The 121896-nt window shown below is 38.9% G+C and overlaps 3 protein-coding genes and 1 pseudogene across 3 annotated transcripts in view; 2 read left to right on the plus strand and 2 right to left on the minus strand.

Moving 5' to 3' along the window:
* The window catches only part of LOC6053216 (protein big brother), an 11642-nt gene extending 1094 nt beyond the window's left edge, over nt 1-10548 (minus strand). Inside the window, exons 1-2 of the mRNA XM_001869308.2 lie at nt 10135-10548; nt 2334-2564 (exon numbers count right to left, since the gene is read on the minus strand). Of these exons, the coding sequence (XP_001869343.1) occupies nt 2334-2564; nt 10135-10299 (396 nt within the window). The 5' untranslated portion in view covers nt 10300-10548. The remainder of the gene's footprint in view (nt 1-2333; nt 2565-10134) is intronic.
* Nucleotides 10549-60021: 49473 nt separating this feature from the next.
* Nucleotides 60022-61001, plus strand: LOC119770483 (annotated as a pseudogene).
* Nucleotides 61002-67740: 6739 nt separating this feature from the next.
* On the minus strand, nt 67741-111086 carry LOC6039063 (katanin p80 WD40 repeat-containing subunit B1). Its single transcript, XM_038256869.1, is given in 8 exon segments — nt 67741-68664; nt 95808-95838; nt 95841-95881; nt 95944-96704; nt 96769-97207; nt 97209-98287; nt 102276-102403; nt 110769-111086. Coding segments are annotated over 8 exon segments (2766 nt in total). The 5' UTR covers nt 110818-111086; the 3' UTR covers nt 67741-68426.
* A 2120-nt stretch (nt 111087-113206) lies between these two features.
* On the plus strand, nt 113207-118169 carry LOC6039062 (serine--tRNA ligase, mitochondrial). The gene is made up of 3 exons (XM_001848687.2): nt 113207-113835; nt 117227-117803; nt 117865-118169. The coding sequence occupies exons 1-3, from the start codon at nt 113329-113331 to the stop codon at nt 118107-118109; spliced, it is 1329 nt and encodes a 442-aa protein (XP_001848739.1). The 5' UTR covers nt 113207-113328; the 3' UTR covers nt 118110-118169.
* The last annotated feature ends 3727 nt before the right edge of the window (nt 118170-121896 follow it).

Here is a 121896-nt window from a genome sequence, read left to right on the forward strand (position 1 = left end):
GATGCATTTCCCTCCAAGTTTGCAGCATTTACGCAAATTAAGCACCGACTGGCTGCTCGTCGTCATTACCTTCTCACCTCGGGTCAAACGGAACCAACGGCTCTCGTTCCACCGACGAGGACACCCTCGCCGTCCCCATTCAACTCGATTCCGTCCGGAACAAAAGGGGGCCAAAGAACAAAAACGGCTCACTTCAGTTCCACTCATTTAGCATCAAACAATAACACCAAATGACATGCTCTCGTATACAGCTAGTAAACATAAGCTCGTTTTATGTTTGCGCACACTCTGCAATTATGCGGCGATTCCATTCAGACGGAACATTTATTTAAGCAGGCAGGGACGTATTCAAATGCTGTTGGCAGAAAAGTCGGCAGAAGTGATGATGCGTCTGTGACAGCTACGCGCCCTACCCTAATGGGCACTTACGCCCTCCTCGTTGCGCCAATTGGTTCGAACGCGCTTGCTTGGATGCGGACCAGCTGACGTCCTGCAAAAGTGAGGTTAGGTCTCGCGTGCCTCTAATTGGCATCGATCCCACTCGCTCGTTCCTGGGGTCCAAGCTGTGCCACTTGATCTCGGTTGAGCACGGACCTCGGGAAGAACGCTGGCAACAAGTTCCTCAACTTTGTTTACAGCTGACGGACTTTCGGGTGCCAAAGATCATAACAAACAACGTCGATGCGATGCGAGTAGGGTCAGAGGAAGTGATGCTGAAAAGTATCGAATTACACCGATCGTAGTCGGCGGCGGCAGGTCACATTCCTGAAGGTCGAAGAAATCTCGGTACGCTTGCTACGCTACGACACCCTAATTGGGTCAATTTACAGCGAGGCGGCCTCCTGCGCGCTGAAGAGGTTCTGAAGAATCCACTCGACACTCGGCATGGAAATAGAACCGAACTCGTGCACGGCACGAGATCGAGAGGCCAGCTTCCGTGGAGGTCTCGTCAGCGTGACAGCGAACCTTGTTTGAGGAGGTGCGGCGCGGGGGAGTTCGAACCCGTGCCGTAAATTATTGTTATGACAAAGCTGTACGGTACGCAGCGTTTGGCTGATGGCTTTTGAATAGATTTACAACGGACGGAGAAGTGGATGACAAATGTTTCAAGAATGTCAAACAGATAGAGCTATTAAGAGGCGAAGGGCTTCCGAATTTGATCCGGGTTAAGCGCGCACGAACAGCGTATTAAGTGTCTTGTCCATTGACTAGATACATGAAAAAGTGATGTTATTTTACCCCTGGAATTCACTTTACAAGTTTGACACATTGGTACCTTTAATATAGTCCGCCTTGGATCGTAGAAAAATAGAGCAAACGATGTTAAAGGTATGGTATGTTTGACAACAGCAAATGTCAAACGCAGGGCTGGACTTTCTCGAGTATCGATGTTAAAAAACTTGTCAAAGATGAGTCACGCTCGGAATCCCCCAGCAACGATTATAAAGACCGTCGCCTTGGCCGTCGTCGGACGAATTAACAAAACACAATCGAGCCTAATTTGCATTTCACACTAGCCGCCGACGACGGCCGCTACTCTGCCTGTGCCGTATGAATCTCATGAATCACATGGCGTTACGGTGATCGCCCAAGTCGTTCAAATCTTTGGACTTAATCTGGTGCCTAATTCATGGTGGCACGTTTAAATTTCTTCAGAAAAAAATCCGGTCAAGTCGTTTCCGGAAGAAATTTTGTTTCTTAAAGCAAACTATAAAATCAATTCTGCTGCTCTTATTTCAGAAGTCTGGAATGCGACACTTCTGCGCAGGTCCTGGGTCCCGGACACCAAGATGGCTCCCCCGTCGAGTGCGCAGCTATTTATACGCAGTCAAGAGCTTGGGCGACCTTCCCTTCCCTAGCAAAACAAAAAGCACCAAATGATGCCCATCATGTGTCTAGCCCGAGGGGGTGCTGCCACATACCACGAGACTCTACCCCCTGGTCCGGAAATTGCTTCAAGTTGCAACCCTGCTGGAAATGGACGAAAAATCGATAGTCCTGTCCGTCAGCCATCGAGAGAATGGATCGATTTGTCCCTTTATTTTTTTGGGCAATTTCAAAGCAGAACACCCCCGATGCGAGCCATAAATCATCCGGACGTTTCGAAATCTGGACACGTTCTGCGTTCGAAAATTGCCATACGAAATCCAACATCCGAACGTAACGAATCCCTATTTGTCACGCCATTTTCAAATTTGCCCCCAATTATCTGCGCCTAATTGAGTCCTCTCGAGTGATGACATGAAGAAGACTGGCCATGACAACAACATTTTTTTGTTGAATTGAAGCAAATAATAATCTCCAAGTATGCCACGCTAAAAAAGTCTACCAACCTTGCCGTGCTCCTTGTCAAAGTCGCACTCCTTCTCGATGCCTAGATGGACCGGGTGATGGTGGTGGTGGTGGTGCGGGTGGTGGTACAGGCCGTGGTTGGGGTTGAACATCAGCTGCAGGTTGATGCCGGTCGCGGCGAACGACACCTCGGTGTGACCCTCGCAGCAGCCGGCCCGGAAGCGACCCCGTCGTTCCTCGATCGGGCGGTCCCGGAAGCCAGTGAAGCGGACCTGAAGAATTAGGGGGAGAGAGAATGGGAGGGAATGTTAGTATTTTTCAATATTACGTGCGGAATTAAAAGCGTCCAGATTTGGCTCCATTTTGGTTCAAGAACAATTTTGAACATCTGACTGGCGTTCCACATTCTTAGATTACGAGCCAATTTTCAACTACAACTTGTATGTATAACTAAAACTTTTTGAGATGTCGACAATCAGGATGTGTCGACTTCTCAAAAAATTCAGTAAAAGCTCTGTTGCGTTCCGCTTTGTAGGCATTTAATATAAATATATCTCTGGAACAAGAAACATTCTTCCAATATTTTTAAAATAAACAAGGCTGATGCAAATATTTTAAATTAAAATAAAAAATTGAAAAATTTTAGCAGGTTGAGAAAACGAACTTTGAAGTTTGAAAAATGTTTCCCATTTATTTTGAATACGCCATCATTTCATTGCACATAAATTCAACAGAGATCTCAAAAATGCTCATATTTGTGCTTTCGATAAGTTTGTATTGATAATTGTATGAATTAATTGCTTACAATTTGAAAAAGTGCGCAGGATGGGACCTGGAATGTGAACATTTTCTTAATAGTCCAGAAAAATGTTCGCATACCATCCCGATCGAAGCATGCTCCCAAAGTTACCATCAATTGTAAACAAATGGCGAGTGGAAAATTGCAATTTTAATGGTTTTAAAAAGTGCGTCAATTCGCGTTTTAAGTGACATAAACGACCTTCACACTTTGTATTGATGAATTCCTGTAAAATTATGATCCTTTGACGGGTCAAACAGGTGAGTTTAGCTCAAGGCAATACCAAGCGAGTCAAATATGCGAACATTTTCATGGCGGGACTCATATTTGAACATTTTTCAGATGGGTCAACCAAACTTGCCATTGATTATTGAAATTCATGAACAAAGTGGTAAATATTATTGGTTCATCTTAAACAAATATAAAAAATTAAGCTATTGCAACATCTAACTAAAATCGGCAAAAATGCATATCGGACATTTATGCGAACATGGGCAGACAAAAATAACTTTCATATTTTACATATTTGACGAACATGGAATATCCGCTCTTGCATATAATCCGAAAATTATGTATTGAATGTATTTACGTCGTTAAACCTACATTTTCTAGGAAAAAGCATTGAAATGAGAAAAATGAATGTCATTTCTTCGGGCATTTAAAGAGGCATATCCGAACATTGATGTTTAATTAAAGCTTTTAGAAAGCTTTTTTATCTGAAATCAAGTAATAAATAAATTACTGACTTAATGGGAAGTGGACAAACGAGTTTATCTCAAAAAGTTTTGCGAAATAAATTGTTTAAATAATTAAAATCAGCGAATTGGGTGGAAAAGGATCGAATCCTTAACTTGCTTTTCATCAGAAAATTTTCCCCAGATGGAATTATTTGAAACCGCATTTTATCAACTTGTTGTAAGGATGAAATAAGAAATTATTTCCGTATTTGGTCATATCTGCCATATAACTAAATTCATCTATAAACAGTGCCACACATTTGAAAAATGTTTGTAATAAAGTTTTTTTTTTTGCAGTCGAAAAAGCTTTCTCATTAATTTAAAAACATTTCATGTTAAACCTGATAAAGTATTTGGTGCTTGATAAAAAAAATCTCAAGACATATTATTCTGTTAGAATTAATAAAGTTTTTATTTTTTATAAAGCAAGGAAACGTCTTCACTAAGTTTCTAAAATAACTTAGCCAATAAAAAATTATGCCTCGTGAGATTTAAAATTCAGTACCTACAACAAAAATGTTCAAAAATCAGTACAGACTCAGTCATCCGAAGCCACGATCATTCGAAGTTCGATTCTGCGAAGCTCTTCATACACAGCAAATTATCGGTTGCAATTTCAGTAAAATAATTAACTGAATGCGATTCAGTAATCATCACATTTACTGAAATTCGGTAATAAACAAAAACATTACTGAAAAATCAGTAACTGGCTATCTGTCAAACTGAAACGTCACTTCTGACTTATTGTTTGGATGCTGCCGAGAGAAAATCCTCATTCAAATGTGTTTTTGTATTGTGATCTTTAGAAACAAAGGTAAGAAAAATGTTAATTACAAATGCCTCGATGCTAACCACCTGTTTTTTAGGTTTGGACGATTGATGAAATAAATGAATGAATAACAGTATTTTAATGACAACAAGAAAATTACTGAATTTTCAGCAAAATAATTTGACGTTTCTTTTGCTGAAATTTCAGTTGTTTTGAAAACCATTTTACTGAAATTTACTGATATTACTTCAGCAGGGAAACGTTAGCAGGGAAAATTTTAGCTCTCGTATTGGCCACCAGATGGCGTCATTGAAATCCAATTTCCCTGCTCACTTCACATCGTCAGCAGGGAAAAAAATTGTGAAGACAGCAGGGAAAGTGAAATTTCCCTGCTAACGTAAATAGGATTTTTTTTAAACTATATTTTTTATCGTAAATGCAATCTTTTCAACAAAATATTTGCTTTGATGTATTTAAATTAGTTTTTTTTACGTATTTCAATGCCTTCGAATCTGAACAAATATTTTCCCTGCTAACGTATCAGTTACTGAGCCATAAGAAAATTCATAGTCATGGATCACAAAAATCGGCGTTTTCAAACCAAAATAATAATTTAAGTTTAAATTTACATTCAAACTTTTATACAAAGGTACTCAAATATGTTGGTGTAAAATATTTTCAAATCATTCCTGTTCTTCAAGTGTTCAACAGTGAATTTTATAATTGGGGCGTGGCTTATTATTGTGATGAGCATTTTCCTTGCTAACTTCACAGTTTTTTTTGTCACAGTTACCAAGCTTTTTGTTTTTTTTTTATACAAGCTAAGGTCTATGTCTCGGTCTATGTAGAACTATTTAAAAAATAAATTAGTAGTTTGTATTTAATTTTACACTAGCTTCTTCTGACATTTAAGTTTATTTCTGGCTCAGTAACTGTTACGTTATTTAGCATTAAAAATATACTTCCGATAATAAAGCTACTCCTCCATTAGCTAAATCAGGCCTGACCAACCCTTTTTGCTAAATTTTTACATTTTTGATCGTCTAATTAACAATTGCCAACATTTTCATGATTTGTTTGATGGAATCGATTCTCATGTGACCAGCGAACATAACTTTGATAATAGTTTGAAATAATACACATACTAGTCATTTTAATCATCATTTTTAAGTCAAAAATCAATCCGGCTCGCGGGCCAGTTAAAAAAAAACTGAGATTAAATTGCATTGAAATATACAAAAAATACTGTTGTTCAAATAATTACCGCATAAACAGCGAAAATATTAAAAAAAACGTTTCGTAAATAGTAGGCAAATTCTTAGAGATTTGGAGTTCCTCCAAAATATTTCTTTACTATTAATTGCTTGATATTAGAATGTTTTTAGAGCAATTTTACAAAAACTATGGAACATTAAGGCCAAAACTCCTAGTGACAATTATTTGAAAATCAATTTTTTTTTGCTAAAGTTAAATTCGTGTCTCTTAATTGATTCTTTTAACTGAAGTCACGGACAAAATCACCCTGCTTACGCGTTCCAGAATTGATTGATTTTTTTTTCAAACTGAAGTCCCAAACAAATCAAAAAAGTTTTCCCTGCTAACGTAACAGTTTGCTGGGCCAAGTGTTACTTCAGCAGGGAAAGCTTAGGCCACGCCCCCACAACGTTGTGAGCAGTGAAAAAAGTGAAGTTAGCAGGGAAAAAATCTGCCTATTATTTTTATTATGTTTTCAAAACATATTGGGCATGATACATTTTTGCGGCTTTCATGTTTTTTTCAATTAGATATGTTGCTTACAAAATAATATTTTCTTGAAATTACAAAAACAGAAAAAGGTTTTTCCTAGTTCATGAGAGGAACAGCCTTCAAGAGTATCATGGCGATATTTACAATGAGGTTCAGTGGCAATGTTATTACTTAGCTAAAGATAAAATGATTCATGTTCATGTTAAACTACTACCGTAATCTGGGGTGAATCGAGACTACAGTCTGAATAGGGACAGCAGTTTTTAGAGCACTTAAAGCTTTTAAATTTGGAAATGGATGTACACATTTTGTTGGCCTGACTCTCTTATAATTGAATCCAACCAGAAAAATCAAAATATTGTGCTCCAACATGGTTAAAACTGCTGTCCCATTTCGCCTCATGTGTCCCGATTGACCCCAGGACCGAAGCCGAAGTGTAAACAAAGAGTCTATCCTGCTCGTTCCTAACGTAAACATCAACTGGCGTGATCAGGATAGACTCTTTGTTTACACTTCGGCTTCGGTCCTTTTGCATTGTTTTGCTTGATTTGCCCTGCTGACGACGTTGTGGGTCGTTTACGGGACGTGGCCTACGTTTTCCCTGCTGAAGTAACACTTAACTCAGTAAACTGTTACGTAAGCAGGGAAAACATTTTTGATTTGTCTGGGACTTCAACTTCACTTAAAAAATTGATTCTGGGACATCTGTCTGAAAAAAATATAAATTTGGAAAAAATAGAAATTTAATTGTTTTAAAATAAAATTCTAATGCCAAGCGGTTAATGATAAAGAAATATTTGCAAGGAAATCCAAAGCTTTAAGAGTTATCCAACCAGAAAAGATGTGATATTGTTATTTCAAACAAAATATTCATTTGAGTTTACATTACAATCGTACTTTTATGAAAAGGTAGTAAAATGTGCTAGTGTTAAATTAAATAGATACCTACTCATTTATTTTTTTAATAGTTCTACATGACCTTACCTTGTATAAAAAAAAAAAACAAAAAGCTTGGTTACTGTGAAGTTAGCAAGGAAAATGCTCATCACAATAATAAGCCACGCCCCAATGAAAGAATTCACTGCTGAACACTTGAAGAACAGGAATGATTTGAAAATATTTTACACTTAAATTATTATTTTGGTTTGAAAACTCGTTTGAAAACGCCGATTTTTATGATCCATGACTATGAATTTTCTTCTGGCTCAGTAACTGATACGTTAGCAGGGAAAATATTTGTTCAGATTCGAAGGCATTGAAATACGTAAAAAAACTAATTTAAATACATCAAAGCAAATATATTGTTGAAAAGATTGCATTTACGATAAAAATTATAGTTTAAAAAATCCTATTTACGTTAGCAGGGAAATTTCACTTTCCCTGCTGTCTTCACAATTTTTTTCCCTGCTGACGATGTGAAGTGAGCAGGAAAATTGGATTTCTATGACGCCATCTGGTGGCCAATACGAGAACTAAAATTTTCTCTGCTAACGTTTCCCTGCTCAAGTAACATCAGTTGAAATTTCAGTAAATCATCTGTCAAAGTGACAAATATCAGTTAACTGAGATTCAGTAAAATCCAAATTACTGAATCGTTTACTGAAATTTCAGTAGATGAAAATTCAGTAAAACTTTACTGAATTTCAGCAAAAAAAATTGGTGTGTAGTAAGTTCGAATAATCGAATCACTATTTTTTATGTTTTTGGTTAACTTAGTCTTAAAGTCAAATTCGAGTTCAGCCACTCCAAACTTCCATTTGCCATGTTTTGCTGCGCGTAAAGGCAAATGCTCGTTTGGATACGTCAAACAAGTAAGTAAAGTAAATCTTTCCCAGCTCCTGAGGGGAACACCCTTGAAGAGTATCGGGGCCAGCATTTACAAAGTGGATTCAGTGGGCCATGTTATACATTACATATTCTTATATCACTTTTGGTTTTGGAAATTACTACGAGAAAAATGATTTTTTGTTCGATGTTTGGTTCGATTATCCCAAGATTCGACAAAGGTTGAGTCGTGAAGTAATTTGAAATTTTAAAATTCACTTTCAATCATCCAATAAAGCTTTAACATCAAGTGTACAATAATCTCAACTAAATTGGAATAAAGTATTAATTTGCTTGAAAATGTAGTTTATCCACAATTAAAACACAACCATATTTGAATAGGGACAAATTAGACCCATAATAATAATAAAACTTCAAAATGTTCATCAACATCTATAAATTGATTGATATGTAAATAAAAAAAAACAAACAATTCATGCCAACTTAACACGCTTAATCATTGCCTGTTTGCGACGCGGTCTTCCAGCGAAACTGGAATTCCCACAATTTGAATAAAGTGCGATACCAGCCAACTGTGCTTTGTTGTGTATTTATTTGTCAACGCAACCGGTGGTGGTGGCTCCCTATACGAAAAGCTTCTTACTCTTAATTCTGTATTATTGCCATTAGGTCACATTTGGCGCTGAACTGTTCAACGGTTTGCGTAATTGGGGGAACTTCCCACCCTGATGTTATTCATAATATGATTGGGCGATGTTGTTATAACTGTTTATGTAAAGAAAATGTTTCTCTAAGTTATAAATTTGTGATTGTTACTAAAGATAAATTTACAGAAAGTAAAACAAATAGTTTATCGTTATAGTTAATACTGTTTGAATATAAAATTGTGTTTCAACGTAAACATAAATATTTGTTTTTACAATTATATAGTTATTATGGAGTTAATACCATGCAACAATGTGATAATGGCTGAGAAAACTAATGAATGAAAATGATTTCGAAAACATTCCCTGATAAGGAATACACTATACATCGCATTTGTTCATGCTTATGTTTCAAAACACATGCAAATGAGTGTTATCAATTTCGTTATCGTTATCTTAGCTTTTTTCGAGGCAGTTGCATTTTTCAAATTAAAGTTCCACTGTCCGGCATTGGTATTATTTAAAAAAAAAATAAAGAAATTACAGTTCCATAGTTTTTTTCATATTTTTTTCGTTTTTATAAACTTAATTATATAATAAATATTGAAATTAGCTTTAAAAATATGACCATGCCTTTTTATTATACAAATTTGTATTAAAATTTCAATTAAAATCTCCTCATGAGCTTCACCTGAGTAAAGAAATATAAACTCAAAAAATATATTTGTAACATAATTCCAACTATGTTTGGCTGAGGTCGGAAGGAAAGAGGAACAAAAAAGCCTTTACGAATAATGATCTGAGTGTTAAAAAAAGTAAATATGGAATGATCACTTGTTCAACTGCCAAAATACTACAAACTACCTAAGCAGTTATAAAAAGTGTTGTTTAAAATAAATTCAATCAAAAACATTAAGTTCATATACATTTTTTTCTTAAAGGCTAATGAAATGTTGATGCATATGTTCTTTTTGTAGTATTTTTTTAACTTCTGCATTTTTTTAAATTTCCGGAAATATTTTTCCATTCGCAATGATCCGTCCGAATTAGAAAAAAATATATGAATTTAAACATAAACTTGAATACGGATTTTGCCTATCCAATGGATTTTCTATCAAATTTATAGATTCTCCCCACATAAACAATACTTTGCAAAACATTTGATAGAAACTTGCCTGATCATTTCTTGTTACTTGATATCGATTGAAAATTCTTCTATAGAATCTGCAATCTAAGGTCAATTCGCAGATATGCCAACATTTTTCCCTTACCTTCTTTGAATTTACCTGATTTTGACCAACAGCTTTGTTCCAGGTTAGGATGATTTCGCTCCCCAACCCAACAAACCCCATTCACACTCACCTCACTGTCCCGGCTGAGCTTTTTGAACAGGTCGTCCGTCTCGAACTTGTTCTTCTGGTCGGGCACGACGCGGGGCATTTTGAAGATGAATCTCGGCTTGGGCTGCTCGTATAATCCAATCGTGTCAAAGGGGATCATCCCCAGGGCGGCCGGATCGTTCATCATTTTTAAAAAGGTTTTTTTTTAACTTAAAATCACAAAACTGCACTAAAAGAGGTTTGGTTGGAGCTTGAGCTTAATCCTTTTTGACGCAGGACTACGTCCGTTTGATATCCTTCAAAGCACACAAATCCCGACGGATCAATCGAATCGCGTTTTTTTACTCAAATTGGAATTTCCAGGGTTTCACTACGCTCTGCGGCGAGAACCGAGAACCGTCACCATCCAGCGCTGAACGAAGACTGAGTCAAACGAGGGAGAACGGGGTTTCAAAGCTGCTGCTGCTGCTGCTGCTGAGTTGTACGGGTAGAGAAAAGTACATAAGGGAAAAGATCAGAGAAAACAGCAAGGAGGGTGAGAAACCCCTCCCATTTGAAGTAAATATTTACGGCTGAAGCTGAGAGAACAGATCTGTTTTAAGGGAACGGAGGGTTGGGAAGTGGCCACGCCCTCGGCGGTGGTGGAATGAGGATTTTATGTATTTTGAGGGGGGAAATTCGTTTTATGTGCTGAAACGATCAGCATAAAACGAGATTTGTGTCTGCGAAAAATGCTATACCAAAACTTCAGGGTAGAAAAATGAGGTAAAGGGTTAGTACAAGCTGCCACTGGTAACATATCAATTACATTTTTTTTGTTTCTTGAAACTGGTTCTTCCAGAAGAATCACTGAATGGCTTTCCATTAAGGGGTGGTGAACTGTACCTTTTTTGACAGTGTGTCGCAGTTTGCTTGCGGACATTTGCCATATTAAATAAATAATTCAACTCATCATGACGTTCGTTGAGGCACTTTTTCTCTTTTATGATTATTTTATGTTGCAAGTTTCTTGTCTTGCATGTTATTGATTAAATTTTAAATTTAAATTATCCTTATATGATTTTAAATTGAAATAACAATTCAAGCAATAAAAAATGATGGTGAAGCTATCAGTTAGTTTTAACATTATTGTTTAACAAGGATGATGCAATGTTATTGTCAAATTAACGGTTATGAAATCCTTAAATAAAAAAAAAATACTTTTTATTAATTGATTTGCTTTTATGGACCCCAAAGCAAACCGATTTAGCAAAGTTTGGATGGTGCCCTAAACCAAGTTAAATTCAGGTGTTCCACAATTGTGGGAGGCACAATAACATCCCACAATTATGAAACAGGCCATTTGGCAGTGTTTAATCTCGGAAAAAAGTTCAAATACTTTTTGTTCAAAAGTACTACTTTTACTAGTGAAATAGCAAGAGAATGTCCAAATGAAGGTTCTAAAAATAGTAAGGTCGACAGAAAAGCTACTTTTGGCATGCTATTGACAAATTATCATAAAAGTTCCGAATTTGTGGGTGTTCCGAATATGTGGGATGACTGTACCTCGATATTTTTAAAACTAATGATTGGAAAGCAACTGTACGCCTGTAAGGCGTCATCCATATAGTATGTCACGCTCTAGGGGGGGGAGGGGGGTCTGAGAAAGTGTGACTATGCGTGTTATAAGTATAGGAAAAGCGTGACAAAGGGGGAGTACATTTTGGCTGATTTTAGCGTGACGTACTTTATGGATGAAGCCTAAAATGCATTTTAAAACACTTTTTTCATTCACATGTTGAAACCTAGGCTTGTAATTCCAATATTTATATTTTTTTATTTTTATTTGACCCCCCCCCCCTCGACTTGGTCAGAGCCTGGGTGATGAATAGAGAAAATGCGTAACGTGATTTTCGAATGATCTCACTTTGTTTACATCTGCAAAGTAGGAGGCTGTTCAAGCACAAGCCTGACTTCTTACTGTTAAATGAGCTGTTTTATAATCAGTGGTATGTGTTTTATTTTGTCTAGATTTTGACTTTTTTTGCTATAAAATTGCGTGTGTTTTCAAGTTTCGATCGGTTAGAAGATGTTCTTTTTTACGGGTGGCGGCGAACTGCGGCGATAGTGTCATTCGGCGTTATCGCAAATAAATTCCCCGGCTAATTTTGAAATCCTGCACCTCATCCTGGTCCAGCGAAAAAAAACATCGCTTATTCTGATAAATCATTCAAATTCAATACCTTAACTACTTTCCATCTGAAATTATCTCAAAATATCTGAGATTATCTGAATTCTTTGAATAACTTTGGAATAATCGCCATACCCATTTTTCGATATCTCCTGATGGTGGGGAAGCACGACCCATTTCATTTTCTGGATTTTTCTGGGACACGTCCATTTCCGTAAAAACGTATTTTTAATCAAAAAAGTTAAAATATTGTTTTAAGTAAGCTGCCTTTTCCCGTTACTCAAATGTTAAAAAAAGCGAGTGACATGCAAATCTGCTATAACCCAGAGAGGTCATTGTGTTCACTGAGTTTTTCATTTGTATGCACTATGCAGGATTACTTTTTAGATTGTACCAATGTTGTACAATGTTGTATAACGGTGTACAGGAGAAAAAAAACAAAATTTTTGTTGTATATTTGTATTTGTTTGCATGTAAACAAGCAGAAGGTTCAGGGATCAAATCCCGGTCGGTACCTTTGAAATTTGGAATCAGGAATTGGAACAAAAACGAAACTGAATCAGGTGGGATTCGAACTCACACCTCTGGATTGATGGTCTGGGACTCTAACTAGTCAGCCATCTGAAGGTTATAAAACATGTTGTATTCTTCTTATATTAAATATGCTCTGATCCCTGATTTGCCTGAAGGGATTGGGAGTCTTAAGATAGATCAAGGATCCATCTGGTGCTTGCTTCTATGTTAAGGCGGGGCCGGACAATGCCCAACGACCTCGGAATTGGGCCGCTAGGATCTCTGCCATTCTGAAATGGGTCGTTGGAAGCAGCGCGAGGGCTATCACCACCTAATACCCGGGACTGAGATAAGTTGTATCAGCATTCGGCTTATACAAAGTGTGATACAAATTATACTTTCCCATAATTTTGCTACCGGTTAGCGGGTATTGGATTGGACCACACACACACACACACACACACACACACACACACACACACACACACACACACACACACACATATATATATATATTTGTATTTGTTTGCATGTATTTTTGTATGTTTTGCCTTTTTTACAAAAGAAACAGATTACAGATAGCACTATCAAATTAAAAGAATTCAGTTTCAAACAAAAAGCCATTCGAAAACATGCGCCATAAACTGCTTGGGCCCAAAATTTGAAGCGTTTCCAAAATGTATTTCCAGAGATATACTGCCGTTCTACGCATAATTGTCCCATGTCAGTTTTGGACGATTTTGACTTTATGACATTTTTAAGTTTAGTCTGATGTGTACTTTAAGAAAAACACGTAAAATCTGGTACTTTGTTCGGAAACTCATTAAAAACATCACCAAGTCTGTTTGTCCCATCGTTGTATTTCTACGCATAATTGTCCCACCAAGTATTTTCTTACACGGAATCATTAGTTTTACTAATCATTATGCCTTGTTTACCTGTTGTATAGCAAGAGGATCACAAATAAGGGTGATAAACTGCTAACTGGGGCGATTAGGGACACATAGGGCGAATAGGAATCCACGGGACAATTATGCGTAGAAACACCGAAATCGGTCGAAAAATTTCAATCGCGTTTTTCTCAGTTGCACTTTTTTGAACATGGGACAATTATGCGTAGAACGGCAGTATAGTCATATTAATATTTTTCGTCTTATTTTTACCCTATTTTTTCCTATAAAATTTTTGGATTTATACAAAATCATATACTGAACATCAAATTCCATTCTCGATCGAAAGATCGACAAGTCGTCAAGTCGAAGCATAAACGCCAGCACATTTACGCTACGCGTGAAAGTCTTCTTTCTGCCTTCTCATAATAGATAATCATAGACTAACATTAAAGACTAAGTACACTTTATTTTATTTTTTCTAATAGTGTCAATCCAATATGTTTTTCTTAATTAAAAATAATTATCTTGCGACCCATAATGTACCTCTGAAATAAAAAAAAATGCATGCGATGTTTGGTCTAAACACGTTTGAAGCTCACTGGGTGGTATCATTATGTTTCTGAAAAATTAATTGCATCATTGGCTCTATTTCACCTCTGGTGATATTAAATCGGGGTTTTTTTAGAGTTAGACCTTTTTTGACCAGTTTTTCGAGTTTCCAACAAAACCGTTCAAAGGGCTAATCCTTATGCCAAATTTGTTAAACATTGGGTAATTCTCTCCTAACTCACAAGAAGTCGGGAAAAGTTGCCCGACTCCTCTTCGATTTGCGTGAAAATGTGTCCTGAGGGGTAACTTTAATCCCCGTTTTTTGATATCTCGTGACGGAGAGGCGGTACGACCCCTTTCATTTTTGAACATGTGAAAAAAAGAGGTGTTTTTCAAAAATGTGCAGCCTGAAACGGCGGTGTCAAAGGAACTTTTATGTAAAATAAGACGCCCGATTTGATGGCGTAATCAGAATTCCGAAAGAAAAACGTATTTTTCATCGAATAAAATACTAAAAACAGTTTAAAAAACTCTGCCATTTTCCGATGTTCAACTGTACAATTATTTGGAACATGTAATTTTAAGGGAAATTTAATGTACATTCTGAATCTACATTAACACAGATGGGCCATTTTTTCCATTTCGAACATTTTTTTTTATTTTAAAACTTCGTGTTTTTTCTAACTATGCAGGGTTATTTTTTAAGGTGTAATAATCTATTAATGTTCTACAATGATCGTGATCAGAGACAAAAGTTACCCCTTAGGACAAATTTTCACGGCAATCGAAGAGGGGTCGGGCCAACAGCTGTGTGAGTTGGCGGAGAATTATTCCATTCTGAAAAAAATACTATCAAAAGCACACAATTGAGTTTGCAAAATCAAATCGTCATTAAATCGTGGACGCCCGTTTTAATGACGATTTGATTATACAAAAGTTCACAAAATTACTATCTCTTCACGGTGTCGAACTAGAAATCACTGGAAATCGTGTCTGATATCAAAAAATGTACCTTGGCTTCGTGATGACGAACCAATATAACACCTAAGAACAAAGTTTCACGGAAATCGAAGCGGGGTCTGGGCAACAGCTGTGTGATTTGGCGGAGAAATAGGTAATAAGTAATCAGGTAGGAAACTTCGTATAATCGAGTCTGGACTGTACTTGTTATATCACTACATCAAAAAGTGATCACTTTGCCGAATTGGTAAACATAAAGTTATCGAAGTTTGTATGGTTCCAAAAGGCATGATATAAATTTCAAGTATTTAAATTATCTCAAACTTAACACAATCAATCATCATCTTAAAACATACGTTTACAAATTGTCATCCGACACCTCGAACTGCCTGAAGCCATTTCATTGTTGCCCGTTAAAAAGCAAACAAAAAGGACTACCTTCAGGCTAAACGGGGACTTGAACACCGTTCAGATTACACCAAAATATTTTGAGAAAATAAATTCGACACCTCTTCAAACTATTATTAATTCCGAACCTCGAAGGCAAACTCAAGCTCATAACGAGGGTATCTGAAACCAGTTTTTTTCTAAATTTAAGCCCACATGAGCAGATTAGGGAGACATCTGGTAACCTACTCAAAACTGCCGACGGGGCGCCAACGTTCCAAAAAAAGGGTGATTGGACAATGGCACCTCCGTTTTCCCCCCCGAAGGACCTTACCAGGCCAACGCAACGAAAACAAACCCAGCATGGAAGCTGTTAATGCTTGCGTGACGCAGCCGGAGGCCATCTTAATCGAATCAAAGGGCATTCGGAGTTGAATCGAACTCTTTTCAAAAGTGTAAAATTGTATTAACAATCGAATTACGACGAAATGGAATTCGACATTGAAGCACGAAGGGAGAGTGGAAGATTGTTGAACACGAAGCTCAAGCTGGTTTTGTTGTGCGAAACGGAGCCACTTTACACACACATCGAATGTTTTTGGAAAAATGTAATAACTATTCTTGAAATAACGAGTTATAAATGTTAAAGAAGTTTATGCAAAGAGTTGTGAATAGGCGTGTATTGGCGATGCGTTGTATTGTACTGGCCAGAAAAGCTTAATAGAGAGCCAATATTTATAGGTCCCTAAAGCTTAACTGTCCCACCTGGATTTCATGTAACAGATAAAAACGCTCTTGAAGTTTTGGATCATTTTACGAATATCTACTATAATACGATTCCATACTTTAAAAATCCAGAATCTCCCAAAGTCGGGTCCACCTTGTCTGGCCTCGCTCCTCGGCCGGGGCCGGGTTCTGCAGGCCAGCAAAAAATACGGAATAAACGGATGAATAAATTACCGAAACAGCGTGACGAAAGAACACAAACTAATCCTGCTTGCGCATATTGTTGCAAACAACAACGCTTCCGAACTGATTGATCTGGATCTGGGACGGCGAAGCAAAATCTGGAAAATCGGATTACAGGCCTAACCTGAGAACCGGAGAAAATAGCAATCTTGGACAGAGGGTTTTTTTTCCACGTGCAAATCGGCACAGATGAAACGCCGAAGGATGATGTGCGATGCTGGACCGTGTCAAGTTTGATGTTTTACAACCGGACTTTTGCGAGAGGCCAACAATGAAGTGCACAATTTTGGGTCCAAGTGTTGGATGTATGGTGCGTGTAGCAGGTAGAGAATTCGATTTCTTGAACAAAGGAACGTTTCTGCTTATGCAAATACGCATCTCTTGTGAAGATTTTTCAACTTGTGTACTGAACAAGTGTAGCGTGTAATGCGAGTATGGGGATGTATGGAATTCAATTAGCTCATGTGAATAGAAAGGTTGCATTAGAAAGTTTGAATGGGATCGTTAGTTATGGTAGTCGAGCTTGAATGCAGGATTTTGGAGATCTTCCTTACTTTTTTTGATCCATTTGAAGTAAGGATGAGCGTTTCGACAAATTAACACAAAGCTTAGTTTAAAAATGGAATCTTGCTTCAAGTTCCTAATAATATTTTATTCGTATTAAATACATTATTTCCAGAATTCCCTTCTAAACAACAAAAACCCAGTTCCCCCATCCTTCAACATCGTCCCTAATGAGTGACCATTTATCTGGCAATTACCCCTCGTAGCTCTCTCAACCTGGCCACTTGCCAGATGATGCACTCACCCGCGATATAGCTGGCTGACGGCGTTTGCTATCTTTATTTTTATTCAATTTTCAAACCCATTCCCGGCGATCAGGATGGTGCGCCAGGTAGTTGCGCTTTGATGGTTCCGACGACGAGATCGATTCCTGCGCAGCCAACCAGCTGCGATTATGATCGTACACACGCGGTGTGTGCTGGATGATGTTGATGGCTAATCACGTTCTGTTTGTATAAGGAAATTATGAGCATGGGAACGGAGTCAATCTTCGAATAGTGCTTGTCTTTTTCATTGAAGAAGAGTTGTGCAATTGTCTAAAAAAGAGGTTTTGCGTGATTCATAGGGTGGTTTTGCAAGAAAATACATAGTATCATACTTCCTAGGGTGGTTTAAATTTGACTTTTTGCCTTCCAGTGCGCTGAAAGTGGGGACGCGAAGTCGTGATTATTCAGGTTATTTTTTTGTGTGTTTTGTGCCGCTGTTCGTATGGGGTGAGTGCATAATTTGTAAAGGGAGCGCGTGGTCGTAAAAAATATTCGGAGTGAAAAGTGATTTTTTTTTGTGTGTCTTTTGTCGTGAATTGTGTGTGTCGCTTGCGGGCGGTGGGGCTTGACAGGGTCGATCGATTTTGTGTGCTTTTGTAAACTTAATTAATTGTTTTGTGATTTTCAAAGCCCTTCCTATATCATCGTTGATCGGAAGGCACGGCGTCGGGTGGATTGTGTTTAAATTTTTCGAATAAGGTTTTTTTGCGGTGATCGAAAGACGCACTGACAATTTGGATCGTTGAGTTAATAGTGGAGCAAAATAACTGTGTGTGAGTGACTTTGTGTGTTAACCAGAAAGACCTTCCCATAGCATCGTTGCTCGGAAGGCTCGCCGACGGGTCTGTTATGAAAGTCCTCCCCATAGCATCGTAGCTCGGGAGGCATCGAAAAGCCAATACCTTATCCTACTAACCCCAAAAAAAATTAATCACGTGATGCTTGAAGGAGATGCTGTGGATTCAACGGTCTCAAGCGGTATCAACAAGTATATAGCGAAAAACTATGTGCTTGATGAGTCTGCAACTTCAACTATCGGACTAACATTCCTCCCTTTCGTTGAACTGCAGGCTTCTTGGGAGTGCGCCGGTATTGACTAATAAAGTAGGGATCTTCAGAGGTTAAACAGTGAACGGATGGTTGGCTCCCACTGATCATTTTTGATTCATTGTTTAACTTCAGCTGATCTGTCAATAACGGAGTAGCAGCTCATTGGCAGTCAACCATGCTCATGCTCATGCTCATGCTCCATTGCAGGGCTGAAATGTACGGATGTAGGTACTGACCATTAATTCAAATCCCAAGCCATACATTTTCCATAAAATATTGTGGGGGAAAGTATTTTTTAAGTTACTGCCATTTTTGAGCATGTTATTCATTTTTGCGATTCATGTCAACACGCCCATGCAGTTGGTATAAGTTGCAGAAATGAATAAATTGCTTAAAAAATTGCTATAACTGAAAAAGTTACTTTCTCATGCAAACAAAATCTCAATGTTTCATGATTGGGTGACTTCAAAAATTTAGTGATGTTCATGGATCTTTTTAATTCCAGATAAGGTAATTGTTTTTTTTCGTAAAGTTCCACTACAGTTACAACACTAAAAAAGTTTTGCTTTCGACGAAAAACAAAACTCGTCAATACTTAGATATTTTGAAAACAAACGATTGAACAACAACTGGGCACATCCAAAGGAAGAATATGTATCAGAATCTGCAACAGTGGATTTGCTGCAGAAAATGTTACATTTTATAACATTTTTTGCAGCAAGCCCGTTGATCATTTTTCCCCATGTGTAAACATGTCATGTGAGAAGTATATTTTGGTGCTCTGTCCATCACAATTCATCAAGCGTCCATGGCACGGTGGTAACGTATCGGATCGTCAACTTAGCAGTTTCGCAATACCCGCAAACAGCAGTCGGTAATGTCGATAATTATCGGTAACGGGCAAAAATGCCAATGTAACCCCTGTATCGCAAAAAAAATGCATGAGGACAGATTTCATGCAGAATCTGATATACTTTCATGCAGCCATGTTAATACTGTACAGGCCTTCAACAACATGGACGAATACCAAAGGTAACGCTTGTAACGGTACGGGGGTACTGTCAAACCAATTTTGTTATGCACATTCCCATCACATCATTCTTGAATTTCTGTTAAAAAATTTCATCAAGATGGCGTCACACATTTTTGCTTTCGCTGGCTGGAACCAAGTCCATAGTGACCCTGACCATAGTGCCAGAAATCTTGGTAATTTTTTTGACAACAGTTCAAGAATGACGTGACGGGAACGTGCATTACAAAATTGTTTGACTCCTCACCCCAACTCTGCATTACCATTATTCGTCCATGTTGTTAAAAACCTGGACAGCTTGTAATTTCAATTTTCATAATTTTTTTTCATTGACAATATTGCAATTTTCACATTTCCTTTTCGTTGCAAATATTTTTCAAAGTTTATGTCACAGCTTTCAAAATTGATCCGAAAAATTGAGGGGCAAAAAACCATATTTTTCAGCATTTTTATGTAAATAGAAGTCTTATCAACTGAAAACAATTTGAAATGTATTTTCCTGCGTTTAAAATCATATTTAGCATATCTGGGATCGATTAAAAATATTTGGATTTTTTGTTAAGTTCCAGTACAGTTACAGTACTGAAATAGTAGTTTATGCAACAAGTTGCAAAAAGAGGATTTTTTCAGCACTAGTCGTACATTTATCCAACGAGATTCACCGAGTTGGATATATACGAAGAGTGCTGAAAAAATCAAGTTTTGCAACAAGTTCCATACAACATTTTTTGCAATTCCGAAAAACACCCATTGAGTGAAATTTAAAGTCAAATTTTTATGTATTTTGTCAATAAATCGTTTGAATCAAAAAAATGTTGAAAAGTTTTTACTTTCGAAACAAGTGCTGAAAACTTTAACTTTTCATCACTCATTTCAGTGCTGAAAAGTAAAACTTTTCAGCATTTATTTTGAAAAGTATTGCTATTTGATTCTGTTGTTTTTGGTACAGAAAAGTAGGCTATTTCAAGAAAAGAATAGGAAAAGTACGTAGTTTCACGACAGAATTGCAAAAAAGTTTTTTTTTTCAACGAAAAAAAAATCATCAGTATGCTTAAATATATTGAAAACTAACAATTGAGCAACAACTGTGCAGGTATAAAATGCATTTCAAAAAACTTTTTTTTCTTGAAATCTTAATACCCTGGCTTGTTATTTAAATTTTCATATTTTTTTACCGCACCTCAATGGTCAAGAATAGGTTTCAACACAGTTTTAAAATATTTTCTTTTTGCAATTCCGTTTCGAAACTAGGGGTAATGCTCTTATGTTTGGCAGGTTTGTCGAACATCTCACACATTTGTTCAAATAAAAATCATATTCTGTAAGATCGACGATGCAAATTGGCATCAGTTTAAACATTGACTCATTTTAAACATTTCCGCATTAAGAATTTTAAAGAAAAAAAAAACGATTAAAATGGTCAAAAAGCATTTAAAAAAAGTAATTTTTTCCTCTAGTTCCATGCCATCAGTTCTATCTCCGGCGCTCGCTGGTCCTTACCTTGGCAGGTCACAAATCGCTCACGAGCACACACACGGCTGTTGTTTTGTTACCTTCAGTGTTGCCACTCTATCCTATTTTCTTTATGTTTGCTTGCAAAATGTACGCCTTTCAGCTGGCAACAATGGTGCCCGCTCTCTCACTATCCAACATTCTTTTGTTTGACGCGTTTGACGGCATCTAATTTTGGCCTGCTGCGGTTAGGTTTGAGCATGAGCATGAGCATGAGAGACCACCCATGGTTGTCCTTCTCCGTTGCTGAACAGAACCGTAATATCCTTTCAGCACTACTGATCATAGGCTTCGACTATCAAGTGCACACTAAAAAAATTGGAATGTTACATTTAACGCAATCGTTCATCTAACGTAAAATCTGATCGTGTAATTGTAATATTGATGTAAATCTCGGTTTATTTTGACGGAAATTCATCAAATTCCCATTGATTTAGCTTTACATCTTGCAAGACATAAAAATACGTCACAAAAAAACCGAACATTACGCCTTATTTGATGCACATAACTGGAGCATCACATTTGATGTAACGTTACATCAAAGTTGATGTAATCGTACATCTAATCAAATCCAGTTTTGAGTTCTTGGCACATTCGTGTTTGACAGTTCCATGAATCATCGCAGCAACCGCCATATTTAACAACGTGTAGAAAATTGTTCTTGAGAAGATTTTTTCGAAGATTTGCCGTACCATGGCCCGGTTAAACCCGGATTCTTCGCCAAATCTGGCGATCAAAGTAATTATAAACTGATAAACAAGGTAAGCTTGGTGGAATTTATCTGTGTCTTGTGAAATTCACACAATTTTTCCGCAGATAGCGAGTCACCTGATTGCTGGTGTATCGAAATCAGAACCATGGACTGATCCGTAACAACGTGGAAACAGCAACGTTTCACTTGAGGCATCATGAAAAGTGCCATTGGAGCATTCTTGTTAGGAAGAGGAAAGGAAGCCCAAACTGTGCAGTGAAAATGATCGACAATTCGGTTGAAAACAATCAACATAAAATGCTCTGTGAATGGCAGGTGAATGGTGAAGGCATCAGAAAATGTGACTGGCATGTGTAATGATTCGATGATTTTGGAGTTGTGCAAATAAAAAAAATGAGTTTCCGTAAACAAGATTCTTTCTTTGTGTACAATGAGAAAACGTAGAATCCAATAAGATTTCTCAATCGCAATGAGCGCACGTTCCCAAAATCAATCGTGTAATATTACACGACCAATCCAAAATCAAGCGTGTAATATTACACGACCAATGCATGGCGTGTAATTAGACGTAATAATACGTTTTATTTGACGCTCCAGTTATGTGCATCAAATTAGACGTAAATTTACACGTTTTTTTCTTAGTGTGTGGTATTTCCCTTATCAACAGCATGTATGAATGCGCTGAAAAGATAAAACACCATGACTGCTAAAGCTAGAACAGTTGCGAATAGGTAACAGTCATTGGCCACCAACGGCGCCCGCCATGTCAGTTTGTAGATCTCGATTTTAAGGGACGGGAATGTTAGTTAGAGCAGGTTGCTACTAGGGCAGCTGATTTACTCTGTGCTTTTTTAAGTTTTGATGCTGCCCTTGCTAAACTAAAGCAACTGTGGAACTTTTTGCTGTAGTGAGTAGTTAACAGACCTTTTAAAGAAGATTTTGCAGGAAGCTGACTTTAATTTAGTGGTCAATTGAGGACAGGAGACCGATGCAAACCTGTTAAGAAAATTGCCGTTTTCGTTAGTGCAACTGAGCCGCCCGGTATGCGTCGTTAGAATTCAATCAAGCTGGACAAAAATCGTCGCGATTTTTTTAACTTTTGCATATAACTGCTTTTATTTACCAGTAAAAGTGTTTTCAATCAGTTTGCTTACTAAAGATGTTACACTTGGTGATAAGTTTGTAGTCGGAAAAACTATTTTGGAGCTGTATTTGAACGTCAAAGTGCTGATATGGCAACATTAGAGACACGCTGGAATTAGATGCTGTTCCCCTACTTACCTTCCCGGTCGAACGACGAAACAGCCTTCATTTCTCTATAAAATTATCACAATCGAAAAGCAGCACTTTTCGATACAAGGGCTGATGAGTTCAATTTTCATCTTTTCAAAACTTTCATCGAAAATTTATACTTATTCACTTGTTGTTATTTTGACGTAGACTTACGTCTTTGTCGAAGGTACTGGGGTGTCATTCCAAAAAACCCGGGCCGAAGGCCCTGGATTACTGCGTCATCCGTCAAACGCTTATATCTTCCTTCCCTCTAATCGAATCGACACGATTTATGTTCCATTCGATTCGAAAATTATTCAGCAATTTGCTATAAAACATTCATTGTTGGCAAAATAGTTTAACTATTGAAACAATTGAATGTTTTAAAATGTTTTCAAAATGCACAGATTTTGCAAGCAAAATGAGCGCTTCCCACTCACGGACGGGAATGTCAAGTACCTATTTTGAGGGGAAAATCATCCGAGCAACGCGACCGAGTGTCGGTCGCGAAAAAGGAGGGGAAGTAGCGGGCCGAAAGGCTATATAAGAACGCGCGCCAGAGCCCATTCTATCATTCACGTCTCAGACGTCGGACCGGCAGCAGCAGCAGCAGCAGGAAAGCTCAGCCCAGAGCAGCAGCAGCAGCAGGAAAGAGAGGGACCAGAACTGGAAAAGAAGCGCGCATCGCCTTCTCGTCGTCACCGTCAGCCAGTTGCCTCTCGATGGCCGGACCGTTTGGATCTTTCGTGGTTGCCGTGGTTCGGAGTTGCATCACTCCCCGTCCCTCGTCCCACCCGGGACGAGGCATCAACGAGATGAGGCGCGCGCCTGCTGCCTTCCGCTGAAGAGCCTCTTGTGGGTCAAGCCGTGGTTGTGAAACAACAACTAGGGGAAATATACCCATTTTAATCACACTAAGCCGTTCGACCCATTCTCATCACTTTTGCCATTTTCCGCTATTAAATCAACATTTTCAGATGTATCAACAATGGAGAGTTGCTTGCTCACTTTTATTTGAGCTATTTATTACTTCAGAATTGTCAAAAACACTTTATAAAAGCTGTAATTCATGATCAAAGTGCTGATAGGCCGATAATAGAAATAGGCTGAGAAAGGGCATAGTTCCCCTAGCTCGTCGCATTCGCGGCGAGCGCTTCTGAAAGAATTGCGTCGTGTCCAATTCCAAACTGTTGAAAGAGTTGCCTAACTCCCCGTCTCTCGTCCCACCCGTGATGAGTCGGTGAAATGCCTTTCAGGAACTAGTGTTGGTCTTCGGGGGTGACGGATTGCACAGCTTTCTGAACCCCTCTCTCCCGCACATTATGGTACCAAATTTTCATTCGGTTCGCGAAAAAATCGTTTTTCGTTTCGTCAAAGATTTACCAACACATTCAAAGTATGGTTACATGACAGTTGAGAAGACTGGAGTGTTTAAGTTCTGTTTTGTCGGGGGGTCCATCTCCCATTTACGATCTTATTCCGTTAATGTATTTCAAGTATCTAGCAAATTCTTCAAAATTAAGATATGGAAAACTCAATGTCCACATCTCAAAACTTTACGTAGTCTACGCCATTCCGGTTATGTCTGTGACATAACTACTTTGACTTTTAAATTACAATTTTAAAAAATGTGAAGCTAGAAATTTAATTTTATGTTATTTCATTTTTGATCAAAAACCTTGATTTGTAACATTTCGCCTCTACATAGGCTTTCTAGGATCTAGGATGTCTTTGTCTTTGTTATTCATTTGAATTAAAAAAACATGATGAGCAATTTAAATGATCACAATATTTGAATTGAGACTGAACCACCAAGCTGTTATCATGCCAACTCAAATTTTACGTGTTTTTGTGTATGTCACTAACATTCCGTCAAAGAAAGTTTTTTGCGGTACATTACAAATCATTTTATGAATATTCAAAATATTTTAACATGAAACTATTTACAAACGCATTCACATTCAATTGTATTTTTATTTAAATGTTCAATTCGTTTCGTTTCAAAGTTTTGCAAAACGTGTACTTCTTTTTAGAAAGGTTAGCATCAATAATAATAAAGGCTACTTTAACATTTAGGTGAACTGTGTTTCTTATTCCTTTTTTATACGCTTATTGATGTTCCAGCCCGAGCTCGAACAACCGAAAAATTGATTTTTGATTAAGGCCTTCGCAGTCGGTGCGGTGCGCTGCGCCGCGTGTTAAACTGTTCCTCCCCCGTGTCGGCTTCAACGGTCGACGAATGTACAACACAAATCGTTTGCTTCCGGTCACGCAAGGAGGTCCCGGCATCCCACCGACTTTCGACAGGCGCACAGCAGACTGCCAGGATCGACCTCAGCGGGACCCCCACTACTAGCAACGGGCCAACATGTGTTGAACTCGGCGTCTTTTTTCAGTATTTTTCGAAAAACTACATCCAATTAGCCGCTGCAGTTTCGGCGTCCACGCGGCAATTCTCTTTGTCTTTTATTGCAGCCCAAAGGCATATTTGTATAGTTTTTGAAAAATTTCCCAAACTACCCCCGGTGGGTTTATTGCGGGCCGTCCTTTGGCAAGGGTGGCAATTGGCTTGAGCTCAAAACAGTCCACCCTCTCGCGCTTGCTTTCGAATTTAGGGGGTGGAAACTGTTTATGGTGCGATGGATCGGATCGGATAGTGTAGGTATAGGTTTAGCTAAATTTGTTTCGAAAACAATTAAATTTTACAGCTCTGTGTTTGAGAAAGACTAAGGTAGAGGAATCACCTTTTATGTGAACGGAAAGCCGACACAGCATGGGTAGCGAAATGATGTAGTTGGGAGACAACTCTATGAATTGGAATTGCATACAATAAAACGTTGTACGTAGTAGATTTGCTGTTGCAGTTTTCTAATGTTTACCTGTAAAACAGTGTGTGCATTAGAATGGTTTAAAAAATAGCCTTCTGCAACCCACGCCAAATCAATTTTAAATGGAATGGAACCAGTAAAATTTGGTTTTGGGCTTTTTGGGTTTTTTTGGTAGTTCGGGATACCAAAAAAAAACATTGCCGAGGACATAGAAGTGATTCGTCAACTCTAAAGAATTATTGTATGTATTCATCGCAGCAAAATTTCTTCCAACCTAAAATGACAGCATTCCAATGATTTTTTGCACTCTTGAACTAAACTTGCTGGGATTCTTATTTTGTTAGCATAGCAGAGCAAAGAGGAATCAATATGCTGCTTCAATTGAACGTCATTTGTCATTTGTTTGTTTCCAAGATGGTGGCGAAACCCGTGCGGAACTAGCGCAAGGGAATGGTGGAAAGAGAGGAATCACAAATCCGTATAAATAATTTCAAGATTTTTCAGGTGTAAACCGATAACGCAATCAAAACTTAAAGTGGAAGAATAAGGCTTTTAACTGCTTAATTGTCGGAAAACAGGACGCCGCACTGTTTAATCATTGTCTGACGTCCATTCAATTTTGCAGTCCAAACCCAGGAAGGTGCTGTGTCCTATCCCTCGCCCTCGCCTGGACTGCAAAATTGAATGGACGTCAGACAATGATTAAACAGTGCGGCGTCCTGTTTTCCGACAATTAAGCAGTTAAAAGCCTTATTCTTCCACTTTAATTTTTGATTGCGTTTTCGGTTTACACCTGAAAAATCTTGAAATTATTTATACGGATTTGTGATTCCTCTCTTTCCACCATTCCCTTGTCCAAACCCAGTCATTGAATTGGAAAAATAAAATTCTTTTTCAAATTTTCTTTTCTTGATTTGTGTGCACCTACGTCGAAGACCAAGATTGTTTACTTTTTGCTCTTTGGTCTTGACAGTCGAAATCCAGTCTGCAACCCGCTAAGATCACCATCCCCATGCGAATGCGAATGCGAAAATGGTCTGACAGTCTTGGTCTGACAGATTTGGTCTGTAAGCTTTATCATGGATTTTGGTCTGGTCTAGGCGAGGGATAGGACACAGCACCTTCCTGAACTAGCGCGAGTTTCTTCAAAGAAACACTTTGACAGCTCTGAGTGCGGCATTCAGTGTGGAACTAGCCATCAAACGAACGTACCATAAGTTAGCTGAAAGTGCTGTCAGGAGAAAAGAATAATTTTGAGTTTTTTTAGGACATTTTATCTAACCAAACATTTAAAGATTATCCAACTTCGACCAACGCCTAAAGCATATTTTTTTGGTTAATTCTGCCTGTGTTTTTGATTACCATCTCCCAAATAAAGTTAAAAGAAGTACCGTAAACCGGGGTGACATTGATAGGATTTGAATTTATTTTCTAAATATTATTCAACCGTTGTGACGATTTTTAAACGTCATTTAGAGACTTTTCTCAAGATTTATATTTTGAAAATAAGCCTTATATGACCTACAATGTTCATGTACGTTTTTCTCTCAAAAGTTTTGTTTATTCTGCTTTAAAAAATAATTTCGTTGGATTTCTTTTGATAGTAACTGTGTTTCTTACATTTTCAGAAACTTTTTTGTGAACACCGTGGAGATTTTCCCTTGTCCCATTAAAAAAGAAGAGCATCAACACTTCCCATTTCCCAAATTAATTTCCTTGTCCCTGTTGTCCGGTGGAGATAGGAGTGGCCAGCAATGGACTTTTGACAGCTATCACTCGTTCCCTATTAGTGGATTCGGATTCGCTCATTCAAAGGCAGTTCCATTCGAATTGGCGAATCCGCTCTTTATACATGGCGAAATAAATCACCGTCTCCAAGCAAAGCGTCAATGTTTCTTAGGGCATCTCCAGCGCTGGGGTGCAATTCAAATTTGCACCCGGCTCATGAATACCGAGATCAAATTTGCCATCTTGAAAAAACTCCGTCATCCCCACCGCTAGGGTAGCAAATTTGACACCGAAACAAGCCCACCGCGGGGGGCAAATATGGGTTTTTATCATTTTTTGCTCTCGTTTACCTTCAAAATCAATAATTATGTGTTGATTCATGCCTAGAAATGCTAAAAGTTTATTAAACTATTTAATCCTATTGAAAATTTCAAAGAATTTCATTTTTCGAAAATGTCGAAAGTTAAACAATTTGCTACCCGATTTGATTCCCACCAAATTTGCTCTCAAGTTTGCCACCGAGCCTCCCACCACGCGTAGCAAAGCAGGTATCAAATTTGATCTCAAGTTCATCTGTAGAAGAAAAATATGTGTCGGTACCTGTCGGGTACTTATTTTCTGATACCCGACAAGTACCGGCAAGCCGAGGGCAAAGTTTTGAATGCGTGTTTCGGAGATTTTTCAAAAATTCAAAAAAATTAAAAATTCAAAAATTTAAAAATTTAAAATTTCAAAAATTCAAAAAATCGAAAATTCAAAAAGTCAAAAATTAAAAAACACAAACATTCAAAAATGCGTTTAAATGGTTTAATTTTTTTCAAAAATTTAAAAATGCAAAAAATCATTTATTCAAAAAGTCAAAAATTCGAAAATTTTAAAATTCAAAAATACAAAAATTCATAAATAAAAAAAATCGAAAATTCGATTAAATAGCTTACTTTTTGTTGTTGTTTTTTTTAATTTTAAAAGCTATTTTTTTTATTTTTTTTTTTATTTTTTTCATTTTTTATTTTTCCATTTTGACAAAGAACTTTGTCCTAAGGGCACTGTCTACGGGTGTAAATCCAAAATTTCGCGAAGCGAAAGTGTAACGATTTCTGTAATTGTTTGAACGCTTATATCTCCCACCCAATTCAAGCAATCTGCATGCTTTATCCACCAAACGAAAGGGGAAGTCTTAAATTGCAAGTAGACTACCTCACAAAGTTGATAAAACTTTGTTAAAGTATTCAAAAGCTAAGATGAAAATAAAAAATGAATGCAAGAAAAATCCCGGCTGCTGATTGGCTGAGAGCACTTTACAAATTTTGCCTTGCCTCCTGCTTTCGTGGAACTGTCACGCGAGAATGTTGCACCACTGTTGCCACATTTCATGCAAACTATTTAAGCTAGCACTTAGCCTCAGAAAATTTCAGTGCCTTCCGTGGTTTCATCAAAGACGGATCCACGGTGGTAATTTTATTGCTCACACACACACACGCACACATTGAAAGACACAGTTTGTGCACTACATTGGGAGGAATTCTGTTCTAATGAAGATTGTTATGATGGTCACCGGATAACCAGAATGATTTGGGGCAATGCGGTTGGGACCAATCTGGTAGGACATTGGCCACACCCGGAGTGGCCAGTGCCTTGGGGAAGGTTCTACCGGGGGGACATCAATCGAACCATACGACTTGGGGCAATATTGGTATCAAAATTCATGGTTTTTAAAACTGGTAATGAAAATGGCCATTTTAACCGGATTGACCACACCCGGAGTGGATAGTGCCCTCGGGAAGGTTCTACCGGGGAGACATTAATCGAACCATATGACTTGGGGCAATATGGGTATAAAAATTCATAGTTTTTGAAACTGGTAATGAAAATTGCCATTTTGGCAGGATTGGCCACACCCGGAGTGGCCACACCCGGAGTGGCCAGTGCCCTCGGGAAGGTTCTACCGGGGGGACATTAATCGAACCATAAGACTTGGGGCAATATTGGTATCAAAATTCATGGTTTTTGAAACTGTTAATGAAAATGGCCATTTTAACCGGATTGACCACAACCGGAGTGGCCAGTGCCCTCGGAAAGGTTCTACCGGGGGACATTAATCGAACCATACGACTTGGGGCAATATGGGTATCAAAATTCATGGTTTTTGAAACTGGTAATGAAAATTGCCATTTTGACCGGATTTGCCACACCCGGAGTGGCCACACCCGAAGTGGCCAGTGCCCTCGGGAAGGTTCTACCGGGGGGACATTAATCGAACCATAAGACTTGGGGCAATATTGGTATCAAAATTCATGGTTTTTGAAACTGGTAATGAAAATGTCTATTTTAACCGGATTGACCACACCCGGAGTGGCCAGTGCCCTCGGGAAGGTTCTACCGGGGGACATTAATCGAACCATACGACTTGGGGCAATATTGGTATCAAAATTCATGGTTTTTGAAACTGTTAATGAAAATGGCCATTTTAACCGGATTGACCACACCCGGAGTGGCCAGTGCCCTCGGGAAGGTTCTACCGGGGGGACATTAATCGAACCATGCGACTTGATGCAATATGGGTATCAATCAGCATACCCATATTACCCCTAGTCGTATAGTTCGGTAAATGTCCCCCCGGTAGGACCTTCCTCCAAGGCAATGGCCACTCCAGGTTGTGGCCAATCCTGTCAAAATGGCCATTTTCATTACCAGTATCAAAAACCATGAATTTTGATACCCATATTGCCCCAAGTCGCATGGTTCGATAAAAGTCCCCGGTTGAACCTTCCCTCAGGGCAATGGCCACTCCGGGTGTGGCCAATCCTGCCAAAATGGCCATTTTCATTACCAGTATCAAAAACCATGAATTTTGATACCCATATTGCCCCAAGTCGCATGGTTCGATAAATGTCTTCCTGGGAGAACCTCCCTGAGGGCATCGGCCACTCCAGGTTGTGGCCAATCCTGCCAAAATGGCCATTTTCATTACCAGTATAAAAACCATGAATTTTGATACCCATATTGCCCCAAGTCGCATGGTTCGATAAATGTCCCCCCGGTAGAACCTTCCCAGAGCACTGGCCACTCCAGGTGTGGCCAAAATCCTACCAGATTGGTCCCAACCCCATTGCCCTAAATCATTCTGGTTTTCGGGTGACCGTCCAACAATCTTTATAAGAACAGAATTCCTCCAAAGTTGGTGCACAACCTGTGTCTATCAATATGTGGATGTGTGTGTCTGAGCAATAAAATTACCACCGTGGATCCGTCTTTGACGAAACCTTATAAGGTACTGAAATTTTCTGAGGCTATCTGTTAGCTTAAATCAGGGGTGCTCAAAGTTTTTGAAGGCCGGGCCAAATTTGAAGCAAAAATGAGCTTGCGGGCCAAATTTACAAAAAAAAGGTTGTTAAAAAAAATAGATTACGTTATTTTAATGTAAAAGATTACATTTCTGTTATTGACCCTTGCACTGTAACTTGGATTTTGCCCGCAGTTTTCTCTCGCACAAGAATTTGAAAAACTAGGCAACCAGTAGTTGTTTGTTTACACTGCCAGTCGCAGTTTCCACCAAACTGGACATTCGCACTTTAAAATTGCGATTGACAGCTGAAAAACAAGCGAGCACTTTGATCATTTTTTAGGAAATTTAAATTTTCCCAAGGCAGTTTGACAAGTCGCAATAGTGCGATCGATAGCAATAATTTAGTGCGAAGTCCAAGTTAGTGGGAATTGCGCAATATTTAAAAAAATATCTTTTCAAAATAATAGAAACCACAAAATAACGAGTTACTATCGGTATTGTTGTTTCTATTTGAAAAAAAAAGTTCTTAGCTGAATGTACTTGTGTTTTCAAAAAAAAAATAAGTTTTGTTTTTACAATTTAACAATTTTTATGTTGAACAATTCTTATATAAGTTAAGTGTGACTAATGAACAATCGTTGAGATCCAGAATTTGAACATTTCAATGAAAAACAACTTTTAGAAAATGTTTTAAGCTTCCGTATAGTTAACCTGCAATCATTTTTTTTTTTTTCAAAAAAGCGAATCAACATTTATTTATTTAATCGAAAATTCACTAAAATTCAAATTATTTTTAATGAACCCAAACATGCTCAAATGATTTTAAATGCAAAGGAATGCATATTTAATTAATTTCAGCTAAATGCACTTAAATTTCATTTTTTTTAAAGTTTTTTGAAAATATATTTATGCTCCTGGGTTTTTGAGTCAATTTTTTAATAATGGTGGAGGGTGGGTTGATCGACGAAAGCTTTGTAAAATATTTGCTGCAAACTTGATCCTCCGATTTCCACATTTTGTCTGCCTGAATCAGTTGATAGTCAATCAGATTCGTTATCTAACTGTAATGAGCTCGAATCCCTAAGGAAGTGCAATGTAAGTTTGAGGGTGACTTGCAAATTAATAAAGAAAACTTTTATTTTTGCAACTATTACAGAATTCTACCTAAGTCAAACTTGAAAGTTTTTTTTATATTTCTAAAAATGTTTGATGAAAGTTTTGACGATATTTACTAGTTTCACTCATATTGAAACGTGTGAAATTGTTTTAATTATAAAATATTTTGAACAAATTATTTGTATCCTAAAGTGGGGATCAAAATATTGATAAACCATAAGTTTCTTTTTATTAACAAAAAAATAAAAAAGATTAGCATATAAAAACTTAAAATAAACCATAATTTTGAAAAAGTATAAAATAACTTTACAAGTGGTCAACGGGCCATTTTACATGATCATTAAAAATGGGTCCGCGGGCCACAAAATATCACATCGCGGGCCACATTTGGCCCGCGGGCCATACTTTGGGCACCCCTGGCTTAAATAGTTCGCATGAAATGTGGCAACATGGTGCAAATTTTGCCTTTTCTCTTGCTGTCGTGGAACTTTCACGCGAGAATGTTGCACCATGGTTGCCACATTTCATGCGAACTATTTAAGCTAAAAGATAGCCTCAGAAAATTTCAGTACCTTATAAGGTTTCGTCAAAGACGGATCCACGGTGGTAATTTTATTGCTCAGACACACACATCCACATATTGATAGACACAGGTTGTGCACCAACTTTGGAGGAATTCTGTTCTTATAAAGATTGTTGGACGGTCACCCGAAAACCAGAATGATTTAGGGCAATGGGGTTGGGACCATTCTGGTAGGATTTTGGCCACACCTGGAGTGGCCAGTGCTCTGGGGAAGGTTCTACCGGGGGGACATTTATCGAACCATGCGACTTGGGGCAATATGGGTATCAAAATTCATGGTTTTTATACTGGTAATGAAAATGGCCATTTTGACAGGATTGGCCACAACCTGGAGTGGCCGGTGCCCTCAGGGAGGTTCTCCCAGGAAGACATTTATCGAACCATGCGACTTGGGGCAATATGGGTATCAAAATTCATGGTTTTTGATACTGGTAATGAAAATTGCCATTTTGGCAGGAGGAAAGGTTCGACCGGGGACTTTTATCGAACCATACGACTTGGGGCAATATTGGTATCAAAATTCATGGTTTTTGATACTGGTAATGAAAATGGCCATTTTGACAGGATTGGCTATTGCCCTGAGGGAAGTTCTACCGGGGACATTTATCGAACCATGCGACCTGGGGCAATGTCGTTTTTGAGACTGGAAATGAAATTTGCCATTTCGATAGTGGTTGTAAGATCCATGATTTCCGGATGCCGTTTTTTCTGGGGGGGATAGACATTTTCCGAACCATACTTGTTTTGGCAATAGTTTCGTTTTCTGGCAATTTATTTTCACAGAGATGTCAATGATTGAAGACATTAAATTAGTATTATTTATTAAGGATTAAATAAATTGGCAAAGAATTAAAAAATATGAATAACAATAGAATGATTTTTTAGAGTTTTGTACAAAGTTCTTTGTCTTATTGGTCATGTAGAACATAACCACCTGCACCTTTTTTTTAATATTTTTTCTATTTTTTGATTTTTTTTTAATTTTTTTTTGAATTTCCTTAAACTTGTTATTTTTTTAATTTTTTATTTTTTTTTAATTTTTTCTTGATTTTTTTTTAAATATGTTTTTTTTTTATTTTTTCATTTTTTTTCTTTTTTTTCCAAATTTGACCTTTTTTAATTTTTTTTAAATGTTTTTAATTTTTTTTTAATCGCTTAAATTTTTTTAATTTTGTTTTATTTTTTTTTTTTCATTTTTATTTTTTTTTTATTTATTCACATTTTTTTTGAATGCTATTTAAATTTTGATTTTTTTAGTTTTATTTTTTTTCATTTTGTCATTTTTTAAATTATTTTTATTTTAAATTTTTTATATTTTTTAATTTTTTAAAAAAAATTTATTTTTTTTATAAATTAAAAAAAAATATTTTTTTTCCAATTTTATTTTATTTTTTTTTTAAATTTTATTATTGTCTTTAATGTTTTTCTTTTAATTTTTTTTATGCATAAAAAAACAATTTAATTTTTTTTTTTTTTTTTTTCCGATCGAAGTAGCTCGCGTAACAGGAAGGTCGAAAAAAATTTTGCTCGCGTCAATTTAGCTGAAAAAAGATTGTTCAGTAAAAATCTAAAAAAGATTTTGAAATTCAAAGTTGTCGGTTCCGTTTCGTGGTCCCTCGCGTACAGTTAATTCTCCCAGGAAGAGGAGGAGTGCTCCTGCAAATGAATTAGTGTTTGAAACAGAAAGGAATTTTTGCGAAGAAAAATTCTACTGTTTTTTAAGAGTGTAGAAGAAAAAAAAATCCGGGTGTTTATGGAGCGCCAGTTAAAACAAAGAACCTTGGAAGTTTTTGAAGAGAGCCTTTCATGGGATCGTGACCTTTGGAAGTTTGAAAGAAGATGGATATCGGTACTGTTAAGAGTCCGATGGCGCTGTTGTGGGAAACCCTGGCGCAGTCGAAGCTGTTGGGCGGACCGACTGGAACGGGATAAGGTTGCGGATGTACAGCAGAATCCCGGTGAGAAAGTTCCATTTTTCTTATTTAATAACTTTTGTCATATATGCCAAGCCAAGGCAATGACTTTTTATAATTTTTTTGTGTCAAAGTTCTGGTTTCCATGGCCTTCTTATTTTTTTATTATTATTTTTTCGAATCCACACCGGTTTTGATTGGTTTCGCTCAATTAAAATTTTCAGTGTTTTACAAAAATTTTCACATGATATATTAAAAATATATATTATATATTTTTAAATATAGAATTATTAATTTTTTAAAGGTACTCTGTTTATGTTGTGGTGGATATTGGAAAATAATTCAGTTTTTTTTTCTGATTTTATGATTTGAATGTAATAAAGTTTAACAGATTACAAATTTTGGTTCAAAAATGTTTCTGCTATAAAACAGATACAACTTTGATTCAGAGTAAAATTATTCATAATTTTAATGAAAAAATAAAACTGATTGAAATTTTGGCGACATTCATTAATTTATTAACGTCCGTTTTTATCAATTTTGAATTCCCAATTTGTATACATATTTAAAAATAGAAGTGTGGGTGATAAGGTGGTAGTTACAATCATTTTAAATAAATGAAGTAGTGTGCTGAATATTTTTCTATATTGATGTTTTTAAGAGGTTACTGAGCTCTATTTGGTCTCCATCGGCTCCACAATTTCTCATTTCATTTGAAATTTTGAAAGTATTTTAAGTATTGAAAAAAAAAATGTTTTAAAAGTGTTTGAAGTATTTAACTATTGAAAGTTTTAAAAGTATTTATAGTATTTAAGGTATTTAAAGTCTTTAAGGATTTAAAATATTTGAAGTATTTACAGAGTTTAAAGTATTTGAAGTATTAAAATTGTTGAAAGTATTTTAAATTAGGTATTAAAAGTATTTAATATTTATAGTATTTAAAGTATTTTAAATATTTAAAGATTTTAAAGTATTTAAATACTAATGTACTTTAATGTAAGCATTTATTTAAAGTATTTAAAGTATTTAAGGTATTTAAAGTATTTAAAGTATTTAAAGTATTTAAAGTATTTAAAGTATTTTATGTAATTAATGTATTTAAAGTATTTAAAAATCAACAGGTTTTTTGCGAGTGTTTTCCTGTTTTCCGTTTCGTTCGTATTTCAAGTATTTAAAGAATTTAAAGTATTTAAATTATTTAAAGTATTTAATGTATTTAAAGTATTTAAAGTCTTTAATGTTTTTAAAGTATTTAAAGTTTTTAAAGTATTTATAGTATTTAAAGTATTTAAAGTATTTAAAGTATTCAAAGTATTTAACTTGTGAGGAATATTGAGCATAATTTGTCATTCATCTGCATTGACTATTTCTTATTCCTGAATTTCTGTTCTTCTTTTACTTTCCCTATCATCTGTCTCTTTTTTGTCATTGTGAGGGGATCATCGATCCATCCGCATTGACATTTTATCTTTTTATTTTTCTGCCTTTCTTTATATTTTCCACTGTCTTTTTCACACTTACTACCAGTCTTTGTGAGGGGATACTGAGCTCGATTTGCTCTCCATCCGCATTGACCTTTTCTCATCTATGATTTTCCTTTCATCAGTAGTTAGAATCAAAGCCGGGGATCGGGGAGGGAGCATCAGGGCAGTGGACGGTATGCTGTAATGGCGGAGATTGGATGTAGATAGTGGAAGACCAGAACTACGTCACAAGGGGGAAATAGTTTATTAATTATACAATTCTAAAGGATTGCCTAATTACTACATCTATTGACCCCTGTCAGTCTCCAGCTGTCTGCCGCGCCCTTTTAGGCCCCCAACAGGGTGCGAGCCCTGTTTTTCAGCTTTGTCAGACTTTTTTCGGAGTTATTGGAGGTTACTGTCGGAAGGAGATTCTCATCCCCTGAGGACACCGTGAGTGATTTTGCTCGTACGCGTCCAACCACCCCCTTTTGGCCCTTCATACGGCAGTAATTTGAAGATGCTCCCTTTAAGTCTGAGCCACTGTAATTCTAGGCAACCGCTACATAGGTCATCCTTGTGGCCCTGTTGGTTATCACATCAAATCAAATCAAATCAAAAAAACAATTTAATTTTTTTTTCGTGCATGATTCAGTTTTCCGTGCATCATTCCATTTGCCGCAGTAGCAAACCAGTAGAATAGCGGGTAGCAAAGTGAAACCCCGAAGAATTGAGAGCAAATTTGCTACCGCGACAGGTACCGCGGTGGGATTGACGTCGGGTGCAAATTTGATTTGCTTCGATGTTTGCTACCCGCGCTGGAGATGCACTTACAAATTTCAGCCATAAATTGCGCACTTCAAGGCTGAAATTGAAATGATTGAATTGATTGCTTCAAACTTACCCCTATAGCACGGGATTGAAACTCGTCTGAAAAACCTGCATCATTTTCTCATTCGAAACAGTGGCGCCACGTGGTGGTAGCTGCCCTGTTTATTACACTGCGAAATTATCCATGGCTAATCCAAGGAACCAGAAGGTGACAACAAAAATATCCGTCCAAAAGCAGTGCTGCAAAAAAAAACTAATATTTTTAACAAATTTTCGAACAAATCAGCAACGAATTACAAGTTTGACAGTCGAACTACACTTAAAAGTTGGTTTTGTTATTTGTTTTTTGCAAAACCGCACATTTTGTAACAAAATTGCCAAAAATATTCGTAATCACCTTTTGCCTCTTGGTGGCGCTTTGTGTTAGTACACGCAGAAAAATAAGGCATATTTGAATCAACAAAACGTTTTGTTGATTTGAAAATCATGATTTTTGTTGAATCAACGCTAAACGTCAACGCAGCTTTTTCAAAACAACAAAAGACTTTTGTGGAATTGAGAAAATCAAGGTTTGTTTCAATGCATTTTTTTTGTTGATTATATTCAACAAAAAAATTGTTGATTCAAACCTCGTACAGGCTGATTCTACAAAACATTTTTCTGCGTGTATGTGCGTGGTCGATGTTTGCGGACGTGCACGCAGAACACAGAACAGTGAGAACTAGCGAAAATGCCTCACTTTCTTCTGATACAAGTCGCCATATTGAAATTGCTTGAAGATTCATACCCGTGCCTATAGTGAGGTTACTTTTAATGTTAAATTTATGAAAAAATGCAATAAATTGTGTGTTTATTTTTTAAGGTTGGGGCTCAAAATTCGTTATGAATATTTTTTTCATAAAAATATATTTATTGTTGCTACCAAAACAAATTTTGTATCAGAAATAAAAACATTTATTTCTAAAAATACATATATACAAAACAAATTGTTCTATCCAACGTGTCTAAAAATCTAATTTCAATTGTTCTTAGTGTAAAATTGTCGACAGATCCGATAATTAGTTATGTTTTTCTTAGAATTCTTTTTCATTGAAAAATATCATGAAACTTTAAGAGTATTGTAATTATTTATTTATTCATGTTTTCATAATTATAGTAACTATTAAAACATTTCAAATTTAATGAAAACTACTTTTTCAGGTTATTTGAATTCTTCACTTCTACAATGCTAAAAATCATGCCAAAAATGAAAGATGACTAGAAAAATACTCATTTATGCATTAAAAAGCAAAATGATTATTGTAGGCTGTGGAAAAAATATGTTTGGAAAATCAACTCAAGCATGTTCAATTAATTCTTCGATTTTAAATCAAATTTGTCTAACCCTCTACTGCCCCAATTTTTTTTTTCGAGGATTTTCATTTTTTTCCAAGATCAGGAGGTCATTTTGAGCAACTTTTGTTCTACGAAAAACTTAACATCTTTTGTTTTGATTTTTTGCTTGTTTTCCACATTTTCTACTATAGAACGATGCCATTCTCATTTAAAGTGTAAAAAGGTGCAAATGCTTAGTCTGGTACACATAAAAAAATGACTTTATATACAATTTCTCAAAAGGAAATGTTAGTAAGAAACACAGCCAAAGTTGAAAAAATGACATTGTAGAGGATTAATCAAAAGTTAATGTTTTTTCTTTTAAGCATGTAAAATCATTTACATTATTAAGGATCTCTAGGGCGGAGGGGTATAGACGCCTAAATAAAAGGGCCTGTAAACCTTAGAAAAACTTACAGAACAATGAATTGATTCAAGAGGATTTATGCTTTTGTGAGTTCGATTCAAGGTTAAATGCTTGGTTGATTAAAATATAACATTAAACTGTTTTATGTATCTAATCAGTGTTTTGACTACATTTCCAGATTGCGGGTCAGAATGAGCTACCATTAAAAAAAGTTATTCCGTTTATTAAATCTTTCAGTGATTCAATGATTAGAAACGAATAATCTTTATTTCGCAAACATTTTAGAAAATAGGGTAACATTTTTGAAACAGTTCTATTTTAAATATATGCCTCAAAATGCCTAAGGGTTGAAATAACCTTTTTGACTCAAATCAAATAAATTGTCAATATTTTTCACCACGAAAAGGTTGGCTCTTCTTCCAACAAGTGGATTTTATTCAACATTTTCGCAACCAAACCTCTGAAAATATTCAATTACAAGTTATATATGATTTTTTGAAAATGGATGATAGTAACTGTTTAAAAGATTATTTTAAAATAAATAAAATATACATAAATTGTCAATATTTTTTTTGTACATAACAACAATACAATATGGTCCAATATGGATTTGATTTGTGAACAAACAGTGCATCTCTTCACGTCAATGAATGTTTACATTATGAATTTAGTTTTTTGTTCCTTGTTCGAAAAATGTTTAGATTTTAAATAGAACGCAAATTTCGGTTCGCTGATCAAATCCATTTCATTGCCTACTTTTGTTTGTTCGACCTCTTTCTTGTTTGTTTTACCTGCCTGTGCTGAGATAGTTCTAGAAACTTCGATTCAAACAGGCGGATGCTTCAACAGGAAAAAAACAACTACCGTCATCTGGGGCGAATCGGGACTACAGTTTGAATAGGGACAGTAGTTGTAAGAGCACTTAAAGGTTTTAAATTTGGAAATGGATGTACACATTTTGTTGGTCTGAGTCTGTTCTATCCGAAACCAGCCAGAAAAATCAAAATATTGTGCTCTAACGTGGTTAAAACTGCTGTCCCAATTAGCCCCATGTGTCCCAATTCGCCCCAGTTGATGGTACCTACTTTGGCTCACCAGCTCACGTGAGCGCAAAACGCTCCGGTGAGCGTGAGCGAGCACGAGCTACCTGATAAAAACTCACGCTCCAGCTGGAGCGAGCAAGCCTTCCGTGAGCGCTCGCTCATTCGCAACCCTGGGTACCGCGGTGTGGTTGACGTCGGGTGCAAATTTGATTTGCTTCGATGTTTGCTACCCGCGCTGGAGATGCACTTACAAATTTCAGCCATAAATTGCGCACTTCAAGGCTGAAATTGAAATGATTGAATTGATTGCTTCAAATTTACCCCTAAAGTGAGGTTACTTTTAATGTTAAATTTATGAAAAAATGCAATAAATTGTGTGTTTATTTTTTGATTTTTTGAGGTTGGGGCTCAAAATTCGTTATGAATATTTTTTTCATAAAAATATATTTATTGTTGCTACCAAAACAAATTTTGTATCAGAAATAAAAACATTTATTTCTAAAAATACATATATACAAAACAAATTGTTCTATCCAACGTGTCTAAAAATCTTTTTTTTTTTGCTTGTTTCAAAATCTTTTAAAACATGTAACATAGAAACTAATTTCAATTGTTCTTAGTGTAAAATTGTCGAGAGATCCGATAATTAGTTATGTTTTTCTTAGAATTCTTTTTCATTGAAAAATATCATGAAACTTTAAGAGTATTGTAATTATTTATTTATTCATGTTTTCATAATTATAGTAACTATTAAAACATTTCAAATTTAATGAAAATTACTTTTTCAGGTTATTTGAATTCTTCACTTCTACAATGCTAACAATCATGCCAAAAATGAAAGATGACTAGAAAAATACTCATTTATGCATTAAAAAGCAAAATGATTATTGTAGGCTGTGGAAAAAATATGTTTGGAAAATCAACTCAAGCATGTTCAATTAATTCTTCGATTTTAAATCAAATTTGTCTAACCCTCTACTGCCCCAATTTTTTTTCGAGGATTTTCATTTTTTTCCAAGATCAGAAGGTCATTTTGAGCAACTTTTGTTCTACGAAAAACTTAACATCTTTTGTTTTGATTTTTTGCTTGTTTTCCACATTTTCTACTATAGAACGATGCCATTCTCATTTAAAGTGTAAAAAGGAGCAAATGCTTAGTCTGGTACACATAAAAAAATGACTTTATATACAATTTCTCAAAAGGAAATGTTAGTAAGAAACACAGCCAAAGTTGAAAAAATGACATTGTAGAGGATTAATCAAAAGTTAATGTTTTTTCTTTTAAGCATGTAAAATCATTTAAAATAAGGAATAATTTTTCATTTCAAACTTCTAGTGCAGAATCGTGTTATTCAATTAGTACTCATCAAAAACCAATTAATTTCATTGTCCGTTCACCCCTTCACGGTACAACAATCCGCATCGAATTTTTCAACCAAACCGGCATCAAAAAGGAAGAATAGTTTTTCATATTAAGTTCAAAATGAAGCAATAAACGCGTACCAACGATACACCCTCTCTTCTGTGCTTTGCCTCGATACGCCAGTACTCGGAAGGGGTGGAAAACATGTGTTGGAAATTTCAAGCCTCTTTTTTTCATAACGAGTTCTTTCTTTCGGCATGAATGATAAACTGGAATGAAACGAGTGAAGAAAAAAAAACCTAATTTAATTATATTCAAACCCGAACCTGTGCTTGCGCGCCCAAAGGTACCAGCTTCACGATAACATTCGTCAGGTTCGATTAGCCACGCACATTTGTGTGCAGTAGAGTAGAGTCGTGACCCACGTGGTGGTCGTTGATGAACACTTGCTGCAAACGCAACAACCCCTCCAACAACTGGGAGACGCACTTGTTCATCAGGAACGGCACCATCTGATGCAAATATACATCCTAGAATAGTTCCGGAACCAAATCCGACCGTGAGAAATTGACCTGTTGTGTGGGCTCCTTTCGGGGAATTTTAATACTTTTGTCAAATATCGGAAAAGGGGCCTTTTCCAGGAAGAATGAATTTAACAGTCGAACAGTGTTTGTGCATTAGAGAAGAGATTAACAAAAATGAGCAGGAAATTAAATTGAAAGTGACACGTCGCCCCAAATTTATTTACCGATTAGATAAGAGTTGATAATATAAACACTAACACATATTGTCTTCAATAAAATGCTCGTACAAAAAGGTCCTTTGAGCTATTGTGTTTCATATGTTTATAGGACCATTTCAAAATTAAAACTCTAGAATTATATTCTAAGCCGGAGAAAATCTGAAAAAATGCCTTAGGTTAGAATACGCCAGGCCTACTGCGTAAAGTTTGCCGCAGAGATGATTCGTTGAAGTGGGTTTTTAGATTGAGCACGGAGTGTTCAAACAAAAACACAATTCTGAATTCACAGGAGAGGAAGAAGCGTGGGGACAAACCACCATACGCTCCGAGTTTAAATTTCAGGCAATTATTCGTTGAGAGCACCATGCGTAGAATGCCCAGGATACTAAATCTTCGATATCTTAGCTTTAGATGTTTGGATTTTTTTAGCAGTGAAATTTTTTTTGATTGGGATGATACATTTCTATGATCAAAGAAGACATTTAGCATTATTAGTTCTTCTATACAAGTATATTTATTAGGGTGGGTACGGATTTTGAAAAGTTCTCAGATCAAGTTCTGGTGTGGTTCCCTTTGTAGGGCATACCCATAGGGACTCTCACACCAAATTTCAGATCATTTGGTTGAAAACTGGCTTGTCTCAAGTGGGTTCAAGTTTACATGGAAATTACTATGGGAAATTTTGAATTTTCCTTCATTCGCTCCTACAGACCTGGGGAAAACATGTAGAAACTTCTAGGATGACCAGAAATGAGCGGAATCGTTTGGAGAACAATTTTACCTAAGAGACCAGGTCGATTCGTTCAACCCCATCGAGCTCAACGGCAATACATCCGGGGTTTTCTGAACCAACGGTTTTCCCGAGAAAAGCATCAACTTTTCATTAGCATGCTATGAATGCTTGATGAACATCGCCACATGTCAAACAGCTACCACGTGGACTAGCATCGCATATAAAAAATTACTTTTTATTACTTTTTGAGCCATAGAATTATCATTTATGGTGATCAGGATACTATTCAGCTGTATTCTGAACTTCCAAATAAGAAAAAAAAAACTGTTATGGTTCAAATTTTACAATCACGTGGTAGCTGTTTGACATGTGGCGTCGCGGTGTTCATCAAGCATTCATAGCATGCTAAGGAAACTTTTATGCTTTTCTGGAGGAAAACCGTTGGTTCCGAAACCCCCGGATGTATTGCCGTTGAGCTCGATGGGGGTTGAACGAATCGACCTGGTATCTTAGGGAAAGTTGTTCTCCAGACGATTCCGCTCATTTCTGGCCATCCTAGAAGTTTCTACATGTTTTCTCCAGGCCTGTAGGAGCGAATGAACGAAAATTCAAAATTTCCCATAGTAATTTCCATGTAAATTTTAACCCGCTTGAGACAAGCCAGTTTTCAACCAAATGAGCTGAAATATGGTGTGAGAGTCTCTATGGGTATGCCCTACAAGGGGAACCACACCAGAACTTGATCTGAGAACTTTTCAAAATCCGTACCCACCCTAATATTTATATAAGTATATATTTTCAAAATTTTTTGGCACGAAAGTTTTGAAAATTTCCAAAAATAATAATGAGAGAACCTAACTTGATTTTATTCATTTTAATCTACTGTTCATATTGAACTTACCAGCTCGTACACAGAGAGACTGTGCCCAGAAATTTTAACAATTAAAATTGTTGATTTTACTTTCGTAAATTTTAACAAAAACGTACTTGTTACTGCCAATATTCAGTTAAATTGACCAAAATTCAGTATTAATTTAATAATCTGTTTGTTGAAAATGCTAAAGGCAAAAAGCTAACAGATTTCCCGAACTCGAATGAACGTGCTCGACTGTTAGCTTTGGTTTGAGGAAAATCAAAAATTTTGTTGGTTGTATATAATTAACAATTGGTTGAATATTTAAAAGATGAACTTGAGTTTGTTTACGTCTGTCATTTGAAGTCAAGATTCGAACAAGAGCGGTTGATTTGTTAAGTTTGTGTTGTTAATTGTGAAGTGAGAGGATGTGAATGGTGAAAATCACACTATTTGGCTAATGTTGAAGTGGCAAATCGAAGTGCACACTGTTGCAACTGTGGAGGTGCAATTGGTGAGTAAGTTTGTTGATGATTTCTTTGCAGGTGATAAACTATGAAGAGCAAGACGAGGACTTTCGCAATGAGGACCTCTGATGCGAGGGGATTTCATGACAATGTTTGAAGGAAAGCTTGAAGGAAAGGGAAGGGCAGTGAAAGGAAAAGGCGGGCGAACTCTTGCACGGGCAAATTTAACAAAATGTTGGTTAATCTAAGTAAGTATGGGGTTATTTTTACACAACAATTTATCTATTGTGATTTTAATTAGAAAACTGATTCATTAAAAATCATCGTACGGATGGATACAATTTTAATGAACCATTATTTTTTCAGAATCATCAACCATCAACCATATACATGGAAATGCGTACACATAATATCAAAATAAAAATTCGGTGTTGGGAAATGTCTGAAAATTAAAATTCATAAAAGATACACAAAAGAAGATACCGTAAACTGGGGTCAATCGGGACACATGGGGCGAATTGGGACAGCAGTTTTAACCATGTTGGAGCACAATATTTTGATTTTTCTGGTTGGTTTCGGTTAGAGCAGACTCAGGCCAACAAAATGTGTACATCCATTTCCAAATTAAAAAGCTTTAAGTGCTCTAAAAACTGTTGTCCCTATTCAGACTGTAGTCCCGATTCACCCCAGATTACGGTATCAATATTTTCAAAATGCTGTTTAAAGAAGACTGCTCAATAAACTGGTAAGTAAAACTCAAAATAAAATGTCCAAAAATCCTGAATTTGGACTACAAAAAATTTAAGATTGATCTGAACATATTATTTTTTCTTCCAATTCTCATGTGTAGCACTTTAAGCTTCAACTTGACCTGGTTACCCCCGGTTGAATATTCCAATTGCCTCCGATCTCACAATTCTGCACCAATGACACAAATTGGACATTCTCAATGTCACCTTTTGGTCACCTCTCTGTGCTCTGTGACCCACTGGTCAGTTTCGATTCGTCCCACCAAAATGTGCAGATATCGCTACTTTAGTCAACTTTTCATACAAATGTTCAAAAACGTAGAGGTCGTCAACTTGGGCTGTCCCTCAACCAGCGGCATACCCGTTCTATTGAAGTAGCAACTTTTTAGAGGTGTACACCTTAATTTCCCATCGCTGATGACCCGGCACGATAACGCGTTCCGAGGGCACACAATGCAGGAAATCGTTACAAAAATCGTAATTACAGGCTTCTGGCCAAGTTGGGAATGCCTTCCCGCTGGCCGGAGTAGAGCAAACTATCAGCAGGACTCGACGCCACCGGAATCGTTTCGGGGAACCATTCCGGGAAATGCCATTGGCAGCACCCCCCGTGGAGGGCGCTGATTTTGTTGATTAAAAAGTTATTAGGCGAAAATTGAATGTTCGCGAAGGGGTTCTAGCTCGAGCTCGAGCTTGGCCACCAACGGAGTTCCGCGCAGATGTTGGACGTGGACTTGGGAAAATTACGCTCTATGCAACTGTTCCCAGCCAGAGGGACGACGAATGTATTTGAAACATCGTAAACAAACAATCTGAATTGAGCTGGGCCAGACATCACAGAGACAGGAATGCTATTAAAAATTTAAAACGTTTCACAACATTATTAAACACCATAAAAGTAGCATCTTCTTCCAAGATGATGCACCTTCCATTACGGAGTTCTGCCGCCGGCGAACATAAATCATCATCTGTTCCAAAATGATCAGCATGTTTAACATTTGACACGATCTCCTTCTCGCGAGTGTGAGTTTGGCGCTTAACGGAAATAGTTCGAAACTTTGAAAGGTTCGGCGTATTTCAAAAGCACTTTTACGTGTTTCAACCGTATTCCATACAACGCAGTGGAGAGAACCAGTTGTTTGTACATGTTCTATAGTATAGTGTTTCATGTATCTATCCGTCGTGAAGGGGTTTATGCTGTCGAACAAGGAGCAAACAACGTTTTACGATTTTATGACGGGTGATCTACTAGTTGACTGCCCCGTACAATGTTAACCGTTCTGACTGTTATTTATGCTTTTAGGTGTGCTCTTGACATCACTTGTTTCAAATTGGAACTGATTGAATGCTATTAGAATAACGAGTTATTTATCGTGATATTTTTATTTATAATATGAGCATAGGGCGTCCAACTTCCGGGGGTTTTAATTTTCAGCAAATTACCCGAATCCCGGGAATTCCCAGGAAATTAAAATACAGACATGCCTCGGTTTTGCACGCCTCGGTTTTGCACAGCCCCGGTTTTGATTCATTCAGCTGCCTCGGTTAAGCACGGTCCAGTGCTTAACTGAAGCACAGAGCTTATGGGATTTTGGCTATATGGGAGACATTGGCTTTAATCGTATGAAAAATCATGGAAACATCAAAAAATTATAGTGTTTTGGAATCGGGATGATGTCAGCTATCCATTAAAATTATAATTTCATGAAAATTTTAACGAAAATACGTATTTTTTCTGTATTTTGAAAATGCAATGTTTCTCGAAAACATACTCAAAATTATTGTTATTGCATTATGGGTATCAAATGATTGGAATTTTTTCATACATTTCGAATGTGATTTTTTTTTTTGAAAGCACTCAAAATTTTCATAAAACTACGTATTTTAGAAAAAGAAATACTCAAAATTTCTGTTTTTACAATATGGGTATCAAAATACCAGGATTTTTTCACCCATTTCGAATGTAATAGCAACATTTTTTTGAAAATACTCAAAATTTTCACAAACCTACGTATTTTCGAAAAAATATTCGAAATTTCCGTTTTTACAATGTGGGTATCAAACGATAGGGATTTTTCATACATTTTGAATGTAATAACAACATTTTTTGAAAATACTAAAATTTTCAAAAAACTACGTATTTTCGAAAAAATACTCGAAATTTCAGTTTTTACAATATGGGTATCAAACGATCAGGATTTTTTCATACATTTTGAATGTAATAACAACGTTTTTTTGAGAATACTTGTTTGATTTTTTCGAAAATACGTAGTTTTGTGAAAATTTTGAGTATTTTCAAAAAATATTGTTATTACATTGGAAATGTTTGAAAAAATCCTGATCGTTTGATAACCATTTTGTAAAAACGGAAATTTCGAATATTTTTTTAAAAATACGTAGTTTTGTGATTTTTTTAGTGTTTTCAAAAAATTGATTTAACATTCGAAATATATGAAAAAATAATTGATCATTTGATACCCATATTGCAATAACAATATATTTTTGGTTTCCTTAGAGAAAAAAATGCATATTAAAATTACAGGAAATATACGTATTTTTGTGAAAATTTTCATGAAATTATAATTTTAATGGATAGCTGACATCATCCCGATTCCAAATCACTATAATTTTTTTATGTTTGCATGATTTTTCATACGATTATAGCCAATGTCTCCCATATAGCCAAAATCCCATAAGCTCTGTGCCTCGGTAATGCACGTCCGGTTTTGCATCCCCCATATGCGGTGCTAAACCGAGGCATGTCTATATATCGAAAATGATTCTGATCCTGGTTTTGATCAATATTTTGCAGAATATTGTATACTGTATAAGGTCAGCTTCAATGGCCAAACAGAAGATTTGTGAATAAATGCATGGATGGAATACTAGTAAAATATCATACAACTTCAAGAAAATATAGCATAGCATAGCATTGGTATCTACCCGCATTTGCTACTCTGTTATTGACCAGGACCTCCAAGAATTGCTCCGTGGACCACAGATGAAGAGTAGGAACCAATCATCACAGTGCCGGCCACGACCAGTGGTAAGACACGGGGAAGTGGATGGGAATATTAGTCCGATACTTGAGTGATGCAGACCGCTAAATCGGCTGCGTCTTCGACAAAGTATCACGTGAGATTTGAGGGGGTTAGTAAGATGGGTGTGAAGCTAGGATTCACCATGGTAAGTGATGTAACCGGTCAATGCTATTTATAGTCCTTAATTCTTCGTATGTTCTTAGATTCATCTTGAAAGCTTTCCAATTCGGTTCACCAAGCTTTCTTGTGGTGAATTCTGGTCGTGTTGAAAGTTTAATATTCGCCTAACGAGTATGCAACAGAGTAAGTTCTTGAATTCAACTTTGCATTGTCTTTGCTTAGGTTCTCAGATTCCAATCAAGTATCTTGGATTCTCATAGCATTCTTAATCCTTCTAGTCAACTAAGCATCGATGGTCTGGTGGTTAGCATTTTTGTATGCTGACCCAAAGGACGGGGGGGTCGAACCCCGCCGCGAGCTAATGAATTTTTCGTTTATATTCAAGTGTTCAGAATTCCTTTCTTCCATAATTTCTCGATGGGAACCGAACCCAGCCACGCCTACCCCTCAACTTCAAGAAAATATATAAATTTACTAATTTTACACGCTGTCTTTCAAATCGTACCAAAACAAAACATGATCATTAGGGTGTAATATCAAAATCGATTTTCCAGCACAGCACTTTTTCAGTTGCTTTTGGGGCCCTAAACAACTCCCCAAAGTTTGGGACCGATTAGTTTAGTCCTCACTTTGCGCAAAGCGATTCAATTTTCCATATAAATTTGTATGGGGAAAACCATTTTTTTTATTTTGATATTTATCAAATCCACGTTTCATGCTATATCAAAACCGGACTCATATTCGGATGCTCTGGAATGTGCTCTACAACTTTGCCGAAGAGAGTATGGTGATAACTTTCTCCTGAAAGAAGTTATAGCGTCCTCAAAACTAAAAGTCTAAAACGAGATTTTTGAGCAAAAAACACGTTTTAGACCAGTTTTGAGGACGCTGTATCGTTTGACAGGAGCGAGATAGCACAATACTTACTTCGAGAAAGTTTTAGAGAATTTCCTCAATTTTAACGCTATTGTGTTGATTTGAAAAACTTAGTGGAAAATAAAAATGTAAAATTAAAATGTAAAAAAGAGGGTTTATCCATGCTAATTCTCATACAAAATTGAAATTCAATGCGCAAAGTGTGGATGCAACCAATCGATCCCAAATTTTAGGGGGTTGTTTTGAGACCCAAAAGGCATAAAAAATTTTTTTTCTGGTTTTATTGGATCATTTTTCATTTTTTCCATATAACGACGAGTCAGTCTAATGACCAGTTTAAGAGAATATGAATAACATTGCTACAAAAATCTTGTGAAAAATATGCTTTTGATATCAAAGAACTTTTCCAAAACAAGTCTTACTGGTTTCAGGTCATGAATAATATACAAGTTTTTCAAATTGAATCTTCTTACAACCTTGGTAGCTCCAGTTCTTAAATAATATTTAACTTCATATTGAATTTCTCAAGTACTATTTAACAGATTCTTCTTGCAAAACACTCTTTGAAACATTTAATGATGCCAATTTATTTTCCACAAAAAAAAATCATAAGTTGAACGAAAACATATGGAACGTTTTAATTAAAAACAATCTATTTTAAATTGATGACATGAATTCTTGTAGAGTTTTTGAATAGTTTCCATACATTGCACTGCAGTGTTTTTTTTTATTCCATGATTACAGTTCTGTTCATTATTCATCTTCATCTGTTCATCTGTTCAGCCGGGAACCGTGGTGTAGGGGTAAGCGTGATTGCCTCTCACCCAGTCGGCCTTGGTTCGATCCCAGACGGTCCCGGTGGCAATGTTCGAGACGAGATTTGTCTGATCACGCCTTCCGTCGGACGGGGAAGTAAATGTTGGCCCCGGTCTAACCTAGAGGGTGGGTTCGTTAGCTCAATCCAAGTGTAGGAGTCGTCTCCCTGGGTCCTGCCTCGGTGGAGTCGCTGGTAGGCAGTTTTTACTAAAAATCCAAAGGTCGTCAGTTCGAATCCCGGGGTGGAAGGAAGCTAATGTGTAAAAAGAGGTTTGCAATTGCCTCAACAATCAAGCCTTCGGACACCTAGTTTCGAGTAGGAATCTCGCAATCGAGAACGCCAAGGCAATGCTGTAGAGCGAATAATTTGATTTTTTGATTTCATTATGAGTGGGACAACCATGGTCAATCTCTCTAGTTTGTCTAAATTACTACACATCACGACACGATTGATTGTATGCAATTTGGACATGAGCTAAACTATTGTATCTCCTACATCCCATCTTACAAAGCACGATTTCGTTTGAAGAACCGCCTCTGGTTCTTTCAGCCGAAAAAAACATGTTTATTGTTCATTGAATCGAATAAGCACAGCTCATCAAGCTGAAGTCTTGCAGTAAAAAACTGTAATAATTTCTAATCCGACTGTCCTTTTTCTCCCTCATCACCTCCGCTTCATGACCTTCTTGGGACCCAAAAGCGGTCTGCTACATTTTTTCCTCTCTCTTCAAGTTCTTTAGCTGAGTTGAACACATTGTCTCGCAACGTCCGTATGCCTCGGACCGACCCGTCAAACGGGTATAAATCTTATTTGTTGAACAATTTTAATTTATGAGAAGATCGTCGCTCGTTTCACGCTGTTAATTTGATACAAGGTAGCACTTCTTAAGGCGCAGCAGACCCGAGCGGCGACATCCCTGCACCGAGTCTAGAGAAAATCAAGATGTTTGCCTATGTACTCCTTCGGAAAGTGGGTTGGGTGCAAACAACTGCTTCTGTTCTGTGTTAGTATAGAATGTAAAGAGGACATGGGATGACACGTCTTTTGTACGACTTTAGGAATCAGATTAATGGATCGATTTTCGAGAGGTCTTTCAAAATATTTTCTATTGGAGGCTATTTATAGAGTCGACCCTCATGGTGCTCAAAAGAAATGTTTTCTTACGTTAGTCAATTGACGTACTCGGTGATATAAAACGGCTTTCAGGAATCATCCCATAAATCTAGAGCACATGAGTTATGTTTGGACATAATTTCACGTGGGTTTATCTTGAACGTCGTTTAACCGTCTTACGATCATCGCCGATCCAACGCTCCACAATATTTTCACTACAATTTTAAATTTCTCAAAAACTTTTAGACAAATTGTACAAATTATTTTTCCATTGTTTTATAAAAGCTAATTACACAACTGGATATTTTAAAAGTAGATGTCAGTAACGTTTCAGTTTCTTCAAGGTTTGATAGATTTTGGGTTCCCTGAACACACTCCAATCAACAGAATTGAAATTTAGTGAATTTCCTGCTAAAGGCTAGTATGCAGATCGGAAGGAAAGGGGTCAAGAAACAGCTTTACGAACAGCAGAACAAAGGAGAGGGAGCGATTTCTTGGGGCTTTTCTTCACCCTCTCTGACTTGCTTGCGCTGCCGCTGCTGCCCGTCTGATTTATTTCTTGACCGGTTCCTTCCGAAGTGCGTATACCGCTTAAGGAATAAAATAGTAAATTTCGGGAATATCACATCAATTTTAGCTTTTAGCAGTTTTTTTTTTGTAATTACCAGTTTTTTTGCAATTGAATTTTTCTGCTTTCGTTAAATCTCACCAAGTAGGGGAGAGTGGGGAGACTTGATCCCCGGGGACACTTGATCCCAAGCTTGAATCTCGTCAGCATGTGGGTAAAACAATTAGCTTTGTTGTAGAAAGTTGTGCGAAATTGACTAAATCTCATTGTAGAAAACAAAGAAAAAAAAAATGTTTAGATTGAGTTACATACATTTTTCTAAAAAGTGCTGCAAAAAACTTCCAAGAGATCTTTTTTCTTTGTTTTGATAAGTATAGAAAACACTCAAAAATTATGAAAAAATATGTTTTATACATGTATTGATTGATAAACATATCAACTCCAAAACCCTTACGCATTTGACGTTAAATTTATCGTCATACTATTTTTACAATCAATTGTTTAAAAAAGTGCGTTTAGAGAGACTTGATCCCTGCATTTTTACAGTCACTGGAATCAGCCTTAAGATTAAATAATTGGGCTGGGTTTTCATACATAGTTTTCTTTAGTATAGTTGTATATAACTTACTGCAGTTTGAACCATTTTTCAAAAGTTTTGCAAACAAAAATTACCAGCTTTTGTAAACATGCTCAATTTTGGTCTAAAATAGTAGTTTATGCAACAAGTTGCAAAAAGGGGATGTTTTCAGCACGAGTCGTACATTTATCCAACGAGGTTCACCGAGTTGGATAAATACGAAGGGTGCTGAAAAAATCAAGTTTTGCAACGAGTTCCATACAACATTTTTTGCAATTCCAAAAAACACACACTGAGTGAAATTTTATGTAAAATTTTCATGTATTTTGTCAATAAATCGTTTAAATCAAAATAATGTTGAAAAGTGTTACTTTTCGAAACAAGTGCCGAAAAGTTCAACTTTTCAGCACCCATTTGAGTGCTGAAAAGTAGAACTTTTCAGCATTTATTTTAAAAAGTGTTGCTATTCGATTCTGTTATTTTTGGTACAGAAAAGTAGGCTATTTCGTCGTTCAAGAATGACAGGAAAAGTAAATAGTTTCACGACGGAATTGCAAAAAAGAAAATTTTTAGTTTTTAAATATTTTGCATGCTATACTTGTTATATTTTGAACACAAACGTAATTGCTGTAACTTATTTAAAATTCAAAGTTTGGATGAATAATAAACATTTTTTTTTAAGATTTCTTCAAAATGTTGAAAGGGGGATCAAATTACCCCTAACATTTTGAAAATGCTGGTTTAAAATATTTTTTAAGCGCTTGGCATGATTCGAAGAGTTTATCTGATGAAATACCCGTATCAGCCAAACATAGTTGAATGTTTAAGCTTTCAATTCATGCAAAAAGTTCATATTTTTGTGAGAAATTGACAGAATTATGTGCGATACAAAAAAGGGGACCAAATCTCCCCACTCTCCCCTATAACAAATTAATTTAATCCAATGATTACTGATAATTCTGTAGCAGCAAGGATCTCCATAACTCTATAGTTTATAAGTCAAAACAAAATGTATTATGCTTAGTACAAGAAATAAATATGAATTGCATTGAATTGAACATCAATTTTTGCTTATAAATTTCATCCAATTTGGTCAACTCTGTGAGTGGTTATTATGAAAAACGTAAAAATTTCAAATTTCTCTGGGTGGGAAGGGATTAAAAACAAATATTCTTGACACGACTTTGTAAATATAACGTTTCTTCATGTAACTTTGCTAGAACAAAATTGTAGAGCTGACAAAAAAATTAAATATAGATTCTATTCTTAATGCATTCCCAGTCCCGACGTTCTAGCAGGATCCTGGCAGAGTTCTTACAGAGCTGGATATTCCTACAGCATTCTAGCAGAAATGTTCCACTGTTCTAGCAGGATTCTGGCAGAACCAACTCTGCTAGAATATTTCGTAACTGGGTTTTACCTAAATGTATTTTGGAAAGCGATAATTTTTGCCAGTTTTGAACAGTTTTTCGAAGTTTTCACCCATGAAACTCAATCGTGTGCCTTTGAAAGTATTTTTTATCAAATTACAGTCGACTCTCTGGCTGTCGATCTTCTCGATATCAATATTGCTCCATGTACCGATGAATTCTTCAGTCCCTTCAAACTGCATACTTCCTCGATATTTTCTTTTGCTTGAAGGATCTCTTCTTCGACGGTTCCTTGGATTCTTTTTGCTTAAATATCTATTCCGGTTGTCAATAACTTCACTTTCTCATGGCTAGGCATATAGGCATTTTTCTTTGAGAAACAAAGCTTTGAAGGGTGTTTGACATTTCTTTGTTTTTGTTTGATGGGCGTTTCCATGATTTTCTCTCATAGCTGGTTATAAAGAAAAAACTAATTTCAATCGAGTCTTCATTCGGCATCGTTCTGTAAACTGATGCTTCTCTTCCTCGACGGTCCCTTGGATATTGACAACCAGAGAGTCGACTGTACATCACTTACACAAACTTCTCCTGGAATAAGTCCTTGTTTACAATTATTAAGCCCCTTAAGTCACACGGTTCGAAATATTTGAAAAATCCAATGATCAATATGTTACTTTTATTCGACTAGCTTTCCATCCAGAACCCCGAAAGCAAACTGCAATCCTGCAGCAGCCTTAAGGAAATGGTGTCCCCCGCTGGGAGAGAAGGTCAAAAAATCAGCTTCCAGCTACGAGACCCGCCGCTGGGAATGAACAGCGCAGCAGCAAGTCCTCCGTCAGCCCGACCGTTTTCCTTTCTTGTTTTTCCTCTCCTCTCTAATGATGGCTCTATTTATTCCGAAGCCGTGCCATGTGTCCCAACGGGATATCGATTTTTGTCATCATGCCCATGGGTTCAGTCAGGCAAATATTGTATTTGCGTTAGATTTGCAATTTTTGGACCGGAGGAGAGAGGGGTGCCAAAACTCATTGAGCACATTTTCGAAAATCATTCACGCGGGGTCTAAGAGCGCCTAATTCGGGCAAATCCGGGCAAACATTTGTAAACATTACTGCCAGAAGTGGGTACTTTACTATTCAGTTCTCGAATTTTAGGGGGAAGAAACTATCAGTCGATTAATCCTGGTTCTCACAAGGAAGGATGCGTTTCATGAATTTAAACGAGAAGTCACACCCTCCACCGTATAATCAATCAATTAACAAATCGTCGCAAGCTGTCCGAGATCAACCTCTTGAAGGCGCGATATCTTCATCATTAGAGAGGAAAAAGAAGGACGACGTCTGTTCAACACAAAAACGCCCGTTAAACAAAGCCCTCGATCTTGATGGGGCATAACGAAAAAAAAAAAACGATGTCCTTCTGTGTAAACAAAGCAGGCACCAACCATCCCGCGTGTGTCAGGACTTGCTAAGGTCCAAGGAGGCAGTGCAGTGGGAAAGGGGTTGGAGGTGTGCGCCACGTGTGTGCATTTCACTCATCACGTTTTTTTCTCCTCGTCGCTAACGCAGTAGGCACGTGGCAGCTCGCTTTATGTTGATTTTTTCAACTTTGACGTGATTTTTTACAGTAGATTGGAGTAATCTGAAGGATTAGAGGGGATTGGTCCCATTAAAAAGACATTGAATATATTATCGATATATTTTTCAGTTCTATTTTTGTAATGTGGTTTTTTTTACGACGTTTTTATTTTTTTAACAGAGTAGGCAATATTTTGGATTTCGTTTCGTTTATACAATTATTAGCAAAATATGTATGGAGGAACACACCTTGAACTTAATTTGTCGATGAGAATGTGTCTCGAATCCAAACAATGCCAAAAGTTTGCTTCTTGTCTGAAATTTAGTACTTTACAACTGTGTCGAAAGACCGAAAGCGCTAAGATAGGTCGTTTTAAATATTTTTAATCAACTAGAAATTATTCAGAATTAATTTTCTAGTATTGTTTTTTACGTAGTTGAAATTCTCATATGTTTTGCAGGTTAAGCACTCGCTCCTAGCTCCATCCAATTTGCTGATTTTCACTACTTTAACAACTTATTTTGTAAAACTGTTGATAGAAACTTGCTTGCTCACTTCCTATTGAGTAGGGCTCGATTTCAGTTAAAACTAATATTTTTTTCGCTAGACCAGTGGTCCTCAGCCGGCTAAACCTCGCGAGTCATTTTGGCAATTTGCCGTAGTATCGCGGGCCGCATATGGATCACAAACAAAAATCATTGAAACTTGAAAAATTTTATTTTTCTGAAAGATGAATTTTCATGAAATTACTTTTTGCACGACTTTCTCTTTTAATTTTCAAATGTTAGTAAATGTTTTCCTATTTTAAAATTTTCGCAAGACACTAATACTTCTTATAAATATTCATCCATTATTTTTTTAGATTTTCGGAAAGTTAAAAGTTTGACCTATTATTCTCGAGATTTGATTTGCATTTAATTTTTAAAATTTGCTGCAGGTCCACAGAATCCAATCTAATGTTTAGAACTGTTGGACATTTTTCCGATATTAACGTAATTTTGAGTATCGTAGTTTTCAAATAAAAAAAGATTGTTTTCAAACACAACTATATTTAGAATTTATTTTTTGCAAAGGAAATGTATATTTTTTATATTTTAATTATTCAATTTCTAGAACTACTAAGTTGTCATACATCTTTCTGAGAATGAGATAACGGTTATTTAATACTTGCCAAATCCTTAAAAATTGAAATGTGATTTCCCATGATTCGATAAAATTTAATATTATTTATCATTTTCTTAGCTTGTCCATTATTTTTTCTAGAGAACCTATCACAAAAAAACTCCTTTATGGGCCGGATTTCATAATAATTTCAAAACCAGCCCGCGGGCCGCACAGAAGACCTCGCTGGGCCGTATACGGCCCGCAGGTCGCAGTTTGGTGACCACTGCGCTAGACCATTTTTTTTAAACAAACAAAATGTTAGACAATTTTAATCCTGCAATGTATTTAATTCTTTTTTTAAATATTAAAACCCTGACCCAAACAAATAATTTTATGTTCCAATTGTAGCCTTAGTGCATCTCCAGCGCTGGGGGCAAACATCGAAGCAAATCAAATTTGCACCCGACGTCAACCCCACCGCAGTTCCTGTCGCGGTAGCAAATTTGCTCTCATTTCTTGTCCGGGACCGTGGTCTAGCGGTAAGCGTTACCCGGGCAGACGGTAATAACAAAATTCATGCCATTTCAATAACAAATTCTGTTAAAATAACAAAAAGTGTTATGGAATCTTCCTGAAAAATCCATTTCTGCATAATGGTTTAATAACGGTTTATGTTATCATAACAAAATTTGTTATTGGTCTGGTATTGGTTGAAAGCCAAAACAACTTTGGAATAACATTTTTAGTTTTGGAAGAATAACTCCAACTGTTATTGGGATGATCGGATTAGTTGTTAAAATAACAAAAATTAATAACAAAGATTTGTTCGAAGAATAACTAAAAATGTTATTAGTCTGTTATTACAATAACATTCCAATAACAAAAAAATCATAACGACGAATAACAAATCTTGCTATAAATAACGTAAAATGTTATTGGCCTAGTATTTTCAAATATCAAAAAATGTTATTCCCAAATTATTTCCGTCTGCTCGGGTATTGAGCAATTCCAGCTCAAATCAGGATTTTTTCTGGTACTTTTGTACCCGACCCTCTCCGATTTCAATGAAACTTTTTTAGACATGTTATCCTATCCCTATATAAGTCATTTTTGTGTATATGGAGCCAATAGTACTCGAGAATAACATTTGAGAAGGGCGCAAGGTATTTAAATATTTTAGTATTTTGCAATTTAAAAATTACTGTATCTCGAAGCTGTTGCATCGTATCAAAAAGTGGTCAAAGACAAACTTGTGGGAAATTGGACGGGCTTTCTGATAAAAATACACTGAAACAAAAATACACGCCACTTTTATGCCATTTTTCAATTTTTATGTTTAAAAGTTAAATTTGAAGGTGATGTCACGATTTTTTTCGCTCAAAATTTTTGAGGAAATACCCTAAGATGTTACCAAAAGAATGACGAAAAATGCAGGATGGTATGTCTCTCCTAAAAAAATACAAAAATCATTTACTAAAACTGTTTTTTTGAAAAGTGGTCTAAAAGCCAAATTTTTAAAAACCGGTAGTGGGAATCGATTCCCCAGATAATTTTACATAAAAGTCTCCATATTGACCATTGTCCTATGTCCAATCCTTGGGAAGATACAGCGGTTTTAAGAATAAAAATGTTGAAAAAACGGGATTTTTGGTGGTTTTTGGCATTTTCTATATGACAGACTTGGTTTTTCAGTCTCGTAAATATTTTTACCGGAAAGCTCGTCCAATTTCCCATAAGTTTGCCTTTGACAGCTTTTTGATTTATATCGTTTTTATATTTACGTAATCAAATTTACTATCCTGGTTTCTACAACACTGAAAAAAATATTCTATTTTCAGTTATAAGCAATGTAATTAGGCTTGCAATGTAATTAGGCTTTCCGTTAAAAATATTTACGAGACTGAAAAATCAAAACTGTCATATAGAAATTGTCAAAAACCACCAAAAATCCCGTTTTTTCAACATTTTTATTTTTAAAACCACTGTATCTTCCCAAGGATTGGACATAGGACAATGGTCAATACGGAGATTTTTATGTAAAATTGTCTGGAGAATCGATTCCCACTACCGGTTTCTAAAAATTTTGACGTTTAGACCACTTTTCAAAAAAACAGTTTTAGTAAATGATTTTTGTATTTTTTTAGGAGAGACATACCATCCTGCATTTTTCGTCAGTCTTTTAGTAACATTTTAGGCTATTTCCTCAAAAACTTTGAACGAAAAAAAATCGTGACATCACCTTCAAATTTAAGTTTTAGACTTAAAGATAAAAAAAATCTCATAGATGTGGCGTGTATTTTTGTTTCAGTGTATTTTTATCAGAAAGCCCGTCCAATTTCCTACAAGTTTGTCTTTGAACACTTTTTGATACGACGCAACGGCTTCGAGATACAGTAATTTTTAAATTACAGAATACAAAAATATTTAAATACCTTACGCCCTTCTCAAATGTTATTCTCGAGTACTATTTGCTCCATATGCACAAAAATGGCTTATATAGGCCTAGGATAACATGTCTACAAAGTTTCATTGAAAACGGAGAGGGTCGGGTACAAAAGTATCAGAAAAATTCCTGATTTGAGCTGGAATTGCTCTCTCTGCTCTCTGCCTCTCACTCAGTCGGCATTTTTCGAGACGAGATTTCTAGCAAAACTTTGTAATAAAGCCGAAGCCGAAGTGTAAACAAAGAGTCTATCCTGCTCGTTCCTAATGTAAACATCAACTGACGTGAGCAAGATAAACTCTTTGCTTACACTTTGGCTTCGGCCTATTACAATGTTTTGCTTGATTTGTCTGATCACGCCTTCCATCGGACGGGGAAGTAATTGTTGGCTCCGGTCTAACCTAAAAAGGTTAGGTCGTTAGCTCAGTCCAGGTGTAAGAGTCGTCTCCCTGGGTCCTGCCTCGGTGGAGTCGCTGGTAGGCAGTTGGACTAACAATCCAAAGATCGTCAGTTCGAGTCCCGGGGTGGATGGAAGCTAAGGTGTAAAAAGAGGTTTTCAATTCCTTCCTTCTTTCCTGGTTTCGCAATGCAATGCTGTAGAGCGAACGATTTACTTTATTTTTTATTTTTTCTTTGCCACACGGTATTCAGCTTGTTTGCTACCGCATCAAATGCACGGAAAATCGAATTAAACACGGAAAAAAAATCAAAATCGTAAAATTTGCAAAATCAAAAAATTAAAAAAATTGAAAAATTAAAAAATTTCAAAAAATTTTAAAATTTAAAAAAATATATAAAAAACCAACAAAGTTCAAATAATTACAAAAATAAAAAATATTTTAAAGATCATAAAAAAAGTTTATATTGAAACAATTTATAAAATTGAAAATAATATAAATCAATAAATTTAAGTCTAGGCTATTTTGATAACGTCCTATAATTAAATGTAAACATTTAGTGTATTGTGAATGCAGACAAAAATCAAATTACAAGCGCATCTCCCAAGGCCACCACTCAACACTCGCGAAAGAATTTAATGGGATCCCGTTTAGAGTGTAGTATTTTTATGTTGTCATCTGTCACGAAATAAAAACAACCGCATCAAAACAAAGGTGATTTTTGAAACATTTGGAACCGTTTTTCCTAGAAAGGGTACGTTTTTTAGCGTTTTTGATAAATCAAGCTTAAATTTGATAATAATACCACAATTTTCGTTGATTTTCAGAATGGACAGTGCAGAGGAACAGTCGGAGATGGAGTACGTTGATTATGAAGAGACGGAATACCTCCGGGATCTGGTTGACATTGATTATGATCCGTTTGCAGACGAACGCGTCGATGCCGAATCGACTGAGGACGACTCGTCGAAGACGGAAACGGAAGGAAGGATGATCAAGGAGAGGAAGTTCAAGTAGAAGGGAACCGTCGCAAAGTCGATCCCATGTTCTGGAAATCAGACCAGGCGAGGACCTTTCTCGCCAACACGATGAATGCGCGCTGGAATAAAGGTCGCCGACATCAAAATCGGTTTGTCTGCAGCTTTGAATTTGCTGCAAGGGGCGTTTAAGAAGATCGAGTTGCTGGAGGCAGAGACAAAGGCAAGCACGGAGATTACGGCCGCGATGGAAACAGCAGTTCAGCCAGAAGAGAACGAGTTGAGCCAGCACCTGGCATCCCAAGTTACGGACAGACGGGATTCTGACCACGAATGAATGCTTCATTGTGATTTTATCACTTTTATACTCGAAATAAACTTTTTTTTCGTCGTATGGTAGGTCGTATGTTTATAATTCGCATCAATAATGGCAAAATATTCAAGCCGAATTTCTTCGGGTTCTGTTCCAAACCTTTTCCGGCAAGAAGTTCCTCCAGTATAGTATCCACAGTGCTCGAACCTTGGCTCGAACAGTTTTACGCACGGATAAATTCTGCTCCAAACTTCTTGTACAGAGTAGGTTGCGAACGACAGGAGGTTGTTGAGCAGTTAAGGTTTTTTTTTTTTTTGGTAGATGACACCGGTTGACCAACATGGGCTACGACTACCTGGCGCTGAAGTCGCTGACGCTGCGCGGGTCGGTCGCCGGGAACCAGATTGGGGTGGGCAAGGAGAGTAACATCTACACGGTGGGGGATGAGGAGGGAGATCCTTTGTGCTTGAAGTTGCACCGGTTGAGACGGGTTTGCTTCCGGAACGTGAAGGAGAAGCGGGACTATCACGGGAAGCGGCACAAGATGAGTTGGTTGTATTTGAGGCGGATTTCGGCGACGCGGGAGTATGCGTACATGAAGGCGTTGTACGATCGCGGGTTTCCGGTGCCGCGTCCGGTAGACTTTAACCGACACTGCGTAATTATGGAGCTGGTTGATGGGTTCGTTGACGAACTTTGCCGAGGTGGGCAATGGAGCAGTTGTACGATGATTTGATAAACTTGATTGTGCGTTTGGGGAATTGCGGAGTTATTCACGGAGATTTCACCGAGTTCAACGTGATGATCACGGAGGAGGACCAGCGGCCGATCTTGATCTATTTTCCCCAGATGGTGTCGACGTCGCATCCGAACGCGGATATTTACTTTGATCGGATCGGGACATGCAGGGCGTTCGGGATCTGTTCCGGAAGAAATTTGGGCATGAAAGTGAAGAACATTTAGTTTAGCGATCTGGAGCGGGAGGATGAGCTGGACCGGGAGGTTCTCTGCTCTGGGTACGGATTTACGCAGGAGATGGAGGAGGATCTGCACAAGGAGTTTCACCAGGAGGGAGGCACCGAGGAAGGAGGAAACTTATTTACGTACCGAAAACGAAAATCCAAAAGTCGAGCAACCAAAACAATCCCGAGAAACGTCAAATCAGATCGGCTACACGCTAACAGGGGAATACTCAAATTTAGCTTGACAGTTCGACAGAGAGACTGCGCAACAGATTTTTTTGCGGAACAGATCTGTTGCGCACTTCGGTTTGGTGGAATAAAGACAATATCCCACTTACTCCGATAGACATTGACATAAAGTGTGAGAGGAACAATAATATGAGAAAACAAAAAATAAAGAACATTTTCAAAATAAAAGAGGTCTCCTAAATCTTCAACAAACTAAAACAGATAAAAAAAATAAATTGATAGATTTCTGTTTTAAAAACAAAATTTGTTGATTTTTTTTTAATTTGGAATTTTTAAATTTTGGAACCTTTTGATTTTTGAATTTTGGAATCATAGAATTTTAAAATTTGTGTTCATGTTTGCTCTCACCAACCAGAGCAGACATCCAACAATTTCCAACGCGCGGTGGGAGGCTCGGTGGCCAATTTTCGAAAAATGCTTATTCTTTGATTTTTTTTATCGGATTAAAAAGCTTTATAAACATTTAGAATTTCTAGGCATGAATCAACGAATAATTATTGATTTTGGAGGTAAACGAGAGCAAAAAAAAACATATTTTCCCCCGTTGGGCTTATTTCGGTGGCAAATTTGCGGTGGGATCGACGGAGTTTTTTCAAGGTGGCAAATTTGATAGAAGAAATATCTGTCAAGAAAGGCCGCGGACCATGTGTAAGTTCATATCATGAAATGTGAAAACACTTAAGATTCGAAAATGTATGAAGAAGGTAGAATAAAACTACCAATAAAAAATAAAATCTTATCAAGATAAAAGCATATTAAAATACTGATAATGCATGAATAAACACATAATACAATAGAAGTAAAGTTTTCCGTAGAACCAAAAATGTTAAAAATGACAAAATGAGGATTGAATAAGTTAAAATTTGAAATCAAAACGAACATTAAAAAACGGAAAACATCCCCCCATCGTCCATACACAACAAAAATAAAAATGATATCCTTAAATCTTCAACAAGCCCCGTCAGATTCTTCCTCCATTCCGGAATTCATCCTTCTCATTTGATTGTTTGGCAAAAAAGCTGGTATCTCTTCCTGTTGCCTTCGTCGCCGGCACCGGTAAGCGGATTAAGGCGCAATCATACGATTTGATTGTTGACTCTTAACGTGAGCCTTGCCCGGGGGCCAAACGGCGAAACGGTTCCTTTCATCCTTCAGCAACATTTAAGTGAAACTCGGCCTGTTCGGATCACGATCATAATTCATAAGACACGTTTGTTTTTTTTTTATATTTTCAAATTTTTAATAATTTTTTGAGTGGGTTTTAGTGTGTTTTTGTGTGTGTACAGTAGCAAATATTTTGTTTCCTCCTCTCGCGTTCCGACAGGATGTTTGTCCTCTATACAATGTAAACTGCTAATTACAATAGATTTTCTCGCTTCCCTCCCGGAAAGTTTCGTTTTATTAGTTTTTACTCTGAGAGTGCGATTTCTCTTTCTGCTCAAATTAAAAGAAACAAGGCAACGAAAGTATTTCAGTTTGCTTTAGGATTGCAGCGTTTGTGTTGTAATCTCAGTTTGTTCTCTCTCACTAGATTATCGCTTGTCTTTCATATTGGGTTGCTTTCACTCTTACAAAACGGAGATTTATTTGAAGGCACTTTGATTCTGTTTTTTCGTTATTTGTTCGTTTGTTCGTTATTAACGTTAGTTGCGATCTTGCTTGTATGGTTTAGTTTTGATTTATAAATATTGTATTTTTTGTTGTTGCTGTTACTTAAAGTGTGAATTACTTTGGGGGTGAAAATCACTTAATTTATTATCGATTATTGGGGTTGATGAGTGTGTTTTGTGGGGTGTGCTATTTACAGACATTATGGAGTGGATTATTGATTTTATTCTACATTGGAACTCTCTAGCACAAAGCGCATTCGATGGCCGATCGTTACATTGTAAATGAAACACGATATTGTCATTTAATTTTGGAGAATTTCTGCCGATAAGAGCATAACATAGGGTGAACAATATTGTTCCTCTTAGAAATTTAACTGTCATGTTGCGGGGAACGTGCTAGCGTTCTTTTTTAATGGATCTATATCAAACGTGTTAAACTGACTGAACTATCTACTTCTGATAGATAACGGATATTGCCGTTTAATGGTAGTTTGTGTATAACTAAACTGTTCCGGTTTTGTACGTTTTGTGGTTGGGGAGAACATTTGTTCTGTTAGTACTGACGATTGGATTGTTAGTAGAGATCTGAATTTGTTCGAATTTCACACACATTGTTTTTTTTTTATTGCATAACTTTGTAATTGCGTTAAAATAAATAAACATTTCTCTCGAACTTTTGACAACCATCAACCTCGGCTGGCTTTCATATTTTTTAGGAAATTTGAATTTTCAAAGCCAGTTTGACAAGACGCAATACCCAAGTAACATTTTAGGCTTTATCAAAGCTGTCATAACCGCTGTAAAACCTATCAGCCAACACCAACATTAAACCACTTAGTCGTAACAAACTTAGCCGAGCTGCCGTGGCCGTGAGGTTACGGGGTTCGCCTTGCAAGCGGAAGGTGATGGGTTCGATTCCTGTCTGGCTCGGCAAAGTCAGATCCCTTCAAAGAGTAATTCTACTCACTGGGAATACTGACCGGTAGGGGATGAGTTTCGACTAGCGGCGTGCTGGGTTTCCAATCCAGAGGTGGTGAGTTCGATTCTCGTACCGGGATGATGAAGCTAAAAAAAAAACTCCCCAGAAACTGGATAAGAGCGAGTTGTGGCGCTATAACTACGGCAAATAGTGTCCAGGTCATTCGTGGAAATACAATGTCCCATCCCAGAGGGTCCCGGAGTACCAAACCTTCTTAGCATGGAGCTCCCAACGAATACAACAACAATGGTGGTGTGTCCCCACGCTTCTTCCTCCCCTGTCGATTCAGAATTGTGTTGTTGTTCGAACACTCAGTGCTCAAACTCAACCCAATTACGAATCATCTCTGCGATACGGCTTTACGCAGTAGGCCTGGCCGCTTTAACGCTTGTGATGTTTCAATGCATTCTAATGCAATGGCACACTACAAATGTTAATAAATGACAAGAAGAGTGCTAGGCGTAATCTAACCTAAGGCACTCTCCAGGATCCCTTCGAAAGATTGGCTGCGCTAGGGATCTGCTTAGATTAGATTAGACAAAATCCCCAGAACCTCGATAAACCCCACTTAAACCCTTGTTAGGAAAAATAGTTGGAATTCAAAGAAAATACGTCCGGTTCGAGTAAGGGTTCACAGGTTAATAGTTTATTTGTAAAAATAACAAGCTCTCCGTTACTATGTTAACTGCTCAACTACTTTGATCTCTCGAAAAAACTTACAAAAATGACATTGCATACAGTGAGTCAAATATTGTTTACTGAAAAAAGTCAAAAAAAGAGGTCAAATAATTGTCCGTACCCCTAGTAAAAGTACAAAATCTGATCGATTTAAGTGAATTTATTTATGAAATGTTATTTCAGTGTAAAATACTAAAATACTTCTAGCCAGTTTGTGACAACTTTGAACTTCTGATAACTTTGTTTAGTTAATTTATATTAAAAATTGGATTAAATTTAGTTTTTTAAAGTAAAATTTATCAAAACATTAGTTTATAAACAACTAAAGGAAACTATTGGCACTACGCCCCCCGGGGCATGGCCTTCCTCTAACGTGGGATTTCTGCTCCAGCGCCTCTGACGAGACAGGAGAAACCGGGACCGACGTTTTACTTCACCATCCGATAGAAGCTCAGTGGATAAGGCGGGAATCGAACCCGCGTCTCATAGCATCATCGGGATCGGCAGCCGAAGCCGCTACCCCTGCGCCACGAGACCCACAACTATAAACAACTATTTTTATAAAATTGCTATTTTATGTTGTAAGAGTCTCTATTGAATAAGTTTCAACAATATTTGTTCAAAATATACATGTTTTCATCTTTTTTATTGACATTTTTCGACCAAAAATACTGTTTCGGAACAATAACGTTAAACAATCCGGATTGTCCCGGAACCGGTTCAACCCCTCGGAGGGAAATTTTGTGGTGATCAGATAGAGGACAAAAAAACCCACCTCTTGCAATTTGAAGCATCCAATTTCGTCCACTACAGCCCGATTACGAGTCCCTAGTCTGAAATTTGAAATTTTCAAATTCTCCAATCAAAACATTCTGACCCAGGATGGTACAGAAATTCTCAGCACGGAAAGTGAAAATTTCAAATTTCAGACTAGGGACTCGTAATCGGCGGGTGTCTGCCTGTGTGGATCAATCGGACCGCGCACTGGACTCACAATCCAGAGGTCGCCGGTTCGAATCCCGAGGCGGACGCAAAAATGCTAAGTGTAAATATAGGTATTCGGTGCCCTCTCCCCGTGCCCATACCTTCACACTTAGCAGACCCGGGAGGCGGAGTTTTGTCGCAAAAAAGAACGATACACGCCTGTGGATCCGTTGACGAAACCGCAAGGTTTAAGAGGGCCACATTATAAGGTGTTACGTCGATTCCGTTTTTTCCGACTCGTAATCGGGCTGTAGTGGACGAAATTGGATGCTTCAAATTGCTTGAGGTGGATTTTTTGTCCTTTATCTGACCACCACAGAATTTCCCCCCGAGGGGTTAAACCGGTTCCGGGACAATCCGATTGTTTAACGGTATTGTTCCGAAACAGTATTTTTGGTCGAAAAATGTCAATAAAAAAGATGAAAACAATGTATATTTTGAACAAATATTGGTGAAACATGTTCAATAGAGACTCTTACAACATAAAATAGCGATTTTATAAAAATAGTTGTTTATAAACTAATGTTTTGATAAGTTTTACTTAAAAAAACTAAATTCAATCCAATTTTTAATATAAATTAACTAAACAAAGTTATCAGAAGTTCAAAGTTGTCACAAACTGGCTAAAGGTACTAGTATTTGACACTGAAACAACATTTCATAAATGAATTCACTTAAATCGATCAGGTTTTGTACTTTTACTAGGGGTACGGACAATTATTTGACCTCTTTTTTGACTTTTTTCAGTAAATTATTTTTGTATTTTTTAAGAATTTTTTTTTGCAAATCCAATGACAGTGTCTTAAAGAGGACATTCTGCCACGTCGAATTTTATGTACTTTTATATCACAAACATTTTCCGTACGGGGGGGTACGGACAAATATTTGACTCACTGTACTGCCGTTCTACGCATAATTGTCCCATGTTCAAAAAAGTGCATTCGAGAGAAACGCGATTGAAATTTTTCGACCGATTTCTGTGTTTCTACGCATAATTGTCCCGTGGGTTCCTTTTCGCCCTATGTGTCCCTAATCGCCCCAGTTAGCAGTTTATCACCCTTATTTGTGATTCTCTTGCTATACAACAGGTAAACAAGCTTGCTAATGCTTAGTAAAACTAATGATTCCGTGTAAGAAAATACTTGGTGGGACAATTATGCGTAGAAGTTCAACGATGGGACAAACAGACTTGGTGTTGTTTTTGAAGAGTTTCCGAACAAAGTACCAGATTTTATGTGTTTTTCTTAAAGTGCACATCAGACTAAACTTAAAAATGGCATAAAGTCAAAATCGTCAAAAACTGGCATGGGACAATTATGCGTAGAACGGCAGTGTACGTCTTCATGCGTCTTATGACAAACAGCTTTTGATTTTGGATAGAGACATGAGTTATACACTCTTCTTTTAAAAACATGAAGTTTGTTATGTCGCAAGATTGGTTTTTAGAAATTTTCCAAATATGATCTTGAGATGTGGCCACCAAGAACCTAGGAACCGTTCCAGGAGTCAAAAATACATCTTAAAAATACTCTCTATCTGAAATCAAGAAATTTGATACGTCGCACGACTCGTTTTTGCTGTTTCCCACTGCGGATCCGGAAGTGGCCACCGGAGATCGGTAGAACCGGTTCCGATGGGTCCTATGGTATTTTATATTATTCTATGATTGTTTTGCATGACTATTTATGATCGAAGAAAGCGTATCAGTTCACAATTGGATTAATCAGATACTTTTCCAAAAATCCGAATCTTCCGGTGGCCTGTACTCCGGCCACCGGTCCGTGTAATGCGATTTTTTCACCGGATTATTGTTACTGGTGCAAAAACGAAGCTTTCGGTGTATAGAAATCGATGACAATTTTACAGAAAATTTTCGGAACTTTTCCAAAAAATAATAATTTAAAAATGGTCACTATTGATAAAAATCGAACTTTTTGTGGTTCTATCTTGAAAACGGGCCCTATCAAAAAATCTGTAAAGTACTTTTCGATTGCAAATTCAATTTTGCATGCAAAATTAGGTCAAAATTAGTTTCTTGATAAAATTTAGATTTTTCCCAAAAATCACTATTTTTTCAAAAATGTATAACTCGGCACCTCAGATTTGTGATTATTTTATTGTGGGTCAAGAAACATGTGTGTTAAATTTGCAATTCGCAATTTTCAGTGTAAAAACGGGCCTTGGCACGCAACAAGATCAGTGCCATTGCATGCTCTTAGGTATCAATCCTTGACCTGCAAGAAACATGTGTGTTAAATGCGAACAAAGCCAGATAATTTGAATTTTATTGCTGTTGTAATTTTGAAACATTTTCAGTTGAAGACAATTTTAACCAATTCAAACATTACTAAAAACAAGGAATGATTACACGGAAAATAATTGAAACTCTCCGCAAATTGTAATACTGAAGGACAGGGAACCGAAACCGAAAGATTAGTCAGTCGAAAGTACTTTTTTCTCGGGAAATATACTGATTTGTTACCACCACTTTGTCTGTTAACCAGTTCTGCTATTCATTATACTCTTGGGTAGCTTTGTTATTAAATGCACTTTTCTTCTTTCTTTCTTATTTTTTTTTTGTTTGATGTTGCTCTCAACTGGAGGGGAAGGGAAGGAAAACAAAAGGTTTCTAAACACCAAAACACAGGTTAATCACATTTCCTTGTTCGCCTTTTTAAAGCACTAAGTAAATCACCAATTTTCCGTTTCGCTTTCGTTTTGTTTAATGTTTCAAGCCGCGCAGTTTTGCGTTGTTTCGTGTGTGTTGAATTATTGTAATTGACGCAAACTTGGCAGAGTTGCGGGTTTTTAGTTTTGGTTATGTTTTTTTTTTTGTCTTTTCATTAAAACTAGTTGTCTGGATTCTATTATAAAATGATTCGCATTATTTTAGTAGGATGTTTTTTTTTGTTTTATATTTTCAATTAAAATTTTCAGTCTTATTAATAATCTGTATAGAAGTAAATGTGTGTTTTCTTTATCTCGCATCAATGTACTAATTTAAAATTATTACGCTTCTCTAAGGACAATGATAAAAACGGAAGAAAAAAGAGTTAAAATAATTATACATTTAACTTCCTCGCGCGCTTTTCAATAAATTAGTGACGTTAGCGTGTGGTGTGTATTAATTTATTTAAATTCTGGACGAGTCAACCAATTCGCGTAAACTTTCTTTTTCATCTTTTTGTTGTAAAAAAAAACACAATCGAATCAAGACAAGGCTAAACAAAACACAATCGACTTACGTGAACCGCCCACGACGGCGACTTGGCTACAAATCGACCATCATGTTCTGCAGCTGCTGCAGGTTCGTGCCGATTTTCGGATTTTCCGGCAGGGTCCGTATCCGCAGCAGCCACGCCTTGCACTCGACGCACTTGCTGACGCGCTCCTCGCGGCTCACGTCCACGCCCAGCGTGCACGAGCCCCACGGGTCGGTGTTGGAGCGGATCACCTCGAGGAAGGTGGTCAGGATGACTCGCAGGGTGTCGCAGGCACGGGTGCAGTGGCTGGAAGGGGAATATGAAAGAAGAGGGTCGTTGTAATTGTTGGATTCAAAACAACGTTAACTAGGAGAATTCTACCCATTTTAAGCCTGAAAAAGCGATCGAGTTTGAATGATGCTGGATAATCTGGAGTGTTCCTTGAAATTTACTAAAACCAAGTACACCAACGAATAGAGCAACTTTTTCGGAACATTTCAGTTTATTTTCACTTTTATTAAAAGTTATTCTATTCCTTTTACAAGCATTCAAAAAAAAATTCCCAAATGTATTCTAATCAGACGAGAATGCATTGGGCCACGCCCATTTTCCTATCTTCAGATTAGTTCTTTTTTCTTCCAGCGCTCTTTTAAGTCTGCTTAGTGCTGCCAATTGTGATGAAATTTTAAACGAACACTCACGAAAAGTAGCATTTATTGAGAATGTTTTCTGGCATTACTGGCTCACACCAACAGGCGCTACTGGTGGTGTTGGTGACCACCCTTTGTTCTTTATTTGCCTTCGCTTCTCGCTCGGTTTTTATTCAGACTTCGATTGGAATGGGTCGTCTAAATTCAAACGTCAAAAGACTTGGCGCAGTTGTTTTTTTGATGGCGCTTGCTAATTTTTTACATGTTTCGGGATTATTTTTCAAGTAAGTGAATAACTAATGTTCAAAAGAACATCTTGTCGGTAGTTGGAAGCAATTTCATATATTAAGCGCTTTGAAAACGTAAGCGCAAGTGAAAAGATATTGATGGCAACTTTCGTTAAGCAGTTATAAGCTCTCATCTTGCGTGTGGTTGTATGTGTCAGCAAAATTATGAGAAATGGTCTCGCTAAATAGAAACTATGATCAAAAGTGAATTCAATTTGATCTTTTTGGCCAGTGAATGGCATAAATTTGCGTGCTTACTTGAGGCGGGGCTGTTGCTGATAAGTTTATAGCCTAAATAGTATTTTTGGAGCTTTAATCGAGCATCAAATTCTCCATATGACGAGGATAGGTGTTTGATTAGAAAGGGTATATTTCCCCTAGCATCGTGATTTGGAGTCATCGTTGAGCGATAGTTCGACAGTGTTATGAAGTTAACTCAATTAATTTGTTAGTTTTCCGATTTCAATATTTTGTTCTACAATTGAACTATGTTTAGACAGAAAAATTGTGCTAAGAACCGCAGTTCATGTTAGTTTAGTTCTGCATGAGGTACACAGAAAAAAATGATGGTAATATTACACCTGGGAATGGTGACAGACTTTGTGTAAAAAAGTGAAATTTTCAATGCTGTTAACGTCAACGCTGGCGTTAACTATTGAATCGTAAAAGGAGCTATCTTTGCATTCATCGTCAACGTTGACGGGTCATGAAATTTCGAAATAATGCCAAATACCAAATTACAACATGAAAAAGATCCGTTGAATAGCATTTCAAAATGGCCTCCCGATACTACAGCCGAAGAACTAAAATGCTAATAAGACCGTTAACGGAACCCCTCTCGATGGGCATGAATAAATGAATTACAGTGGCAAAACGAGCTTCAAACTTCAACTCCGTTCGAATGTAATAGATACGTCCTCCTCAACCTCATGAGGGCATGAGACCAGAGAGAGAGGGAAAAATTGAATAATCACTCGTCGCCTTTTGCTCTCGCCCGAGCGAGTGAATCTCGAATCGATGTTTTTTTTCCTTCCTATATTCTATTTAGGTACTTCAACTTGAAACGTTTTTGTGAATGGATGAAGAGGGACACCCTTCAAAAAGCGGGAAACTGTTAATGTTCATGTTGTAGCCAAACAAATAAACAAGCAGCTTTCGCACCCGGCCTTTCGGCTCTTTTGGATTGACACTCGTAATATATTTTTTTTCGTTTTTTTCCTTTTGATACGCTCATCAGCACCGGATCAGTTGCGCCGTGTTAACAAAGCGACAAACATTCAAACTAGATCATAATCGCATCAACAACGCCGGTAGGCAGATCTATGTATTAGAGGCGATTTTGTTGATGTTGTCGGAAGAAGAAAAACGGTCCGAAATGTATCAAATATCACGGTTCTTGTATGGCAGATTATGATTTCGGGCTGTTGAGATGAATTACGGAATAACAAAATGTAGAAAATTGACGGCAACACAATGAAATCTGTCAATTCGGTTGTTGTGCAGTTTGGCGAATAATTTGATTTGTCAATTCCATTAAATTAAAAAAAAAAATCAAAAACTATATTTTGTTTTTTTGTTTCCTCATTTTTTTTAAATTTCTCCTGTTTGTTTTAAAAACAATTTTGTTTATAACTTGTCTTCGAAAATGTTTTCCAAATAGGGGAGCTGGGGGTAAGACGGCCACCCCACTATTTTAATAAGTATACTAATGAATATTACTAAAATATTTAGAAAACGTTACTTAATCCACCTTTAGGTGGTTGGTGACTTCCTCACATCCATTAAGTCAATACATTCAGTAAAAATAGCAACATTCCCCCTTAACATGTTTAACAAATCAACTTTATTACTCATTTTTTTGATAGAGTTCGCAGATCTTCAATATTTCTGGCTCATCGGCAAGGTCTGATAAAAAACCTATTCAACGATAGTTCGCATGGAAGATTCAGACAATATTTCTATCACAATATCTGAAATCTGGCCCCCAAAAAGTGTATAAATAACACTTAAGTGCTAATAACTTTTGATAGGGTTGTCAGATCCTAGATGTTTTAGGCTCATTTGAAAGGTCTTTCGATTATCTAAGTAACAACAGGTCGCATGACGGACCCGGACATCATTTTCATTGAAATATCTGAGATTCGGCCTCCAAAAAGTGTATAAATAACACTTAAGTGCTAATAACTTTTGATAGGGTTGTCAGCAGACATGCATCGGCACTAAGAGCTCTTCTTAACGGCACTCAGCTTGTTCTACACAGAAAAAAATATGTGAATTTACCCGACACGGAAAAAATGAATCACATGTAAACTCAGTTGATGTAAACTTGAGATTCGATGTAAACGGTTGAATCACACGTAAAATCATGTTTTTACGTAAAATTTGTTGCAAATTTACATCAAAATGCATTTGAATTTAAATGTTTAATGACGTGCAAAAGTGTTACATCATAAATGATGTAACAATCAGAAATATTTTTTTGTGTGTAGTTGGCATTTACGTTTAAAGTAATGTTATGCTTGTTGCCAGTTAAAAACGTATTGTTTTTAGCTTGAATAATGTGTAGAAAACATTGGTTCATTGGAAAAACCGATTTTAGGTATATTTTTATGCAGGGTCGCTAAAAAATCGTTTCGCGCGATCAATGAATGAAGATATACACACACAGTAAGCGCCACTGCTCTCAACAAAAACAACGCGTTGCTAGTCCCGCTGTGTAACCAAGAAGGAACTCACACCAAAGCGATCGTTCACAATCAGCCACTGGGTGGATCTCACCCGATTCGCGTCGTCAAGGGGTTTGTTTATTTGGGACCGCAACGAATCTTGAATCGCGAGCGGAGAGCGATTTCCAAAATCGCGACTTGTAACAATCCATGATTGTTACAAGAGACGATTTTGGTGTTTAAGGGCAGGACCACGATTAAACGGTTTTATTGAGAATAATTGTATTTAATATTTAATGTTTTCTAGAACGATTAGTTTTAATATGAACGATTATAATAAATGAGTTTAATCGATTACTTATTTCTGGAGACTCATTAAAACTGCATGGGCACGTTGAATGCGTTTCCGTTTGTTTCAGCTCAAAGAACGTGTTCGTGTTTGTGTGTTAATGCAGTTAAATTTGAAGTAAAGGTTGAACAAAGTTGCACAAGCTGTTAACTGCATGAAAATGCGTGATGTGGTGAAGCGCTTTCGACAAGAATTACCTCCCAACAAAAGAGCAACGGGTTTTTTTTTGTACCGTAAAACGGGGTGACTTTGATAGCCGGGGTGACTTTGATAGGTCCGCAAAATGAAGAATACAATTAAAATACGTACATAATAGTTTAGAATCATTCTGACCGTGGTAGAAAAGAAAAAGAACTTTTCATGAAATTTTGAAAAGTTTAAAAAGTTAGTAAACTAAAGTTAAGAAAATTGTGATGAAACTCATTATTTTAAACTACTCAAAGTGTCATGATTTTCTCAATGAACATGATATTGAATCGGAAAACGGAATGCATCGGATTTTTTGGACAATTTTCCACTAGGAGAAGGTAAAATAAGTTTGTAAATAATAAATAATATGTGTTTTTGAAACACAATTTAAAAAAAACTTCAAATTTATAGGCAAACAAACACAACAAATTTTATGTAAAATGTGAAAACTTGCGATTAGTGCTTCGAATTCAGTATAAAATGCATTATAAATCGATAATTTTATAAAAAAAACTAGTTTTTACAAATTTCTGGCAAAATTCCGAGTTTTTAACAATTTTACCTCAAATTTATATTAATTTTGTTTAAAAGCTTATAAACTTTGTTAACTAAATATAAACATTGATTTTTTTCTTAAAAACAATATCAGCAACTTCAGTAATGGTACATTCAACGTACAAATAAAGTTTAAACATCCTAAATATGATTTTAACAAGAAAAACTCTGACTATCAAAGTCATCCCGGAATTTAAACTAAGAATTTTTAACGTAACTATTTTTCTAATCACTATTGAAAAAACTTTTTTTCCAAAATAGTGCATGGACTTTGTGTGGCCTACCCCAGTACATGTTTTAAAAATAATAATGTTGAGTAAAACCTTACCTGTTGGAAAATATTCCAAAAACAAATTGAAATCCATAATGCTATAACATTTCAGTTTTATTTAACCCTAACCCTGTATTTCTAGTTTTCAAACGATTGGCATTAATGCCAAGTTTCGACATATTTTAGGGAAATATGAGTATTCATTCTCAATTACTTCTCTTCGTAAAAAGTAGTTTGATTTATTGTTTGAAAAACTTTTTTCATTTAAAAATTACGAGACAAATGTAAGGAATCAGGAAGTAAATGATTCGTTTCATTCTTATAAGATACTGTATACTGTAGGGACCATCCACAAACCACGTGGACACCCCTTCCCCCCTATCGTAAACAATTTCCATACAAATAAAATCTTTTTTGTATGGAGCATGGACAATCGCCAACCCTAAAGTGTCAACGTGGTTTGTGGATTTGTGGATGGTCCCGTATACAGTATACTGTATTATTACCTCATTCTTGACCAATATACCACAATAGACCATTCACCTGAAAGTTAATCCCCTTAACCCTCTACTGCAATTTTTTTTGAAAAAGGTTATTTTGAGCAACTTTTGTTCTACGAAAAACATTACTTCACTTGTTTTATGTTTTGCTTGTTTCCTTTTTTTAGTTTTTTAACACTGGAACGCCCAACGCATGCCCAACTTACGCGGACGCACAAGCCTCCCAGAAAAGGTGGAACGGTAACTTCAACTCGCTGGTTCTCGGGCATTACTCAACCAATCGGGACAATTCTTGTTTCCAGTGATTTGTAAGAATGTCTAGATGATCCTAAAATTTTGCAGAACTTGATTTGAACAAATCTGTAATTTTTGCGACCGAAAACATCGTTCCACCTTTTTTAAAACGACTGCCTCCACGGAATTTTTGGCGAATTTTTTTTACATGCGAAAAAAAAGTTGGAACGATGTTTTTGATTGCAAAATATACAGATTTGATCAAATTAAGTTCTGCAAAGTTCTAGAATCATCTAGACATCCTAACAAATCACTGGAAAGAAGAATCATCTTGATTGGTTGAGTTATGCCCAAGAACCATTGAGTTGAAGTTACCGTTCCACCTTTTCTGGGAGGCTTGTGCATCCGCGTATGTTGGGCATGCGTTGGGCGTTCCAGTGTTAAAAAACTACTTTTTTGAAGCCTTGAGCGTTGGAATGTTAATTAGCATTTATTATGTTTAGTCAATGTTTGTTTTTGATAGTATTTGGCCTATTAAAAAAAACTCTTAAATAATTTGTAAATAAAACCTAAAAAACAACTTGAATGTGAGGAAGGCACCAACCACCTTAAGGTGGATTAAGTAACGTTTTTAAATACAATTTTTGAAAAAAAAATAGTTACAATAATCTGGAAACAATCATAAATATTTTTTTTAAAGTTTAGCGTATTTAGATAATTTGGGTTTATTTTGAAAATCAGTTTTTTTAATATTTTTATATCTGTTTTAGTACAAAGAGTGATTTTAACTTTGAGTGTAGATTTGCATCAAATGGTCACAACTTTGAACTTCGTCTTCTTGATAAATTGATATGTACGATACTGAGAATAGTTTAAACGCCTCTAATTTAACAACAATGCTAGGGTTCAAATGTTTGGGAAGGGGATTTTTAAAGATCGTTTTGGAAATCTTTAAAGCAATAAGTTGTTTTTGGTGAAATACATACTGTACCATGCCATGAAATTTGTGAAGAAACTATTAAATAGGGCCAATATGCAGCTTCAAAGGAGAGGGCTGCACGGACACTTTTTTGATACTCTGTATTTCAAATCACACCTCAAATTGTCGTAAAAGAGCCGACTTATATCCGAATATACTGGACTAACTATCCCAAAAGTCGCTTGTTCGAATTAAAGCGCAGGAATTCGGCTTCATCTCCCCGAACCATACTTTCACACTTAGGTGACCCGGGTGTGAAAGTCTGTATCAAAATACAAGATGCTAGCCATTGGTACTATAAGTGGTCATGACCACGAGCCACGAGGTTTGTTGGCTTCCGAAAGGTTAACATGTGCTATAAAATACACCCTGTACACTGAATCCGTTCCTTGGTGCTGTTTAAAAAGTTATCGTTTCTCGCCTTTTTCAAGAATATTGCATAAAAATCGTGAGGTTTTTTTATATGTCCTGTAAACAAGCAAACCAATTTCTTATAGAAGCTTTCAAAGAAACATCAAAACTCTTGCTAGAATTGCATTGCGTAAGCAAGCAAAAAGAAAACACGTGGCGCGCAAATCACAGTAACCAATGAGGAAATTCGCGCCGACAAGACCACCCCGGCGCTCACTGAGTTCCACCTTCAGTGATTGCTAGGAAAAGCAATCGGTACCGCTCTCTGTGCGACAGCAAAAGTTGAGTCGCGGGTTGTTACAAGAGACGACTCGAGAGAGTCATGAGGGTTTTCTCTCTCGAGATAAAAAATAAACTTTCAGTCAGAGGTTGTTACGATCGCAGATTGTTACAACCCATGATTGTCGCTGAATCAGCTCTTGTTCTACCGCATCGCTACATCGACATTCAAGGACCACTTCAAGTCGTGGCTGCTCGCGTCGAGTGGCCAGTATTAGCCACCTTTGTCTCCATCTACATCTGTAGGGAGGATGGCAAGACCGAGATTGAAGACAAGCTAGCACAGTTAGTCGCACAACTGCCGGCACCGGTAGTACTGTTGGGAGACTTCAACGCCCACAGTCCACTCTGGGGTGGGAATCACATCGATCAGCGTGGAAAGGCTATCGAATGTTTACTAGGTAAACACAACTTCATTATTCTCAACGACGGAAGTCACACGAGGGTAGACCCGAGTAACGGAAGATCATCAGCGATCGACCTGAGCATCGTGTCCGACACGATCGCGCCCGAGCTGGTTTGGTCTGTGGACGTTGACACCAGGGAGAGCGACCACTACCCGATCTTCATCCACAGTGTCGACCACACGCGGGCCAAAAGATCGAGGAGACCAAGGTGGAAATATGACAGTGCTGACTGGACCAAATTCGCGAATGAGGTTCAGAAACCAAACCCGGAGAGCGCACAAGAGATTGAAGAAGCGATCATAGCTGCCGCCGAGGTTAGTATCCCACGAACATCTACCAGGGTGGGTCGCAAAGCGGTTCACTGGTGGACGAATGAAGTCGAAGAGGCGGTCAAGGATCGCCGCAAGAAACTTCGTCGCTTGCGGAAGCTGGGCGACGACCACCCAAACAAAATCCAGGCGCTGAACGAGTTCAAACTAGCACGCAACACAGCGAGACAGATCGTGGAGAAAGCTAAGGCTGACAGCTGGGCTGCCTTCGTTTCGGGCATCGCTCCTAGTAGCGGAACAACCGAGATCTGGCGGCGGGTTAACGTGTTCAGAAACGGGCCGAAAGTCAACATTCACCAGCTGGTGATAAATGGAAAATTGTCAGACGAGCCCGGGGGAAGTTGCTGAGACGCTAGCTGACTACTTCGCTGAGGTGTCGGCGGCAAGACAATCGACCCACCGTCGGGCGGTACCGGACCAACCAACGCCGATGTTCGAAGGGGGGAGAAACCTCCAAATACAACAAAACATTCAGCATGGAAGAACTGGATTGGGCTATCCGGAAGTCGAAAGGGCTATCAGCCGGAGTAGACAACATCGGATATCCAATGATCCGGAACCTTCCGCACCTAACCAAGACCCGACTTCTCGAGCTCTACAACCGGATATGGGAGGACGGGAACATACCCGACCGTTGGAAAGAAGGAATAGTCGTCCCGATCCCGAAAGCTGGAAAAGACAGGAAGACAGTCGGAAACCAGAGACCGATAACACTTGTCAGCTGCCTCGGGAAAATCATGGAAAGAATGGTCAACCGACGTCTTATCACCACGCTCGAAGAGCTGGGAGTCTTTGGGGACAACCAACACGGCTTCCGGAGAGGCAAAGGTGTTGACACCTATCTCGCCGAACTGGAATCTGAAATCCAAAACTGGATCGACAAACGCCAACATGGGGAACTCGCTCTACTGGACCTCGCAAAAGCATACGACACCGCGGAACGGGCACCGATTCTCCAGAACCTTCATCGGTGGGGAATCCGTGGGCGGATGGGCTGCTTTGTTGCGAACTTTTTGAAAAACCGGACCTTCCGAGTAGCTATCGGGAGCTTCCTGTCGACACTTCGGACCATGGAGAGCGGGGTGCCGCAGGGAACGATTCTGGCGGTTACACTTTTCCTGGTCCGGATGACAGAGGTTAGAAGATACATCCCCAAAGGAGTGTCCCTCAAACTCTACGCCGATGATATCCTCCTTGTCGTCCATGGTAGAAGCGCAGTCTATGTTAGGAAAAAGATACAGGAGGCGATCTCCAGTGTCGAAACCTGGACCCAGTTGGTTGGGTTCGAACTGGCCTCGACCAAATCCAACGTGATCCACATTTGCCGACGGAATCGACACGAGGAACGAAACCCTGTGACCACCGACGCTGGTCCGATTGAGCTGGTCAAGTACGCGCGACTGCTTGGAACGGGCTTTGACGGGAGGTTCAACTTTAAACAGCACATCTCGGATACCAAAAGATGTTAGAGAGCCGGAACCGCGTACTCCGAGTAATTGGAGGCCACCGGATCAGCGGTGCGAGAAAAACTCTACTCGACGTACACCGTGCAATTGTGCAGTCGCGGCTATTCTACGCTTGGGGAATAGTCAGTTCGGCGACACCAGCGGCCATTCGACCACTTGGACCCGCACACGTCGCTGGAATCCGAAACGCCTCCGGAGCGTTCCGAACAAGTCCGGTCAAATCAATTTACGCCGAAGCCGGACAACTTCCTTTCGATTACGCCGCAACCGAGGCGACAGTAACCAAAGCCGCAAGGCTGGAAGCAGGAGGGACCATCAGCCCACAGCACCCACTGGGGGTGAGAGCTAGACGGGAATTCCAGAGGATCACCCAAGAAGAAATGCCCGAAATCGCGCGAAAACTTCGGATCGGAGACCGCCCCTGGCATGCGGAAAAGCCAAAGGTTGACTGGGAGATGACGGCCTACGTCCGAGCCGGAGAGACCTCCCAGAAGGTCGCGGCGGCGTTCGGCATTGTCAGAGAGAAATACGGGGAACATCGTCAAATATTCACGGACGGATCCAAAGACGAGGACTTCACCGGGTGCGGATTCGTTGATGGCACGGAGCAAACAGCCATCCGACTGCCCGCACAGTGCAGCATTTTCTCCGCAGAATCGTTCGCAATCCTGAAAGCTCTAGAGCGAATTTCTGAAGGAGATGGGGAAACTACGGTGATTTACACTGACTCTGCTAGCGTGGCCGAGGCGGTGGAGAACGGCGTATCCCACCACCCCTGGGTACAGGCCATTGAAAGGGAAATGAGACGCACAGGAGCCATATTGTGCTGGGTTCCTGGCCACTGTGGCATTATCGGAAACGAACGCGCTGACGAAACGGCGAGATCGGCCAAACGGCTTGACCGCATTAATCTACCAGTCCCGGCCCAGGACTTTCTGTCATGGGCCAAAAACCTCATCCGCCTGGCATGGGAGAGGGAATGGCATGGCGAACGGGATCTCTTCCTTCGCCGGGTCAAACCAAACACCCTGCCAGGATCCGACCGAGACAACTAAGAAGAACAACGCGCGCTAACCCGCCTCCGTATCGGACACACCCGCCTTACCCATGAGGGTCTCTTCAGGGGCGAACGGGTCACGTGCGATACATGTGGAGTTCCTATGACCGTTGAGCACATCTTGTGCACCTGCAGGAAGTTCGACGGGCTTCGTGATGATGGAGCCCAAAACGTTTATGGAGCACTGTGTAATGACCCGGAGGCGGAGAAGACGCTCCTCCGATATCTTAAGAACACCAAGCTGCTAACGGAAATCTAGTACCACTGTCGCGCCCGGAAGTCCGGGGCCCCTGACCACAAGTCTTTGGAGGCGTGGAACAGGGACAACCCTCGGCTCTTCCGGGGTGCCTGGGAAAGATCAAGAAGAACCCACGGGAAGTCCGGGAGACTCGGGGCCCCCCTAGCCACAAGTCTTTGGAGGAGTGGAATAGGGAACACCCCCGGGCTCCCGGTTTACCGGTGGAAGAGGACGCAAAAAGGGGGTTTAACCCCCTGTTCCCTGGGAAGAAGCAAGGAGACGGCCCAGCAGGCCCAGCGTTGGAGGTGCAGCTACGACAACAAGCGGCGATTACCTCACTCGGCAACTTCTACGGAGATCAATACGGACATCGAGCACAACGGACCGAGTATCACCACAAAACACAATCGTGTTTTTTAGGCCTAGAATAACAAATTTTATTTAATTTTTACCAACGGGAGCGAATGACCCATAGGGTTAAAGTTCCCCCAATAAAATCAACAACAACAACAGCTCTTGTTCGCGCTCCATGCACCCCTGTTTTTATGTGACTGTTCTCATAAGCTCTCAAGAAGAACTTCTTAAAAGCTCTTTGAGTGCACTTAACGGTTCTTACCCTATATCTCCATTCGTGTATAATTTAGCCTCCCAGGATCATCGGGAGCTTTAAAGATTAGCATAATTAGTGTACTCTAATCACTGGCACAACATGCTGCCAAACAAGTTCTTCTAAAACAGGAGTTAGAGCGGATGCATGCTGGTTGTCAGATCCTAGATGTTTTAGGCTCATTTGAAAGGACTTTCGATTATCTAACTAACGATAGGTCGCATGATGGACCCGGACATCATTTTCATTGAAATATCTGAGATCCGGCCTCCAAAAAGTGTATAAATAACACTTAAGTGATAATAACTTTTGATAGGGTTGTCAGTGTCAGATGGCAACCACCAATCCGTACCCTGGCAACGCCACGTTGATCAACGATCAACAGATCGTAGTAACCTTGTGTTAGGTTCAACTAAACTTTTTCATTCCCTTTCAAGACCTAGTTAAATAAAGATCGTTCTTTGAAGAAGCTCCGCTTTTCAGGTTATGGGCCCAGATTACGTTCAAGAAGATTGAAGTTTTCTGAAGAAATTTTCCTTGGCGGAAGCGGAAGATGGCTGAAGAAAAAGTCTGGCTCCTGGAAGGGAAGAACTACGGGAACTGGAAGTTCCGTATGGAGGTCCTGCTTGAGGACAAGGGTCTGCTGAACTGCGTTAAAGCGCCCTTGGACCTGGCGGGTCTGGCGGAGTTGGAATCGGACTCGGCGAACGAGAAGCAGAGGAAGCGAGCGCTGCGGGTGGAACGGGTGGCCAAGGATCGAAGCTGCCGAAATCTGCTGGTCAACCGAATCGCTGAGGACCAGCTCGACCACGTGAAGGATGCGCGAACGGCCAAGGAGACCTGGGACGCGCTGCGCGACGTGTTCGAGCGCGTCGGTATCGCGGGGAAGCTCTTCTTGAAGAAGCAGTTTCAAGAGCTACGATTGGCCGAGGGAGGCGATGTTCCGGCGTTCCTGCAGCGATTTGAGAAGGTGCTACGCGAACTGAAGGCGGCCGGAGTCAAGCTGGAAAAGGAAGATGTCGTTTGCCAACTGCTGTTGGCCCTCCCACGATCGTTCGACGCGCTGATCACGGCGGTCGAGACGATTGAGCCGAAGGACTTGACACTGGAGTACGTCAAGAAAAGGATCCTGGACGAGCAGGTCAAGCGGAACGCGCAAGCTGCCCCGGAGGATCAATGTGAAGGCGAGTCGGGTGAGTCTGCGTTCGCCAGCAAGAGACGAGAGATAAGGTGTTTTGAATGCGGCCGGCCCGGTCACAAGCGAGCAGATTGTCCCAATGGACGGCTGGACGGATCGGAACCGGTAGAGGAGTCTGGATTCAGGTCCGGTAAGTCCACCCGAAACGTGAAAAGTGGAGCCAATGTGACGTACGAAAACCAAATCGCGTTTGGTGTTGCTACGGACAACGTTGGTGCTTCGGCGTCGTCTGCTGTGATGGGCCGAATCGAGTGGTACCTGGATTCTGGAGCAACGGCGCACTTGGTGCAAGACAAGTCTCTCTTTGAGGAGCTGCGACCGCTGAATCGAGAGGTGCGGATTGCCGTGGCCAAGTCTTGCCAATCGCTAGTAGCAGAATCGGTCGGAACTGTACGAGTGACGATGCTGGTCAAGGGAAAGTGGCTGCCGGCAGTGGTCAACGATGTATTGTACGTGCCCGAGCTTCGATGCAACCTGTTTTCTGTTCGACGGCTTGAAGACGTTGGGATGGCTGTAAAGTTCGTCGGTGGAAAGGTGTCCATCGAGAAGGGAAAGCGTGTGGTCGGCAGTGGACGCCGATCTGGACAGCTGTACGCGTTGGACGTTTTCCGCCGAGATGGTGCTGTTGGCGGTGGCATCCATGCTACTGCAATGATGGCTTGGAAGCCAAAACCGCAAAGCCGCTTGAGCCAAGACAAGGAACCTGTTGATGAAGAATCGGTTGAGGAGGAGACGGCTGCTGATGTTCAAGATGGCGAGAGCGTACAAGAGCTCACCGCTGGTCTGGCTGGACGACAGCTCGGCATTGCGAAGCTGACGGAAGACGAGGACGAGGAAGGACTTCCCGGAGCGCTCCCTTCGCAACCAGAACGTGGCCACTGCCCAGCAGAAGGGTCCACGAGGCACAGCGAACGGGAGCGCAGAACCTCGGGTAAGTTCCTTAACTGTTGCAAGCAATTTGGCAGCAATACTGCTGGTGGACAATTCACAGATTTCACCGAGGGCACTGACGACGTAGTGTTGGCTTGTGCACGGAACACAGAGGCAGTTGCGAAGAACCTGCAGTCGGCGACTGATGCCTCGAAACGGCGTTCTGGCTGGATCCACTGGAAGAAGACCAAGTTCGTGCCAAAGCCGCTGGAGGAGAACATCGTCGATTGGCAAAAGATTTCAAGTTCGAGAAAGACGAGACCGGCAACGTGGACCGGTTCAATTTGCACTTGGTGGAGAAAAGCTGCTCACAAGGACGTGGCTTCGATTACAAAGGAACGAACACACCGGTGACCAAAATCAAGTCGTACGTTTACTGTTTGCGATAGCGAATTATGTAGCGTTCCGGTCAGTTCGGATTGTTCGTTTGAGCGGGGATGTTAGATGGCAACCACCAATCCGTACCCTGGCAACGCCACGTTGATCAACGATCAACAGATCGTAGTAACCTTGTGTTAGGTTCAACTAAACTTTTTCATTCCCTTTCAAGACCTAGTTAAATAAAGATCGTTCTATGAAGAAGCTCCGCCTTTCAGTCAGATCTTCAATATTTTGAGCTCATTGGAAAGGTCTTTTTAATACCTTTCTGAAAATGTATGATAATGTATAATATGATAGGTTTTCTTGCAAAAACCACCCTTTTTACAATCTTCCGGACATATGCCAAAATCGTTTTTTAGCATAACTTTTTAAGTACTCAACTAAACTTGCTGATTTTAAATAGAGACCTATGGCACCCCAAGACGGATCGAATGAAACTAATACGGTCAAAATCCGTTCATCCAGTCCGGAGATAATCGAGTGACAATTTTTTTGTCCACCCACCTACACACATCCACACAGACATTTGCTCAGAACATGAATCTGAGTCGATATGTATATGTGAAGGTGGGTCTACGAGGTCAAATTAATTAGTTCATTTTTCGAGTGATTTTATAGCCTTTCCTCAGTAAGGTGAGGAAGGCAAAACTGTTCCTCATGCTAAATAATGCATATGGAGTCACCTTTGCTAAACATATTGTTTGAAATAGTATAAAAATAGTTCCAAATAAACAAATATTTTTTGAACTTGAAGCTGGATGTAATTTTCATGAATTACAAATTAGGCATTTTTGTTAGATAACATTATGTTTTTCCTGTCTTCAAATGTTTTTTCATGTTAAATTGAAGTTTTCTCTAGATTATGTCCCTCGGAAAAGTTTAAAAAAAGCGATGAGCTATTTGCAAAAAAAGTTTTAAAAAATAATTTATTTGGAGGGAAGACGGCCACCTCTTCCAGGGGTAAGACGGCCACCCGTAATTTGTGAATTTTATTTGATATAGGTTATATTTTTGTCAGTTTTTTTACTATTAAGCCATATTTGTAGATTAGGAAATGCATTTTTAATAAAACTTTTCATTTTTAATCAAAATGCTGTTAACTACCGTTTCGACAACATTCTTTACTGTGATATAGCAAAACTCATTCAATAGAATGAAATCCTATCAAACTTTTCATAAAAATCGCTAATTTAATACTGTTTACTTAATTTTGATTGACTTATTCTAATCGAAATACATGAACTAATTATTTTGCATCAAATTAATTATTTTGCATCAAATTGTGTTTGTTTTGTAGTAAACATCCACAATTTTTCTTAAAATGTGATCGCAATAATATGAGATTCACTGAGCCAAAATATGAAATTTTGAAATTAAACATCATTTTTCTTCACATTTGAAACTAGATTTTTTCAACCAAAATAGTTAGGATGTTCAGAGAAGTCTGTTCAACCAACCATGTAGGTATTTGGGTGGATTTAGCAAAATTATTAGGTTAATTTATAGCACTGACCGTCTTACACCACATGGGTGGCCGACTTACCCCGCGTGTTTCATATGTATACAGCAATTTCCCACGAAAACAGCATGAAGAAAAACAAAAGTCCGCGAATTGGGCTCAAATTTTTTCTGGGGGTTCTTTGGCCGAAATAATTAGACCCGTATTTTTTTGTTTGGCCATTAGGGTGACCTTTCGCCGTGTTAGGGTGGTCTGAAAAATGGCAATTTTTGTCGATTTTCGCAAAAACCACTTTTTTCGAAAAATCATAACTCCTCGCCATTTCAACCGATTTCAATTGTCTTATAAGCAAATGAAAGGTTATAAGTTGGCCTTTCAAAGAAAAATAGTAAGAAGTTTCAAAAATCTAGCCTAACATATGCTGTGCTGTTTTCGTGGGGAATTGCTGTATATACGATTTTATTTTATTTTTTTAAATTGCTGAAAAGTATTGAAAATTGGTTTTTAGACCAACTAATTTATGTCATTTCTCTAATGGACTACTAGTAGAACAATATGTACGTAATTTAAGATCAAAATAATTTATTGTGTAAATTTTATGAAAATTCTCCCTTAGGGTGGCCGTCCTACCCCCATCTCCCCTAACTTTCAAGCAATTCCCCATGTAACATCAGAATTAATTTTCAAGCAACTTTATGTCTTTTAAAAGCCTGACTCAACGGCAAATATCTTCAAAAAGCTATCAATAGATGTATTGGGGTTATGGAAGTCATTGTCAATCACATTTATATCATTTATTTTCGATAAGTGTTATCAACTTTCAGTTAACAAATGGCATTTACCAGTGCACAGTGTTCGGAATGGCAAAATTAAGTGGAATACATTGATAACTCCTTTATTTAATGTCCTAGCCAAATGGTGTCTTCGGAAGAGTTGTTGTACTTGATAAGGGCTATCTTTTGAAGTTATTGACATACAGGGCGACGACCAAAAACTAACTTTGTTGGATGACGTCGTAGGGCTTTGGTGTCTTCAGAAAAGTTGTAGAGGAGAAAATTTCATGAAAGTTTGTCGAAGGCGCCAAATTTGTAACTCTTAATCTACTCGAGATATACTCCATTTTTGCAAAAAAAAAGGTCCAAAACAGCACTTTTTTGGTGATAACTCAAAATGTTACAATTTTACCGGCCTACTATGTTCTGTAGAGTTGTTTGTGACATAAAATTACACATCTTTGTCGAAGACAGCAAAATGCCTTGAGTCTTTATTGAGGAGTTATAACCATTTTTAAGTGATTTTGAGCCTGTTTTCAAGTTGCTATATTTTGAAAATGGCGCATTTTGGCGCAAAACCGAACAATGCACCTGAAAGTACACACTTTCAATTACATTTCCTGAAAATATCTCCGTGTCTATTGGTGTGACGATTTTTAATCAATTTATTTATAATTTTTAAGTTGAATCTTATTGAAAACGAGGTGAAAATCGATAAATTGAAGGCCAGATTGATCATTTTTTATGAAAAATACTTAGTCTATGAAAAAATACGGCAACCTTTCTTTAGTGACCAAATATAAAAGGAAAAACTTAACTTTAAATACGAACAATTATTTTAAATTTTAACATACATTATTTTGGGCTAAACATGTTTTTATTTATAATTTTAGAGTGTGTGTCATAATTTTAAGCATAAACAATATATTTTCCAAAAAATCTATCAATTTACCCTTCAATTTACCGATTTTCACCTCGTTTTCACCTTTTTGCAAAAATGGCGTATATCTAGATTAAGAGTTACAAATTTGGCGCCTTCGACAAACTTTCATGAAATTTTCTCCTCTACAACTTTGCCGAAGACACCAAAGCCCTACAACGTCATCCAACAAAGTTAGTTATGGTTGACACCCTGAAAGGTCGTCACCCTGTATGTCAATAACTTCAAAAGATAGCCCTTATCAAGTACAACAACTCTTCCGAAGACACCATTTGGCCGTCAAATAAAAGAGTTATCAATTTATTCCACTTAATTTTGCCATTCCGAACACTGTGCAGTGTTTTCATTCGATATGTTTTTTGCAGATAATGTTCACACAAAATCGTTTTTCAACGCTAATTTTCGAAATATTATACATTTTAGTAAGGACTATTTTCACCCAACCTGAATCAAATGATAAAAACATGGTGAATATCAAAACCAAATTTTAATGGGAATTGCAATCTTTTTAATTTGATGGAGAAACACAAAAAAAACGGACAACTTACTGATGGCTTACAGAACGTTTTGTAAAGGGACATTATTTTTAATGGGAGTGGTTATGCTGAGTGAAAAACACGTCTTCGTGGGGAAAAGGTTTAATTGCGAATGAACATAAAAACTGATTAGTGGTCGCAGATTGCTTCGATCTTCAGTACTCCTCCTCAAACAGTGATCACTTAAATCTAAGACAGCATGATGTAGATCGACCTCCTGTTTCTTCAACGGCTCGACCAATCCATCAGCTATCTGCAACTTAGCCTTGATGTAGATCACATCGACATCGACACATTCCAACGTGCCCCTCATAAAAGGAGGTTGGATGTCGATACACGCCAGGGCTACCGCAGCCAAGGACAGGGCCATAGACTCCGCCTTGCAGGTTGGTCATCTCCCAGGTCCTGTGAGCGTTGTACTCCTCCTGCATGGCACGTCTACCATCCACCGGTCTTCGACTCGACGACGTCACACGCAGAACAACTGGAGTGGACGGTCCGTCTGACTTCTGGCCTCCTGAAACACGTGGGGAACGCTGACCACTGCACATGTTAGCGAATTCATTGTACTTGCCTGAAGATACGCGCTCCCTACCGCTGCGCAACCACGCCGGTGACACGGGTGGGTTAAAAGGGGTTCGCGGCGGGAGCGCAGGAAGTGTCACGGAGTCTTCAGCATCCTCGTTCGAACTTACAACGGATACCTCGTCGACCTCCTTCGTTCCATCTTCATAGTCCAACTTCACGACTGTACATGGTGACCCGTTACTCGCTCTTCTGCGCCTTCGTTGTCTGCTGCGACACGCGAGCACTCTGAGCTTTTCCTGCTCCAGCTTGAACAGCCCATCCGACCGACTTCCGGTCGCGACACAAACGCCTTCCTCGTCTAGCACCTCGCAACCGTTGCGGCGGAAAACTACAGTGTATCCTTTATCGACGATCTTACTCACCGACAGTAGGTTGGCTGCTAGTCCTGGTATCAGCTGCACATCGGTAACGTTGATTTCTTCTCCACAGGTCGTGTTGATCACAGCAGTGCCCTTCGCGACGACCTGCATTCCTTCCTTGTTGGCAGCGACCATCTTACCGTTTGCCCGCTGAACGTTGTGCAGCAACGATTTCGTTCTGGTCAAATGACGACTGGCTCCGGAATCGAAGAACCAATCTTCAGGTTTGCTCTCGTTCCCCGTCGTCAGCACAGCACCGAAGGCACGTCCCGGCTTGCTTCTCTCCTTATCCGGTGACATCGTAGACGACGTTTTCTCGAGGCAGTTCCGCGCGATGTGTCCATACTTCTGGCAAGCGTGACACTTCGGACCCTTTGCCCGATTTCCATGGTGATCTTGTTTGTTACCTGGTCTACTGATCGCAAATGCTGGGTCACTGGCGTTTTCCGCTGGCTCGTGTTCCTCCTGGAGCAACTTGGTCTTGATCAAATCACCCGTAATTGCCTCTCCGGAGTTTTGCAGAGCCATAACCATCGGTTTGTAAGACTCAGGCAGGCCTGCTAGCAACAGCATTCCGAGCCACTCCTCGCCGATCGGGAAACCAACACCAGCTAGTTGATTTGCGGTAGCAACCATCCTCGTCACGTACGCTTCCATGGATACGGAGTTGGCTAGGTTCGTGGTCATCAGCTTGTGGAGTAAACCCCAGCGCCGCATCAATCCGCGATCCTCGTAGGTCTTCTCCAGCTTGTCCCACGCTTCCTTGGCCGTTTTCGTCCCCTGCACATGTACGTAGATCGAAGGATCGAGGCCAGAAATGATCCTGCCGCGAGCTTTCCGGTTCTTTGCCGCATCAACAGCTTCGTACGAACCGTCGGCCTTCTTGTTCGGCTCCACGGCAACCCACAGCTCCTCCGCCTCCAGATAGGACTGCATTCCAAACTTCCAGGTGCACCAATTCTCCCGGCCAATCAGCCTCTCGGCCACCTAGCATGGTCCTGTAGCTTGCGCCATCTTGACGGTACGGACTTCAGAAAACTGCTTGCAGAACTTCTTCAATTTTCGCTTCCAGAAACTTCTAAACTTTTCTTCCCACTTCTGGGCCCATAACCTAATGGGAGTGGTTATGCTGAGTGAAAAACACGTCTTCGTGGGGAAAAGGTTTAATTGCGAATGAACATAAAAACTGATTAGTGGTCGCAGATTGCTTCGATCTTCAGTAATTTTACTTAGAAAAAAAAGTTTCCTTTGCACTTGAAACCATCATAACCAAATCAGGCTTTTGTGGAGTGCTAAAAAAAAAACAAGACAATACAACATCAGCAACATCATAAAAATATAAATGAAATGAAATATTCAAAACTTTATCAAAACATTAAATTTAACAAACCAATTCAATAATGAAACATGAAACATGAAAGAACAAAGTTTTGCATTCGCAGCTCATTCTGGAAAATCTATTTAAAAATCAGGCAAAAAACAGTGCTGCAGCCATTAAATTTCTGCTACACAACTTTTATCCACTGGTATTATTTATAATCCCATTTGATACAATCCAACAAACAAGAGCAATAACTCATCAGTACCTCGCACCACTTGAGTTCGCTGCGCGCCCCTTTTATCCATGCTGTCTAGCATACATAAAAGTTTCCCTTTTTATTCCAAAATCAAACAACCGTGCTGTGGAATATAAATTAATGCTCCACCGTCAAACCAGCAGGCACCCTTCCATCATGTATCGAGGTTCCGTTATGTACAATGCTTTCCGATACAGTTCTATTGTGTCTCATTATGATGTGATTCAGAAGAGGCAAGTTATGTAGGGTAGACGGCACTACAGTCGTCATTAAGTAATGATTTTATTAAGTCTCGAAAAATCCAAAATTCTGTAGAGTTTTGTTCCTAATATTTTATACTAACAATTTTAAATTAATTCAAAATTAATTTTATAAAATAATTAGGCGCAAACATAGTTCAATTCACGCAACTCGCACATGAGCATAAATCACCCAACGCGTACATAATCGCATCATAAGCATAAGCTCCGCCCATCGGGAGGAACGTGTAAAAAAGGGGGAGAAAGTATATAAATGCCTACATAAGAAGTCGAGCTCGCGCGAGAGAGTGATGAAGCAGATTAGCTGCACAAATAAACATAAAAGTGTGGCGGCGCGTAGCAGCATAGCGAAGACCTGCTATTAACAATAGCACGACGAGAGGGCATACATAAATGAATAAATAAATAAATACTTCAAGGCGGGACACGGGCCCGGGAGGAACCAGGGCCAGTGGGCTGTGAAAACTAGTTCCGGAAGAACGGAAGGCGTTCGACGGAGACGACGATGACTGGCGAAACGTAGGGAAAGATCTATGGCGATGGAATAATCGGGAGAAGTGTTGGAAGATTTTCAATCGTTTAGTGTTATTTTTAGCGCAACCTAGAAAAAGTTTTCATTAAAAAAAAGTTTTACTAAGCAGCACACAGGCACTTGATTGAGAAATTCAAATGAGTAATCTTTTCTTTCTTGCACAATTTATTGGTAATTTTAAAAAGGTAAAAAAAAATCTCAGGAGGAATACTAATAAAATTCATTCGCAGATAAAACGTCAGACATCGTCTTTATCATCTTTTCTAGAAAGATATTAGGCATGTCAATCCATGCAACTTTGTCAAAAGCACCAAAATTATATCTCGCAATCTACGCCTTCTACGACTAATTTTGTCAATAGCATCAGAGCAAAATTTAAAAAAAAAATGTTGTAGCGCAGCAATTCAGGTTCAGCTTTAGAGAGCTCTAAAAAAACAAACATTTTAGTAAAATAGAGCGGGGCAAAAGTACTAATCAGCCATTCCAAAACTTAATGTTTACCTAAAAAGCTCACAATATTATTCGGGTTTTCGACTTGTTTTGATTCAACTTTATGTGTTAACACAAGTTTAGTAAAACATTTAAGTTGGTGCAAGTTACGCACAGAAGTAACTTGTTGGCAATTTTGATCCAATATTTGAAGGTCACAAAATAAGGTTCATTAAACTTCAGTTTGTTCGCATAACTGTCTCATATGCATTTTCTGCATGTTGAGAGAAATGTTGCTGTGCAATACAGCGCTTTCCTACTTAAAAATGTGATATCTCAAGAAATATTCATTTTACCCTGATGTTTTGATTGAATTTAATGTAAAAAACTCTCAGCAATCGAATGCAATTGTCAGTTTTCCCGTAAGTGCTCGTCCAAAGGGTTCAAAATGCATTTTAAAACTTAAAGCGCAAAATTTTCATGTCTGGCAACACTGTACGTAAATTTTGAGTACGCCATTCGATTCTACATCAAAAAATCTTCAAGTATGCATACCCAAAAGTTCACTTTTTGTAAACTTTTCTCTTAGCAAAATGCATTTTAAAAATGAAGTTTTTCAAAAATCCCAGAAAAAGAGGAGGGTGCCACGGGCGCGGGGGCACGGTGGGTAAGAAGGGGATTATTATGCAACTTGCATGTACCTCGGAAATTCCTCCTGGAGGTTGTTGGGGAGACTATTCTGAGTCAGAAAAATCGATTTCCAAAATATTCTGTCGGTGAAAATTGATTTTATCTCGATTTGAAGTTAAAAAACCTAATATTTCACCTAAAACCTCAAAAATACGTCTGAAATCTCGGTATAACTCTGGACAAAGATGTCAATTTTCATCCAAATATCAATTCTTAGTTCCCAAAATATATTCCTGACATAGTACACCTTAAATCGGTCCATTACTTGAGTCCCAGCGTCATGAGAATGTGTAAAATAGTGTTTTTTCTTAAAACATATTTTCAAATTGGTCTAGTAAATAAACTGTCATGTCTGAATTCCAAAACTAACGTTGTAGCATTGTTGCAAACAAAATGAAGAACAATTTTGCAGAAAAAAGAATGAAATTTTATCCATTTTCAGTAACATTATAACCATTTTAGTGGGAAAATTGTTGCCAATTTTCGAAATTCTTCGATATTTAACTCATTCCTGTTATTAACAGCTACTACGATCATACTCAGTAGGATGTAACAAAAATTACTTTTTGGCGGGCATTCAGGGGCTGGTTCCGGTGGGCATACTGAGCTCAAATCTCAAATATGAGCTTGATTGAACTTAATTGGAGCTGTCGCTTTGCATTTCAATTTTAAATGGGATTTAACCAGTAAAAAACATGGTTTTTCAAAAATGTAGATTTTTAGGCACTTTAGCCACTAAAGCGTTTATCTTCAACATCATTGGCATGTAGGACATTTCCTTGCGCATGTTTTGGTATATATAACATTGAACTGAAGCACTCAATGTCTTGATTTTTTTTTCAAAAAAACAGCTCAGCAGAAAAGTTAGGCGACGCGCCGTTTCATTTTGCTCAAAACTTCAATGTTATTATACCAAAACATGCGCAAGGATCTGTCGTACATGCCAATGATGTTGAAGATAAACGCTTTAGTGGCCAATGTGCCTAAAAAACTACATTTTTGAAAAACCTTGTTTTTTACTGGTAAAATCTCATTTAAAATTAAAATGCAAAGCAACAGCTCCAATTAAGTTCAATCAAGCTCATATTTGAGATTTGAGCTCAGTATGCCCACCGGAACCAGCCCTGAATGCCCGCCAAAAGTAATTTTGTTACATCCTACTGAGTATGATCGTAGTAGCTGTTAATAACAGGAATGAGTTAAATATCGAAGAATTTCGAAAATTGGCAACAATTTTCCCACTAAAATGGTTATAATGTTACTGAAAATGGATAAAATTTCATTCTTTTTTCTGCAAAATTGTTCTTCATTTTGTTTGCAACAATGCTACAACGTTAGTTTTGGAATTCAGACATGACAGTTTATTTACCAGACCAATTTGAAAATATGTTTTAAGAAAAAACACTATTTTACACATTCTCATGACGCTGGGACTCAAGTAATGGACCGATTTAAGGTGTACTATGTCAGGAATATATTTTGGGAACTAAGAATTGATATTTGGATGAAAATTGACATCTTTGTCCAGAGTTATGCCGAGATTTTAGACGTATTTTTGAGGTTTTAGGTGAAATATTAGGTTTTTTAACTTCAAATCGAGATAAAATCAATTTTCACCGACAGAATATTTTGGAAATCGATTTTTCTGACTCAGAATAGTCTCCCCAACAACCTCCAGGAGGAATTTCCGAGGTACATGCAAGTTGCATAATAATCCCCTTCTTACCCACCGTGGGGGGTGGACCAAATGTCACCAAACTTTGGATTCATTGTATTTGGGGCAAAAACAACCCCCATGCCAAATATGAGCAGATCTGGTGAAGGTCGATGATGGACGCGTGGTCACTTGGGAAGGAATGACCCATGTTTAAAACATTATTTTTCTTTGCGGAACTGGTTTGTGATAATTTTCATGATGAAACTCATAAGTGGATGTTTTATAGATAGGACAAACAGACTTGCCGCAAATTTTCAAAATTCTAGAACAAAATAGTAAATATTATAAGTGTAGCCTAAAATAAACCTAAAATAAATGAAGCTATCTTAACATCTAACTCAAAATCGACTAAAATGCATATGGGACATTTATGCGAAGAGAGCAGTGTTTAGCCTTCCAATCACCTTGCTAACCATCAAGGAATTTTTGAAATTGTTCCTCCTCTTTTTTGCAAGAAAAAAAATGTGAGACAAATGTATGTACTAAAATTTCCGTTAATTTTTGTATGAAGAAAATTCTAACATATTGGATAACTTTTATTTTACTGCCACCGTTGAAAAAACGGCTAATATCCACTTTTGTCAAAATCGAGATATTAGCATCAGATGGTAAAGGATGTTCCAACGCATCTTCTAGAACTTGAATTTCACTGATATAGTGCTTAGACTTGGCTGCCGATGCGAAAAACCAAACGGCTAATATGCCACACTTATGGGAAAATGCCTTGACGGAGATTTTGTGACAAACACTAAAACGCATTTTTCTCGGAATACTTGATTTGGCATAATAGCCGAATTTTCAATTATGGGCAGTTTAGTCAGTATTGATTCACAATCACTGAAAAACAGTATTTCTGCCAAAATTTAGTTTTTTAGTTTCATCGGGCAATATGATATGGACAAACATATACTTTTAAAATGTCCTTCGTTTTTGCCTTCCTCACCTTACTGAGGAAAGGCTATAAAATCACTCGAAAAACTAAATTCTTAATTTGACCTCCTAGACCCACCTTCATGTATACTTATCGACTCAGAATCACATTCTGAGCAAATGTCTGTGTGTGTGGTGGGATGTTGATCAAAAAAATTTGCACTGGATTATCTCGGCACTGGCTGAACCGATTTAAACCGTATTGGTCTCATTCGATCCGTCTTGGGGTTCCATAAGTCGCTATTGAAAATTATAAAGTTTAGTAAAGTACTTCAAAAGTTATGCTAAAAAAACGATTCTGACAAAAGTCCGGAAGATTGTAAAAAGGGTGTTTTTTGTAAGAAATCCCGTCATGTTATACATTTTTAGAAAGGTATTTGAAAGACTTTTCCAACGAGTTTAAAAGATTAAAGATCTGACGACCCTACCAAAAGTTATAAGCACCTAAGTAATATTTATGAACTTTTTAGAGGCCGTATCTCATATATTTCGATGAAAACGATGTCCGGATCTATCATGCAACCTGTCGTTGGATAGGTGATCAAAAGACCTTTCCAACGAGTTCAGTAGATTGCAGATCTGACAACTCTATCAAAAGTTATAAGCACATAAGTGCCCTGAATTATGAAGATCTGACTACCCAATCTGATGGTATGAATAATGAATCATGTTGATAGAACACTGAAAGGTCCACCCTTGTGTATCTATTTTGGATAGCATTACCCTCTAAATGTGAGGAAGGGAACAACCACCTATGGGTGGATTAAGTAACGTTTTTTAAATCAAGATATCTCAAGTTGAAAAAATACCCCTGAGTGCTAGATCTCCGTTTTCAAACGTGACCTGACACAAATTTGCGCCTCTTAGAGATATTTGAGTTTAGAAATTGCATCTTTTTTACTTTAAAATAGCTGTTACTTTTGACTAATAAGTCCACAACCAAATTGTAACTGTTCGTCCAATCAAGCTTATACTTGGGATTGGGGCTCACTATACACAATTAATACAGCCCTGCAATGGAAAGCGAAAAGGCAAATATAAACCAATCTGCCATTCTACGCATAATTGTCCCATGTAATTTTTAGCTGATTTTGACACTTGGTCGTCACATAGTTTGTTGGACCATAGTCACCCTCATTGAACAAGACCGATATAAGACCGTTCAAACCCATCTCCCAAAGAACCTGTGGGAAGCTACACCAAACTACACCATTAGCTTGGCCTACTGTACGAATCTCCGCCAACAAGCTCGGGTCATGGCTGCTTGCCTGCAATTTCGCGGGAAACCCACTCTCTCCAAATCGTTCTCCACTTGGTCCACCCACCTCGCTCGTTGCATCTCCCTAATACATCTTGTTCCTACCGGCTCTGACAAAAACACCAACTTCGCAGGATTGATCTTCTGGTTTCGTTAGCTCAATTGCTCGGGTCGTTCCGGCATCCTAGCATCATGACCCGCCCACTGCAACCGTCCAGCCTTCGCTCGTTGCAGAGTTGCGCAAGCTCGTGGTTCATTCTCCACCGCCATAATCCCGTTCTCAGAATCGCCGCCGAAAATGGTCCTATGCACTTGACGTTCGAAGACGCTTAGCGCTCGTAGGACCTCTTCGAGCATTGTCAACGTCTTCTGCCCGTAGAGGACGACCAGACTTATCAGCGATTTGGAGATGATATACTTCGTATGTAGGGAGAATTTCTGGGACCTTAACTCTTGTGGAGACAGTCGATCGTCACGCTCGGTCCAGTGCGAACCAAGGGACTCGGTTCATCCTGCCAGCATGTACTATGTCTTCGCTTTGGATCCCTCGCCGTGCCAAAGTCTCCCAAGTGAAGAAAAAATCCCGAACCCGATATCTTCACACAGCACCGAGTCCCACCCATCGTCATTCTGGTTAGTCTTATCAGCATCCCAAAAAGCCTTTTTCGTCCGGTAGCTCTCACACTTAACTCCTTCTTGTAGATTCGGCAAATTACCCCCTCTTTCCACTCCTCCGGTAGCTGTTCTGACTCCCAGATCCTGACTTTCAGTCGGTGCGACAGACCGCTAGCTTCTCCGGGCCCATCTTGATGACTCCAGCTGCTTTGTTACTCTTCAGGTTCTTGATGGCATCCTCAACTTCCCGCATCTTGGCCTCTCCCCGTCAGGAAGGAGGAATTCATTCCTCCTGTCGACCTCTGCCTCTACTTCTGCGCCATTCAGGTGTTCATCGAAGTGCTTTTTCACCTGACCGTACCGAATAAAAACATTACAAATTCTGGGGCGAAAGCTGTCGTCCCCGTACACATGATCGACTCTGTGGTCGATGACCACAGAACATGCCTTAGATCAATCATGGGCTCGTGTGCTCCCTCCGCGACCATCATCAAACCAACTGAGACAGGGTGTTGAGGCGCAACGGACTAGACCAAACAAATTTCAACCGACATCTGCTCGCCCGCTAAAATCCAGAAATATTGTTCCAACGGTTGTGTTATTTGCCAAATCAAACCCTTCTCTTCCTAATTCCACTCAATGCAAAACAGCAATAACGCGCGCACCATAAACACCTTTATCCTCTCAAATGACAAGATAATTAGCTTGAGATGAGTTTGCATACCTCACTCAATCAAACATCGCAACGACATCTCCCTCCTTCTAACTAGAACTAAACCAGGTGTTTGAAAAAGGGTACTCACAATTTGTATTCGCTCTGCAGCAGATCGTATATTTTGGCAGCAACAGTACGCACATATCCAGCGTGAATTGTGACCTGAAATAACAGAAGGACGTTACAAATTTGTATTTTTCGTAAACATTTGTCGAAAAACTCACGATTTTTCCAGAATCGCTCCTAGCAGGTCAACCAAGATGTGCTGGTCGTTCATGCGGACGGCGACCTTGAGCGCGGTGCTCACGTCCCCAGTTTGCGTGTAGTTTCGGATCGCCGTCAGCAGCGCCGTCCGGTTACACAGCGCCTGAAACACGCTGTCGTGTTCGTTCATCAGCAGCTGAATTTCAAACTCTTCGTTGGAGGTCATTCCCAGTCTCGTACCACCGCCACCACCTCCGTCTCCGTCATGCGAAGGAAACCGGATGATCGGAATCTGGTGATGCACTGCCGTGGGAATCGACGACGGCGGGGGAACCGACGGTGGTGGCATCAGCAGCGAGTCACGGCCCATTCCCCCTCCTCCTCCTCCTCCGTCGGTTATTCCGATGTGGGACAGGCTGTGATTGTGTGGTGCGCCTCCTCCTACTCCTCCGCCCATCATGCTCATGTTTCCATTGCCGTTGCTGTTGTGTTGGATGATTCCGGCCCGGCTCATGGTGGCACTGGTGCTGTGGCCGTCGCCGTTGTTGTTGTGGTTCCGTTGGCGCATGTCCAGCGACGTCTTGGAGCGGACCGGTTTTGTGACAATCTCCACCTTTACGTTGGCATTGTGTTGACTATTGCTGCTGCTGCTGCTGTATCGGCTGGTGTTTTTCATGTTGTTGATTTGTGCTGTACTTTCGCTCTTGCGGATCTTGCTGCTGAGGGCGGTGTTGTTCCGGATCGGAGAGCTGCCTCGGCTGATGGGCTTCTTGAAGGTTACCTGGAAAAGGGGGTTAGATTAGATTAAATATTTTGTTTCCTAATAAATGTCCAAAAACTCTCACCTGCTCCTCATTGGCCAGCTTGTTCAGCTCTAGCGTGCTCCTCGAGGTCGAAATCCTCCTGGCCAGATTACTGCCGATGGTCGAGTTCCGGTTGGCGGCGATGTTTGGCTGTGAAGTTCTCCGTTGCGCCATGGTGCTGTGACTGATAGAGTCCGTCTTTTGCCGTACCAGCGTGCTGCTTTTCGTCGTCGTCGCTGCCGTCGTGGAGTGGGAGGTACTGCTGGTGTTTCCGCTGCTGGCGTTGGTCGTCGTGTTCCCCGAGGTGGTCAATTTGGGAGCGTAATCCGGAGGTTGAGCGCTTTTGACGGGAAAGTCTTCCTTTTCCGCGTCCGAAGCGGTGTTCTTGCACGGGTAGTAGTCAAGATCGCTCGAATATCCAGTTGACGTGCTGATGTTGTACATTTTCATCTCTTCCTTTACAAGATAGTTGCTGTTGGAGAGGGCCCGAGGGCGGTCCGGAGACCGTGGCCACCGGGATAGACGATGGAGTAGGCGACGCGTACGACTCGAAGCTTCCCGTACCACTTCCGTTGCTATGGCTAAAATCAAATGCCTTCTGCTCGACCAAAATCGTAACGTCTTCTTCGTCGATCATCTCGATGCTCAGGTTGGGAGACATTCCGCCGTTGGAATTTCCCTCCATACTGTCACCGGAGAGCCCTCGATCGCCAATCGATAACCGAACCTTGCCACTTCCTCTGCTGAAACTTTTCCTAGAGCTCTGATGGTGGTTAAACGGCTGATTCTGGGGATTGTAGAACGGCTTCACCATGTTCAAATTCAACGCATGGATCGCAACGTTCCTATTTTCATAAGTTCCACAAATCAGCTTCTTTCCGGCAGTGATCATGTCGCCCAGCATCGTCCACGTCGAGTCCACATGGTCATACTCCTGGTCCGGTTCCCAACCAATCACAGAAATTCCCGCCGCCGTCCCACCAAACAGACATGAACCGCCCTCGTCAAACGCAATGCACTTCACCGCGTGTCCTTTCGAGTGTGTTTTGTCCGCTCGCGACACCAGCTGCTTCTTCTCCAGATCGTACAAATCCACACTGCCATCGTTCCGTCCAGCGGCCATCAGCAGATCCGACGGATGGTACTGAACACAAATCGCCGGCGATTCCCGCTCTGTGAACTCCATGAACTGCTTGCTCATGCGAATGTCCCAAATGATGACGCATCCCTCCGTGCCAGCCGAAGCGATCCACAACCCATCCGGGGAAAACTTGACCGAATTGACATGCGAAATGTGGCCCCGATACCGCTTGATGCACACGTTCTGCCGCACATCCCACAGCCGGATCGAGGTGTCGTGACTGCCCGAAACGACGTACTCGCTGTACGGGTGAAAGTCCAGCGTGCGAACCGTTTTCATGTGGCCAAAGAAGGTGGTGCACTCCGTATCCGAGTTGAGGTCCCATCGCTTGATCACGCCCGTGTCGTCCGCCGAGTAGACAAAGTCGTCCGAGTAGGCAAACTTAACGCAGTCCACCGGGGCGTTGTGGCCGGTCAGGGTCTGGAATGGTAAAGAGAAAGGTAAAAACAACGGTACAATTAGTCAACTATTGAAAAATAAAGAGACTTAAACATATTTTCAAAATGCTTTGAACTTCCAAGATAAATGAACGCTTTCCCAAAACTGACGAACAGGGTTGTAAAAATATCAAACTTTCACTTCTCAGCGACTATAACTATCGTGCCCGAAATCTAATCTCTCAATTTTCGCTGCCCTTTTTAATTCCGTCGCAAAATTATTAGCAAAAAGAATTGCCAGTATCTGTCACGTGTTTACACAATCCCCATTAAAAATCATTCCCCCTCGACAGTGCGTAACCACAAAAGCCGCCACAAAACAAAATTTGCCAACGAATTATATATTTGCCGCACCCGTCCGCGTTCTTTCATAAAAGTTTGCTGAAAAAACAAAAGATTCTTCTGCGAGTATTTTTGCGGACAGGAAAAAGACAACGAGTGTGAGAAAGATAATGCTCATGCTGGCAACCACGAGATAAATAAAGAGAACTCAAAAGCTATACTGATGTTCGCTAAACCTTCTGATACTTTGGTACAAGAATCAGCAAAATGATAGTTTTTTCTATCATTTATTTAGAAACCTGGTGACAATAATCTAAAAATATATGTTTTCAGAAAGTATCAAAATTTAATTTTAAATTTAAATATTTGTGTTACGATATGAGAAGACAAGGCACATATCGTAACAAACAGATTAAAACATTTATTAAATTGTAATGAACTTAACTAACGAACAAGTTATAAAACGAATGACGAGAAATAAATACATCTCGAACGTCAATGTCAAAAATTATGTGTTTTGAGACATTGAATGTAAAATGCTCAGCACGAATTGATAGATATTTTATTCTGAATGTTTTCTTTACATCTATTTTAAAAAAATACCAAATATTTCTGACGTTAAAAAAACTGGAAACTGATTAAAAAACGTTGCTTAATCCACCTTTAGGTGGTTGGTGCCTTCCTCTCATTTATAGAGTGATTACAATCCCCAAAAGTGTCCACATGGTTTATGGATCTCCCCTAACCTGATCGCAGCACCTAAGAGGTCCTAATAAAAATAAGTGACGAGTAAAAAAATGACTTCCTACAGACTTTTTGTCAAGATTATACAGACACCGCCTTTCAGGAAAATGGCATCCCTCTACAAGGCTTTTTACGTGGCGATCAGACCCGACCAGTTGAGGTTATGTGAATTCAGACCATTTTTTAAACTGCTTGTAATTTTAGATAGGTAAGTCAGATCATGAAAATTCTTAATCCATAAGAAAGGTCATATGGTTTCTAAAAATCTATAACATGGGAGGGGAGGCATTTTAAATACATGATAAAACTACATGAATTTAAATAGCAAGTTAGGGGACGTTAAGACGGATCGATTAAAACCATTCCGGCCAAAATCGGTTGAACCTGTTACGAGATATTCCAGTGACATTGATTTGGTACACATGTCTACATACAGCCAAACACACAGACATTTGCTCAGCTGGTGATTCTGAGTCGATATGTACAAATGAAGGTAGGTCTAGGAGGTCTAACTAAAAAGTTCGTTTTTCGAGGGTTTTATAGCCTTTCCTCAGTAAAGTGAGGAAGGCAATATCAATTTAAAAAAAATACCAAATATTTGTGACGTTAAAAAAACTGGAAACTAATTAAAAAAACGTTACTTAATCCACCTTTAGGTGGTTGGTGCCTTCCTCTCATTTATAGCGTTATTCCAACCCCCCTAAAGTGTCCACATGGTTTATGGATCTCCCCTAACGTGATCGCAGCAAGAAAAAATAAAATGAATTTAAAAAAAACAGACTACTCACCGATTTTTTGTCAAGATTATACAGACACCGCCTTTGAGGAAAATGGCATCCCTCTACACGGCTTTTTCACGGCGATCAGACCCGAACATTTAAGGTTATGTAAATTCAGACCATTTTTTAAACTGCTTGTATCATTAGATAGGTAAGTCAGACCTTAAAAATTCTTAATCCACAAGAAAGGTCATTTCAGAACCATTCTAAAAAACTAACTCAATCCACCTATGTGGTTAGAGCCTTCCTCACAACAATGGCTGTACACAAGTTTCATCTATTTTTTAGATCCAGCTTCCAAAAAGTACATCGATATCACTTAAGTGGTCAGAACTCGATGCAGGGTTGCCAGATCTTCAATGTTTTGGGCTCGTTGGAAAGGTTTTTTGATAACCTAACCAACGATGGGTCGAGTGATGGATCCGGACAAAGTTTACATACATTTAAGTGAGATCTGGCTTCAAAAAAGTACATCAATATCACTTAAGAGGCCATATCTCGAGACAGGGTTGCCAGATCTTCAATGTTTTGGACTCGTTGGAAAGGTTTTTTGATAACCTAACCAACAATGGGTCGGATGGTGGATCCGGACATAGTACACATACATTTAAGTGAGATCCGGCTTCAAAAAAGTACATCAATATCACTTAAGTGGCCATATCTCGAGACAGGGTTGCCAGATCTTCAAAATTTTGGACTCATTGGACAGGTCTTTTGATTAGTTAACCATTAATAGGTCGGATAGTGGATCCGGACATAGTTTACATACATTTAAGAGAGATCCGGCTTCAAAAAAGTACATCAAAAGTACATCACTTAAGTGGCCATATCTCGAGACAGGGTTGCCAGATCTCCAATGTTTTGCACTCATTTGAAAGGTCTTTTGATAACCTAACCAACGATGGGTCGGATGATGGACCCGGACATAGTTTACATACAGTTAAGTGAGATCCAAATATATGTGAAAAAACATTTTTATACATAACTTTTGAACTACTTATCGAAACTCCAATTTTTATAAAACTCGATCTATGGGACCCTAAACCAAGTCGAATGCAACAAATTCGGGTCAAATCGGTTCAGCCAGTGCTGAGAAACATGAGCTAGTTTGTTGGTCACATACATACATACACACACACATACACACAGACATTTGTTCACTTTTCGATTCTGAGTCGATATGTATACATGAAGGTGGGTCTACGACGTTTTTATACAAAGTTCATTTTTAGAGCAGGATTATAGCCTTACCTCAGTGAGGAAGGCAAAACGTTACTTAATCCACCTTTAGGTGGTTGGTGCCTTCCTCTCATATTTTTATCAAAATATCTGAGATCCGGCCTCAAAAAAGTTGAATAAAAACATTAAAATACTTATAACTTTTGATAGGGTTGCCGGATCTTCAATCTTTTGGGCTTGTTGTAAAGGTCTTATCCAACGATGGGTCGCATGATAGATCCGGACAATTTTTTCATCAAAATATTTGAGAACCGGCATCAAAAAAGTGTATACGTACCACTTAAGTGCGCATAACTTTTGATCGGGTTGTCAGATCTTCAATCTTTTGAACGCGTTGGAAAGGTCTTTCAAATACCTTTCTAACAATACATAGCTTAACGGGTTTTCTTACAAAAACTACCCTTTTTTACAATATTTCAAACTCTAGCCAAATCGTTTTTTTAGCATAACTTTTGAAGTACTATTCTAAACTTCATAATATTAACTAGGGTCTTGTGGGACTTCAAGATGGATCGAATAAGACCAATATGGTCCAAATCGGTTCAGCCGGTCCGGAGCTAATCGTGTGCATATTTTTCGATGCACGGTCTTACAGACATACACACGCACAGACATTGGTTCAGAATTTGATTCTGAGTCGATAGGTATACGTGAAGGTGGGTCTACGAGGTCAAATAAAGAAATCAATTTTTCGACTGATTTTATAGCCTTTCCTCATTGAGGTGAGGAAGGCAATATATAAAATGACCAGTTTTCATGCAAAAACCACCCTTTTTTGCAAAATGTGAAATTTATATGCAACAGTTTTTTAAGCATAACTATCTTGACTTTTTTACTTAAGATAATTTTAACTGTTGCAATGTTGGTTCACTAGATAATATTTAAAGTTTCAACTGTGTTTACATTAAATTCAAATACCATACTAACCATAAAACATTCCTTGCTGCCAAAGGTCCACAGGTTCACGTTCCGGTCCTGTCCTCCGGTGACCAGCACTCGTCCGGTTTCTCCAATGTCCAAACATGTCACCTTGCTGTTGTGTGCCGTAATATCATCTGCAGAAGAAAAAAATAAACAAACAATTGAAACAACTTAAAGTAAACAAAAAGAAGAATCTCTCGCACAGCACAAACTACAGACTCCTCAGTGCCTACACGCTACAACACACAGAGATGGTCTAAAAATAGGTGACGCAAATTTGTCCGTTAAATCACAGACCAGCGAATTGGCTACGGGATGGCTATTTTCGCGAGCAATGCAACAATGGAACCCGAATCGGAGAGTGTTTAGTCGTTTGGGTGGTGTCGCCCCCTGCGAAAATTTCCATTCAAAGACCGCACCTACCGACCGGCACCAAACCCTAAGTGCTCTAGCAGCAGTGGTAGTAATTGCGTAAAATAAGAAAAGAACATGCTTTGCTCGGCGTTTGAGTGAATCTGAGTTAAAATGTGAGATGCATCTATGGAAGAAGAATAAGTTTTGTTTTTTTTTACTTTTGAAAACAAATAATTAATTTTGTGTCAAAAGAATTTTTTTGACTAATCTAACAATACAGAAAGATGACTATAACCTTTTCAAATTTACTAAATTCTTTAATAATTCCATTCATCAAAACAAAGAATGAAACAAAAGCCAAAATACGTGTTAAGCCGAACCGATAATATCGCACGCGTACAAAGTGTTCTTTTGCACCTTTTTGTTGTCTCTTACGTTGCACCATTCAACGTCGCATCCATCGAAACTGTTGCTGCTGGTATCTTTGTTGTTGTAATTAAGCAAAGTGACAATCGCGTTTCGCGGCCAGCCCTGCCGAATATGGCTAGTGCGACCCGCATTCGCTCGATTCGGAACGGACTGGCTTGGGATGATGGGGTTCTGTTGCGACTGAGACAATAACATTGTAAGTTAATGTAGGACGTGAAGATTTCAACAAGCTCCGAAAATCCATCAGGACTCAATAACATTTTTTAGCATTTTTCTGTATTGGTACTGTACCTTATAGCATCACAAGATCTAACGTGATCGCAGCACATAAGAGATCCTAATAAAAATAAGTGACGAGTAAAAAAAACAGACTACATACAGAATTTTTGTCAAGATCATACAAACACCGCTTTTGAGGAAATGGCATCCCTCTACACGGCTTTTTCGTGGCGATCAGACCCGACCATTTGAGGTTATGTAGATTCAGACCATTTTTTAAAATGCTTGTAATTTTTGATAGGTAAGTCATATCTTGAAAATTCTTAATCAACAAGAAAGGTCATTTCAAAACCATTCTAAAAATATGTAATATGTCAGGTTTCTATGCAAAAACCACTTTTTTTTGCAAATTGTGAAATTTATATGCAGCAGTTTTTAAGCATAATTTTTGATGTGCTTTACTAAATCTTATAAATTTTAATAGGGACTTATGGGACCCCAAGACGAATCGAATGAGGCCAATACGTCAAAATCGGCTCAGTCAGTGACGAGATATTACAGTGACATTGATTCGGTACACATGTCTACACACAGCCAAACACACAGACATTTGCTCAGCTGGTGATTCTGTGTCGATATGCATAAATGGCGGTAGGTCTAGGAGGTCTAACTAAAAAGTTCATTTTTCGAGTGATTTTATAGCCTTTCCTCAGTAAGGTGAGGAAGGCAAAAATCAAAACACTATGCAAAAAAATGGCTTGAACAGCTGTCATAATTCGTTACATTTGTCCTGATTTGCCAAAGATACTGGTGTTTGATGAAAAATAATCAAATATGAGTCACTTCTTATTGAGCTATTTATCACTCGAGTTCAGTTGAAAACGCTTTTAATTCGCTATAATTGAATGTCAAAGTTCGGACCTGTCAACATTAGAGGCACGCTGGAATTAGATGCTGTTCCCCTATGTTTTGTCTATTGGCGCCGAAAAACTTCGCTGCACAAGACAGCTTATCCGTTGTAGATGTACTTCATCATCAGCTCACTGAGAGCTTGGAATTGTTGTCTTGTTTCGGCAGGCACGAAAGCGCGTGAGCATCTCTCCAGCAAGGGCGAAAAACTCAGGAAGCGGTAAGAGATCATCACCGGTTACTTCTGCTTGTGCCGGGGGAGAACCGCCCCCAGCAGCGGCTACTCTAGCGTACGAACCTCCCCAACCGGGAGGGAATCTCACCGCACTTTACGCACCGGGAGGGAGATTGCAGTTTCTTGAACCGTCTCCAAATTTCTGACAGCAGTCAGACAGCAGCATAGCGCTGCGTCAGCCGAATTCTTCGTGTAGAATCGCCACGTCACAAAGAAGCCTTCCAGTCATTTGATTCGCCGTAGGTCCTGAATTTTGGCAGACCCGTTGTCGATTTCAAGAGCACCTTTATCTCTCGAGGCTTTACCTTGACGTCCGTTAGATTTTCTTCCAGGTCGGAGATCGGGCGGTCCGGATATCCCTGAAGGACGATCTTCACACTTTCATTTCATTTCATTTATTTATTATTCATGTAGAGTAAGGAAATATCCTTTTAAATTACTACACTTTGTTGAGAACCGGAAAAGCATTTTCTCTAAAATATTAATTAAATTCTAAACTCCTGATCAGTGTAAACTAATGTCATTTTAATTAATTTATCCTCTAAACCAAGTGATGCATTCTTTGCGGAAACCTGCAATGGTTTGAATGTTTTTAATCGCGTTAGTTAGGAAGTTGGTTCCAGATAGTAGCACCCCTTACTATGAAACTATTTCCGTAATGTGTTGTGCTGTGTCTTGGAATTATTAAATTTCTAGTTCTAGTACTGCGGGCAATTTGTATTTTATCTGCTAAATAGGGTGGAATGGAAAAGTTTACTATTTTAAACATGGTTAAACAAGTTCTGAATTTAATAAACTCTTTGAAAGGACAGCCTAACAATTCTTGCTGAAGGTGAGTCACTCTCGAATATCTATTTAAATTGTATACAAATCGTACACACGCGTTTAAAGCTACCCTTAACCTGTTCAAAGAAGCAGATGAAGCATTTAATAGCAAAACATCACCATACATGAAATGTGGCAACAATAGGGATTTAAAGAGTTTGAGTTTTACATTAACCGGTAACATACTTGCTGAGAGCTTTAAAGTTCTAAGTCCGATATAGATTTTTCTACATTGCGCATTCACATGACCATCCCATTCTAAATAATTTTTAGAATGAAGCCAAGACTTGGATATTTAAGCACATACTCAAGAACGTTTTGACCGAGCATTATTAAAGGCTGCTGATGTTCTGAGCTGTTTCTGGAAAAGAGCATAACTTTAGTTTTGGATGAGTTAATTGGTAGAAGATTAGAACATGACCAGTCATAAATGTTAGCTAAATCTTCATTTAATAATTGCGCCATTTGTGGAATAGACAGCCTATTAGAAGCTATGTAAATCTGGACGTCATCAGCAAACATGTGAATTCTACAATGATTTAGAACGGAGCACAGGTCATTAATGAATAAGGAGAATAAAAGCGGCCCTAAAATAGAACCTTGAGGTACGCCTGAAATAATACTGGCTGAATCAGAAAAAAGGCCATTTGCGAAAACAACTTGTTTTCTGTTACATAATTAATTTTGTAACAATTCTGTGGCACCAGATGAAAATCCGAATTGCAGTGATAACTTTTGAATTAATTTAACATGTGACACGCGATCAAATGCTTTTGCAAAATCGATAAAGACCGAAAAAGCTTTTCCTTTTTGTCAATTACACTAAGAATGTCGTCTAGTACCTTAACTGTAGCCGAAGTCGTATTATGATTTTTCGAAATCCTGATTGATTACTGTTAAGAATATTAAAATTGTCCAAATAGGTTTGGATTTGGATTTTCAATACTTTCTCAAAGACTTTTGAAAGTGCAGAAAGAATACTTATCGGGCGTAAATTGTTCAAATCAAGACTTCTAGACTTTTTTCTGATTGGTATAACTTTAGTCATTTTCCAAGCTCGGGGAAATTTTGATGATAATATGATCATATTGAAAATGAAAGTTATTTTATGAATGATTTCAGGCAAAATAAGTTTAATAAAACGGATAGGAATATCATCCATACCTACTGCATTTGACTTCACTGAATTAATTGCATTAATTATATCCTTAACATTTACCTCTGAAAAACGAAAGCCTTCATTGTTCCTTGGTTATATTGGAGGGTGTGACAAATCTTGAGTAAAATTTGAGGTAAAATAGTTGTTGATTTCTGCGTTAGAGTTGGGGAATTTCACATCAGGTTTTGATTTATTAGAAATATTTAGTTGTTTTAACTTGTTCCAAAGGTCTTTACTAGACACTGAAGAATCAACTCGAGATGTAACATAATTAGATTTAGCCTCATTGATGAGATGTGTGACTTTATTTCTCAATCTATTAAACTGACTGTAATTAGTAAAATTCTTATCAGTTTTCCATATATTATATGCGAGATCTCTTTCGATCATTGCTTTCATAATATTGTTGTTAAACCAGGAATTCTTTCTAGGTACATATTTGCGAAGGTGAATAAAACGGTTAAATAAGTTACGAATATGTTGATTGAAATAGTCAAGTGCAATGTCCGGATCATTCATAGAAAATAATTGTGACCAGTTAATGGAATTAACTGCTTCAATTAAGGCAGGTAAATTGACATTATTGTAATCCCTGAAGTAATATATTTCATCTTCAAAAGAACTTGCAAAAATCATATCATGTTTTGAAAATCCACCAGCTGAGACTTGATTAAAATTGTGAACAAAATTTGTATTATTTGTTAAAAAAAGATCTAAATGAGAACAACCTCCACTGTGAAAGTGTGTCGGGAAAGAATTAACGCAACAAATTCCAAGATGATCTATGGCATTCAAGAAATTATCTGAAAGTGTTCATGATTTGCTAATATCGGTGTTAAAATCGCCTACAATAACGACATTTTCATAACTAGTTGAAAATTCTGAAAATAAAGAGGACACAATTTCAGAACAGTTAACACGAGGTGGATTGTAAAAAACACCCAGCAAAAACTTTTCTCTATTGCAATGAATTTCAATCAGTAAAAATTCAGTTGTGTTCAATGTATCATTTTTAGAAAAAGTCAATATTTTACAGGTTAAGTTGGATTTATAGTACACAAGAATTCCTCCACCACGAGCGCATTTTCGATCATTTCTTATTAGATTATAACCTTCAAGAGAAATTAGTTCATCGGGTATGTTGTCGGTTAGCCACGACTCAGTTACGCATATTATGCTTACTTTACTGTTGCTAAAGCAAATTTTAAATTCATTGAACTTGCTCAACTGTCGAGCACAAATACTTTGAGCATTGAGATGACAAATATTCAATTTACTGGAGTCGAGAGCACAATTCATCACGACACGTGGAATAAAACAGTTTAATTGTGAAGGGGTGGCACTACTATTATCCAGCATTAGTTAAAAGATAAAAAGTCGGAATTGAAAAATGCATCACCATGGTTAATGAGGATAAACTAAAAATAACTAAGACTAAGAAAAACAAGTTTGAGTTCATGATAAAAAAAATCCAAATAAAGTGAACCTTAGATCCCTACACATGCTCTTTGTGATTCGAATGGAAATATTCAAAAAGGTTTCAACAAAGTGTGATATAAGTGTTTAATCACCAACGACACGGCGCAGCAGCATGATCGAACAAATTCGGTCCATCCAGCAGATCCAACGACCCAGCGACAGCAACGGACTCCACTCGGTCCAGCCGAGGAGTGATCCCAACGATTCTAACGGGCAGCAACAGCAACGAATCATCAACAGCAACGAGCTCAACTCGATCATCGAGGAGCTGGAAGTTGATTTACGAACCGGAACAAGACTTTCAGGAAGGATGGAGTCAAGGATAACGAGGGATCGGAAACAAGGACTAGCTTGGAAGGAAAAAAGAAAAGCAAATCTGGATAGGTTTAACGTTGGTGCTATATTCATAGCCGAACTTTCAGGAGGAAGATAACACGGGAAAGAAGGAAAGGAGTCAAGGAAGTTGTCGTGGTAGGAACGGGTGTTTACTAGGAAGGTTACTCTGCCAACTGCTCCAACGAATTCACAAGCTTCGCTTCGCCCCCCTCCGCCGGTTTCACGAAGATGAATCCATCCTTGGTGTAGACGCTGTGAAGCTTTCCTGACTTCTTGAGTTTGAGTGCCGCACCCTTGATCGACCGAGCTTGATCCGTCAGGTTCTCGTTCAGATAAACCCTCTTGTTCACATTGAAGCCAAGATGCGTCAAGGAGAGATTGTGCGATGATAAATAGCGGAAGTAGAAGTCATCTCTAGCAGCACGGAAGGCGAATTGCAGCAGAATCGGTGGAGTTGAGCCAGGTGCAATCGGGGGCCGAGCCAATCGCTTCGTGTAGATAAGTGGAAGTTCACGTTCGCCATAGCCAAGTGCCGCCGACGCACTCTTCACAAAACCAAGTAGGTCTTCGGGTTGATGATACGGAACGCCAGAGAGCAGCAGATCATTCGATTTGGAATTTTTGAGGTGGCGTTCATGATTGAGATTAACGTTGTTTTGAGTAAGTGCGAGGGCATCCGACAAATTGTTGATCTCCACAGAGCACCGGTCCTTGAAGGATTGCACATCCTCACGAAGTGTAGTGAACTCGGCCTGCAGGTCACTTTTGCAGGTGTCGATTCTCGTGTTGGTGTCATCAAACATCTGTTTCATCCTGGTCAAAAGTTCGTCGAAGGACTGGATTCGGTCATCGGTCTCGTCCAAATCGTCTCTCGAGCGTTTAAAGTTGATACCATCCTTGCTGGAAACAGATGACTTTTTTTGTCTTCTGTTTTCTTCGTTCCACTCATGATCGCTGTCAAATGCTGAGTGGTTCCAGTGAGTGACTTGGGAGAAGGAGAGTAATCCGGCAATATGGCGAAGGTTTGAGGAAACACTCGTGTCCAGCTGCAAAACTTCGTCGTCGTATTTGGCTTCTGGCAGCAGGAACTAAAAATGTACTCCAACAACTACGGGAACCGCACTACTCGCGCAATCAATTAGCAAAACGATAGTCGTTGTCGAGTTTCAAAAACGGGGTTAAAACTTCCCACGAATCACGAGCAAAAGTTTCACTCACTATTCCAAGTCATTGTTTTCACTAGGACCTTCTCTGCAGGATCAAATGTGAAGAATTTGAAGTTTCGCAACTTCAACTTCTTCACCACCAAGTCGAAATTCAGCTTCTTATGCGTAATCACTTGCACTGAAGTTTTACTGATTTTAAGACAATATTGGAGTCCCTCAAGCAACTCGTCAACATCGTCTGCCAACGTATCCAAATATAAGAGGAAAAGCAAAAATTGTCGAAAATAATGTGATGGATTATGTGAAGTTTGAGATTCTCATGTGAAATTTCATGACAAACAGCTTAGTCGAAAACCACAAAACGACCCGAGTTAACCCTGAAGAGTTATTAGCGATTTTAAAAAGACGTTTTTGTATATTTAATGTAACTTTAATGATATTAACGATTTTTAAACCTAAACCGATTTGGCTTAAAATTGGCACAGTTACTTATTTTTTCCTAGGTCAGAAGGGTCAAAAGGTATCCCTTATGCCAATTATTTTTGTCACCCTAATATGCAGATTTTTTTGTTATGTCCCAGTCTATACCCCAGGGCATTTTTAACAATTTAAATGATTATGTTATCATTTTATAGTAGAGAATGTGAAACGCATGCCAAAATTTAAAAAAAATGCAAAAGATAATGGTAATGAATCTAAACAAGATCAAAGCAAATTAAAATGCTAAAAATAAAACAGGAAAAACCATAAAACAATGCTAAAACTTTCGTCACTTGTTTGCGCTGGTGAATATTCTAGCTCATAATCCTCAATCTTATAAGTTCACTTTGTACGAAAGAAAGCATCAAAATATTAAATCCCAAACACATTCATCCAACAAGATCCAATCGGACAGCGCACATCTATTGACCAAACAAAAACCAGTTGCGTTGTTGCATTTCATATCAGATATCAGTCAGCAGGGGACGAAACGAAAAGAAAAACAACATCACACTCTTCCACCCCCACATCTCTCCACACTCCACCGATAACTCACGCCGACGTCGATGATGTCGAAGACCGCGAAGAGACAAGCCACCAGCAGAATAATCGTGCGAAAAGAATACAACTTGCCAAAGCAAGGTAAGAGACGACAAACTCCGCGGGGACCCCACGGCGGTGGAGGTGGCAAGTGAGACGGAAGCAGGGGGAAGGCCGTACCATATAGGAAGGAAGGCGAAAAACCTTGATCTCAGCTGTGTCCAAAGGGGCGTTTTTCTGGACCACCGAATCCGGTTCCACGGTACGGATTTCCCTATGGGGACACTTTTCCCCACGAGCAACACGAAAATAGCCATCCCGTGACTGAGGCAGCCAAATTGTTCCACCGTTCCGTCGTAGCTACTCACAGATTTTCGATGGAGTCTTTCTGCTGGCTGCTGCTGCTGCTAAGGCCATGCTCGGGAGGAGGAGGCGAAAAAAAGCTCTCGCGCACGCACAGTAACCAAAACACAACTTCTTTCTTTGCCGTTCACTTCCGCGGTCCTAAAACTCGTGCGGTTTGCGCTTCCTCATTCGTGTGGGGTCGCGCCGCGGGAATCGGTTCCGATATCCGTCTCCTTTTTTCACGGTAGAAAATTTTATTTCCGAAACTTTACTCTCGGGTTTTTTGCTCGCGCTGCTTCGTTTGCTTGTTCTTCCTTCTTTTAATGCTGGACAGGCAACTGACAGCTGCGATGACAGATCATCATCGCGCAAGAAAGGGTTTAGGCGAGGGAAGTCGAAACATCGCAACAGTGCCGAATAACGGAATGGTGGCGTTGGACTACGCAGCAAATAATGTTTACTACTAAAACCTTTTGGCCGCGGGTCAAAATCTCTGATGGTCTGAGGTTTGATCTCGTTGGTAGCCTTACTCTTTCCTATCCTCTTCTTCGTTCCACTTCCTACATTGATGTGTAATTTATATTAAGTTTGTTTTCTTTTTCATTTCAGGTTTACTTACAAATTCCGACACTGTTCACGGCAGCGTCCAGTGACGGTTAGCGACGATGGTGCAGTTCCTGACTCTTCCTTTGTGGCTTCATCCATAAAGTACGTTACGCTAAAATCGGCCAAAATTTACCTCCCTCCCCACCTTTGTCACGCTTTTCCTATACTTATAACATGCACTGTCACACTTGCTCAGACCCCTGAACGAGAGCTTAAAATAGAACCTTTCCACATAATCTGACATCTGATTTCGTGAATACAAAGAGACGAGTTGTTCCTTTTAATTCCGCTATATATTTTAATATCTTGACAGATACGTATTTCGTCTACTACTTGCAGACTTCATCAGTGTTCTGTTCTCGACTCGAGAACAGAACACTGATGAAGTCTGCAAGTAGTAGACGAAATACGTATCTGTCAAGATATTAAAATATATAGCGGAATTAAAAGGAACAACTCGTCTCTTTGTATTCACAGTAATGCATTCTGCTAAAACGCTCAACCAAACCACAATCTGATTTCGTTTTGTTTACCTTCACAGCTGATTTTGTTATTTTCTTTCGCGCGTAAAATCGTACCCCTACGATGAATTACAGTCAGACATTGGTCTGATGTCGTTCGTTCGGAATGTTTTGTGCAGTGAGTGGATGGTCCAACGTTCTGCTACTGTAGGTCATCATGATTTTTGAAGTGGCGCTATCTAGGCGGATGATGCACACCCTAGCTCTTTTCAACGTATCTTGGTTTGGTTTGAATACACACGTTTTTCGATGCTTCTTGATCAGTGATGTACATCTGTTCTCTGTGATCTTAGTAACTCCCAACGATTTACTACCTAAACAAACTGGAACGTTAGCGGGGGATCCTCACATTTCCTCCTCCCCTGTAGGTTTGGAAATGTATTCTTGTTTGAATTCGGGCTCAAACTCAATCCATTTCAACGAATCATCTTTTGAGTTAACTTTACGCAGTTGACCTGGCTGTTTAGAAAAGAAGGATGTGGTAAGTGATCGCCTCGACATCCTCCAGGATGCTTTCGAAAAGATGGCAGCGCTAGGCTTAGATAAGATTATATTAAAGAAGGTATCCTGCTCACTCCTAATGTAAACATCCCTTGACGTGAGCAAGATACACTCTTTGTTAACAAACTCTCACTAACCCATTTACATAGTTTTGCTTGATCTAGGGATTTTAATTTAAACATTATTCTAAACCAAGTTCTCAGCACAAAAAAATTGCCACATTGGGACAAGTGGATAAAAATCCTGAAAAAGTTTAAGTTCAAGTTTAATGTTTTACGATGAATAATGCAATGTAAACCTTGATGTGAACAATAACAGACACGGTTTGTTTTGCTGACCATTCTGTGCATTGTCTTAAAGTTTGATTGAATTCGGTTGCAGGAATCTCGAGTTATGCATAAAAGTGTTTACACGTGACGTATGCCAAAATGTCTTCTGACTGTGTTACTATTGGCCAGTTGTCGCACTTGCGGCTATTTTCAGTGTGTGTCAAGAAAGCACGTTCAGATCAAAATGAATTTTATATGAAAAGTGACAACAATGCACGGAGTTTTTTTTTCTGGATTATTTTTTGAAATCTATGAAGGTCGAAAGATAAGGCATTGAGATCTGCACAGAATGGTGTCCTTATCTCAATTTGGTCAAAAATGCACATGCGACAAGATAGCACGAGAATAAAATTTGAACCTCGATTTGAACTCAATTTTAGCACCCCATTATTCGATGAACAACGGAGTCGACCAAAATTCGACCTATTCCGTCAGTTCCTGTTTCTTTTTCAATGACAATTTCAACAAAACATCGCATGCATTGCATTTTGAGAAACGTCTAAATCAGCACGTCGTTGTTTATATTTTTGAGGTCTTTTGCGTAATTTTTAGTTGCAACCGTTCTGTGATTTGTAAAATCATAAAAAGTCAATGAAATCATTCAAATTTCGAAGAGTTTTCGCACAATGTTAGCATTTAAAACTTTATCCGTTCTGAAATCATTCCACTTGGAGCAAAAACTACTCACCTACGCCCGTTTCGTGCATCACAAGTTTCACCTGGTAAAACCGAGCTATAACACCGATTACCTGCTGAATCCGGCCAACATACCGGAAATCCAGCACAACATCGAGCACCGCAAAGGAGTCGGAAACATTCAACTGGTCCATGAGTTAAACAATAGACTGCGTTCGCTTCCTGCCAATGCAAGTGAGGCAGAAAAATCCCAACTAAATGATCAACTTCAGGCGGAGTTGAGAAAAATTCCCAACCGAACCCATCCGGGCGTGCTGCAGCACGGTGCGGATCCCAAAGTGGTGCGGTACTACAACGAGAAGCCGTCGCTTGGCGAGGGGGCAAAGGTATTTGAGTTTTCCGAGATGACCAAAAAAATGAACATCTTTCGGATGGAAAAGCTGGGCAACTTTACCGGCCACAAGTCGTACTATCTAACGGGCGAGTTGGCCGAGCTAGTGAGTATTTTCAATGGATACAATTTTATTTATGAAATCTTATCAGATATTTTCTTCGCCACGTCCTACGGAGAATGCAATCGGTTTGAACAATTTGTGTTTAACCTTTCGGAAGCCGTGTTTTTCGGCTTCCCTTACAAACATCCTTGCGATCGGTGCACAAAGTATACTAGCGCGATCGCCGAAAGGTAACCATGCTTTTGCTCAAGATTCACAACTATAAATTCTATAAAATTTAGGGCACGAATCTTTTGGTTTTCTTCTACAAAGATGTGCTCTGGAGCATAATTATAGCTCGTTCGTGAGGTTTTGAAAATATAAAACATTGTATGGTAATGAGCTGTTTTCTGAGGTTTCGGTAAACTAGTTGTATTTCGAGATTTCCCAAAAAGTGTCCACGTGGTTTATGGATGGTCCCTAAAGACTATGCAGTAAAAATTATAACGACTCTTTTTATGAAATGTACTTTTTAACACTTAATTTGAAATTGCAAATTGCGCCGACATTGCATCCGACCACCACCTCGTTGTCGGTGAAATACGACTACGGGTAGCGCGTGTCGTACGGCAAGAGGAGAAATTCGAATCCCGAAGTAAGCAGGGCTTTTGTCGGCGAGCTCCAAGCCCGAGCCTTGGCAATTCCGGACAGCACTGTTGAAGAGGAGTGGCAGTTCATCAATGACGCCTTCGCTGTTACCGGCGAGAAAACTCTGGGAATGCTGCGAACTCAGAGGAAGGAGTGGATTTCGGATGCCGAAGGTGGATAGATAGAGGAGAGGAAGCAGGCTAAGGCTGCCATTGTTAGTGCAAGGACGCGAGCGACGAAGGCACGAACCCGCCAAATGACGTCGAACTGGAAAAGGCTGTAAAGTGCTCTTGCAGGCAGGACAAGAGAGCCTGGACGGATTCGGGACAATCCGCAAAATGTTAGGCGGATCAACCGGGTGAACTCCAGTCCACCTACGCTGAGGGAGATTGAGGAAGCCGTGAAATGTATGAAGTCTGGAAAAGCGCCCAGGATAGATCGAATCTCCCCAGAAATGCGCAAAGCGGTCGCTCATTTGTCAGCTCGGATGCTGCATCGGCTTTTCAGCAATATCTGGGACACCACGACTTTTCCGGTCGACTGGATGCAGGGCATTTTGGTGAAGGTTCCAACTGCGACAACAAAACATCACGCTGCTATGCATAGCTCTGAAAGTCCTATGTAAAGTGATCTTGTGCAGGATCAAATCGAAGATCGACGAGTCTCTTCGACGGCAGCGAGCAGGGTTCCGCAGTGGCCGATCATCCGTGGATCACATAGTGACACTCCGTGCCATCCTCGAACAGATCAACGAATTCCAGGATTCTCTCCATCTGGTCTTCGTTGATTATGAAAAAGCGTTTGACCGTCTCGACCACGAAAACCTGTGGGAAGCCCTTGGGCGCAAGAGTGTCCCAGAGAGGATCATCAATCTCATCAAGGCGCAGTACGAGGCTTTCGTTTGCCGTGTTGTGCATAACCGTGGGTTTCTTTGGCAATCCTGAGCATCTCAACGACCTCGACTGTGCGGATGACATTGTGCTGTTCTCGCAGAGAGGAAACGACATGCAGAACAAGCTGGACGACCTAGCTGCATGCTTCTCGGCGGCGGGTCTGAAAGTCAATGCCTCCAAGACCAAGTCGATGGCTGTGAACACGGTACGCACTCAAGGCTTCACGGTAGCTGGTGAAAACGTTGAGAAGGTCGACACTTTCCAGTACCTTGGTAGTCAGATAGCGCATGATGGTGGTGCCAAGCTCGACATATCCACGCAGATCAAGAAGGCTTTCGCGGGTCTGCGCACCTTGTGGCGATCAAACCAAATCAGCTTACGCACAAAACTACGGATCTTCAACTCGAACGTCAATTTTGTGTTGCTCCACGTGAGTGAGACCTGGTGCGTGTCGAGCCAGAACACGTCGAAGCTACAAGTTTTTGTGAACCGCTGCCTACGCAACATCCTTCGCGCCTGGTGGCCCCAAAACTGGGTATCGAATGCATCGGCGGTGTCAGCAGAGGCCCATTCACGTCGAGATCCTAGTGGAGATGGATCGGCCACACGCTACATAAGGATGCACACGAGATCTGACGAGAAGCGCTGGACTGGAACCCTCAAGGACAACGCGGTCGGGGCAGACCAAGAGGCTCATGGCGGAGAAGCCTCCACCAAGAAATCAGTGTTGTTGACGGGACGTAAAGCTGGCGCCAAGTGAAGGCGAAAGCAGAGAATCGTCAACAGTGGAAATCCTCTAACGCGGCCCTTTGCTCCACTGGGGTGCAGAACGCATAAGTAAGTAAGTAATATATTTCAGATGCCTCCCCTTTGCGGCTATTGTATTAATTTCTCTCAATTTTTTTCGAATTTTCTAAAATTTCAAAATCTTGTCAAAAGAAATCCCTGACTTAATACACCGTGAATGCAGATTGTAATGTTTTCTAAAACAAACATGGCCGGCAAATGGTCGATTGTCGTTGTTTTTGTTGATTTTATTGGGGGAACATTAACCCTATAGGTCATTCGCTCCCGTACCAAATGGTCGATTAGGAATGATAATTTTATAGCATTAATAACAAAAAAATAATTTTTTTATCAAAATGCTCAAACAAAAATTAGAAATGGGCATTTTCAGAGTGAAAACGGGCGTTGACATACCTGATGAACCAAGTCCCTGACGAACAATTGGCAATATAATTGGTACAATAGAGTTGAAAAGCGTTCAGGGATAAGAGAACCAAAGTCAATAAAATCAAAATCACAGAACAGAAACAGAAACCGTATTCGAAAATCAGTGAAACGAAATAAAATCAAAGGTAGATCGTAGCTGAAAATGGAAAGAAGAGATACCCCGTTTTGTGATGTTTAAGGTACATCCACAACAGTTGGTTCAACATTCTGCAAATTGAAACAATACCGTCTACAATCATAGCCGTCTCGACTCTGACCCTCGCTGGTCATAGGTTTACGAGCCGTTTCCACAAGTCACCAGCCAGGTAACATGGTAAGGCAATAGGAAACTTGCAATGAGCCAGGGCCATACTATTTTTACCAATATGATCTGGCTCCTTCCATGATTTTCCTAGGCTGGGCGTCAACCGAAGATGTATCATTCACCCTTGACCTGCAAAAATTTGCAGGGTAGAAGGTAAAATAAAAAAAAAAATTCCCCAATTTCTTCGAAAGACCCTGAATTCTCGGTCGACCATGTGGTGGCCATGTTTGTTTTCGAAAAAACGTTAAAATCTTGATTCAGAAGGCATCAATCAAAAAATGGATTTCTACATCTTGTAATGGCACAGATGTTCACTTCAATTGCAAGTTTGAACATTTAGATTCTAAATTTCTACAATTTACTACAATCATTCCAGGAGCAAGCCCTCATCCGGTACGCGCTCTCAAAACTCCTGGCACGCAACTTCCACCTAATCACCGTGCCGGACATCCTGCCGGCTCGCATAATCGAAAGCTGTGGCATGAGCACCCACGGCGAACGCAACCAGGTGTACAAACTCAACTACCCGCACGAAACGCTCTGCCTGTCGGGCACTTCCGAGATGGCTCTGGCGGGATACTTTGCTGGAACTGTTACGGAGGAGTCGCGACTGCCGCTCAAGCTGACCGCCGTCAGTCGTTGCTTCCGGGCGGAAACTTCGGCGCTGCACGAGGAGAAAGGCATCTACCGGGTGCATCAGTTCACCAAGGTTGAGATGTTCTCCGTGTGCCGGCCCGACCAGTCGGAGGCGATGCTGGAGGAGTTTCGGGACATCGAGGTGGATCTGTTTGACGCGCTGGGCGTTCACTTCCAGCTGTTGGACATGCCCGCGTGCGAGTTGGGTGCGCCTGCTTACCGGAAGTATGACATCGAGGCGTGGATGCCGGGCAGGGGGATGTACGGGGAAATTTCTAGCTGTAGCGACTGTACGGATTATCAGGCGAGGAGATTGGGTAGGATTATTTTGCTTCATAACTGGAATAAAGACATTAATGATAAACTTCTTCAACACAGGAATTCAATATCGCTCCGGAAGCGACAACAGTCAGCTAAACTATGCTCACACGGTCAACGGAACGGCGTGCGCAATCCCACGAATGTTAATTGCCCTGTTGGAGAACTTCCAAAACAAAGACTACACCATAACGATTCCGGAACCGTTGCGACCTTTCATGCGAGGGAAGGACAAAATCAGCCGAAAGAAAGTGTTGCCCGAACTTAAGCTAACCAAACGATTGGCTCAGGAGGAAATTTGTTAAGATCAGTTATCGTTACGCAGAATTAGAATTGTTAAAATAAAATCAACTATAATATGAAAAGAGCTCTCATCTAATCCCTTCCATAAGGGGCCAAAGAAACACTCCCTCTTTATGCGAAATAAAACTGTCTGATTGATAAAATTCAAAAATAAAATGCCTCCCTGTGTTTGCACAATCCAATCCGGAGTGCCTCCGTCATGACCAAAAACAGTATCAACTGCTCCCGTCGAAAGAGTGTGACGAAGCGTAAAGGCACTTCACAACGTCCATAATCTCGATCTTCTGCGTTGGTTTATGGCAAAAAAAATAAAACAAACTAAGACTGAATTGAATAAACGGTGCGTGCACTCATACTTGTACCAACCACACACAAGATTTTGCAAATCAAGAATCCGTTCCGGTTCACTGGAGGGGATTCCGATGTCGCCGGCCATCAAGCGGAGCCCAATGAAGCGGAAAGTTCTTAAAACCAAACGTTCTTGATTCGCTATATCGTCATCGGTTGAAAATGTCTCGCGTTTAGTTCAATCGCAACTTGGGCGGGTTCAGAGTAAATGCTTATCTCGTAATCTCATTTCGGCAGGTTTGTGGTGAAGATTGCGATCGATGCGCTTTATTGGAGATGCTTAAACCTACAAATGAAACGTTACGCAAGTAGGATGATAGCGATTGATTTTATAACTGAAAAGATAATTACAATAAAAACGCAGTACATACAGATATATGAAAAAGACCAAAGTGTTCAGTTTCGTTTGCATCAACCGGAATTTTGAAATACTATGACCCCAGAAGCTAGCCTAAAATTTTGAGCTTATTTGGTTAAGGTTTAATTGCTCCAGTTTTGATCTGAATTTAGAATGGAATTTAATTGATTGATTTTTCACATTTTAAATCTTCTTCTAGAAAGCATTCCTAGACCCAACTAAAATGTAGTCATCTAAGAGATTTCTTATAGGTTTTGATCCGGAGAACAACTTTGTAGAACATCGCAAAGCGCTAGAAATTGATCCCGGAAAGCTTGAATTGAATCCCGGATTTGAGTGAATATTGATGCTCTGTCAAATACAGGTACTTTAAGCTAATTTGTGAAAGTTTTAAACTTCTGATAACTTTTTCTAGTAAGTTTATATTAGAAAATTGGTTCAAAATTTACCTTTTTTAAGTTAAACTTATCAGAATATCATTTAATGAAGAACTATATTTATTAAATTTGTATTTTATGTTGTAAGAGCCTCTATTGAACAAAAAATATATCTTGTTTATATTTTTATTAACATTATTCGACAAGAAATACTGTTTCGGAACAAAATTGTAAAACAATCCAGATTGTCCTGGAACCGGTTCAACCCGCCGAGACGAATTCGGATGCTTCAAATGGAAAAGGGTTTTTTTGTCCTCTATCTGACATCCAGTAAAAAATCTGGAAATTTCTAGAAATAGATATTCAAAAACAAATGTTTTGATAAGTATTACCTAAAAAAGTAAACCATTTTTTATATAAACTTACTAGAAAAAGTTAAACCGTAAACAACCGTAAAACAATCCAGATTGTCCTTGAATTGGATCTTGAAGAGGACATTTTGCCGCGTCAATTGATATATAAAAGTGGTACTTTAGTCGATTTTTATCTACTTTTACATAAAGAAACACTGTAGTTAACTTCTACCAGTGAGTAACGGGGCAATTGTTTCCGATGTTTAGTATTTTTTGGACACTTCAACAAATTTGTCTTCTATGCATACGAAAAAGCCATAAAATATTCAAAATATATATTTTGAGTCCCATTTTTATGTATGAGCAGTTCTCTACGGAATCGGTCGTTTTTCTTTAATTTTATTTTTTGTATTTTTTAATCCGGCTGAAACTTATTTGGTGCCTTCGGTATGCCCAAAGAAGCCATTTTGCATCATTAGTTTGTCCACATAATTTTCCATACAAATTTGGCAGCTGTCCATTCAAAAATGATATGTGAAAATTCAAAAATCTGTATCTTTTGAAGGAATTTTTTGATCGATTTGGTGTCTTCGGCAAAGTTGTAGGTATGGATATGGACTACACTGAAAAAAAATGATACACCGTAAAAAAAATTTTGGTGATTTTTTATTTAACTTTTTGTCACTAAAACTTGATTTGCAAAAAAAACACTATTTTTATTTTTTTTTATTTTTTTGATATGTTTTAGAGGACATCAAATGCCAACTTTTCAGAAATTTCCAGAATGGGCAAAAAATCTTTGACCGAGTTATGATTTTTTGAATCAATACAGATTTTTTCAAAAATTCGAAATATTGGTCGCAAAATTTTTTAACTTCATTTTTCGATGTAAAATCGAATTTGCAATCAAAAAGTACTTCAATGAATTTTTGATAAATTGCACCGTTTTCAAGTTATAACCATTTTTAGGTAACTTTTTTGAAAATAGTCGCAGTTTTTCATTTTTTCAAAATAGTGTCCATGTTTGCCCACTATTGAAAAAAATATTTTTGATAAGCTGAGAAAATTCTCTATATTTTGCTTTTTCAGACTTTGTTGATACGACCCTTAGTTGCTGAGATATTGCCATTCAAAGGTTAAAAAACAGGATAATTTATGTTTTCTAAGTCTCACCCAAACAACCCACCATTTTCTAATGTCGATATCTCAGCAACTATAGGTCCGATTTATAATGTTAAAACATGAAACATTCGTGAAATTTTCCGGTCTTTTCGATAAAAATATTTTCAAAAAATTTAAATCAAGACTAACATTTCAAATGGGCGTAATATTGAATGTTTGGTTGTCTGTGGTGTCGTGATCGGGGACTTTCTTTTATAATAAAAACACATATATTTTACAATTAACAAACAACACGTCTTATTCCACACAAATTAACCATAAAACTGATTTGACAATCTTCATTCTCTCTTTCACTGGCCGCGCGCATCTCGTTGTTTTCTCGCTCGTTGTTCTCTCTCGCAGATCGCTAGCGCGCTTTCGCTCTCAATCCGCAATCTGTCAGCTAACAAGGCAATATTCATGAAGGTGCGCACTTTTTGTTGCGCTCTAGCTCTTATTTATGAGTTATATCTGTTGTGGCGACTGGAATTGCGGCCCCTTCCTGGGTCTACGCCGCTGGACTCGCACTTGGCAGCTTTGAGCTTCCACCTTGCGACTGTCAACACAGCGCGTCAAGGGAAATGAGAGTTGTCATTGTTGTTGTAAATAAATGTTATTCTTGTTTTGTGAGTAGAAGAATCCTCATGTGTTTTACTTCGTTGGACGAAATTGTCTTTCTGTCCTTTTAATTGTTTATTGTTACACCCCCACGACCTGCAACTCGACCCAACTCGACCACCCTGCGGGTGTCGTCCGGGGGTTGTAAAAGTGGCGACGAGTAGGAGTTTTGACCATGTTTCTGTCGGTCAAAACAGAAACCGCGCGGAGGAGGGAAGTGGAAGATGTTCCGGATCAAGCCAATCTTGATGCCGGTTGTGGACCGCTGGCAGCGGGCGAACCAGCAACTTTGTCGGCAGCTGCGCAGCAACAACATTTCCACCATTCGCCGTTCCTTCAGCGTCCTCCACCACACGCAGCATCGTACGTCGAGTGCTTCGAACAACAGCGAGGTTATGTTCAGGAGCTCTTTCGGCAGCAGCAGGAAGCGCTTCAACGTCAACTGGTGGAGATGCAGCAGCAGCAGCTGGCATTCATGCAGCATCAGCAGCAGTTCATCAGTAGCATCGTGACGTCGATGAAGGTGCAGGCCCAACCGTGCCTGGACTCGCTTGGCAGCGGCAACGCGGAGGAG

This window comes from Culex quinquefasciatus, chromosome 1, assembly GCF_015732765.1.
Source record: "Culex quinquefasciatus strain JHB chromosome 1, VPISU_Cqui_1.0_pri_paternal, whole genome shotgun sequence".
In the NCBI taxonomy this organism is placed as follows: domain Eukaryota; kingdom Metazoa; phylum Arthropoda; class Insecta; order Diptera; family Culicidae; genus Culex; species Culex quinquefasciatus.

Coding starts and splice junctions, on each gene's coding strand:
- LOC6039062 (XM_001848687.2), top strand. CDS start 113,329: ATGTTAGCATTTAAAACTTTATCCGTTCTGAAATCATTCCACTTGGAG. Junction 113,836..117,226: donor CGGGCGAGTTGGCCGAGCTA/GTGAGTATTTTC, acceptor CAATCATTCCAG/GAGCAAGCCCTCATCCGGTA. Junction 117,804..117,864: donor TTATCAGGCGAGGAGATTGG/GTAGGATTATTT, acceptor TCTTCAACACAG/GAATTCAATATCGCTCCGGA.